General features: G+C 40.7%; 1 protein-coding gene across 26 annotated transcripts; it reads right to left on the reverse strand.

Moving 5' to 3' along the window:
* Positions 1-20,937: 20,937 nt before the first annotated feature.
* Positions 20,938-115,891, reverse strand: adgrl2a (adhesion G protein-coupled receptor L2a). Of its 26 annotated transcripts, none has more exons than XM_071487984.1 (24): positions 114,599-115,882; positions 93,713-93,897; positions 75,713-75,926; positions 63,924-64,033; positions 62,241-62,300; positions 56,466-57,266; positions 45,124-45,420; positions 44,267-44,370; positions 43,372-43,557; positions 42,664-42,702; positions 40,664-40,847; positions 39,806-39,928; positions 39,186-39,391; positions 38,362-38,535; positions 37,858-38,067; positions 36,847-37,067; positions 36,141-36,207; positions 32,017-32,108; positions 29,344-29,512; positions 28,992-29,120; positions 28,098-28,194; positions 26,298-26,426; positions 25,511-25,528; positions 20,938-23,551 (listed from the first exon to the last, which is right to left on the reverse strand). In XM_071487984.1, the coding sequence occupies exons 2-24, from the start codon at positions 93,786-93,788 to the stop codon at positions 22,704-22,706; spliced, it is 4,554 nt and encodes a 1,517-aa protein (XP_071344085.1). In that variant the 5' UTR covers positions 93,789-93,897; positions 114,599-115,882; the 3' UTR covers positions 20,938-22,703. The 26 variants fall into 26 exon arrangements, with proteins under 26 accessions (XP_071344085.1, XP_071344068.1, XP_071344059.1 ...); XM_071487970.1 differs by lacking the exon at positions 62,241-62,300 and adding an exon at positions 24,187-24,225 and having other exon boundaries at positions 23,412-23,551; positions 114,599-115,890; XM_071487969.1 differs by lacking the exon at positions 62,241-62,300 and adding an exon at positions 24,173-24,225 and having other exon boundaries at positions 23,415-23,551; positions 114,599-115,890.
* Positions 115,892-117,561: the final 1,670 nt, after the last annotated feature.

Consider the following 117,561-nt stretch of genomic DNA (forward strand, 5'->3'; position numbering starts at 1 on the left):
TGGGCCATAAGTGTGACATGTCATCATTAACTGCACCCCACAGCATTACACATTTAGCTTTTAGAGAAGTTTTTTTTTTTTTTTAAACTTCCTGTTTTCAGGCACATACATCTCACCATATGTTGGAGGGGAGGCATTCTCTAGGATCGCCCGAGGGCTTTCAGAGAAATGCAGCTCCAGCCAGAACTCTCCTTTGCAGTCAGGAAAAAGAGGTCAGATCTGTTAATGACTGGCCCACTTCACTGGACGAGGTGTGGAACTATCCCTACTGCACAGCCCCCCCCCCCACTCCCCTGTCTTTCAATATGCTGTCCATCTGGCTGAACTACTCAAAGACTTTCCACAAAGAATGTGGCTTACACTTCTGTAAGACACAGAGTGGATCATTGTTCAGGCCTCTGCTTCACAAACCTCAGATGGAAATAATTTCTCTTCTATACATGATATAGGCAGCGAAAGACATTGCTGTGTTAATGTAAATCACACTATGACACCATGACTTTGAACCTCAAGGTACTTTTTGTTTTAAATGTGTGCATGAACAATAATGCTTACTTTAATTTCATCCACTGCATTAACAATTCATTGTAGAATGTCTACACTCGAGTATTTCCATTTCATGCTCTTAATACTTTTTACTCCACTACATTTATTTATATATTTACATTTATTCATATATTTATATATATTTATTTGAGTTTCTATTTACCTTGATTTTAAATACAAAATATGATTCACTTTTACAGATTAAGTACTTCACATTATACTGTATAAAGTGATTCAAGTTATCTCCACTGTGAGCAACTACAAAATTAAAATGCTGTTTATACATTAATGCATATACAGTAGTAATAAAATATATAAAATAATATCATGCATAAGGTTTTGCATTTTATTGTACATAAGTAAATTTTTGAATAAGGGACACTTAAATCTAACAAGTGCATTTGACAGTGTAGTATTTGTACTTTTGCTTAGAGGAAAGTATTTGAATACTTCTACCACCACTGCAAGAACTTCACTGGACAAATTACAAGAAATTGAACAGAAAATCAAAAACCTAAGACAATAAAAGTCTCTTAAATCTGTGATCCATGTAAAGTGGAGACTCCAGGCACACTGATGCTGCACAAACAGTCCTCCCTTTGACGAGGAAAACACAGCTTTGAGTCTGATATGAATTATAATCCCTACCATACTCCGTCCCTATTGTCAAGACAGATACACCAATATTCACACACATGGATGGATCCAACATTGAACAAATGAGACACAAAAACATGATGATTATATTGTGTGTGTGTCCGTCCCCCCCCCCCCCCCCGGTCACACTGAATTACATCTTTCATGCCTCCACTTCAGCTCCCAAATGTCTCCGTTCCAAGTTTCTGGCCGTCAAAGTTGTAGCTCCATTGCTCTTCTCATGTATGATGGACAATGTTTACCATGGCCATGATAAACTATTTCCTCATAAACGATTTTGTCACGGCCTTCTGCTGGCTGTCATGTGGGATTCCGCCTGCAGACTAAAACAACCATAATTCACTGGGTGTATTTACCTCCTCAGAGGACAGAAGCTTGACAGATGATAAATGGCCACTGCTGACAATCATCAACACATACTGCTCTGTGTTTGCCTTGAGTATAAGTGGCGCCAGGACATGGAAATAAGACTTTGACGTATCACACATGTGGAGAAAGACATGGAGAGAGGAGAAGAAAGAGAGAGCAAGAAAAGAGAACGAGTCACGCCTCTATTAGGGACTGGTTGAAATCTCTGATATCTATATGGAGCATGTTTGTTTCTCTGTTTCTACGCATGTTGACTGTGTAATATTTTCCTACTGTGAATGGATTGATGCTGTACATGCAAACCCAGCAGGGGAGACGCACAGCTGTAAATTGAAGATGTTTTTTTTTCTCCCCGTTGCTTCTGTGCCATATAGTCTCACAGCATATGAGTGCGCAGCTCAGAAGATAACAGTTAGGGTGATGAATGCCTGTCTCCTTACAGCATATTTTTTTCTGTAAAATGACGTTTTCATATGGCTTAATGGCATGTGGAAAAGTCACGTGCTGCACAGCCTGTGCAAGCTTTTATGTTTCTTTCTCTATGTGTGTGCGCTTGTTGACAGTGTACATACAGCAGCTCTGTGTGAGTGTGACAAGGTGGGCTGATAGTTAGAAAGAATCTCCTGTAGCTGAAAGCTTGTGTCCATCAACACCCATGAAAGATTCAGTACATGCAAAGGAATCCATACTATACACTGACTCTGAGTAGAGTTTCAGTATGGAGTGTGCTCACACTCGAAAAGTGACAAATCATACTCAAAGCAGACAGTATGCATAGTACATTTTTTGAGAGTACTGTCATTTCAATCCATCCCATAGTTATTGATATATTTCTGTCTGGCACAAAGTGGTGGACCAACCAGCCAATAAACTGGCACTGCCATCCCGAGATAAAGGTAAAAAAATATAAATTTTATATCAGAGTGCTTTCTAACTACAAGCTTGTAACTGTAACTTCAGACACTTGAATTAAAAGAAGCATGTCTCAGCGATATTTAACTTGTGACACGACAATTTTAAACACAGGTCTACTTTTTACCTTCAAACGGCTTATTTTAAAACACAGTAAAATAAGCTACCAGTAAACACAACTGCGCAACATGTTTTGATTGTACCTCCATCCCTCCACCACATGAAACAAGGATAATTCCTAATCATCACGCCTTTCATCCAGGTAAAGTAGACCCCTGAACACATTATTAATTAGCATGAGGTCTTTGATCTTCTTCTAACAAGGAAGTGTGCAGTCTTGAGAGTCTTGAATAAAGAGCAGAAAAACAACACTTTTTTTATGGATTGAGCTCTTTGCTGCTTTTCCCAAATTTAGCCATCTCATCGCAGCTGCTGCTGCTGCTGCTTCCCTCAGTGTTGCACGTAAAGTTGCATGTGTACTGTGAACAGAACTATTCTTGGTAGCCTTGTCCAAAGCTGTTTTGCTGCCTCTCGGATAGACTGGTGTGGCCTTGGATGACATTTAGCCTTTCGCTTCAGAAGAAAAAGGACAATTATAGTTCTCATCTATAACACTAAAGCTAGTGGAATGCCTTTACAGTCTGTCCTCTGTCTTCCTCTATGTGTCACACATTATCTATTTGTCAGAGAATTAGGAGATTAGTCATGTCAGACCTTCCTTTGTGGGCTATCTGTGAATTAGGCTCTGTGAAGGACATTTTTTGCCAGCCAGCAGTGAAAGGATCCTTCGTGTTTTTCATATATTTCCCTAACACATACTTTGCCTCCTAGTTGGGCACAGGGGGAGACTACAGCTGTTCTCTACCCTCAACCGTGCCAAAAATCATTACGATGGATCTGAAACTGAACACTTGGTTGCATTAAGCTTACACAAGGAAATGTATTCCTTGTTTATTTAAGTCTAACAAATACAGAGCCATTAACATGGAATGATTTCAACTTCCAAACTAAAGGAGGGAACACAATTCACCCACAAAATTGAACTTTTCCACCACATGAAACTCTATCCCTTTAGACAGTTTCAATAGGGTCAAAGTCAACAGCATGACATGTGGAGGCACTTCTACAGAAAGTTAGTGATGCATCTTATATCCAAATAGTTTGACAAGGGCTCTGAGGATTTAGATCACTGTCTAGATACAGTGTATTTGATTTGTTCAATTTCACCACTGTGAAAATCCAAAGACCAGGCTGTTTTCAGAATGTCAATGTTGTGTGTCATAGTGCATAATGCTCATATATCCTGCTTCGGGACTCTAAGGTCTCTTCAGAATCCTGTGCACACGGTGAAACGGATGATTCCCAGAGATATCCTGGGGATATTGGATTTCCCCGGCAGATGAAACTATTTGTGACCAATATGTCAATTTTTTTCCAGTGTGTTTGCAAGGGGCAAGGAAGGAAGGTTCTGACATCTCTTGGCCTAAGCAGATGCATGTTCTGCTGACCAGCAAAAGCTTCACATCTAGATATGAGAGATTGCTCTGTGGCAGTTTATTAACATCCTGTCCAGGTGACAGGGGCAGCTTAAGCCCTGGCTCACATTTGGCGCAAATGTAGGCATGGCACTGCTGCCTTCCATCAGATTTGCACCTAAAATCCACGACAGTATTTTAGATAATATGCTAATTGTGATTATTATGAATGAGATATAATATAAAAAGACTTACTAATGAACTAAAATGCACTCTACTATCTCAGGTCACTGTTATATTTGCCAAAATTCAATTCAGTTGGGCAAGATATGAACGATTTCATTAAGGTATTAGAATAATAATTTAAAAAATACAGACAAAAATAGCCGCCTCCAGATAAATCACCCAAACGATAACGTTTCCAGATCGATCAGTGCTGGCAGCAGTGCAGCACTCAGTGCGCGTATCTACTTTTCACAAGGCATTTCTGTTCAGACTGATGTATATAGGAGCAGGCAGGCAGATGCAGTCATTCTTGGCTCCTCTGTGGCACTCTCTGTTCCCCTGTCTGACTTGAGAAAAAACAGGACTTATTGGTTCTGCAAATGAAATCAGTTGCTTCTGACACGAGCCTGCCTCCCAGAATTTGTTTTTCATGCCAAGTTTCATTAAATTCACTTGAAAATAAAGGGATACTTGCAGATTTCCCTGTTTAGTCTCATCACTTAAAATGCTTAAATACTGAAAGGTGACACCTGCTGCTGCAGCCGTGACATGTTTGTGCCGAACCATTGTCGTGGTCCAGCACTCTGTCAATGTTAATTTTACACAACTCTCTCATTTACTCTAAATCTAGACAGATCATCATCACTTAAAATGAGTTCCTGAGCATGCCACTATTTAGCATAGTAACATAAACATGTTTTATTCAAATGAAGAGCGATAAGAGCACGGGAGGAAGCCATATTCCCCTTAGTGCCAGCAGGCAGGCATGTAGACAGATCTAGTCTTGCTGACTAAATTGCGCTTTTTTCCTGGAAATTGGCAAGCTCTGGCTCACTAGAGGCACACTATGGTGTTGTCAATAACAATGACTGCCTGTAGCTTATTTATTTTCTTATCAGCTTTAATGAGTCTGTGTTGACAGTGACATCTGTGCTTAGCAATATCCAAATGCTACCAGTTAAAATCCATGTCCATATTTGTGTTGTCTTGTGTCATATGGCTGCAGTGTATAATTGGACATTTGTGTTTAAAGACTCATTTGACCATCTAATTTTGGGTATAATCACATATGTCCTTACAGAGCTTGACTGTATATGAGTTCTATAGCCTCAAAATATACAATGTTATGCAATTCTTTTGGTTTCTATCTTTTTTTTCTACTATCCTCAATCCAATAAATCCCAATAGAAAAGCATCTAATATCTATATCAAAACATTTATATCATGAATCTTGAAGTGGGAATTAAAGCAGGACTATGTAACTTGAGTCCTGCTGAGCAGCGGCAACAGTGGCCTCTGCAGCCACACGTTCCTCGAAGCTAACAGCTCATGGTACAGAAGACAAAGCCGCTCAATCGCACACCGGCAGTCACACTGTCCAACTCATGCCAAGCCAGCATTTGGCTCATCTGGTTGACCGAAAACACCTGAACCCACAGCAGTTGTGTGCTACGATGTAGATGCTAGGAGCTAGTGTCTTCACCTCTGAGATGATGTCTCTACTAAGAATACCGAGCTTCCTCTTATAGCTAGCTGAAGACCCATAGGTGCTGGCATGTTACATAGGACAATCCCCTCATAGGAGATCGTGCCCACTTAACCTAAGTTACATAGTGCAAGAACAGGCGTTTGGGGAAGCAGGGTGGGAATGAAGGAGGTGTCATTACAAGTCAGTGTCCCATCAAAATCATTTTGAAGCTGTTATTCACTGTTATTTTAAAGGTAAAATTGTTGCATACAGTTACTACATAAAACTGGTTAGAGTTATTTTTGTACAGTTATTTCCTGTAAAACACTGAATGACAAAAGATTATTCACTTCAGATTTTATATTTGACGAATGAGTGAAAGTTGAATAAAAAGACTCTGGCCTTTTGCCCTCTCCCCTCTCACTGAGCAGATAGCTGCTGGTTTTGGACAGCTGCATGACTGACTGCATCTCCACTGAGGAGCACATTTTTCCACTTTTCTACCCGGCTCAACTGCCGGGTATGCCAAGAGGCGTTTGCCTGTCTGGAGAAGTGACGCTGGACTTGTGGGCAAGTGTGTGTGTGTGTGTGTGTATGTGTGCGCGCACGCACATGTCTGCGTACGGGTTTGTGTAGTGTCTGTGTATCATCCATGTCTACCTCTCTCACTTGCTGAAACATATCCGTCCAAATTTGACAGCACGGGGGCAGACAGCCATGTTGCTGAATTCTGATCATTTAAATGCTCACAGGCCTGTTTGAATAACAGAGGTGTTAAAAAAAAAAAAAAAAAAAGACACGTGGTGAAAAAGATAGAGAGCAGCCCTTCACATGCCTCCACATCACATAAGGGACTGCCTGCCACTTTCCTGTGAAAAATAATGCTCACTTGTCAATCTTCCAAGAGCCAGTCAGATAGCAGCCAGTCCCACGGAGACCTATTGAGGTATATGCTTTGTTTCATCTGGGGCACGCCTCAGAGGAGATCAGGACTGTTGTATCTACGAATTGCCTCCAAAATTTAGGGTTGGAAAAAAGAACACATTTGTTACAACCCTTGAGCTGATATGCTTGCTTCAGTATAGAAAACAAAATGTTCTCTTATTTGCCTTAGCAATAAGGAGACTTAAAGAGACACAATCAATGTGATATTAATAAAAATAAAGCTGGGAGCTATGCAAATTCTTTTCTAACGATGGCAGTTCCACACCTGAAATTTGATCTAAAAGAGCTAAAGAGCAAAAGACGAATAGGATTCACACCCTGTAGATACTGCTGTACTTTGTACAAAACACTGTTTGAACTTCTATTCACTAGCACAATTGTCCCTGAACCTTTTTAAAAAATTAGATTTATCACTGCCCTAATTACTTAAGTTTCTGTCTGATGATAAATCGACCAGCACGCGGTTATGTACACACAGGTACTGCATTCCTCCAGAAAAAGCAATTCTCTGTAGTCCTTAGCACAAACTATAAAGGTGTCAAGTGATTTATCTATGCGGCAACGCAAATAAAGAAAAACAAACCCAGCAGCTTGAGGACAGGCTCTGCATATCTGTCCACACAAACATTTCCATGTCATTTTGAAATACTCCTCCAATTACAGTCTCATGATACATGGCACCGATGCCAGCAAAGAAGCTCACGTGTATAACTGTGGGAAACATAACTTTGCCACAAGAAAGAATGGTTTTTTCTAAATAAAGCTAACAACTAATGACAATGGTCTAACAGGTCCAGAGCAGCCGACCGTGTCTTTTGCCTACAGCAATCACAGTGAAAGAGATTCTGTCCTGAACATCCCACGGGTCGTCTTAAATGAGGAGGTTTATACCATGGTCTATCTCATACAGGGAGGGAGAGATTGAATGTTTTGCAAATTATTCACAGAGATTATAAATCACAGCGGTGTCAGTGTTTTCAGTGATGAGAGACGATGCTTCCTCATTCCTTAATACAAATGACATGGAAAACAACAGCTGCAGCAATAAAACCCCTTGCCATAAAAAAAAAAGGATAAATAAGTGTACAAAAAGGAAAAGCCGGGTCTCATCATTAAACATGTCTGCCTGTACCTCAATGTCATCTGAAAGACTTGATGCCTGTTTTATTGTTGTCATAGTTGCTTGTTTCAGTCTTGAATTGTCAATTGTCCAATTCATTTATCTCAATCATGCCTTCTTTATGTATCTTTATGGATATGAACTGTTATTGTTCTCCTGTCATTTAAAGCTTCTTTACCTTGCCTTGTGGTGATGTACAACCTAAAGTGACTGAAGAGATTTCAGCATTTTGATATTGGTCAGTCAACAAAATGCACCGTGGTATGTGACAGCTTCATATTTCTCAAACATCCTGGTGTCATAAAGTGACACACTGTAATAATGATGCCATTTTAATATACAGCATATTCCCAAATACACTCAGAAAGACACATTGACACATCAGTTTACCACAGCCTGCTGGCAGATGAAAGACTTATTCAAAAAAGTGAATGCAGGGTTTAGACAGAAATGTGTGCTTCTCTGTCGGGGCTGTCACTTTTTTTTCTTTCAAATAAGTTCAAACGAGAACACCTAATCTGTTCAAATTAAATTGCAGTCTAATACTCTTTTATATTGGATATTGTGCACAAGTCTATTAATCTGAGGTGCCTCCACAGCCTCACTTGAATGTCAAACTAACAACAAGCAGGTGACTTTAAATTTGTTGCTGTGCTAATGTGAAAGGGTTTGGTGCACTGTTCAGTACAGACTGCTATGCACTGTGTAGCCAATGTTAGCATTAACAGCTGTTTACTGACCAGTCTAGAAGAAACTTAGCGAGCTGGGCATCAAACTTCATTCCTTTACTCACCAAGAGCCGTCTCCAGCAGTGGAAAGCAACAACAGTTTAACTGTTGTTCTGCTTCTGTTTCGAACACTTCTTTCCTTTGCTGTTGAATGTGGTTTCTTGCCCTCTGGGCAGCACTACTTCTTCATCCTCTCATGTTGGACTGAGGGCAGACCGGATGCTACAGTGACTCACTATCACTTCTTGAGGTATAAAGTGGTATTACGAGGAGTGACAGGCCAGGACTAGCTGGTTAGCATGCTAACTTCAGTAGACACAATGAGAAACTGTACCTCTGCAGCACAATATATAGACGTCTTTGATATAAGGCCAAGACCAGGCAAGTGGCAGATGTATGCATCTTAACAACTCAGCTACTAGACACCCTAACTTGGTGACCCCATTTCTGTGTCATTTAGCCATAGATTTTGGGTTCAAACTACAACATGTTGCCTTCCTATCAGTGTCCACTCTCCAAAGGCAGAAATATACTTACGACTTAGAACAACAGCAGTGAAACAGCTGTTGTGAAAGCAGGTTGGGATTTTTCAATGAATTAGTCATGAAGAGAAGGGGTCAGATACCATGAGGTAAACCACAAGCATCTCTCCATTCACACATTTTCTCTACCTGTTTATGTGTGCTCAGGGTTTCTCCAAGGCACGTCCATCACAATTCACACTGAGCCAGGATAATATCTTAGACCAGCTGCCAGTTCATCACAGTCAATACCTGAGACATCCAAAGTCACATTTACAGGCAATTTACTAATTTCACTAAGTTTCTGGAGTTTGACAGGACACAGAGGAATCTCACTTTGAAAATGTGGAAATGTGCAAACTTACACTCACAGAAGCCATTCAGACCCTACAATTTGAGGCCACATTCGGTTACCCAACCACTCATAATTTTAGATCTTAGGCCAAACCAAAGTGCTGCTTTATTATTTCAGTAAACATTTCAGTAAGTACACTGTAACTTGAATCCTTGAGTTTCAACAATAACATAAAACCTCCAAGAACTTAAGTTACTAAAGGTTTTTTTTTTCTTCAGTGACAGCAGAAATAAAAAAGACTACGAAATGACTGATGAGGGGTGATATTCTCAGTCACTCAGTCACTCCCTCCCAAGGCGAGTGTCACCCTGTTTCTCCCCATTTACTGCACTTTGTCATTATGCAACGCAGCAGCTGAGGTGGTTAACTACACTAAGTCCGGGTGAGAACGTGTGGTGACTCAGGATAATGAAGGTGAAACACAATGACACTCCATTTCCACATTAGTCTCCCCCTTTCCCCTCTTCACTTTTCTCTGTGGGCTCTCGGTGACCTGATCCTCCTCGCTCGTCTGTGCTCTGTGACGGTTCCAAACACAGCCTCACATACACACACTCCTGTTTTTATTAATATACTTATAAGGACTTGCTACATTCTTTCTTTACCATTTTGCAGATGTTTCTGTCATACTTTCTCTTTGAAAACAGCACACTATTTGTGATTGGTTAGGCCCATCGCAAATGTTTTCATGTATGATATCTTTAACCATCAGCACTTAAGTTAATGCTAATTTAAGTCTTACAGGGATAGTTTTAATTTGGATTCATCTGTCTGCTTACCCAGAATAATATTCTTATCTGGTTGTTTACTTTATGTTTACATTGTGAAGGTGTGCTCAATGGTGTCATTAGCCTGGATGTCAGACTAATTATCAGCTCCACTCAGAGTAATAATACCAACCTTAAATGGCTGCTCTAAACAGTATAAATGGCATTTTATTACATCAATAACTCTTGCTGTTGTTCAGGCCTTTTTTTTCTTTTCGATTTTGCTTCTGTACCTTGTGAGGTGAGTTTACACAATGTTTCTGAAAAAAAGCTCGCTCGAAGCTACAGTATCAAGGTAGCTACATAGCCAAAGGTGTTTGATAAGAAAGACAGTGATTCAAAGATATCATGGAAGATCTGGAGGTTTTGGACACAGAGATCTAGGGTGAATGACCCAGAGTAGATTTCTGGGGCTGATGAGATAGCCATGTCTAAGGGGTAGTGTCGAGGTTGTCAACTGATGCTGACAGCATACATTTTTTTGGTCACTCTTTGTATCTGGGGTTTGAAACAGAGTAGCACCGTAGTAAGCTTTAAATTTTAAAGAACTAAAAGAAAGTGCAAAGCTGCTCTAGAAAGGTTCCAGCATGCAAACAGACATCTTAGGAAGGAGGAGAGAAGTGTCCATTCATAACTCTGATGCTGTCTTTTTAGCTTTGAGTCTACAATTTAAAGTTTCACCTCACTTCACTTTCTTCAAGGCAAAAAGCCACAAACCATCTGAATGACCTATATAGTGAAGGACAGGTGAATCCCATCAATGAGTAATCAACAGGAACACATAATTAGAACCCATAGAAAGGTCACTCAGCACTAAGACAAGCCTCCAGCCTCCTGGTTCTAGGAACCAGTAAACATGAGTAGATAAAACATTGACATGATTTTCTATTTGAAAACCAGTAAAATTCCTCAGAACCTCCACTTTCCACTCAATCAGAAGCTCTGAACTCAAGTTTTGATGTTAAAAAAATGTAAAGTCGAAATATTTTGCACACTATGCACAAAATGTTCTTGCTCTGTTGGTCTAAACCCCATTGATCCTCACAAACAAAACACACAAAAAAAGCCAAATTTGCCAGCCAGTATTTTTGCCTGGACCACAATAGTGGGGCCAGCCCTATAAGCTGGAATATCCCTGACTGACTTAATATGAAATTAATATAAAATCAGAATTTGATCACAGCCAGTCCAACTACATACTAGGTTTTGACCTAGGCTGGAAACGGGCGTATTAGTCAGACTCTGCATCAGTTTTCTCCAGTTGGGACGTCATATATTTGTATGATTGGCCAGAACATTTTTCCAAAAGTGGCAAAGTGAAACGCAAAATGACACAAAGAGTGTGCGTGAGAGTGGGTGTGTCTGTGTTTACTCCAGGGATAGCCAGATTCACAAATGTGGTAACTTGTCCCTTTTGTCTGAAGTAAATGTTCATCATACATTTACATTACATCATAGGACAATTACAGACAAGAAAGAAAGGAAGACATGCAGAAAAAGGTTACATGGCAATTACACTGAAACACTGAATTAGGCCTGTAATGTGTAATTTCTCTTTTAATCCGCTCTGCAGTTTAATTTTTCCAGGAATGATTTGTAGGAACGCTCTGTCACCTGTTTGCACTGTTACAAGATTAATTTCCTAATCCCTACTAATACTTTCACTTGCAAACATTTTAAGACAGACAAGTGGCTAGCACACCACATGGTTGTTCTAATATTAATTGACTGCTGTCAACTTTTTCTAAATGATGTAATGGATTCTCCAGATTGACTCTGAGCAGACTCATGAAATTAAGCATGGAGTATATGACCCCAATTAGTCGCTATCGACATTACTTCGAGTGCTGCAGTCCCATGAGGCGGATTTAAAACGATCATTGTCAGTCTATATGAGACATCAAAGAACTTTGAGAATGACACTGTCTCAGTCCGTCAACTTTATCTTGAGAGATTTGGCTTACTTGTCAGAAAAAGTCATTTTTGTATGCAGGGGAATATGGTGTTACTATGAAAGGATAAGTCAGCAGTTTGTTGGGGGTTTTTTTTGGCTTAATAACACTGAGTTGCTGCTGAGGGTGTTGATTAGATGCAAAGGTGAAAATCTAAGATGCTGGAAAAACTTACAAACCAATATATATTCATGAAGTTAATTACAGGATGTGCTAAAATGATACCTTTTCATTATCATGCTCATTGTCAAATAGCAACTAGTACTGAAAGGTGTCAGATTACAAATCAGTGCCAATTATATAGATGAGTCATTGCTTTTTCGTAGGTTGGCAGGTTTGTGATGTTGTGTTTTACAAGTACAGTAAATAGTTCTGAGCCTGATGTGTTTTTTTGTTTTTGTTTTACTGTTTGTTACTTTCACTATGACTCCACTTACACTGGGTGTTAAAAGATAAAATGAGTTGTGATGACAGCTGCTGGGTAGAGGTGAAATAGACTGTCAACTGTTGAGCATATTTCAAAAAAGATTGGACTGAATAGTAAAAGTAGGTAGAATGTCCAATAATATCAGGCATGAAATCATGTATACAATATTAGCATATTTCATCAGCCATGCAGTGCTAATCATAGTTTGCAGGGCACAGTGATACTGCTTAAATGTTCTGGGAAAAAAAATTGATTCGGATTTGAAATATCATTGAAATGTAATTTAGCACCAAACTCAAGAGATTTATTTGTAAAAAATCAAAGTTAATGGCACACCAATTTGGATATATTTGTTGATTAAGTTAAAATTCAGTGAATCAAATACTAACATGTCGTTCTCTAGCTTAATCTTTTTTCTTTTTTTTTCTTTTTTTTTTTTTTTTTTTAGCAGTCTCTGATTTCTTGCAGATGCTAAATGAAGCCATTAATCAAGTCATGTTTTCATGGAAGGTGCAAAAATTTAAAGTAAATAAAACACACTGATTACTCACTGATTTACTATTGTGTTTCACAATTGGTGTTGTTATATCACTTTCAACCAATAAGTGGCTTGTAAACCAGCTCATGCCCAAAATCACGAACAAGAGCAGCGTTTCAATGCTTTATAATCAGCTGGCTTATTATTCAGAGTAGTCTATCCACTGTTGATTAATGCCTCTGAGCAAATATGTACAGAGGGTCTGGTTAATCTGTAGAGCTGTTTCAATCAAGTGGACCTTTGTTTTGTCCAGCAACCTAGTTTGTCCTCCAGCCTTGCTCTTTCACATGGCCATTATGTACTGATCACAGCAGAGGGAGAAATTCTGCAGAGCAGAAAGTCTGTTAAACTTCACTGTGTCTGCCTCTGCCCACACTTCTCTGCAAAATCACCTTTTACCTCCTCCCTCACTCGTGTGTCTCTGCATCTTTTTCTTTCTCTGGGAGCATTCAGACTCTGGCTGTAAGCGCTCTGAGCATTTTATCATGCAATGGCGACAGTGGGCACCCCTGTCAGCTGCCCTGACCTGTGCCACTATCGACCAAGTGACCCAGTGTACTGTTAAGGAGAAACAACATTTCCAGCAACCACAGCAAGGTCCCTGAGCACCAAGGGAGAAACCGGCAATGTGACTGACACTGGGTGACAAACACTTTGAACTCAGACAACAGGAAATTAATGCAGGGAGTGCTGCTCACGGCACAACACATTGCATGTGGCACTCTCAAATTGACACGTCTATCCAGATGACACATGTTGATACCTTGGCTGTAGCTGCGGTTCCACTTATTATTCTCTGCATCTGGTTGTCTTCCAATGCTACTGGCACACTGGCCACATAAAGACAGACCCTGCAGATACAGGAGCTGCCCCCTGAATACAAATGAAAGTGGCTCACTGTGTCCATCCCAGAACAAATCTCAACATGGCATCAGCAACGCCACAAACTTAATGCACAAGAATGATTGGAAGTTGTTCTGTGAAATGAACCCATTTAAAGCACAGTTTGGTCTTTCATACCAAGCCACTGTTCAGTGTGGGCAGTGACAGCATCTGGATTTTGGCCTCAGCTGCCTCTGGAATTAAGGCGCATAACCTTGTGTGGCCAGCCAATAAGGCCACCCTATGATCCTTCCAAATATCCACAGATGATCTCATTTCACTGATCTGCCAGCCACAGCTGTAAGCTATAACATCGAAGTGAGTCGTAATGTGGTTCCTACTTGATATCACCTTCAAGCTGAAAAGTCCCCGATGTACTGAAGACAATAACAGCCATTCAACATCTGTTGGGATCCCCCTGGCTCTGCTTTAATGCATTTGAACACTTCATGTGCAGGGAGGAAATATTGTAGGTCCACACAAGACAAACAGCACAATGAGCATTTACTATAATAAAAACACTGCACTGTAGGCTTATACATTAAATTGAAAAGTCAAGCTACAGTCGTTAAAATGCTATCCCAGTTCGGACATCCACAGTGGCGGCCAGACATGCGCTGTACATAAAGGGTGAAACTAATCAATCAGGCGGCAGTGCGACCGTAATCCATTAAACTCAATGTTATTGAAATACATTCAAATTAAAAGTCTATTTCCAGGGCTTCTGCTAGAACATATAATAGGCACCATTCATTGCTCTCAGTGTCAATACTACGATTATCGCAAATAAGCTCAGAGCAATTTACCCTTCTGTATTAACAGAGAAATGGTTTGCAAGGCGGAAGCATGCCTGACATTAAACTATCTGATCATTTAAATCTATTTTGATTGTTGGAGATATGAAACCCCAGCTCAGATATCATTAATTGCACGTCCTCCCTTTTTCAGTCAACATAATGCTTTCCTCCCTTCCTATCTGCAACGTGATCCATTGAATCTGAGATGTAATTTACATGACTGGCAAGACATCTTATTGTCATTTGTAAGACATCAGACATAAAAAGTTTAAAGAGGAAGCTTTAAAGGTCATGCCAGTAATTTCATCAGCGAAGAAATTTACTGTGGATAGATATCAGGATAGGAATGAAATAATGGGGCTGCGCTTGTCATACTCTGCTGTAGCACCATCCAACGACTTCTAAAAGGGTATGTACGATACAGACACTGTGCTGATAATCATACTTTGGAAGACCCATGGATTCATTTCAGGTTTGGTTCAAAGTGCAGGATACAATTTATTTGTAGTCATATCCGATTAACATTCAAACCTTATATAAAGCTGTGTTTTTATTTTTCCATCGTGGTTACCTTCAATCTAATGTGCATTTACTGATATAGTAGTCAGCCAATAAAGCAGTGATGCGTGCTGGTACTCCTGGCCGTGGGTGAAATAAACTGTTGCTTTGAATGAGGAAAGTGCAATTGATTCCTTGAAATGCATTCTCATTTTAATAAAATGAAATCAGATTAGATCTCACAACACTTCACTCAGGCTATATTGAAACTGACCTGCCGGTTCAGTAGGCATTAAATTATACAGCTTACTGTATATTCTTCCTTCTTTTCCTCTTTCTCAGATGGGTTTATGTTTCATTGTTTTGGGTCTGGACTAGATGATTATTCATTAATACAACAAGTGACCTGAACTCAAATCATTTCATAAAGCAAGAAGAGGTGTTTGTAATTTCTTGTGGAATCGGTACTAATTTGTAATGAGAATAAGAATATGTGCCTGTGTTTTAAATGAGAAGAGGAGTGGAGCAAGCTGTGCATTTCAGTGCCTTAACTAGTTATTCGACTAAGACAAACTACTATACAAATAGGACAATGACAACACAAAGGCATTGGAAGTAATATGACAGAGATCACAGATAAGAAATGTTCTTCAAGATGTATGCTAGCTCACAGTTGCGTGGACCCTGTGGGACCACTTGGCCAGGATTAGCATGACAAGGTTCCTCTGCAAAAGCCCTTCTGAATCTTAATGAGATACTACAGTCCGACTGAGACATTCATAATATATTTTATATCTTGTTTTCATAGTCTCCTTGCACCTTTGCCACCAGCAAGGAAACTCAGAGTCAATATTCAGTTGCGATGCACACCTATACTCAAGGTTACAACTGTTTTCCCTCTACTTATCAATTATAAACACAGTACTGGGGCTGCTTTATGGATCCCATTTATTTTCCACTGAGAGTGACTGTGGTTCCCAGGCAAGGTGTTTTGATGAAAAGTGGCCAAAGTACAATCAATAGACATTCATGCCTTATCATTTAAATAGAAAATGTGGTGCATATCATTTATACATGTATATATGTATGTATGTATATATATATATATATACATATATATATATGTGTGTGTGTGTGTGTGTGTGTAGCATTAAAAATCAGAGTTTACAAACTGACATATTCATTTAAAAGTTTTCATCACTCTTACATTATACTAGCATGCAGTTATTTTTATGTTCTTCATAGAAATAAAACAGGCCAACTTTAAAAAAAAATCTTCTCTTTAACATGGCTAAATCATAATCTACTGCAGAGATCAGGGAGGATCTGAAGAGTTTCCTTGATGCATTAAAATCAGAAAGTGACCTTCAAATTGGGACTTTTTCCTTAATTTCCAAGAACAAACTGAAGCTGGTTTTGTGGTGAACAGCTGTCGGAGGTCAGTACCTGCTGTTACTTACTCTTTTGAAGGCTTACAGTGTTCTGAGAGATCAGGAAGGTTTAGTATTTTGTTCACAGTTACTGATAAGACAAATGGCTGCTGATGGATGCACGCTTATTAGCGAAGCTATGTTACAGGACAGGCCATCTTACATCTCACCCATCCCACAGCTGGCACGGTAACATGAGGAAAGGTTAAAAAAAAAAAAAAAAAAAAAAAAAAGTTGTGCAAAGATTCTGGATGTGTTGTGACAGATTTTGTTCAGATGTTGATAGTTGCTGGCCCTCTCCACTTTGAGAGTTAATCTGTTTTTTCTCATCTTTGAACCTGCTTATTACAATAACAACAGTGCTTTGCGAGTACAAATGGAAGTTGTTACCCTTAAGAAGCAAAGTAGGGGGTGAGCGGCCATTAAGTTGTTTCATGTTCCTTCTCTTCTCACTGAATGATGAATGTAGATGTAGATGCGTGAGTACAGCCGTATAACGGATTAGCTTGCGTGAGTCTCAGCATACAGTAGGAGAAGTGTGAGTGGGAGTTATCTATATTGGTCTGCAGAAGCTTGTGCACGGCAGGAGAGCCCGTACTTATTGCTTGAGGCTTCCCTCCGGCGAGTGCCAATGAGTTTATCAGAGGAATGTTAGATTTACTGATGAGATGGAGTCTCTCTGCAGCAAAGGAACTGAACACGAGAAGAAAAGAAAGCAGTGTCCCTGTTTACTTAGAAACAATGTGCATCTCATAAACTCTCATAAGCATGTGTTATACTTTCTGTAATGTAGGCCTACTGCATGTACTATATTAATATTATAACCAGCAATATTTTTAATTATTATAATCGTAAATATTCCTATGCATCAGTGAATAATATTAGACAGAAAGGTAACTTTGACTTATCATTTGATTATTTGTGCAGGTCTGTAAATGATCTAAATATAATTTCTTTCATTCCTGTTGGACACAGCAGTCACACATTATCACATTATTGTGTAGCTCAACTGCCCACAAGATGAAAATGTGTCCATTGTACAGGATGATTGAAATTGTTTATTTTCCTGTTTGGAGGAAACCAACACCTGAATTAACAGTAGAGAAATCAATGACTTTTGTTTTATGTGCTACAGCAGCTCGTGGTTTTAATATTTAGAGAGCCTACAGCTGAAATCTCATTGAGTACTGAGATGAAACGGTCTGTGCTTAGGGCAAGACACCACAACTCTTTGAAAAATATAAAAGTCTGGGGATGAATGGATGACATCCCCATGTGATGTGTGCAGTTTTACAAGGGTATAGTTTATTTTTCTCAGTCTTGAAACGGAAAGGTTGGAGCAACAAAGTCATAATTACTTTTAAATGCACAAACAAATAACGTATCAATGTACATATTTCCTTCTGCACTGTTTAAATGCTTTAAATGCATTAAAGAAATTACATACATTGCCACACTATACCTCACTGCTGCTCATAGTTTAAACACCCTTAAGAGTTCAGACAGGAACTTAAACATGTAGATGTTTTTCTTTTTTAAATTCACCTTGACCTCTCAAGTAAAAGGTTTTAATTGTACTGAAAATCCTCCAAAGGTAGGCATCTATAGAAACCAACAGAGATTAGTTTAGACTTATTTGGTCTATTTATACTGTCACTTAAAAAGTCTAAATGCTTAACATGTAAAGATCTATTCATTTAACTCAATAACTATTTCAAGAGCCAACTATCCTCATATTTTTGTTAGGATATTTCTTATTCTGATTACAAGGGCTTTTGCAGGTCTCACCTTCAAACCCAGTCATAGGAATTAGCTGTTCCCCCTTGAGGTAAATGGAACTCTGTATACTGGCAGGGAATAGTTTATTTCATCTTTTTTTCTGAGCCAGTCGCTCTCATCCTTTTTTCATTTGAAATCCTGCATCTGGTAATTTCATAATTATGGGAGGGGATTATAACGAAGGCAGCTGGAGCTGCAGGTTAATTGGATTTTTCACCTCGACGGGACCGGATCTAAGTCGCCCATGGGCCACAAATCTGCATATTTGAAGTTGGGGACAGGACAAAAGAGGCTGGGGGAAGAAAAGAGTGAGCAGTTAAAGGGTCCCCTTTGACTTCAAGAGTTTGGGAAGTTACTTTTGCACTGCCAGTTACTGTTTGCGGCTTGAGAGGTTTTCCTTTGCTTGTACACAAAACACTTTCATCCACGTTGATGGCATCTATAATTGGCACTGTGTTTTCCGTTCACAGGACTTACTGCCACAGAAGTTATTGCAGCCGCTATTGATAACCTCAGAGAAATCCCCGAGGGTTTGAAACAGAACTTCTTAAACTGAACTTTCAACAAACACATGAATGTAGACTTGGAAGAACACGCCACATATTTGAACAAAATACTGAATGATTTGGGTTTGAGCCTTACAAAATTTGTATAAACACTAATTTTTTTGTTTATAAATGTGGGAATGTTGACTTAAAAAGTTGTAGAAGTGATGATGATATTTAATTTAAATATTTATTAAAATAAGCATGCAATTATTATTTAATTTTAGGTTGATGACGCTTGTCACAGTTGATCCTAAACAGATGATTCGTTAATTAAATATTTTTCCAGTCTCTGTGGGACCAAAATGCCAAATGCTTTTAAGAAAACCCTCACTGTTTCCTGTCTCCCTGAGAGGACACAGAATCATTGGAAGACATTGAGTGCATGTTGGGATTTGGAAAACAGACGTAAAATATTTCATCAACAGGAAAATCTCTTTCATTGCATTCTATTGCATCATATCCTACGGAAATTCCTTGGACTGTGAAACTTACTTCTGACTTGACAATCACAAATTTCCATGTTTGGTCACACATTAGTCTCATGCCTCTGTTTCGTCAAAAACACATCTGTCTTTAGCAGTTTCACCCTGATTCTGCTGACAGTATTCTCTACCTCTGTTTCCAGGGACTGACTTGCTCCTCTGTGGGGGCGTCCGAGCTCTCAGCCCCTCAGCTCCTGGCCTACTTCTGAATCAGTGTTTGACAAAGGGCGAGTGTCTCCCTGAGCAAAAGATGGAGAATTAGAGAAGCTCTTGCATGGTGAGAGGGCCACACGCAAAGCTAGAGGGTGTCGAGTCCACATTCCCTTTTACAGACAAACAGCCAATCCAAGATCACATTTCCCTGCCCTTAATAATGAAAATAAACCTGCTTACCTGCCAAGTTTATCTGAGTCTAAGGTCACTGTGTTAGGATAAACAAACAGCAGTTGGAGAGAGGGGTGAGGAAAAGGTTGGCAATTATTTGTTTGTCTGCTGAGGAGAGTGATTACTGACTTTTGCCATAGAAATGTAAGAAATGCGGTCAAGAATGATGCATTGAAGAGATGTATTTTTCATTTCAGATAAACAGAAGAAGCTGCTAAGAGGTGGCTCCAAGAGTGATTTTAGTGTTTACTGCACTGGAAATGTTCAAGTTTAACACAGCAATTTTGTGCACAAAAAGGTTCGTGTTTCTCCTGTGTGTGGGTTATTTGATAACATGGATTGTCTATTTTTAATTACCTTTGTTAAAGTTTACAGTACGGACTGTTATAATATATGCCATTTTCTAAAAAGGATTCTTTGCGCATTGTGTAATCAAACTTTTCGGCCACATTTACAATGCAGGATGAAGATACAATTTTCACAATACAATTTTTTTCCCTCCTCATTATCATGTACGTCATTATGTCTGCCATTTCCATAGTTAACAATCACCTCAACACTTGATTCCTAACTGACATTCAAGGGGTCTGTACAAGCGATCACAAAAAAAAGAAACGTAATTCTTCTATGACAATTTGTAGCTTCAGATAATTGCACAAAATGTCACATAATTGTTGAAAGTCAAAACAACAGGCAGCCCACACAGCATTCTGTGTACTGGCTCTGACATAAAGTGCATTTTTGCACTGAGTCATTTCCTTCAATGCCAAATGGTAAACAGTGCAATTTCCAGCTACCCTGCTGAGAGCTGTCACTCTGCCTCAACTGGATTTTATATTAAAAAGCTTCATAAATTAGCGTCACCTGAGGCATAAACCGCACAGGAACTGGCTGTGGGCTTCAGCAGCCGCAGACATTAATTAGAGCAAATATGTGTCATACTCGGACATATTATATGTAATATATTTCTAGAACCGCAACCAAGTGTAACATTGACCTCTTGTTAGGCCCATGGACACGTTTCCACTCCCACACAGCATTAAAGCCAACATCTTACAAGATTTCTGTCGTGCCAGGCTTCTTAATGGTGCCAGGACTAGTGCTCATTCAATAATATACTAAGTGGACAATGCTGTGAACCAGTGTCATTTTGAACCTTTATTAGTGTTACAACCACACAGAGGAACATTTACAATGCAGATTTCCTACCTGAGTTTCTCATCTTTGAATCACATGGAAAGATTTGGCTTCTCTAACACATATGGTGAAATGAGCTCTCTCTACTCTGCAGCGACTGAAGAAAAGCAGAACAAAAAGCAAACAAATCCCCTGGAAAACAAATCCACCATTTACCTTTCAAGGTGCTCGGGACTTTCTTATAACCTGAGTCAAAAGTGTGTTTTGTCAATAGCAAAATAATTAAACCTGTTTTCTCAAATAGTACCAAAAACAGAAAACATTAAAAAGCAACTGGCATTTGACAAAAAATCTCACATTTATTTTATTTGTTAAACAAGTGTTGAACTTTACATCAGTCTTAAGTGATGAGCCCCTTGGTAACATGTTTACATAAAAAACATGAGCTACAGTACAGCATGTATACCAGTGCTGGAAAATATTCACACATTTCCCACTTATCTTTTGGAAAGATTTTAATAAATAAAATGTCCAAACCCACGCGGAAGAACTACATTTATGATAGAAACTTTATTGTTAAAAGTTGGTTTCAATCCAGTTGCGCTTGCCCATCACTTAAAAAGATCTACTTCATTCAGATTTACACAAAAAAACTGTGCAATGCATACATCACTTTAACTGGGCTTTTTGCATTCCCATTCTACTAAAGTAATGCTGAATGAACATATTGCAATGGGCGGCATCGATGGAACTCATTAAGCAAAAAACACTGTTCACAAGTGGAAAAAGTGATAATGCATCTTTGTAATTTGTTGAATCCTCCTTTCTTTTCATAAGCTGTTACGTTCAAACATACTACCATGGATGAAGTGTTGGAACCATAAACACACTGTATAACATATGTGCAACTTCTACACAATAGTCTCTCAAACGTAAAATTTTGCAATTAAAAGGTTTCTTCATATTTACGGTTTCCCATGAATTTTTATTTTACACTAGCAATACAACAAAATATATATTTTAGCCATTTTTCTTGACAACAGTTCAATGTACAGTTGAGAAAATATAAGGCCAGGGGCTTGATTGCTAGTGGTTATACAATCCAAACTTCATGGTGATGGAGAACGACTCTGGGCGACCAGAACCTTATATTCCTTCTCTGACAGTCTGATCAGGAACATTTTACAAACATTGTCCATGTCCTGGGCCAGGGCTGTTGTTTTGTTTACAAGAACAGAAATCAAAAAAACAAAAAACAAAAAAACAAACAAACAAACAAAAAAAACAGGCTTCAACGAGGATGTTTGGGAGTGTATGTACAACCTTTAGACCGGGAAATTGCTGATCTGATGTAGCCGGTAATTATTCTTTCTTTTTTTTGTCTTTTTTTTTTTTTTCGTACCTTAAATTTTTCTCAATTATCCAACAGCAGCAGCACATTTAAATACATAGTTGGCTTGTCTCTTAAAATTGAAATTTGACTCTGCATTTTATGTACAGTCTCATTATAACTTTGCACTGCCATCACTGTGCACCAAGTCTGTTGGTCTGCAGGGAAGATAGGAGGAGTGGTATGTTTGGAGTAAAGGAGATGGCAATGCAGATGGGGTAGCGGAGCTTTGTAAATGGCTAGTGTGTATGACGGGGCTTCCAGAATCGCTTCAAACATAAAACAAACTTCTCATCCCTTCCCTCGTGTGTCCTCCAAGAGGTAAGGGCTGCAAAAGGGCAGGAAGAGGTTTGGGGAGGATTTAAATACATTTAAAGGCTTGTCACTAACTGCATCTGTCCTTCCCGTACATCACCCTCAGGGATGCTGCCCTCTTTATTGATAGGTATAATGTAACCATCACTGCTCCCTCGGCCTATCTGGTAATAGGCTTGAAGCTGCTGGCTACCCCCTAAGTTAGGCATGCTCTTGTAGTAAACGTCCTCATTCTCACTCCTCTTTGAAGGGGACAGGTCCTCCACCACATCGGGGCTGCTCTCTGGGTATGGTGAGTCCCTAAGATTAGGCATACTAGTGTACAAGGAGTCTCTGTTTGGGGACTGCAGACTATCGTCAGGGTTGGTGGGTGTCAGCTGGCTGACAAAGGTATCAACTCCCCCATCGGTCCTCACCTTCTTCTGGGGAGCGTACAGAAGGGAGTGAGTCCGCTGGGGGATGAGCGGTGCCTCCAGCTCCTGCTGATGGTGCAGCTCGAGGCCCACAGTGTCACCCATATGCACCAAAGACGAGGCATCAGCCACGATAGCGTCGTCTTCACTGCTGCTGCCGCCTATCACCGTCACCTTGGGCGGAGCCCGCTCCACGTGGTGGTGATGGTGGTATTGCGGGGGCTGCTGGTGGTGGGGTGGATGATGTAAACTGGGGTGCTGCTGCTGTTGCTGTTGGTGGCTTTTGTTACAGGCACGCAGGTTGTTGTGAACTAGCTCGGAGATGATCATTTTCTCGAAGGCAGCATCGTCCAGACTGAGGCCGCAGTCTACTACCTGCACACTGTCGCCAAAGTCCCCATTGCAGAGCGAGTAGCTATTATTAAAGTTACCATTTAGCGGTAGAGTATCCATTGCACTCGTATCCCTCACCGCATTGTTCAGTGAGTGCCCTGGAAAGAGAGGAACATGTGAGGGGATTTTACATTAGTTAACACCGATAACCATGAAAGAAACAAAAAGTTTAATGCTGTTTAGGATGCAGTTTCACATAGAAAACTCAAGTCAAATAAAGCCATGCCATAAGTCCATTAGTTAGGCACAATCCTTAACATACAATATACAGGCATGCATTATTTGCAATGAGAAACCATTTTACTTTCTAACATACATTTTTACTTTCCCTTTTAAAATTTGCTTTAAGAAAAGCAAAGCACATTATGCTTTTTAGTTTGCCACAAATGTGACAAAGCCATGAAAAAGATCCCAAACAACATTAAGAAAAAAAAAAAAACTGAAACAGTAATCACCATCACAACACACCGGGCAAAAGTAGATGTCCACAAGTATGAAGCCACAAACGGGCAAGCTACAACACTTACAGGTTTTCTAGCAACTAATAGGTTGAATGTGCCGAGGGGAAAGAAAAGGACAGAGATGAGGAAAAGATTACATAGACAGAAAAGGGAAAGTAGTCATGTATCAACATGGGACAGCCATCTTTGTTCTCACTACAAGGGGAGCCCACAAGCAGCACTCCACCATCACCACACACAGCAGGTGAAAAGACTCACTTTAGACAACTCACATCATGTCTGTCTGCTCAGGCTATCTGGTCTAAGAGCAGCTGATGTACAAAAGAAAGTAAAATGATTTATTGTAACATGGAGAAGAATCACTCAAAAGAATAACAAAACATAAAGTAAAGGTCTTAACTGCAACTTAGCGAGAGCAAGGGTTCAGCAAATGAAATAAACAAGCATTAAACTGCTTTTACTTTTATGAATTTAATGTCAACGGCTACTTTTCTGTGGATATATATTTTTCTTTTTTTTTTTTCCATCTTTTTGTTTGCGCTGGTACACGTTCTGTCCGTTAGTTGGCAGCTTGTGTACCCAAAGCTGGCAAAGGTCAGAGCTTGCCCGCAGCCCAGCACTTGGCATCCGTCACAGTGACAGTTCCCAGCGAGACCCCGGTCACTAGCAGAACAGCTCAAGAATAACACAGCCGCTGCAGAGGTCGGACACGGTCATGTTAGGAATTTCTCAAAGCATGGAGGTCATCGAAAACAGAGGCAAAAGGATAAATATTAGCTATGCTGTGATTGAGAGAGGAGATAAAGGAAAAATGTGCTCTGCCATAGCTGACATGCCTCCGTGTAGAACAACAGATGTAGAAATGAAGAAGAAGACTAATGGGATATTTTATGGGAACATTTGTCGTTGTCCAAAAAAAAAAGGAGAGAATTGTGATTGTATAATAGGGACGTTAAAAGTGCAGATTTTGCAGAGCTTATTGGAAAACAGTACAAAGTTATTAAATAAAGAGAGTAAAGGAAAATTTAACAGCTGCTGCCATGACATCCATGTGTTTACGCCTGCTAGGAGGCAATTTAGTGTCCAGACAGGTGTTGTGTGGAAAGGTGTGAGGGGGATCCAACTGGACACTGAGACTGCCGAATGCCACAGACAATTTGGAAGAAAAGCAAAGAAAATAAGAAGTTAAAAAAAGAAAAAAAAGAAAAGAAAGAAGGAATAACGAAACCTTTCCGATAAATGCTCCTTTCTTCCAGAAAAAAAGCAACAAAGTTTTGGTCCATTAAAATCACAAATTAAGCAAAGAAGAGAGAGAGAGAGAGAGCGAGAGAGAGAGAAGCAGAGTAATGGGCATTTGGGATAAAAGCTGTCAGATCTCAAGGATGACTTCCAATCACTAAAGAAATCTTTGACTTCTTTTCAGATTAGAGAAGAATTTGGGGTAAATAATTTTGTGAACCACTTGCTCACTGAGTGTGTGTTAATGGCCTAAAGTAAACCAGTGATTGTGCCGGGGGGGGGTTTTTTGGTTGTTTTTAATAAGCATGCTGAAAAAAATTTACATTTGATAGGCAAAGTTAAGTTTTACTCCCATACTTGTCTCTCTGTAGGTCACTAGAGGGAAGCACAGGGGAGAAGCACAAAACATGACAAAAGATGCCATTTCAGTTTCAAGAGAGAACAGCACACATCATCACAGCACAGTCTTTACAGTGTGATATATGCTTAAATGCCATGTCCAATGGTTATCAGCTATTAATAAAAATACCTATACATGGACAGCTTAATGCAAAAGTTGCATTCAGGAGATTTATTTAAGCAACATAGGTTTAACTTTTACTTTTAAGAGGAAAACTCCCTCTGAAAGTAACAAATCACAGGATACATTCGGGATCATAAATCTTAATAATCATGCAGTTTATACTACGGCTTCAGGTCTACACCACTGTTTACATTATCTCAGGGCAGAATGTGCAGTATCTCTTTCCCATCTTAATCATTATGTCCTGGTCAGAGTTTGGAGAGGAGAAATATGAGAAGGCAGAGGCTGGATCGAGATGAACCACAAAAAAATCTGTGTCCTACATGAAAATGTGTGTGTGTTTTCACACGCACACACACACACATAATGTTTATTGTCTATGCGTGGCGCTGGCACACACACACACAGACACACAATAAGTATTGTATCAAGTATTTGGGAGACAATGATTCAGAGGGAAAGGCGATATTGCAGAACATCCTGCTTTTCATTTGGCCTGCCATATGCTCAACTGAGGAGACAAAGAGAGAGAAAAAGAAAGGAGGCAGGGAGAGAGAGAGAGAGAGAGAGAGAGAGAGAGGGAAAGCATGAATGCATGGTGAAAGTATTAAGTAAGCACACCTGGCGAGTTAAACACTGGAGCCGTGGGGGTGTTACATACGACTGTCTCAGCCAGTAAGGTGTTATAAGGGTTGTTAGTGCCTTGTGGTCGAAGAAGAGGATTTGTTAGTAGATAATTCCCGGTCATTCCTGGAGTGGCAAGACAGAAGAGGAGCAGATCAGTTTGGTGTAGTCAGCCGACAGAGACTTAAAGTTTCATGAAGAAAAGAAGTGAAGGACATTTTTTTTCTGTCTTTTGGTGTATGTGGTGTCATCCAGGGTGTCTGGCAACATGTGAAACTAGGGGGTTTATTTTAAAGCTGATGATACAGAATAAAGTTTGAGATACGACAAACCAGCTACTTCTGCAAACGCCAAAAATGTTTGCAGGCCTTTCTTATATTTAATGACTTTAGCTGGTGTTTTTCAGCTTTCAAGTTCATTTGTTATGTGTGTTGCAGGTCATTTATAAAGAAATTTTCAAGCCACTGCGCTCATTATTGCATCCTGTCATCTGTGCTTTTCATAAGTCATATTTACTTATTATTTTCAGCAAATATCATTTCTCAAAAATAGCACCCTGCACTCCTGTGATTGTGCTAGGGTTTTTTTGCTGATTGATCTAGGTCCAATTATAAAATCTTCCCTATGACAAAGAGCAAAATGCTTCCAAGTTTTGATATCAAAATCTTTATTTAGACTCATATTTGGCCATTTTCTTCCAAAACCTTATCTTTCTTTTTCTCGTTTTTTCCCCCCGGTTTGTGGTGTGTTTTAAGGATTTCCACTGCCATTTATCACCTGTGTTAAATGCCATCTGTCATATTGGGAAGTCTCCAGGGATGATTTTAATGACAGGGAAGTGCTTCCAGGAGATAGAGCCCTCCTTTAGTGCACGGACTCTCACGGGTAACTAGGCTATTACACCCCGGAGTGATCAATATCCAACCTTTACATTAACATCTCCAGGAAATGGCACTGTAGGAAACAAAAGTCGTACTTCTATGTTGTTACTGATGTAAAAGTCAAAATGTGCCTCAAAGCCGGAGGTGTTTTTTTTTTTTTTTTTTACCTTGTGGAAAGGGACGGCAAAAAAGAGAGAGAAGGCAAAGAGCGGCAGCGACAGGAGTCAGACGGGAGGAGCAGAGGGAGTCAAGTTAAACTACCTCGGTGTAAACCCTCTTTTCCCTTGCATGCTTGAAAAGCCATTTCAGAGGCAGCAGAAAGCCTAACAACACACCAAGCACTCTAGGTCAGCCAGAGTTGAACATCATCTTCTCATCATCATATTTGTGTTCAAGCTAAATAATAAATGACAGTTTTTTTTCCCCTCCCTCCCTCATAAACTCCCTGTAAAGTAACAGAGGTCGCCTTATATGCCAGGCAACAAATGGCCTCTCTCTGCGTGTTAAGATTTCCCTGAAATAAGACTTTATTTCCTCCTGTTTTTATTTTTGTCTATGTTTCCCCTGAGCCTGGGTATGAACTCTGGACAGCCAGCACTTAAACAAAAAAACGTTCTTCAAGCCTTGCCCCACTTTGAGACTGACGTTACTGGCCAGAATGACAGCGCACAGGGTATTTGAGGATGGATTTTTGTAATCCTTCACTGACAGGAACAGGGAGACTAAACTAAAGGCCTACATCTTTTTTTTAACTGCACTGCTCTGTCTTTTCAAGCTGAAGGCATTTATTATGATTACCAGAGAAGGATCCTGCACGGTGGTGCGAGATCATTGGAACTTGAAGGAGATATTTTTAGCTGAATGATGAAATGTGTGCATAGGTGTGCATGTAGAGAGAAATGAGGTGTGAACTGACCTTGGTTAAGGGTGGAGGTGCTGTTGATGTCACCTGAGATAAAGGAGGACTCAGATTGCTTTCTTACGGTGTCATTCCACATTCTCCTGATACGACTCTGTCAGGTCAACAAGGGACAGTCATTAGGACTTTAAACAGGCCCGCTCACCTTTCGGATCAACTTTCATTTATTTTGTGTGTACATACCACTGACTATATCTCTACTCACAGGCCTAATAATATGCAGTGAGGCAAGGACAGCACTTACGCCAACTTCCTGTCCATGTGTCTTTCAAAACTTACATAACTTAAGTCAGCTTTTGAGAGACTTGCACTCCAGTCCTGAGTATCTTCAATAAGGCTGGATGTTTTCATGTGGTGGGGATGTTTCTCTATGAGCACATCTAGAGGTATTGTCTAATAAGGCCTATTAACCTTTAATAACCAAGGGACAAAGAAAATATGTTTCCTTGCAATTTTCGGCTTTCCCCGCAGGAAAATGTGCTTGCAGTGCTCTTTAAACAGTGCGGTGCTATTTCCCATGCACATGACGTTAGTGAGAGAAAAGATAAAAAAGCAAGTGCTAAAGGGCCAGAACAGAAGAAAGGTACTCATGCAGTACAGCAGACGCTGCTTGTAAAATGTGGCATAATATTTGTGTCTCTTAATCTATCTCTGCAGATAAACGCACAATGTGCATGTTTTGTTTTTTGTTTTTTTCTTGTGCGATGCCTACATGCCCATGATGGAAGTGCATTCTCATGAGCAATTGTTTGAACCATAACTATATAAATGAGCTGTATGATGAGTGTGTGTGTGTGTGTGTGTGTGTGTGTGCAGGGAAACATGGTGCTATTCCTCTCATTGTGTATTGACACGCGGTGAGTCTTTGGCTGTACGAAGCTGCTGCTCTACCTGTGTACCAGAGGAGTAGCGAGCGCTGGTCCGTGTGGTGGAGGTCTTTGCAGAACCATGGGAGCTCTCAGTTGGCAGCCCTCCGCAGCAGTACGTGTGGCGGAAGCACTTGCTGTACTCTTTGCGGACCTGCGTGGGCAAATACCCGAGTGTTTACATACAATGTTGACTTTACATATGACTTAGCCAAGATCTTGACGCAAGCTGTGTTTGTTCTTTATATCAGCATAAAGTGCTCTGTGAATTCTGCATGCCGATGTGAAGGTTCAGCCTGCACCGCTCAAATTCAGAAGCCTTTAACCTTGAAAGAAAAATCACTGTCTTTGAGCCCTGTGGATAACGACAAACTTACTTTCTTCTGAAGAAGGCAATGGAAGATGAAGATAAACATTCCTTGGAAGGTGTTGAATATGGTGAAGAGGTACGCCATGACAATTGAGGCCTCATTGATGAAGAAGAGACCAAAGGACCATGTCAGACCCAGCAGAAACAGCAGGGCAAAGGCACCCATGACCCAGGATCTAAAGGATGGCAAAAAAAAAAAAACCCAGCATGAGAAGCATTCAGTGACAGAATAATGACTGGGGTTTAATCATTAAATCCATGAAAAACCAGCAAAAACCCCTTCCCATTGTCCCCACCCCTCCATTCACACACACACTCTCCGCCCAAACTCGAATGCAGTTCCTGCCTTCAAACAGACAAGAAGGAAGCACAACCTTGGTCTGGTTTTCTGTAAATAACTTTATATGTGTTAGAACATCGTAATCAGAGAGCACAACTTGTTTCAAAATAAATTACAAATCATTTAATACTATCATATACCAAATATGATCTAGCGAGTGTGTTATCAGAACTGGAGAACCAGGCGTATGTGGAAAGAGTTGAAGGGAAAAGGAGATTCCCTGCATCGTGTGTGAAGGTCCTGTGGAGCCCTCACACACCAGCAGTGGTCACAGTTCAAAGGCTCGAACACACAACAACAACAACAAAAAAAAAAAGACAACAGCAACAGTACTGGACTTCAAGATGATGGATGTGGTGAAAGTTACAACAGTCACATGGACAGTGGATGAGTGGCTTTGAAGCTGCAGTTTGAGAGAGGAAGAACCGGCCACAGAAAGAAAAAGACAGGAAGAAATAAAAGGAAAAGAAAGAATAAACGAGGAGAGAGAGAATAAACTACAAGCTGAAGAGGAGACTTCTGGGCAACGTGTGCTTACTTGATAAACTGTTTATTATCTTCATAGCTAGAGAGCATGATAAGCAGGAAGAGAGAAACACAATTAGATCAGAGTGCATAACAGCGTGGGTTAGTTTGAGTGAGATAGCTTCAACTTTGATCCAAGGGAGATCACGGAGGCAATGGAATTAAGGGTCTAACAAGAACTGAAAGTTGGATGTTTTTGCTGTTATTGATTCAATTATAAGATTCTGTAGAAAGCATTTACTAAGAGCACATAGTCCGTGGTGAAATTTGCATGTATGCTACTGTATGCGTGGGTGGTGTGTGAGCAAAATTATCTGAGGTGTATAGCAAAAGCTTACCCAGGCAAATCTGTATTATAGTAGCCGTCACAAACGCGATAATTACTGGTGTGGATGGCAGAACGGAGAGAGAGGGAGAATGATAGGAGAAGAGAAAGGAGAGGGTGTGCGTTAACTTTGCCTTCACATGCAACATGCAATGACACGGGTGCTAAACTGAGTCTCAGACCAAACTTTGGCACAAAAAATACAGAGAAAAAGACCACAGGGAAACAGCTATTAATACACAATGTATTTCTGCAGTATAAACAAGCCTAAAAGAAATCATTTCCAACAACCAAGTACAAATGCACACCAATGCGAGTGCCACCATGTTCAGTAAATGTGTTCTGTTGTGGTTTCCTTGATAAAGGAGTCATCTGTCTCAAATAAACCAACAAGTCTAAATAAGCCCCTTTCTGACTGTTCCTCCTGATTGCAGTTTTACCACAGCGCTGTAATGTTGCACACATTCATTAAGGAAAAATGAAAAATAACAAATGTTGGATAAAAATAGCACCACCAGTGCTCCTGCACCAAGTCGTGGAAGAAGAAATATAATGGCTCAAACTGAGATGGGGCTGTTCTTCTGTGAGCTTCACAACCATGCAACCTCAAATGGAAGAGGTCCTGAATTTCAGCCTGCAGTAAACACCAATACACCAATGAATATTGTTTTCACATAAGTGCAAAAAAAAACAAAACAAAAAAAACCCCCAAAACAAAACAATTAGTGCCTTGGAAAACTTTTCGTCCCCAGGCAAAACACTTCATAAATATTGAGGCGACTCTCAGAAAACTAAACTAGAGGGGGGATGGTGAAGTGGGGTGGTGGCGGTTGTGTTGGGAATTTTCTTTTCTGGGACTAGAAGCTGGGATCTATAAAAAAAAAAAAAAAAAAAAAAAAAAGGTTTTGACATATTCCAGCAGCAAACACACATGGTAGCTGTTCCACTGTACCCCACCCTACCAGAGCCAACAGTGCATAGTTAGGTTGCAGCCTTAGAGTGATGTGTGTCATGCCAGTGCAGTTCTGTGGCTAGTGGCTTGGAGCAAAACAACAAAGGACAAAAAAACGACTGTGACGAGTCTGTGTAGTCATCATGACAGCTAAGTCATGCCAAAAGTCTGAAGCAAAATCTGTATTACATTTGAAATGTCTAGAGTCAAAATAATGAAACCCTCTGTTAAATGTTCCATTTGTTCTGGATCATATTTAAAAACTGACCGCCCCACCCCCTTCCACCCCTCCCAAAAAAAAAAAGAAAAGAAATATATTCTTATATGTTAATGATTCACACACTAGTTCTGTACTGAAACTTGGCTTGGAGGTGGGGGGCATTATGCATTTTCTCAAGAAAAATTATTTTTAAAAAAAATCATTACCTCAACAGTAAAGGTGCCTTAGTCTTCCTGGGGGTAGTGGCAGAATAGCACCAGTGTTATATTGCTGATAAGCAAGAGAAGATGGGGGTTCAGTGTGTGACGCTTTACTTACTTTATATTCTCCAGTCGGCTAGAGTCTGGTTTCAGGGTGGTAGAGTGCTTCACCATTTTGTACATTGTGATGACCAGGAAGATGAGATTGAGCTGTCAAAACAGAGTAATGGCAGCGTTAATCCATGAAGATGTACGAGTCAAGATATAGCAGACAGAGAGGGGAGAAAAAAACTGTTAATTTGTCTATAAAATATATTAAAAGAGGAGAGCCTTCAAATCTCCGCATGTCCACAGACTAATCCAATAAACATCTATCGTTCCAGCCAGGCTCAGACGGACCGACTGGCGCCAAATTTAGTGTCATTCTATATCAATAAGAGCATGGAAATGCATTAAAATCCATCACAGTTAAAAAAAAAAAAAAAAAAAAAAGAAAAGAAACAGCCACACAGCAGCAGTCTGGCAAAGGCAGAAGGGAATGAAAGTAGCAGGAGAAATAAGAGACCCTCTTGTTGTACAAAACAACTGCATATCATTTTATGCACATAGTGAAATATTATAAGGTATAGCCAGCTACAGAAGACTGGAGGGAACATGGTATATTTTGTTCAATTCTTGTGTGTGGACAGATGAAGAGAGAGAGAGAGAGAGAGAGAGAGAGAGAGAGAGAGAGAGAGAGAGAGAGAGAGAGAGAGAGAGAGAGAGAGAGAGAGAGAGAGAGAGAGAGAGAGAGAGAGAGAGAGAGAGAGAGAGAGAGAGAGAGAGAGGGCGCTTGCTTGCTTGTTTTAATGTATTAAATCTTAAGGGAGCCAGTGGCACATATCAGGTTGAGACAAGGATACTATGTGCTGTGTTTCTGGCTGCATTTATTCGGTACCTTAAAAATCAATACCATGATTTAGAGACACAAAGGCTGGATGGGCCAGCAAGGAGCCGCTCCAAATAATTTACTTCAAAAACATTTATTCTGGGGTAAACTAGTCCCTGACACAGCATGTACATGCACTCACAGCAGACGAAGCAGACTGTGTTTGCACCGCAAGCCAGGCATGTATAAATAATGTCAGGGAATATCTGAGAAAGGAAAATTGAAATGTGTGTCTCCAATAGTGCATATCAAAGAATCAGACAAATATGAAAATACAGCAGACAAATATGTGAGCTACAGTATCTGAGGTGTGTGAGTAACAACAAGAATGCATACAAAGAAACACATTTGCAATAACAAAAGCTTTTTTCCAGGTGAGCCTTACAAACGCTGCATTTCAGTGTTATCACACTGGCGAAAAGAAAAATGTCGACGCACTACCAGTATGAAGGCATGAAATAAATGAATGACCTTTGTGAGCTGGACTCAGGCCATGGCCATTCACTCTTGAACAGAAATTATCCGTGTTCTGGTGCACACCGCTATCAAAAGACTGCCTGTGATCAATACATCACCCCTCCACATGCAATCAACTCATGGAGCCACTCACAATAACCCGGGCAGTAAAAGAGAGGGACGACTAGAAAAAAGAAAAACACAAAAAAAAGAAAAAACCCTGAATCGTGAACCTTCTTTTATATCACAGACAGCACTGAAACTATGCTTTGTTTCGCAGCTATCAGCCATTATTTCTATCAGCCGCCTGCGTGAGTCAGACAGTGGGGGAGGGGGGAGGGACAGGAGGGCGAGGACTTTTGAAAAACCCTTTCACACAGCCTGGAGTGGTGACATGGATCCAATGAGACAGAGGAGAGGGACACAGTACTTTAAAGTAACCTAGCAGCACGGCACATGTTCCTACCCCCACCGACATGCTTTCGCAGCCTTTCCCGGGGGATCCCCATTGCTAGAGCAGAGCTGCCTTGCCTCTATCCTTCACTCTGTCTCTCTGTCTCTGAATCATCACTGCAAGCCATGCAGAAGCACCTCGCCACACTGGGACCGCGGAGAAAGCTTTTTCTGAAGTGGACTGTGTGTGTACACACTGAACTCCGAATGAACTGCTGGGGATAAAATATTAAAGGTGCAGATGGAGCTGTCCTGATGATAAGAACTGCTCGCGACATGTCATGATCCAAGAGGCCTTGTGTCGAAGCTATCTCAAGCATACTAATGGCTCCCCCCACCACTCATTACTTCCATGTTTGCCTTTCATGGAGCTAATACCCCCTGTGCCCTGAGACAGGGCAACCTCTGCCTGAGAACAAGGATCTAAATGCCTTCCACCAGCTTTTGTTTTCAGTCAGTATTTAGAACCTGTTTAAGCCAATAGTAAAAAGGGAAAAAAAGAAAAAAGCATGACCACCTTAGGTCAAAACCAGTGTTACTTGGCGCAAACATGGCTGAGGTGCCAGGAATCCAGACATGAGCCGAAGCAGCTTCATTTTCTCTCCTTTTTTTCCTGCTTGTGTGCCTTTTCTCCTTCTCTCCTTCTCTCCCTCTCCCTCATTGACAAGGACAAAGCCAATTTGTAGAGAAACCAGGGTCACGGATGGTGTAGACAAACCTTGCTCCTGCATGCTCCCCTGAGATTCTCCTTTCCACAGTACTTTGTCTTTTTGAGTCAATTGTTGCACAAAATCAGAGGAGCGGTGTGCGAAGTCCTGAGCCAGTGCTGCAAAACCTCAGTCCTGTCACACATTAGCTCTGCTACAATACATTAGCTCCTCACAGGGTCATGATTCTATCTCTGCGGTCATCACCACCGGGATCCTGATCATCATTTCCACTGCAGATGCATTTTTCATGCAAATCATTATGGAAGCAACACACAATTGGAAAACAATGAGGGTCCAATTTAGGGAGAGGAGACATATTCCTGTGTGTCTGACAAAGCATTTGCTGAGACAGGGAGATATGTGTGTTTGCTTTAATACAGTGTTAGCTTTTCCTTAATTATATGCTTACACTTTCAAAGCAGTTGTGAAGAGAGAAAAAAACAAACAAAAAAAACAAAAACAAAAATAATAAGTGAAAACAAAAGGGAAACCTTTTACTCCAACATTTCAGTTCAACATAGAAATACACCATGTCTTCTGTGCACTTCCTCCTCCATTTTTAAATGCTACATCGAGTAGCAATGTCCCCCTTTATAAAAACTGTGACGTGCAGTCCAGTGAGCAAATTCGTCTTTTATTTATTTTGTTACCGCACAGACAAAGAGCTGTGTTATAGCTTTACTTTGAAAGCTCCTAGCAGGCTGCCAGTGGTGTGCAGAGACTCGCTGGAATTTGACATGGGTGCCCCTTTCTCTCCAGTATATTTTCAGTGTCAGTTTGATGTTCAGCAGAGGTCACTGCATCTGTAGATACAGTACCGACCATTATGCTGGATAATGAACACAGCACTGAACAAATACCACCCGTCCTCCCAGCGCAGCAGCAAGACAAGTTTGCTCTTCCCTCTTCCCTTGGTCTGCATGAGGGCAAAGCAATACATGGTGTGGTGAGCTGAGTGGATGTGTCTGAGGAATACCACCTGCTAGTTCCCTTTTTTTTTTTTTGCACAGGGAGGTAAGACTCCCTAAGGTCTCATTCTTCTGAGCCTCTCTGATGGAGCAGGAGATAATAATGTCATGACCAGTAAATAATTGCATGCCTCACTAGGACATATGTCAATATGATATGCTATATGTCCTTCACCACTGATGGTCCTTGGCCAAACAGAAAGGTGCCTTTGCTTTTCTTCTTCTCCCTGACACAGTCACCTGCTATTTAGTACAAGCAGACAAAAACATGAGAAGGAAGACGCAGGGGAGTAGAAAAAAGAGCTGTAAAATCCAGTAGTGCCGTCTCACTGTATGTGCTGTAAAATTCAGCTTTCAGCCCATTTTCATCTTTTTTTTTTTTTTTTTTTTTTCTTTATCACAAATGGCATAAACTTGAAGGCTGTCTGGCAACGCCTGCAATGTGAGACTTCATGGGAGTTGTGTAAATGTATAAAAAAGTAGAGTATCAAAACCCTGATCCTTGTCAGCTGGTGAGAGGCAGAGAGAATTGAAGGACGCCTCTAAATCTGTCTTTGCTGCAAAATTAACCTGTCATCACTGTGGAGACTCCAAGCAAAAATTCAACCTTCACTTCAACCATCTCACTTCCTTTATCTCCGGCATCTCTTTCACCCTCTCAGTCCCTTCCTCGCTCTGTCAGTCTCAGTATTCAAAGAAAAAAAAATAAAAAAATGAAACAGCTTACCATGATGATAAAGGTGACAGGTCCTATAAAACTCCATATGAAATGATTGTCCACACTTAGCCAGCACCTATGACAAAGACACACACACTTTAGATTGGGGCAGCACACTAGAAAAACAATATCAGTGTTGTCTTCATGCTCGTGTGGCTAAAATGAATGGAAGTAGATTCATATTTGGTAACCTTGGCTAATGACATTGAGTGAATAATTTCTACTTAATATTTAACCTAGAGTGCTTTCAAATGCTCCTTTCACAAGCTAAAGATTAATACAAAACAAAGAGAAGACCCCAAGTAGCCCCTCTTGATAGCTGGGTCTTAGCTGAGATATGGCCATTAATCTGCGTAAAAGGCTTTTTCTGCACACTGCTCTTCTCTTTAAGGGAGCATTTACAAACAAGAGGTCACTGGAGGGTCTTTGAGCAGAAAGGCATTAATGTAGCTGCGGCCCCCCTGAAACCACAGTGTTGAGTCTGTCAGCCACTTTCAAATGACATAAAAAATTGAACAGCTGCCCATCCCTGGCAAAAGGAGCTCAAATGTTTTGGTGTCGTCTCCGGGGATACACACAAGGTGCTGGCAGAAATGATGAGTAGATTACTTTCCAAAAGCTGCCACATACAGACACAGCAGGTAAGCTCACACAGAGTAGCATCCAGCAGGTCTGCTCTGCATTTCCAAGGATTTGTTCAGAAAGCTGCACTTACGCTTTCTCGGTCCCGTAGCTCCCGTAGTCAATAGCTGCAGAGACGCCGACAACGATGGCAGGGAAGAGGTAACCAGACACATAGTAGTACTTCTTCCGTGAATATTCGCTCTCAAAGACCTCCACAAGCATGAGGTACAGCTGTACCCCCTCAAGACACATCCAGGAGAAGGAAGCCAGGAAGAAGAAATGAAGGATCCCCGCGATGATGGCGCATCCAATCTGAGTGAAAACAAAAACCAGTTGAGACAATCAAGTAATACTAATTCAAGGTAAAAACAGCAATAAACAATATGATCACAGTTTCCGTAATAAATAAATAAATACAACTGTGATTAACTTGTGGTACAAAAATTTATGATGATTTAAATATGACAAGCAGTGTCCCCATTGTATTTCTTTATTGAAAATTGTATATCATACATCGTGTCTTTTATTAAAACCTCCTGAAAAGACGCTGCTGCCTCACCCATTCAGCGCAACACATATCAGTGGAGCTGATGAAAAACGGTAATGAATATTCATTCACCACATGGGCTCTGTCTACGCACAGCTTTAGCTTTCCATCAGCACAGCAGAAATTTAAATGCCATTTGTATTTTAAGGGTTCGAGTTAGCAGGTTTAATCATACAGCGCAGCATTGGAAGCTTTGATCCCCAGCTGTACACAGAAATATCTTTTTGTGCTCCAAGAAACTGAAGCGAAAATGTAGGTGAGAAAAAAAAAATTTGATATGGTTGCAGGCTCAGCCATAGCAACTGAGGCTTTAAGTGAAAGAGGAAAAAAGACCTGTCAAGTGGAAGACATGGCCCCTTAGTAATCTATATTAATGGTGCTGTCCCACTCATGTCGTGTCAGGGACAAGCAGGGAAGGTTAGAAACAAACAATGCTTAAAGTCTCATCAATTTCACTCTGAAAGGGTCTTTTGTTTTGTTTTGGGGGTGAGAGGAGACAAAGTGAGAGGGAATGAATCAAAACCAAATCAATAGGGTGCAATCGTTCCGGCTTACCCGGGGTTCCGTCATATCGATACCAATTAGGAATATTAACTCGGCAATGAAGAGATTAATGCACAAGTTCTTGTGGATGGTGTTGCGATCACTCTGCAGGCCCCGGAAGAAGCAGAAGGTGAAGATGCTGATGCTGAGGCAGACGAGGGACACCACGATCCCGACGCGGGTGATGACAGTGAGAAGCAGCTCATGGACTCTGCCATTAACCTGGGAGAGGTAAAGGGTAGAAAGCCAAATTATAAAATATGATTGTGAAGAGGTAAAAAGAAATGTGTTTTCATGCCAGGTCTGTGGGGAAGGATAAAAACATTTTTATTTATCTTCATTTTCATGCCACATCTAACTACCCAGCTAACCCGTTAGCCAATGTCATGTGTGTCTGAACCTCGCAGTGATTATTGTGAGCGTGATCATCTCATGATGTAGAACTAAGTTTTAAATACGACAAGTGAGTTTGAAAGAAAACATACAGATAACTCTACAAAAATGGACGTGACATACTGAGATTTCACGGTGTGCCATGAGGATGGCAAAGTTGGTGAGATGACTGCAGGAGCAGGTGGTGTGTGTTTTATTGGAATCCAGGAGTTTGCAGCCTTGGGTGGACCAGTAGCCCATCATACTCCTCTCAGAGTAATTCCAGAAGGAGCAATTGGAGTTGAAGTAGTGCTCCATCTGCAGATAACAAGAGATATGGTTAAGTGTCCAAATAATTGACTGCCTGAAATTGAAGTACATGTAGAACACAGAGGCCATTTACCCCCTACTCATACAAAGTATTTTTCTACACTGATATGGATGAGGATTTTTCACTTCACAGCTCTTATGAAGCAATTCATATGTTGTATCTCATTTGGCACATGCTTGCCAAATCAACCGAAGCATGGTTGGGTATGAGGCCTTAATAACAGAGAAGCGTAATTGTTTGACGGCATGTCTTTGGAATTGCACAATTTTCTCTGATAAAGAATGGAGTCACGCATGGCCCTCTGGGAACTCTAGTGACAACTTTAAAAGACAAAAGATAATTGGTGCTCCAGTAATTTCATCCTAGATTGTACAGCTAATCTAGGAGTTAATTCCCCCCACTATAAAAGAAAATGGGTATCATTTATATCCCAATGTTGATTAAAGAATTAGTTTTCATTAAGAATTCACTTAGGTTCTAAAGACTCCTTTAATTTGATGCTCAATGACTTAAATAAACTGCCGACTGACCTAGCCAGACATTTACAATTCAAATTGCAGATCTCTGTCTACTCTGGATGTTCCCTCCTGGAGTTTTTTAATTTGACCTCTCCATTCATTCCAGTGGGGAGACTCACATCAATGTGCTCCAGGGTAAAAATCACCGGGTCATTAATGAACACACGGCTGGACTCTTTGTTGAGTGAGGCAGCGATGATGTCAGAGTTGACGGCCACCGACACGTTGCGGCCGTAAGCCTCGTTGGCCATCTGGATGGTGGCGTTGTCTGTACTGAGAAACTGGCCCAGGTTTTTGTAGAGGACAAAAACCAGCTTGGCAACTCCTGTTGAGTGACAGGCATCGAGAGGATGAGAAAAATCAAGCTTCCACAACAATTTGGAAAATGCATGAAGAGAAAAGAGCGGTGACAAAATATGCACAAAAAGAGGGCTAAAATACTTAAACACTCAAGGTTATTTCAGTGTAAATACTCAACAAAAAAAAATAACTGGAGGAATGAGCTTTTAAATGTGGCCCCATGTTTTGGGTGAAATCAGAGGGCTTGGGGTTTTTGAGATAAACTAATTCCTTTCGTTCTCCTACGCGAATACAGTCAAACTTTTCACTTTTACAAAGAAACAATAATAGTAGCAAAAGTCAAACACTGAATAAGCACTTCATCATCATCTCAGAATAAGCAGAGTTACCTTGACCAAGTTTTTCTTTCTTTTCTTTTGGTACATTTAAGAGAGCTTACCATTCCGACTGTTGAGCTTGACGGTGTTGGCTGAGAGCTGGATTGAGATACCACCCTTGCTGGATTGTGGGAATTTAAAATCCTGAACCTGGCCATCCGTGCTGAGCACATACACATCCAGGACTGCCAGGTGCAGGGAGGCAGCGGGGGGGGGGGGGGGGGGGTGGGGGAGGTGGGGGGTGAAGGGGAAAGAGAATGAGATATCGCTCATTACACGACTCAGATTCAAGGGCATAAAACACAAAATAGTGGAGTATATTGATGCCAAAAATTCACATGTCTACACACACTGAAATGTTGCAGAGACCAAAGAACACATCGACAACTCAAACAACGAGCTACACAATAAAAACGTCAATCGCAAAGTGATCATTTCATTCCAGTGAGACACTTCACTAATAAAACAGTGCTGAGAAAACAACAACTAAGAACAAGTCTTCCTTATATGGTCTAACAGCTGAAGAAAAGCAGGGAAGGAAGAGGAGGTTGTGGATAAACAATGTACTTTTTTCTGACTCCACAGCAGGCTAATGTTCACATTAATGTATAGAGTTACAAGGTCTAGACGCATACATTTATAAACTAAGCGTGCGCAATCAGAGAATCCAGTCTATTTAATTGTCTGATATTCATCACTTTGTCAGTAAGCGACTCGTTAAACCTAATATGCGTTTTTTTTTTCTGTTCCCCCGAGGTTTAAACGCTTATTATGAAAACAAAGTCCTTTTTTTATGTGGCAGCCTTGTTTTCCTATCACAAGAGTGACTCTCTCGATGAATTAAATGTAATCAAATTAACTGAGCTCTCATCAATTGAGAACTCTTGTCTTTTGCTCACCACAAACTCGGCTTTACTTACTTATATTGTCTGCAGGAACTTTGACAAAGGCAGGTTCCATGAGGTTGTCGGCGAGGACAAAGGCCCCTTCCTCCAAAGTATCCAGTAACATGGTGGCTGCGTGCGTTTGCTCTGTGCTATTCATGTCTTGCCAGGACTTCAAGGCCTCTGGTCGCAGAAGGTTATCCACGGTGTCCACAATGGCCTGTGTCCGAAGGAAAACAGAAAAAAAAGATACATACAAAAACAAAGACACTTGAGTAACTCAGAAAAAAGAAGAATATATTTGCAAGCATGAGCAGAGACATGCAGACACTGAAGTGAAATGAATGAAGCATAACATCTGTCGGGATTAAAATGAACATAATGGGAAGAAAATAAAGAGGCTAAAAGGACAGTTTTTATTTTTAATTGTACATATGAAAAGAATAATTAAAGGCAGATATTTTCTGGATAAGAAAGAAACTGTATTGGTCATAAAGGAGAAACTGTAGACACTTGGGTCACAGTGTATTGAGCCTATAAGATCGGTCTGCCAACAGGATAAAGAGACAGTCTGATGAACCAAAGTACCAAAATCCATCTAAACTTTCTAAATGCAAAGTTCAGCAGTCCTGCAATCAACTTGTAGTCAAGTGCAAATACTTCACTGCACAATAAGTCCTTAAACCTCCCTGCAAAAAGCACTAAAAACGTAGAAGAAAATGTATGAATTGAACTGTATGTGCAACATTTTTCTGGCATCGCACTTTCAGCCACGACGCTGGCTTTTCTTCAGGAAATAATCAAATCAATGTATCTAATCAGGTAATCAATGCCGGTGACGGCTGGCGGAAAGGGTGAGTGGGGGGAGGGGGGGGCAGCTAATGTGATGTTGTGTCGTGTATGGCAGATGTCAGATACTGCTGACTCAACGATCTGTGTCCCAGATCCTCTCATGCTGTCATTAGTCAAATTAATGCTGTCATTTACATCGACAAAACCTCTCTAACGCAGTCACTACCTCTGACTTGAAATCTACATGTTGTGACATTAAGAACCAAAATGATGATGCGACATTTTTTTTAGGGAGGTCGTGTGACTACACACGTGTCATTTTTTTTTTCCCCCTTCCCCTCTTTTCTTTTTATGAGCGCACGGCCGCTGACTGGCTAATTAGCTCGATCCATTTTAACACCCTCCCGAAGGAGAGATCTGGATTGAGGGGGGTGACTTTGGTGGCAGGTGGAGGACACCGATCTCCCTAATGGTCGAGAGATATATATGGCCAAAATACTGTGAACCTAACCTGATGGCATTCTGTGAAACGGGAAAAAAAAAAAAAAAATTGACCTGACTAACCCTATTAACCAGAGAGAGCTAAAGATTTGCCCCTTTAATATATGAAACAAATGACTACTGTGACCTAAAACCTGTGTACCTGTGAAACAAGGTACACCCACAGTTTTTACATTACATGGGATGAAAGGTCGGGTGATGGTCCTTGAAATAAAAAAAGGTTTGACTAAATCAATGAATTGTGTTAGATGTAATATTCAGGAGTGGAAGGGAGCTCTCATAAAAGAAAAAAAAAAAAACAACAACAAAGCAGCAAATCCTTCAGTAAATGAATAATGAGAGGAATGTAAGAACAGGATGTATCAGTTGTGATGTTATGCATCCAGACGTGCAATCTTGAATAAACACTTACAAAAGGGAAAAACAGAATGAAAAACAAAATACACCATTGCTGTCAACCCATAGAGAAAAAATAAACATAAAAAAGAGACACATATAGACATCCATGACAAGAAGCCACCTCAGTAATTGGAGATGAACATTTTGACTTAGAAAGCACTTTGGGTACGATTGGTCTGTGTGTAAGGTAATTATTCAAAAAAGCAGGAAGCATAGGGGGGAGGGAGTACATGACAGTGCAGGGGGTAACATGCTGCTGAACTTGCGCTTGGGCATATACAGTAGCACAGGAACAGAGGAGTGGACGGCAGCAAGAAGAGTGGGCAGAAGCATTGCTCCAGTACCTTCATGTATGCCCTGCATGTCCTTTCTCGTTTTTGAAGCTTTTTTAATAGAAAAAGAAAAAGAACAGATAAAAAATAGAGACATAATTTGCACAAGTTCATGAGCTTGAGTAAAGGATTGACAGAAAGAGGTCCTGACTGAGTGCTGGTGCACAAACAAGCTATTCAATGATGGGTCCAGCCAGTCATTTAGTGCACCTCCTTGTGCGCTGCTGCTGACCTGATTAGCTCAAAGTTGAAGAATAAAAGTGCTTTGGATCACATTCATGACTATTTTCTTCTAAAACCCTCCTAACACATCACAGAAGGACTACACTTGGCAGTGCCAAATTATGGCCATTACAACAAATGTACAAATACCACCATGAAAACAGACGTCTGCTCCTTGTCACAATCTAAAATCATGTCACTTTATTTTGTTTGTTTGTTTTTGTGCTGTTTGTCTGACTTTGAAAAGAAAGGGACAGACTCTATGTGACAAACAACAACAAATACAAACTGTGTTGCCGCATTATTTTGAGAGGCAGAATAAAATTCTGCATTTGACATTTAAACGTATTAACTTGTCAGTTAAGCTCCTAAGCCATGTAAACTTTGACTGTAGGGTGATTCAGCCTGAGAGAATTGGTGAGAACTTGGAACTTGGTGTTTGACTTCTTGTTCACGTTTTTTTTTTTTTTTTTCTCTTCCTCTGGCAGATGTGGTTACCTTGTTGAAGCTCCGCCCTGCAGAATCCTTCTCGCTGGGTCTGAGCTCCTGCAGCTGAGCATCCAGGATGTCCACCAGCTGCTCCATCAGGCGCACCGAGGAGCTGACGTCCCCGGCAAAGATGGGGCCTTTGGTGTGCTTGGCTAACTCGTTGGCCAAGTTAGCTGCATTTTCACCGCTGCGGATCTGCAGGGGGGAGGGAGAGTGAGTAATGTTCACAAGAATGCAAGAAGACAGACTTGGATGGTTCTTTACAGCGCTGCTTCTGACATCAAATCACACTTGAATGAGTCCTTGAAATGCCAGTTATGAAAAAGTGTTTTCTTCATGCAGGAAAAGTTGCCATGGTAGCAGTTTTTTTTTTTTTTACACTGTGTGGTAAGTTTAAAAAAAAAACAGGCAGTGAGCTGCTTGCTGCATCTGCTATTAGGTCTATACCACACATTATACACAGGGTGGAGAAAATATTAATACTTCATGTAAAAGGTCTTGATTGATTTCTACATTTACATTAAACGTGCCACGACTACATACAGTATATAGGCTACCTTATGTAGGCCTGTGCTTTATGCTATATCTCTTTTTTGATGCAGCTTGTGTGTCATGCTTTTCCTTAACATATCATTTTGCAGTTCTTTCCACCGATGCACCTGCTGTTTTACTACTAGATACTAGCCTTTGCAGTTTTTTTTACAAACTTCTTTTATAGCTGACAAATACTGCTTTCAAGCTAATCTGACCCAGATTTACTGCCGTCTTTGTAACAGTGATTAAGTTACCGCAGTGTTGAAGTCCTTTACAAGGACGTGTTTCCATAATTTCGTCTACCCCCTCTATGTTTTTAAGTTACACATTCAGCTTAGAAGGAAAACAGCGAGGCAGAGCTCATACAAACCTTCTGGGCTACTTGGTTCACCCAGTGGGAGGTACAGTTGCTGAGATCAGGGCCCTTCGGGTGCCAGGCCCCAGTGGAAAGGACACATAAATAAGAGGCTGTGCCTGACAGGGAAAACAAGAACAGAGTAGTCAAGTTTAATCAAGTCAAATCAAATTTATTTTCCCATGAAGTCCTTCACGGGGCAACAAAGGACAAGGATGGAGATAAAGAAAAAAGAAGAAATTGCACCCAGACAACATATTTACAAACAAGCAGATTTAAAATGTTATACAAGTAGCCACGGAGTCTGCTTGTGTATGCACAGAAATATCAGCCCTGGCAGATATTTTGTTTTTCACTATGTCAGTCTGGTAAGACTGTTTGAATGCTGTCAGAGGACAAATTAAAATTGTTGGATACAGTTAACTCCAAATATGTAGAATCACCGGTTTTGTTTCTGCAGAATAATTTTTTCTGCAAATCTTTCCAGCAACTTGCCGTGCCTGTTTTTCCTACAAAGTGCTAAAATTTTTTTCCCTGATCCTAATTAGCCCTTATTTCACACACAATCAAGTGAGGGATGCACATCTCCAAGAGGACCAGCTGAGCCTGCTCCCCTGCAACACAGTTGTTACAGATTTGCTTAATCATGTTTCGACCTGGAATGACACAGTTAAAATCTAACACCATTACAAACTGCCTTCACTGATTCCCAGCACACCCACTCAAACCGGCGCTTGTTACAGATAAAAAGATCATTGTATGCAAGAATATCAGACACATCTAACAAACTGAGGGATCTTCTCTTGGGATGCTTGAGGTCATATTGAAAACAGCGAGCACACTGCCCCGAGGTGAGAGGGAGTCCTGTTTACCTCGTGTTCCCTTGGGGCAAGGTCGCTCCACGAGCATTCCCCTCTGGGTCTGAGGCCACATGATGTCTCTTTTCTCGGTGGCCTCGCAGAAGCGCTCAGGCAAAGGGAAGGACTCCAGGGGTGGAGGGGAAGTAGTCTGTGGAATCACAGGAGGCAGCTTGGGTGCTCCCCTGCTGCCCTCCTTGAGCCCTGTTGTGGTGGTAGTGTTGGCCACACCCCGGTGCACTGTGGTTGTTGTGGTGGTGGTTGTAGTTCTCTGAGGCTGAGGGGACATGGTGACTTCTGACAGTGGTGGGGCTGTGAAGAGCGAGAGAGAGAGAGAGAGAGGGAAGAGCAGCATTAAATTTGGGTGGAGTAGGATTATGTGATGGTGAGCAGCCCAATGGGGAAAACATTATCGCCTCTATGATAGATGGAGTTTGATTCTCACTGGGACACATAATTATCAGTATTTATGAAAACATGATGTAGTGGTGGGGATAAAAATAAAAAACCTAATGGTAGTTTGACCTGCGGTGGCAGCGTAAGGTCAGTTCATTATTGTGGCACCCCTTGGGTACATAAAGTGGATTATATCAAGTATTTTGGTAAGAATACTTTGGCAGGTATTCAAACCATGACCTCCTGGTGGCCAGATGCCCTAAAGTACCACAAAACCTTAGTGGTGTGCCCTGTAAGTAACATTCGTAATTTTTTTTCTCAACATGTTCAACACTGTAATGCTTATACATCCAAGTATCCTGTTGTGTAAATTGCTGCTAAGTGCTTTGTGCAACAAGCGTATTTGCCTTCCCGTTGACTATGGCTTATCCAAGGCACTCAGTCTGCAGCGAACAAGACAATAATTACAGTAACATCCTCCTGCCTGGCAATCATTCTTGCCTGAGAGATTTCGTGGCATGGCTGATTAAATTTCACTAAAGCAACACAGAACCTGTACGTGTAGCCATGGTGCCTGAACCTTCATTTTACAGTTGTTTCTCCCTACAACTCATACTCTGATAAAGTAGGTGTGCAGTAACTCATGCAATGCCCCAGGCAAAAACAATATGTTTCAGTCCCGAGAAAGGAGAAAATAGTGCCCTCCTTACATTTAACATGAGCCACTAAGGAAAAACTATGAGGACATTTTTCATGTGATACACCAGAGAGGTATGAGTAGCACTGTAATTACATATCATAAAAGTCGAACATAAGGGAGTTTCATAGATGAAATGCTGATAAACACAAACTATTTGATATAAATCTACCACAACTCCAAGTGCGGGAAAAAAAAAAAAAAAAAAATTATTGGTTGAATATAAAAAGGAAAAGCTTTATCAATCAAAGGAGTTCTGATTGGAATGCAACGAACATACTGAATCTAATCACATTTGAGTACTTTGATTTCCTCCATTAGTCGGCCTGTAGAGCATGCAGAGAATGTGAAGAGGTGCTGTTACACTGCTCGAGCCGAGCAGTCGTCCCTAGTAAAACCGCTGGTGCAAACATCGAAGAGCCACAGAGTCAAAGAGAGGAGGGAGTCAGAGGCAAGACAAGGGGAATACAGAGAGAGGCGGGGTGTAGGGGGGGTAGGGGGTGGGGTGGGCTGGGGTGGCTACATACAAAGAAAACGATGACAGGAAAATTTAGAAACAATGGGGCCAAGTTGGAGAAGGAGCGGACAGTTTCTGTCTTCCGGTGGATTGGAGGAGAGGCAGCCAGGTCCCAGGCACCAACACCTCCATATCTATTGCCTCCATTGGATAATGGGTTTGTCTAATAGCCCCCCACCCCACAGCCCCCAACACACACGTGCACACACATGCAACTTGCACATGCACACGCGCGCACACGCACGCACGCACGCACACACACACACACACACCACTGCTACTATCACCATAGGCCCCACGGTGTGGATGAAAGGTTTCAGCACAGTTGAGCTGAAGGGAAATCATCTTTGAGGCTGGCTGCTACCTGTGGCGAATTAGGCTCTATTGACCAGAGGAGATGACTCTGTGTGCTCCCTCCTGGTGGGGGCTATAGAACTGCACACACACACACACAAACACAAACACAAACACACACACACACACACACACACACACACACACACACACACACACACACACACACACACAGGCAGGTGACATGAAGGTGTACACAGCTGACTGGCTGTTTTGACACTGAGCTGAAGGCAGATTTGGCTGGCTGGCTTCACCTCAGCCTCCTCTCCTTCTCGTCCCTCCTCCCCTACCTGTATCCTTTTACTCAACATGGTGAAATTCTCGGCTGCACAGCCCGTCACAGTGGTTGAGAGACAACCTGTGCTTAGTATCCTTTCAGCACTAGCATTTAGCCGGCTGGGAGAAATGCCTGTCTCTATTCTGCACCAATACCCTTTTATTGCCATAACCCTTGTTTTTTTTCATGACTTGCTGAGAAGACTCACAGAGGTGAAAGCAATAGCCCCTTAAAAAGGAAAACAACAAAAAAACACTACAGCATATAATGTTGCAGCATTCCTTAAAGGAAATGAGTGTGTGTCGACATACTGTAGCGTGTAAATTATTATCATTGTTTCTTTTTAAACATCTGGGTCAGGCTTGTTTGGCAAACTTCCAGAGGATCCCCAAGAAACCGTGGGGCCCTTTATGGGTTTCTCATTTCCAAAGTATGAAAGATGATAACGATAAGATCCCAGTCTCTATGGGTGGGGAGTTTAGAATCCAGACAGAAATAAAATGAAAATGAATCGCTGTTCGGCAGCATGATTTAAGATAAAGGGCTCGCAGCTACAACCAATAAATCAAAGAGGCATCTGCTGTAATCCAAGCACATTCCTTTAGCATGTCAACTAACAACTGTATCTTGTCTACGCCCCTCAGTCAAGAGGACTGTTTGTCATGGCTCGCTGGGATGTCGCGCTCCACGCTCTAGTTACAACATGACCAATTAAATCTCTTTGAAGTATTTTGAATGTCTTTTCTTTTTTTGTTGTTGCTACCTGCTATCAACAGTGAAACTGTGGAGGTAATTAATGTTAGACTTGTTTAATATGAGCCTAGAACTAATGGGTTCGGCTCTTCTAAAGCTTTGGAGGGGGATTGCCCCATAGCAAACTGGATGGCTTCATCTTTGAGATGAAGGGGTGTGAGGTGGATTTGCTGACCCAATGTCTGTGACAGAAAAGCTGTGCTGGCATCGCTAAAAGTTGCCCTTCTCAGTGTGCACCATCACTGAATACAGCTGTACATTAAACAGCTTCATTAACAAGAAACATTATGAAAATGACATAAGTAGAAGGGCTAAAATAATCCTGTTGGGAGGTTTCATTTCATGTTTGTGATGCAAACTAATCCTCTTTCCTGTGTGAAAAAGAGGCTAATGTGAATGTAGGCTATGCTTCCCAGAGAGCTTCGCACAGAGACAATGCAACCTCTCTGACCACTGCTGTTCCTGTGTATATGGCGTGTCAGCCCGTAATCCTGCCAGCAACACAATAATCTTATTACCTTTATGACATAGCTCGGTTTAATTTAATCCAGTGAAAGCTGGGAGGAATTAACCCACAGGTATTAAAATGGACACTCCTCGCAGGCAGCGACTTCTTCACATAGATGTGTAAGTGGATAAGTTCATACAGCAAGTACAGACTGTGAGGGATGGGTACTGATCTGCTGCTGCAGCCTTTTTTCCATACCTTTTGTTATTCATAACACGGACCACATATTTCAGTTTCCCACAGTGGAGACACTCTGAATACTTTCCCTGTGCAATATTCCTTTGATTATGACAAAAGAAGCAAATCCCACATTTGGGCTATATAGCGAAACCAGGACAGGCTCCTTGATTATTATGTCTCTGCTGCACTCTGCCCAAGGGGAACCTTCAATTAGCTGTCATAGAGTGTGAGCGCATGGAGTGATATTCTCCAAAGTACCGCCAATAGTCAGGACAGACATATTCATAACGTGTTTGTGTGATTCGACGCCCACACATTGTTGCACTTGAATGTATCTCAGTGGTTCTGTTATTACCACTGGGGTTATAGGTCTAAGATTGATGACAGACAATGAGACAGGAATCCAGGAGAGGAGCACGGCTTTTCGAGTGTTATCAGAGCATATGCATAAACGTAAGCACACACAAACACACACACACACACACACACACACACACACACACGCCCAGATGAGACTTTACCGGGACTCAGTAGTCATGCCGTGGTGACAAATGAGAACCGACAGCGTGTGTGTCTTTTGTATTATCCTTAATGGCTTCACTTTCAGTAGGCACTGCATGGTTGTTCATCAGGTTAATGTTTCATACACATTATCAGGTGCTGTTTATCTTGCATGGGAGGGAAAAAATGGTAAGGGAACACACATTTAGCATTTGTTTCAGCTAATTTGCCACATGAAAAGTTAAAGGAATTATTGGATCTCACTCGTCGCCACCTCTATCCCCTCCTCTGTCATGGAATAATCTCACCGTGATGTGAAACGAGGCTGATTAGGAGATTTATCTCTTTTTGTCGGAGACTTATTTGGTGCTAAGGTTAAAAAAAAAAAAAAATCTTTTGTTCCCTGAAATCTGGCTCCTGGGTGGTAATCACTTCCTAATGCAGAAGGAATAGAAAAAGTTAACAAGTCAATGGAACTTCAAATAATCCAAATAAATCTGTTTCTGCAGTTAGAATGGGGCCATGCTCAGTCTTTGTGAGGGGACCAAGAAAATCTGGTGGATAGAAAATAAATGAATAACCAATCTGCTTTCAAGTCATTCAGCACAGATCATAGGTTAATTGAAATAAGGTGTTGAACTGTGAAAAAACAATATGTAAATTATTCCCTCTGCTAATACCGCAGCTGAAATATCTCAGTTTCAAACCCACACTTCACTCAGTCCTCTCTGATACAGACTTGCTTTTAAGTTCATATGGAGCTGTTCTTGAGTATGAAAGAGTGTGATGATTTATAATACGTTTGTGATGCATTTTGATATCTACCAATAATAACAATAATACACAAAGGAAATTGTATTACACGTCTTTGACTCTGCGCTGCATTTGTAGCTGTGGAGGGGAACATGGCGTATGATTGCTTGTGTATCAGCAGTAAATATGAAGAAAGCTGAGAGAAAATTCATATAATTTCCCATGAGTCATGTCCTTGTGAGGGTGGGTACAGTATACGTCCATGTCTTAGGGAACAAAAGCTAATAGCTGGATTATGTTATTTACTGCCGTCTCCAATATTTCTCTTTCCCACAATATAAACACATTGATTCATATGTGCACAGGCAAGCGAGCAGAGTGCACTCCCACACATACACACGCAAGCAAAGACACGCTTATAAACACATGTACACATTCATATACACCCTCACACACAAAATGACACCGAAGTATAGAGAACAGACATAGCAGCTGCCAGACTAAAGCCTGCTTTTTTTTCTCCTCCTTGCAGCTCTCTCGGTACTGTACGTGCCTCACATTTCAAGCATTAACTCTAAGTGTGCCGAGCGGACTGATATTTAATGCCGTGCACACAGGAGGGGTGTCTATTTCAGGGGTGTTCATACACACTTGCACACAGACACACATCCATGAGGTTGCACATATAGCTGTGTAACACGAAAAGTCATGCAAACCCGCATATGCATAGATTAGAGAAACACACATAGGCACAATAATCAGGCCTGTGTGAAACAAATCTCCTCAAAGGCGGGTGTCAGGGAGTGATGGGGGACCATTGTGATGTCTGGGTAATAATTCTTTTAATATGCCTTGTTTCACAGTCAGACTGTAATCAAACAAGAGTCTGGATCCCCTTGGCTATGGGGCTCAGTGAAACCATAATCACAAGCCCCCTTCTCTCTTTTGTGTCAAACAACTCTTTGTGACATTCTAAATCATAACCCCGGGTTTGCTGTTGCCCACATGCTTGTACGCTGTCAGCAGATCATTTGGCCACGCTGTGCACAGTAGCTCAACATCAGCGGGTAAGACGTTCCAGGAGAAGTGGTAACTAGCAGCTTGGGACTATAAGAAAACATTATCTTGAGGTGTATTTCTCGATGACGGGGTGAGACGGTCTTCCTGGACTGGCAACCACTGGTCTTACAATGTTCAGCGCTGGAGCTGCAGCAGAGATCATGATCGGATTTCAGAGGAGACAGGTGACCCCCCTGACCTCATGTGCTGAATAGCCTTTACTGCCACCAGACAAAGGTTGGTTAGGTATTATCCCACGATGTAATATCAGAGATACTGTGAACAAGACTGTAAATGCCCATCGTGGGATTTCCCCCCTTTTTATCGCACCAGTTAAATTCACCCCTATATTGTAACCAAGAATGAGACCAGTGGGTCATGGTGTCGACAGAATAATGTCACACTATGTCATAAAATGGTGGTTAAAAAAGCTACATGGGAGGAATAAAGAACAGAGGCTGGCATATAGGGAGATAGTGGAGTCCAGCAGTAAAGAGAGAGGCCTTTTGCTGAAGATACACTCCCCAGTAGTGCCATAGCATCTCAGAAATTTCTACTAGCTTACACAGAATACAGCTTAAAATGTTACTAGTAAGCTTTAAGTGCTATAAAAAGATAAGGAACTTGTTGAATTAGCCTGTCCCTGCTGTGCTAGCAACACACAGGCCTGCCACAAGTTAAATGTGTGCTCATTTTAAAGCATTTTTCTACCCGTTCTGAGCTGTTGGCTGCAGACTGCCGTGTACAGTGAGATGTTTGATTTGGTCTGGTCCTGGCTGACCAGGCTCATGTAGTCAGTCATCATCAGTGTGATGCTAAGAAAAACCAACGGGAGTTTAGATCAACGGGAAAGAACGTGAGAAAGAACCATAAAGAAGTTGCTTATAACAACAACTCTAATTGCGGTAGATTATGTCAGAGGCAACTTCATTTTTCAAGAAGTCTGGCTCCTTGCAAAGTATGTCCAGCTACGACTAGGACAAAATGATAAATTTTAATCAGCGTTGTAATAATATCCCTTAAATATGAACTTGGTGAACCTACAAAGCTGTTCGAGCAGTGAATAAATATTCTTGTGCTGTGTGTGATTGCTGATCATCATGTGCAGGATGGCAATCGTTGTTGTGTGTGCACAATTTCCCAGAGGCACAGCGAAGGATTTACTTAAATCCTGTCACTTAGTGTGCACTGCTGTCATTGGGCACGGTTTGAACAGTCTGACCTGAGCTTTAGCCGGACCTCAGGAGAGAAGCCAAACCGAAGCGTTCACGTGTGGACATGCATGCACAGAAATGCAAATATCCAGATGTGAGCCACAGCTCAGGGATGATCATAGAAGAGCAGGAGTACGTGAGGGTCAGCATGACTTAAATTTCGTCGTCAGACATTGTACATGAGGCTCCAAGGGCACTAACTGCACATGTGCTCTCCCAAGCAGACAAGAGAGAAGTATAATAACAACTATATGTCTCTGGTGTCCGCAGCTGTCCGCGTGTGCGTCCGCAAGTGAGTATAATTGAGGCCTAAGAAAAACAATGACAGTCTACAGGCAGAGGAAAATTGGAAAAAAAAAAACAAAAAAAAAACACAGATATTGACCGAAGAAAGACAGAAACAGCAAGACTGACTGCAATAGAGAGATAATGAAAGAGAGAGACAATAAGATGGAAGCACACAACGAGAAAAAGAATATGACAGGAGGACAGAAAAACAAAAACAAAAAGGGTGATTTTCCACATCAATACCCTCTCCTTTCACACCAACTGTGTCCACTTGGGCAGCTGACAGGGAGTTGGGGGGAGGGGGGGTAGTTGCTGTCGAGGCAAACAAACAAATTGGCCGTTTTTAATACATCCTGAACCCTGCTCCTGTGCCACTGCCTAGCGTGTAGGAGACAGAAGCCTCTGCCATTTTACCTGACCACCTGAGATGGCTGTAAAACCTTTGTGTTGACGTTGAAAGTGTCTGTGTCTCTGTTTTCTCTCTAAATGCTGCCATGCACAAGTTGACCTCTATGTAGGCACTGCAGAAGACAGGGATGAATCATGGTGATGCTTATTTGAGAGTTGTATATTCATCAGCCTATAAGAGGTAGGCTCTCTGGGGTGACTCACAAGCATCTGTAACAGCTGAGCATTTTTGCATTGTAAAGCACTTTCATAACACACAACTATAGGGCATTGTTTTGACCACATGCAGAGTTTTGTAAGCTAATTGGCAAGTCGCGTCAGTGAGCCGTACCTTATAATTTCAAACAAATTGGGTCATTCGCTTCCTCACGATCCCCACTTGCAAATGTATAATTTGAGAGCGCAGCAAAGATTGAAACTGTATGCAAATGTATTGACATTTGAACAATTAAAGAGGAGGTCTTGATTTGAGTAGGTGTAAAGTGCAGCCCGGGGGCTTTTATATGGAAGTGATTCAGAATCTAATTTTGCGACAAGGGATAAATAAAAGGTTTCCGAGGCTCACCTGTGTCCCATAGAGGAAGCGAATAAAGTCTGTTTGTGCCTACTTCTGGTAAAAAATAGCTTTTGATATGCTTACTCAGTGGTTTGAGGCCACATTTTAGAACTTGGCATGAATAAACGGGCCATAGAAATGGGTGCATAATGAGTTTTCTCTGGGAATACCTCATTTAAATCAATTTAATCATCTCACCTACAATATGCAACAAAGGAATATGTCTTTCTATTAGCTGCTATATGCATGAAGGAAAACCGGCATGGAGCCACGGTTAAATGAGTGGATTATTGTGCTGTTGGTTAAAGCCAAAAGAGGGACTTACTGACCCATTTAATGTCCACTTCCAGTGGAGCTGCTTGTTGGATGTGACCCCATCTACTCCCCCATAATCCTACAAGAGATGATCTTGCCTCGACACAAGCAACGTTATTGGACTTGACAAGAACCCAACTGTCTGCCACACAGGGTCTCAACATCACTTCGATGTGATTGCATTCCATGACGGAGCAAAGCATGTGACGGGCTTGTTTGTGCACTTGAAAAATTGCAAAAATTGTAAAAAAAAACAAAAGAAAAAACAGAAGAAGGAAATGCAGTGCACAGTGGAATATGCATCAGTGTCACTCCCCACAATTACATTGTTGGCTCATCCGCTGTGCACGCTTGGAAATTGTCTTGAAGAAAAATCTGTGGTTAAATTAAAAACCTGCAGATCTTTTTTCTTTTGAAGAAAAAAGTCAAACAATTAACACAGCTGGAGCATCTACATTAATAATTAGCCATGCTCTGTTGTATTAACAATGCTTTCTACATGTTAATCTGCTAAGCTTTCACATGATGTGCTTGCAATAATTTGAGCAAAGCTAAAATGTTCTTCTCTTTTTTAGTTTCCTTTCTTGTCTTTTTTTTTTTTCGCAGAGCGCTGCTTCTAACACGTACCTTCAACTTTTAACACCACAAAAGCATTCTGATAGCTCGTTTCAGTGTCTACTGAAGCAGACACTGAAGAAATCACAGAGAGGGCGTCCAGTGACAGCCAGAAAAAAGTGCCATCATTTATGTGCCAACATCAGCCGTGTGGGAGGACAAGTTTATTGACATCCTGATGATCATCCTGGACCAATCTCCCTTGCACTCATCGACTGCAACTCAACATACATTAGTCAGCAGCAGGGCCAGGCTCATGTCTCATTTGTCAAGAAGGGAGAACAGAGTCCTTGTTGACATTAAAATAAAGATGTGTGAATACTGGAGCAAGTACAGTATGTCAGGTAGAGTATGTTTCTAAACATATCGTACAGGATGGGAAGTGGCTTCCTTTGGATGGTTGGGAGGTCTGACTGTGTATGTTTCTCAGCATGGCACACAAAAAAAAACTGGAAGGTAGTCTTATTTCAGGGCGGATCCTTTTAAAGCCTTTGATTTCGCTATCGGTAATCAGTGTTCATTCACCAAACGAACAAATCAATTGAGTGTGCAGCCTGTCTATATAGAGCTTATTCCAAGAATCAATAACAGCCAAGCTGAAAATAAAGTCTGTTGTAGAGGCTGTTGTTTGACTGCTTAATAATCAGTTAACTGCTCATAAACACATAATGGCATGTAAAGACATGCTCAAATTTATTATTACTGGATAGCAGGAAAGGTGGTATTAGGACCACTTACAGGCACTGGTTAAAATCAGCTCATTTGAAAATCTCTGTGCGCGGGTGAGAAACTATTTTTTGACTGAAATCAGGAAACATTTTATCTGTGGCATATTCCTGAGCTGTTCCAAATTTACCTATTACATGCAAATATTTAATTTTAAAAATCTTCTAACTTCAAACATGCTATTCGGAGACGGGGAAGTAAAAAAAGAAAACAATTTTTATCTTGCTCCTCATGACTGTTGCAGTATTTTACTCTCTGCATATTAATTCTGTTTTCAAACCTGGACTTTGTCGCAGTGAAGCTGGCCGTGGTTTGGCCAGATTGATGCTGTTCCGCTGGCTGAACCCAATTTAGCCGTCCTAGCCCATGTCCTATCAATGCTAAAGTGGACGAGCAAACACATTAATAAATATTGAGCTCTTGGATAATCTGTGGAAAAGTTGCATGACCTCCATGGCTCATCACTGACTGCGTTGAACGTTACGTGGACTTAGAACTCTGGGTGTGGAGGGGATTAGGATAATTACTGTTATTATAGTCTCAGTGTAAGGACTATCGCAAGCCTAGGCTAGCATCCCCTCAGCTCTTGACAGCTAAATTAAAAACATACACTGCTTGTATGACCCTGGATGATAGATCCCTCTCCCTTGTGTCTACCGTCTCTTTCTGTCTTAGACAGAACCTTGAATCCTTATACTCCGTCTACAGAGTGTGAAATATTTTTTTTTATGGCCGATGGAGATTTGGAGTTCGAGCATCACTGGGGGAATGATCTAACCTTGCCCCAGGCAAGACTTTGCACCTGTCCAGGCATGTATGTTTCCAGAGGTGAGAGTATATTTCTCTCTCCCTGTCTTACTCTCTCTGAAAAAAAAAAAAATGCTATCAGGAGTCCCCCGAGCCTTAGCACCAGGGACTGACTGAACACCCGGAAACCTCCCTAAATCCCTGAGATGCTGATCCCTCATGATATAGTAGCTGGCTTCGAGGTGTTGTTTACCACAGAGCCCCACTCACTTCACCCCCCAGAATGCTTTCCTACACTCCACAAGCTTCCGTAACATATCTAGCACATATTAGATTCTAAATTAAAAATCAGTCGGCTGTGACACTTGATACATAGATGGGGAATACCAAAGGAATATCAAAGTGCACTTGACAGCAACTGAAATCAAAATTTCAGCAATGCAATTTAACATTATTGTCTGCAGGAGAAACGATTGGGGGGCTGGGCTCTTACCATGTGCTGGATCGGGTGGGCCAAACTCCAGATTGTACCTTAGGATGTAAAAATTATTCCACACATAGAGCTGGTTATCTCGCGGATTGTAATCCACAGCTGCAATGTACTGGTACTGGTTGGGAAAGTGGATATCAACGTATTCCCCACGGTTCTGTTTGGTATTGTAAATGTAATCGATCAGGCTCTTGCTGACCTCGCTTTCATTGTCTTCATAGGTGGAGCGGACCACATACAGTACTCCACAAACCATGAAGGCATTGGAGGCTGAGCGCTTATCATAGGCAGTGTCCCAGGTAGCCTCAAAACGCAGTGTGTAGGGGTTCAACTGGCTGATTACCATCATGCCGTTGTTCTGCTCTGTGGCGTAGATCACCCACAGCCCGTTCTCATCTACTGCCAGGTCAATGTCTGTTTTACCACCCCACTTGTAGGGCGACGTGTCGTGGTAGTTGGCGTTATTGATGATCGCCTCGCCGCTTTTGATTCGAGTCCGCAGGTCAAACTTCACAATGTTGCGCGTACGTTCCTTGTTGAAAAACACGGCCCCGTCATAGACCACGAATCCAGTCCCATCCACCCGGTGGGGCAACTTGTAGGTGATGGTTTGCCGGGCGTTTTGGAAGTCATCCAGGGAGGAATACTCAATGAGAGTGTCTGTCCTGTAAGGAGTCCATGGCATGAAGTAGATTTTGTCGCCGGCTTGCAGTGGGTCTTTGCACCAGGCACCAGCTTGTTGCTCCGCTTCAAATAGAAAGGAAGGATCACCGACAGCTTTCAGAGTCCCAGGACAAAGAAAAACTAGTAATGGGAGAAGAGTAGAATAAAAAAATGGGCACAGGTTAACATGTGAAAAATAAGACCATGCAATACTACGTGTAATATCAACAAAATCTCTAATGTCTTCATTTTGTTTTACAGGTTGTCCACGAGGAGTGGGGACAAACACACATTAAAGAGTGGCCAAAACACAACTAACAGCTATAGCCAATAATCACAAGCAGCATAAGGATTTTGGTTTTGTGCATAGAAAGAAAAAAAGAAATAGGAAAGTTATTAAGCATAATGTTTAAATATATAAAGTAGTCTGAAACAAAAAGAAGCTTGGCCTCAGACATTTACTGTTGGGAATAGAACACAAATGAGGGGAAATAGAACAGAAACAAAACTGAACAAAACAATTAGTCCTGTAAACAACAACTAACGTCACACGGCAACTGACGGGAGAGGTTATGAGAGAGCAGGAGTCGGTAGAGTCTGCAAAATGTTTGTGTGTACTTTGATGTGTCTTGGTTACACCACCTTTTCTACAGTATACACCTGAGAGGCTTGTCATTACGAAGTGGTGCAAATGTCACAACCATTAGAATTTAAAAAACTTTCATTAAGAGTCTCTTGAGGTGTGTTGGTTGTTGCTCTGAGGCATAGGAGGCATAAGAATCAAGAGAGAAAAGAGCAGCAAGTGATCAGGTGAGAATAATGGGGAGAAGATTGAGAGAGGGGGGACTTGGAGAGCAAAGGGATAGTAGAAAGCAAAAGCTTGAAAAAAGGGCCAAGAAACACTGTTACCATGGCATGCTATGGAAAAGGGTTTGGAAGCCAGGCAATATGAGATTCTGCTGAGTAGAAAAAGCACCCAGGGAGAATGAGGAGAGGAAGCCCCTATGGACTGCAGCCAATACACCCCCATTTACATCTTTTGGCTGCTTGTGAGCTGTCTTTCTTTATGGCCAGCCTTACTTCTCTTCTTGCCGTTAACGTTACAGCTGGGGGATTCTACAGATAACGTCTGCGATGGGTTTGTAGGGGCCACCATGGGAAAATAGGTAGTTTACAACCAGATGCCACAAAACAAGGAGCTAGGGTTTGGATCGTGTCTGTTATTTACCTTTTTGCTCCACTTCTATTTTAAGCGTTGGAAGAGAGAATGAAAGGGGTGCAAGGGGAAAAAAAGAGATTAATATGAATTAACTGTCATTCGCTACGATTACATATGCAGAAACATGTTATGAGACATGGACAAAGACAGGTACACCTATTCAGAGAAAGAACGTAAGTTTAGAGAAAGTTGACACACAGCTGCCAACGTCCTGTCTTTAAAAAAACAGGGTCAGATTAGAACATTGAGAATGGTCTGATCACATTTGTGATCATGACCAAATTTCATAATTGGTTTATAACACAGTGGTGGATGGATTTTTTATTTGACAGACTGCCAACTGCCTGTGACTATGTAATATCATCGATGGCATAGCTTCAGTCAGGTTCAATGTCTGAGATTCACAAGTAAAAGATATTTACTTGTTTACGTTGTTTGATACATAAGGGAAGCAATTCTGGGACTGACATTAGAAATAGACAAGTCAAGAGAATTATATCCTTTTAGTTATAAATATTGTAAATAGGATTATACATAAATAAACACATTTTCTGAGACTCAAGGCCATTATGTTTCCATCCTGTGAATATTACAGCAGTAAAGTGTGATTTACTGCATCATTTCAATGATGTATGTTAAATATAATTTCACTTTAGATAACCCTGGTTTGTTTGAAACCCCAAGCCAAGATGCTCAAACTTTAAATCTACCCACCACCATGAACCAGGCCAGAATCTGGGAATGAAACCGCAGATATTTTTTCTTTTTTTCCCTTAAGTTAAATCTAGAGAAATGGTAGATAAATCGTTGCCGCATTTGCATCTTTGAAAATAAATAAATAAGTAAATATGTAAAATAAAAAACATAATTCCAGAATGGACCAATGTCACACCTGACTACCAACAACAAGTCTCTGCATTACACTAATCTTACTCAGCCATATGCAGAGAGAAAAAAAACAACCTAACTGTGGCCTTATCAAAGAAACAGGTAATCTGTGTAAATCACTGGAGCAAAATACATTAATATAGACTATGTGCACTTACTGTTGAAACATGTATTTAATATTAAGCAACACTGTGTTTAATTTGTGGAGTTATTTTGCACTTTCCAGTACAAATCTGCTATAAATTAGCCAACATGGGCACATTTAAACAAGGCCTCTGCAGGCAACTACACTGAGAATCATTACCCAGTCCATTAATCTGAGATGTCAGCGCTGGCTTTATATTAAACATAGCACAAGACTTAAAAAGTTTAAAAAAAAAAAAAAAAAAAAAGGACACCATGTGCATTAGCATTGCATGAGATGAACCTGCTTATTTTTAACTGCAACAACAAAACTGAACATTTATGACTGAACATTTTTAAGTCTACATAGATGAAAAATATTCTTCAGAAAAGACACATTCCTCAGGTTGCTCTAAAGCCTAGGTCAGACTATTGACTGTTGGAGACAGTTCAGCTTAACAACTGGTCCTTTGCTGTTCATTTACTACATTGTCGACAAAATGTGAAGGAACAAAGATGGACATCACAGAAAGATAAAGGCAGCCATTCAATAACACTTCTTACTATGTGTACACAAAAGCTCGAAAAATATAACTGCAAAAATGTTCACTCGCTTTTTATTACATGGTACTGAAGCTATTTCACAGAGAATGCAGTTTATTGATTTTAATTGCTATGAAATGTCTTTGCCATAAAAAGTAATTTCTTCTAATGTGGAGTGATTTGGGCACATTGCTATTTGTGACATCACTTCATCTTTCAACAATATAGTAACTGCCTGAACCAGTGGAGATGTTAATCTCACAAGAACAGACTGCATACAGCAGTTCTTTTGCCCTTGATCTAAGATCCTATTGGTTTTTTGCCGTATCCTTCTCACGTTTCAATCTCTGATGGCTTCACAATATACAGGCTCTTACTTTGAAATACTAAATGTATATATTTCAGACCGCTTTGCACCATGGGATAATTTGAGCAATCATAAATTAGGTTCTCCTTGAATCCTGCAACCCTCAAGCTCAAATTAGTGCCGGTTCATATCACAATTTGAATCTGTTGTAATTGTTAAGTCTGACCTAGGCTTCAGTGGCAAGAAGAGATTCAGAAGGATCCATAAATAAACACACGCCATTCTGCAGAAGAAATTCAAATGTCTTGCAGCTAACTACGAGATCAAACGTGGATAGGAAGCAAACAAATTAACAGCAGTAGAGTTCTCAGAGGAGGCCTCAGGCACATGAAACAGAGGAGCCGAGAGGCGGACAGAGAGAGATGGCGTGAAGGAAATCTGGAAAGGAAAGGGGAACACCTGATGGCGTTAGTGGAAATGTAAAAATTGAAATAGCAAACAGTGTGATCAGAAATCAGTCAGAGGATGAAGAGAGTGAGTCAGATAGCCGAGGAGGTTTCCTGCAGATTGCACAGGGAAGAGAGTCAGTCACTTTTAATATAGCAACATTGAAACAAACAAACATGAGACACATCCCCACCCACACTAACCCCAAAGACCCTAAACCTTTCCCACTGAACAGACTTTCTAGGGATTTCCTGCTTTCTATGAACTATTACTAATCAAATTATGAAGACTTTTAATTATCATTGTTAATAATCAGGTGTTCTTGATATGGATGGATGTCACCTGTCAACTGCAGACTCAGTTAGCGGCTCCAGTGTTAAATCAAAGCATCATGTAAACTACACTGAATAAAAATAAAGGATACAAGTGAATACAAAAACAAAAAACACCAAAGGGGACTCAAAACTCATGCTGTTACAGCTTAACTTCAGTTTTCATAATCTGGCCACCACTGTCACATGGAGATTTACTTGCGTGAGCATGTGATGAAAAATGAAAAAATAAGCATTGAGGACTGTGTATGCCCACTGGCACAATTCTACAGTTTTAGGCAGATAGAATAAGGATGGCAACTTTTTTTTTAACTTTTTTTCCCACCATTTCAAAATAGCTTGAACAGAACAGGCTTAATGAAGAAATGTCTTGGCTTTTATGTTGCCCAATTCAGGCTATTAGTGGAACCAATTCAGCGGATGACTCAGTGCCAGGTGAAGGAAAAATTTACTTCCTTGGCTGGGACATGAAGATAATGTTGCTAATGAGGGCAGTTCATGACAAGGACCAAATTATGAAGCCAAAATGATGGGAATGGAGGAAATGTAGGCAACTTGTTGCAAAGGCCACTTGCACAGAAGTGAAAAATCCAAAATTGCTTGTGTGATTATGCAAAGGCATAGACAATAGAATGAATAAATTAAATACCACATTACATTCAGTCAGTCAGCCCAAAAACAACTGTGTATCATATTGTGTTATTAAACTGCTTGCTGTATTTAATGGGACAGACTTTGAGGGGCAGTGGTTACTAGTCAAAATGAGGACACTGTCTGTGGTCCCATCGTTGATCAGCTTAATGGAGATTTAATACGTTTTCTTGCAAAACAACTTCTCAAGTCTTGTATCCCAGCAAATCCAGGGGATCTTAAGCTCCTGATTCACTGCAATGTTTTTAATCACAAATCGTGGTATTTGGCATATGATCTATTCCGTTAGAAAACTAGAAAACTGTAGGTCTTTGCTATCCCATCAGAAAACTGTAGTAAGGGTTTGCTCTGGTGTGGAAAAGCTCAGTAAATCTTCCCCTATGATTGCCTTTTTTCTGTGTTAGTCTGACTTTATAAAATGATCCGGGGTACATGGATTCTTATTTTGGGGAAGAGGAGACAAAGGATTGGTAGGAGGAAAGCAACAAAACACGGAACTTGCCAATAAATCACAATCTATCACAGTTTACAACAGGACTTGAGTGGGGAAGGCTGGACTGGGCTTGTGTGGACTGGATCAGACTGGGAGAACACTAAGCACTTACCAGGGCAGTTGCGATAGGATACATTCTGTGTTCTTGGTCCTATTCTGGTTGGGCATGGACCTTGAGAAGCAAAAAGATGGGGCTACAGACATGCATGTTTGAAACTGCTTAGAGTGAAGTGAGGACCTGTTTGGAATTGTTTTTTTCTTTTTGTTAGACAGACTTCACCCAAACTGGGAGTCCTTGGGCAGAAGTTTATTTTTCACCACACTCTCCTTGGTGCAAGAGGGAGGCAAAAGACAATCATAACAGTGGGTGGACATGAGTGCACCTTGAGGCTAATCCTACTATTAAGGTTTGAGGTAACACAGCAAGACATAGGATCAATACTTCACTTAACTATGAGGCAAGTAAGAATAAAAACAACAAAAAAAGCAAAAGAAAAACACAAGCAGATAGGCGTTTGTGGTAGAGGCTACAGGATTTAGATTTGCTCAGTAAGGTGGCTCAAATACTCATTATTGCTTATTCCATTTTTAATTACAGGTCCTCAAAGCCTTGGATAGGTTAACCTTTAAGTTGTAATGAGTTTCACCATCTAATGATGTTCACTAATGCATTCGGATTTAGCACTGAGGGGAAGAACTTGGACGGGTACCCTGGTAATGAGCTATGTAGAAGTGATGTGTTAAATATAGAAAAGTACTGTAGAATAAAAGTGCATTATTCATATTTGAGCTTAATTTCCTGTTTCATTGCATTCAAAACTGAAACAAATCTTAAGGCGTCATCATTGTGCAAAAAACTCATGTGAGCTACAAGAGCTGCCAAGTACTATCTTCCCATCATTCCCACTCTAATTATTTCAATTCCACCTGATTAGTGATTCTGGCAATTCATCTAAATCTTTGCCATTAATCAGTTTGTAAAGGTTACATGGGGGAATTTCCTTCACAAACTGCAAATGAACATGGCAGCTTAAAGGACAAAGGGGAATTTTAATGCAAAGGGCAATCTAAAGATTGTTTGGGAGCTCAATGGCAATGAATATTTTAGCATCCATGAAGGAGAGAAAATGTTAACACTATCTCTTTCGATGAAATATTACCTTGTTGACTTACGAGTGGAGCCATTCTGTTCTGTTACATAATGAAACATCTGTTAACATATTTCAACACCTGTTGTATGGATGTGTATTAAGCCATCAAGGTGAGCTGTGTTTTCGCCTGATAGACTTCTCCGTACAAGACTTGAGTAATGAAACACCCGCTTGCCATCACGGAGAGTCAGCACAACTTCCCCTACCCTCCCTATGTTCTGCTACCACATAACCAGGCTCGTTGATCCGCTGGAAACACGGTGTGCACATCAATAATAAAGGCAGTACAGAAAAGGACCAAAGGGTTTTACAGGTCATATTTCATGAAAAGTTCATGGTGTGACACAGATGGAAGAAGAGACAGAGGAAAATGGTGCTGGAAGGTGTTGCAGACGAAGAGAGCAGACTGTCTGAACAAGGCAGAGGGAAGAAACGGGACAGGATATGATATGTCACGAAGAGAGAGAGAGAGAGAGAGAGAGAGAGAGAGAGAGAGAGAGAGAGAGAGAGAGAGAGAGAGAGAGAGAGAGAGAGAGAGAGAGAGAGAGAGAGCGCAGAGAAGAAGAGAGAAACTGAGGATGTGAGGGTGAGGGGAAAGGGTAGGAGGGAAAGTTTTCAATTCATGACAGAAGGGTCATACTTACTGTAGGGCACACACTCATACTGGACCTCCAGGTATTTGTAGGTTCCTGGGCAGGGGTCAGGGAAGACGTCTGAACCAGTGATCACAATGCACTGGGTCCGATTGTTGCATCTGTCAGGGGTAAAACAGAAACCAATTTAACATCAATAACTCTTGTGCCTAAATACATCATTACTAGTATTTTCATGCAAAGTTCATCACAGAGGGCATTAAATGCAAAAACACTGTGCACATATGAAGTACAGACCCCTCGAAAATGCAAAAGCAAATGTTTTAAAGTCGTGTTCAGGCTGTGAAATATTCATATTCACCAAGTTAACAGCAAAAATAATGGTGAACCGCTGTAACCATGTAGCAACGCTATTCAGTCTGCTATTAATCAAGTCAGCACCAACCCTATTGCTTTGAACTCAGCTCTCGTCTACTGGGTCTTCTCAGCTATGTGTATAGTGTAAAAGAGGTCCTTTGTGCACTGTACTATTCTGAATGTCTTTTTCAAGAGCTCAGATAATCTGTCTGAATGTGTATAGGCCAATGGAAGACTCCAAAAGGCCCCCTGCCATAATACAATAATACCTGTCTAGTCAATAACTGGCCAACAGTGCACTGCATACCATGGTTTCTGAATGAATCTTTCACCTACAGACAGTTTTGTGCTTTAACTGCTCTTCAACTTTGTCCCTGCCAGATCTGATCAAATCAACGCCACTCCAGCCCCCGCATATCTGTATGCATGTGTGTGTGTGTGGCATGTATGGTGCTATAAAACTCTATGATAAAACTCTATGATAAAATTTGGAATGAAATTAAACGAAATATGGAATTAAATAAAATGCACACGTGCGGGACAAATCAATGCAAAAAATACCAACAGAATCAGATAAAGCTTTATTCACACTGGACGACAACTGCACGGGGGACCTCATGTGATTTTACCCCCCGACCCCATCGGTGTCTGGTAGGGTGCATTTGCACGGGATAAACAAAGTCTGTGTGTTTCACTCAAATGTCCCGACTTATTGATCTGAGCTTGCTCCTTCTCTGAATGGGTCTACATGCTGAGTAGCTAGATGAGCCTCTTGCATTTGCACCCAAAATGCCATCAAAGGTCTCATTAATGATTACCACTGCAGCCTCCATAATTTTAGACCCAGAAGGGCAGAAAATACCAAAATGCTCATCAAAGCTACGCATGAAATTATATTTTTTTTTAAGAAAAAAAAATCCAATGTTTTTGCTATTATACAGTATATATGCATTTGTTTTGTCGTTTCACCAGCCCCTCGCAGCAGTGTCAAAAGTTAATTCTGGTCCCTGCCTTTAACATCTGGAGAGCAGACATTCTAATTGAGCCTGTGGTGTGCTCTGAGGCCCAGGGAATTGCAGGTGACCACCCTTTTGCTGTACTGAAATCATGATAATGACATCAATACCCCGAGCAAGCCATATTTGCTACCAAGGGGACTTAAAATTCTATTGGCAATGTGAGGAGCCAGATCAATAACTCTGTTCTGCTGATTTAGCAGGGACCAGAGATGATATTTGTTTCTTCTTATCACAGACCTGTGCGCCCATTTACAGCAGATCATTGGAAAATGTATTACTGGTTGCATTGTGTTGTGCTTTGGGTTTTGCCTTTGCTTTGGGCTGCTGAGGTAATCACTGCTTTGTGTCCAAATGTTATTAATATAATATTAGGTAGTGCAATGGAGCAGTAGGCAGTTTGTTACTCTTGAGGTGTACAGCACTGAACTGACAGAAAGGGCTGGAAATTGGTGCTCTTTAGGTTTCAAACTGGGAGCAACCACAATTTAGCTGCACACCATGGAAGCATGCAGTGTACTGTGGTTTACACGACAAAAATGTTTCCAGCAACTTAATCAAAAGGCTGCTGCGTTCAAATGAATCTGAATCACAATAACAACAGGAAACGGAATTAGCTATTACATTAACATTTACGTTCAGTACAGTAAGAGACCTTGGAGTAAGCACCAAATGCAAAATCTGTCCAATAAGACAAAGTGCAAGGAGTTCACGTAAAGTAGTGCACAGTAAGTGTGAGTTAGGCATGTTAAGGTGTTAGAGGTGTTAGGAGAGGAGGTACTCTCAGAACAGATGAGTCTTCAAGAGATTCTTGAAGAGAGAGAGAGAGAGAGAGAGGAACGCCCCTGCCCTGATGGCATTTAGTAGCTCATTTCACCATTGGAGGAACCACAAACAAGAACAGTCTGGACTGAGATTGCCTTGTGCGCAGGGATGACAATGCCAGACGATGTTCCTTGGAGGGACACAATGGCCGAGCATAAGCCTGTATGATGTGGCCTTTTAGGTTGATAGAAAACCAGACGCGCCACCACATTCTGGACCATCTGTAAGGGTTTCTCTGTGCATGAAACCATTACAGATGGTCCAGAATGTGGCTACAATACTTCTATTACTACTTCCTCTGTCTCCTATTCTGTTTCTTCCTATCAGCTTGCATGCATTAAAATTATCACACGTTTTTTTTTCAAATACATTTGAAAGAGAGCACTGTTTGTTTTTGCTTTTAGTAATGTGTGTTCTATCACATAGCCATTAGTGTTATTATGTATTTGAATGTATTTTTAAAAAAGGTCAATCATGTGTGAAAAAAGATAATTTCTTTTCAAAAACTTTTAAAAATACATTTACATACATTTTTTACTTTTGTCTTTTTTTATTTATTTTTTTTATTTCACCAACAGTGTATTATATCACATAGCCATAATAACACATCTGTGTTTAGGGAAGATCTCAAGGGGCATTTCACTTTAATAATGACCTTCATGTGTGATAACAGATGAGAATATCAGCATATTGTATTTGTTTTTATGGAAATGAATTACTGTTTTGGAATTAAAACATGCACCTCATGCTGGGCTCATAATGCGCTGCCTTTTTTTGTGGGTAATATTTCATGACTCTGCAGTACTTTCCATATATTATATGGTCACTTTGATGATTCTGTTCCGTTTGCTCATGCATAAGCATATGATGCAGGAGCAATATAAATTACAGTGCTTTATCTAACAGATTCCAATGAGACCGGGAAATGAATGCCTGGTTTATATTAGGCATATGAAACAGAATAATATCAAAAATAAAATTCATGACACTAATGAGACATAGACCTGCCATCGTTTCTCAGGCAAATCTATTAAACAACAGGACATAAGCACTGGGGAAAAAATACCTCATATTTCTTTTGAAACAATGTTGACATAAGTGTTGATAGTTCTTTCTGATATATTGCCCTAATTTTATAGCTGTGGAGCAGGGGTGCCCTGATCTATGGGATTGAGCGACTCTGATTCCGTCTCATCTGTGAAACCTCGGGCATCTCTTGAGACCAATTGAAAAGGCCCTAATGACTTCTTCTATGCATAGACCCAGCCCTCGGATTGAGAGAGAGCATGTAATTGAAATTCTTCCCATAAAAAGTTCAGCATTTTGGGCCTGCCAGGGCACAGGTCTCAAAGTGCACACTAATTAAATACATGTAAAATATGATATCTCTGACTATCTTTTGATAGTCTGAGGCTATATAGTAATTAATCATGTACATAATGAATATTAAGTCAAAGGAAGCTTTTCTCCACTTTTCTCCAGAGTGAAACATTATATTTCTATAAATACCTAGAACGCTCAACAGGATTTTACTAGAGCAAAAGTGGAAAGATTACTAATTCATTTTATCTTGTAATGCAAGAGAAAGAATAATGAGCCAGTTGGAACAGAAGCTCAGTATAAAGATTTAAGCCGAAATTGGTGGAAGTTACTTTAGTTGTGATGGGGACATTATGTTATTGTTTGCTGTTGTTTCTGATTTAGAACACGTCAAGGAAAATGTACAATGCCATCTGTGTGAAAGAAGACATATTCTTATTCATATTTCAATTAAATTAGAAAAAGAACTGCTTCAACTACACTTAACACATTGTGACACATTTTCTTAGTGCGACATCCAGTTTTCCCTCAACCCTGAATATGAGGAGATAAATAGCACAAGAGGTAAAAAAAAAAATCCACAGTTAGATACAGCTATGATATCTCTGAATGATATTTTTACCCATCTACAGTATACAAAAATATTAAGATAAAATAGAAAAAATGTCAAGAATGTAAAGAACAGTTCCAACATATTTTTTCTTGAACTAAAACTAAAATACGGGTAAGACTATCAAATCAAAGACTCTGCCTTGATTGCCTCCATTTCCCCCACCAGTCTGTTAATCACACAGAAGTATTCCAAATGTAATACCATCACATCTCTGACCTTTTTAGGAGAGGCAGACATTAGTACAATTAGAGTGTCATAGAAAATGCTGCTTGGATTTGATGTAAATCTCCTTTAAAAAGCACTCAGCTTCCCTCTGTCAGCAGTTGACACTCTCTGGTGACAGAGAGGAGGGGTGTGATGCGATGCCAACAAGGTGTAACTGATAGCATTCCTGATACCATGTATCCACATGCAATTTAACCTTTTCCACTGCCATCATAAAGCATGTCAGAGGAATAATTGGACATAAGGATAATGTGCTAAATGAATAATAAATTGCCATGAGCAAGAAAAATGCTACAAAATGTATTTTCCACTAACAAATGTAGTAGGTGTAAATGGTCTAAGGACCACAAGAACCATAAACCACTGTAATTCATATCTGCTTTTCACTAATCCATTTCTCAGAAAAGATAAAATGTCATTTTAGTCTGTGATATTGTGTATTCCGTTTAGGTGTGTAGCAGGACTGTAATCTGTATAAATGAAAGCAGTTTATTAATATGTACCTCCCTACCTCTAACCTTGGTAACAATTCTTTAAAAATCACATGTTAATGTGTTGAGTTTAAAAAAAGAAACTATATAAACAACTACTGGATTGTTAAAACTCCTAAAATTTGATATTGGTTTTGGTTTCAATAATCAAGTTATCAATCAGACAAATCACAATGCTTGGTCTTCCGAGCTGAGGACTGCTTTCGCAAACAGCCCGTACCCTCTAGTTCACATGTAAATGACTGAATTAATTTCATAAATCAATATTCAATGGAAAAAAAACATAATTACAAATAGATTTGTCTTTACTTGCTTTTAAATTGAACCAGTGCGGAAAGTCATGGAGGTCTGTCATGACCAGTTAAAGTTGCGGATGCGACATGTGCTGCTCATGTGACTTGACCAGTTAAGCTAAGGATAAGAGGCTCCTTGATTGCTAAATGCTAGATTGCTTTACCTCAACTGCCTAATTTTCTATCCCCCAACACAAAGAGTTCAGGCAGCCTAAGCAGCCACTTGGAATTCATAGTATGAAAAAGAGCAGCAGCAGAAAAAACAATCGCTGTGTAACTGGAGGAGAAAGGCGACATGAGTGAGGGGAGCACATTACAGAAAAAGGCACAATCTACTTCCTGGTGCTCCCAGTTTGAATTTCAATCAAATTAGCATCTCTTAAACTCAAAGTGACCCGTCTAGCTCCATTTCATCTGAAATGCTGATGAGGTTCATGGCACAATTATCAAGGCAGACATCTCTCTCAAGAGGCAAGCCTGTTGATAGCAGACAGGCCATTGAAAAATTAAATCATTTCCAGGGCCACAGAATGGCAGTAAGAGAAACAATCTGTTGCAGACAGGACACAAAACACACACACATGCCAGATTAATGTTAGATCTATAATCACCCCCAATATCAGTATATTAAGACCTTTTTCTAAGGGGGTGGCCCAATAATGTTTCAGGAAATAGGTCGTTAGAAATTAACCATTTGCATCCTGCTTTCAACTTGAGGTCTGACCCAATATCCGGGTAGGACATCCCAGAAATTTGTAATTACTGTCATATGCTTGTGTTTATGCTATTTTTACTGGAGCTGCCAATGGTGCTCGACGGGGGGATTCCAGGCTCTTACAGGGTCGGGAGGAATGCTGTCTGACTCACATCCGTCCATCAACTATTGATTTTTAAACCAGCAAGGGTACATCGCCATGCCACTAAAGTCAATGGAAATACTACTGTGACATTCTGCAGGTTGAAATGTGACCTTTATAGGACAGCAGAATGCAGCACAAAGCCGAAGCTACTCAGGAATGACTTAAAAACAACAATGATAATGTCCTGGAGTGGCAGAGTCGCAGTCCAGACCTCAGTCCAACTGAGAGTATGGAGAGGGTGAATAGTTAAGCGAACACCTATTTTACATTTACTCAGAATTCCTTTGTACCATGACAGGTGAATATTTACAAGTTTTAGAGAACATCATTGAAGAAAATTGGTGGAAAAATTGCATCTTATTGATAAGAGAAATATTGTCATACAGGGGTAGGCCATATTTGTGAAAAAGATTTTGCCATGGTACATGTAATCTTATATTTAATGAAAACTCAAACATGTTAAATAGTTTGTAAGTGAAGTAAACAGACAAGAATGTCTGTTTGGCTAATCCAGTCAATTAAATATCTGCAAAACCAAGGTAGTTTTATTGGTGCAAAAAAAAAAAACATATGCAAATCCAGTATCACCATAAACCAGTACTGGTTATTGATTTGCAATATTGCCCACAACAGCTGAATACATCCAGAGATGTTTAAGGGATAGCTTCCACAGCAGATACGATATGGCCTACTTATATTGGTAAACTTATCAAAATCAACTTCCACATATTTTAAAATGCAAAAAAGTTTTTATTTACATTATTTTATTCCATAAGTGTTATCCGTTGGCATTAGCAGTTGTTTGCTTTATGAGGACCACAGACAACTGTTCATACACTTTTTAATTTATCGATATAGTCTTGAGTAGAGAGCAGTTTCATGGCTCATGAACTCGTGTGAAACGCCCAAGCTGAATCTGGATCTCTATGAAATCTTAATCTGCTGTGCTTTAAATAAACACTAAGACTGTGTGTACAGAGAAGAAGAACAAGGCAGTGTGCTGTCAGGCGGCAACAATGGAGCTCCTTGGAGAGCCCTGCAAGCAGTCCTGTCACTGATATAAATAGTGTAAGCGGCATCATTTAGTCTCCAGAACTGCTTCTCTTTTATTGACAAGAACTTGGAAAATACATTAGATTACATGCTAATATCACCGGGTCATTTTAACATTACAATTCAGCTGTTTTGCGCACCCCCCCCCCCCCCCCCCCAGTTAACTTTAGAATATTTGTAAAAAAAAAAAAAAAAAAAAAAAAATCTGTCACATTTAATTTGTTGAGATATAAAATTGAAAATTTTTAAATACCCAATGGTGACTGGTAATGGCCATTTTCTTGATAATTAATTAATGATTAATAATGGAAATCAACTCAGTCTACCTCAGAGCTGTCTATAACCCTGCTGATGAATTTCACATCCTCTGTTAGAGAGCTATCTACATTGATCATTCTTGTCAATGATACGCTCCTTAGAAAACCCGTGACCCACAAGCATGGCAGGACCCCTCCATGTTATGTTACAGCAATCAATGACTTTGTCATTGAATACTTACAATGAAGCTCATTAGTCAAAGAAAATTCAATAGCTGTAAGCCACTTATTCATATTGTATATCTTCATATGTTGTTTTTGTGAAAATTATTAGTCAGGATGTGTCACTGTCATCTTTACTACTCCTCAAGCTACTGTGATAAGGACTGGTGGTCACATTTAAATCAATAACAACGAGGCACTGGGTGGTTAGTGCATGTACAACTAAATGTATTGCAAAATAATATGAATATATTATAAATACATTTAAATTTCAATGTTTATCTGGTGGACAATATCTGTGTGGGAAGAAAGAGTTGTGGTTGCAATCATTATCATTATCATCAATGCAGATGAGGAAATGTAATTATTAAAAACTAAAATCCTGAAAAGAAGAACATGAAAAATCACCCAGCTGAATATTATCATCAATGAATTAATTATTTCAAACTGTACTGCCATGCAGTTCCACATCTGCTGGGGAGGTGTCCACGTGAAAAATTCCTGTACAGATTATCACCCACTTGAGTCGACTAATTGCTTGCAGCTGAATGTTCTAATTGAGCCACAACAGTCCTAAGGCTATTTTCATAAAATCATTGTGCTCATGAATATAATATGCCAGCCAGATATAAAAACAACTTGGAGTGCCAACAGGATCTATCAAACTCGGTGAAGCCTCAATCCAATTCTCCACACTTCAGGACCACATCAATTTCGGATGTTTAAAAGTGAACACAGTCTTCCACACAAGTGCTAATGTGATTTTTCCCACACACTTAAATTAGTAGGCCGGGGTAATTATAGCAACAAAATATTTTTGGCACATCAATGCTTTATTGATGGAGACTGTACAGTAGGAAATACTAGTTTTTCCATACACAGTGTGTGCAGAGTCCTGCCCCACATATGGAAACTTTCAGCTGGGTTAGCCTCAGCAGGAGCCACAGCGCAGACCAGAGTTTTGACTTGTGGAGAAGTGATGGACTCAGATCTTGCAGCGATGAAACAAACACTGCAATCCAAATAGGCAAAAAAAATTCACCACATTTCTCAGATGAGGATAATTATTTTTGGCAGCAGAGCTATTGTTTCATTACATTTGCTTCCTATTTTAGTCTATTCTTGTAAATAAATGGACAAGAGAAGAAAAAAAAATCACTAATTAGTCCCATATGCAATCTTGGGCGTTTGGCAAGCTGTCCTTGAATCTATTTTCATGACAGTGGAACGTTTTAAGTTTCTTCTCTGATTATGCGAACACTGTTTTTATGATATTGACTATACAGGATTAGCATTCATTTAGGATGAGCATTGAACTGTGCAACTTCAAATCACTGGTTGATTTTCACATAAAAAATAACCTCAGTCTATTCTCACATATGGTCATATATCTCAAAAGAACTTGCACACATAAAAAAAGGATATTATCTATGTACTTGTACTTTATGTAAATATGTGCCCATCACTTTTTTTGCATCAGATGATTTTCTTCTCGTGGTATCTGATTTAAATTCTTGTGAGATTCTTTTTGTGTGATTTTTTTTTAACCCACGCACCAGAGAGAGACCTCTTGTATCGCAGGACCTTTTCTCAGAGCACATGGATTTCTCTCTTTGCTCTGAGCACAATAGCTCAGTGGTGACATTGAAATGCTAAAAACACATTTAAAATAACATCTGAACTACATCCTCTGACACAGTTAGGATATGCACATGAGGAATGAACGCGAGTCATCAACAGAGGCCGGTGGAGAGCGTTTGGACGGGACTGTTTGGGATTTGTTGTTGAGTGGCTCCTGCTGGGTCGGTATTTGTGCTTCAGTGGACTGTTTTTGTACAAGCAAGGCTGAGGGCAGCGTAATACACAGGGTCACAAGCAGGGAGCAGGCAGGCTGCAGCCTTTCAAGACAGACAATGTGAGTCAGCTATCTGGCTTCATCAAATAGGGCTTGACAATAAACCCCCTGAATACAAGGGCTCTACTGCTTTATTTCATTATTTTTTATTTCCCAAGGCGACTTTCCAGAGTTGCTGACGGTCTCATACCGTCCAATATCTCTCTCTGTGGCACTCATATGTCATTCCATCCTGCACACTTTGGCTCAGATGGCATACCTATGTGACAACTGGTCTGTATTAGGTCTCATGTATACGGTGTTGCCAGTGGAACCCTGCCGAGGTGCGTGTGTGGGAACAAGAACATGTACCTCCGTGGGTTTGTTTTCCCCACTAAATCATCCGTCTTTGCACATGAGTGATAGCTACAGAGACAGTGGCTTTAAAAATGTGGGGCATCTCTGTGGTCAGTGATCAATCAGTAGGAGTTTAGGAGATGATGCAGCATCTCTAAATCGGCCCTGCTATGTGCCTGTCCTTAATCTCACCAACAGGATTTAGCAAAGGCCAAACACAGAGGAGCAGTACGCTGATGTTAAGGAAATGGTTGGCGAGGTATTCAGATCATTTAACTGAATAATGACTGAAATCAGCATTACCGCACTATAAATTTTACTGTTTTTACTATTTTAAGTGTTGGCAACGAAACTGACTTAAAGTATCACAAGTACAAGTGCTAATTGTGCAGAATCATCATGTTATTGTTAAATTATTGTATTATTTATTGTACAATATATTCAGTGCTTAAACATATAAACAGTATATGTAAACATTGTAGAAGGAGCTAATTTGAACAATTTTTACATGCTGTTGGTCAGCTTAATCTATGATAGTGCATCACATTTAATAAACTGATCATATGTTTTGTTTGTAAAATGTTAATATGGCAGCAACTAACAATATTTGAACAAACTAAACAATATTAGTCTTTGAATAGTAGTAGTAAAAGCAAATACGTTTCAAACTTGAAATACACCATTGAAGTATACGTTTTTTTCCACTCAACAGAAATGCTTCACATGTAGCACATTTTGCTCTTGATTATTAGACTTAGGTAATTAATGATACTCCATCTGGAATTCAATTGTTTGATTTTTATTAAAAAACATACGCCCACACACACACACACACACAGACACACATACTTGTACTTCTATCTTTGTGAGGACACTCATTGACATAATGCATTCACTAGCCCTTTACCCTAACCTTAACCTAAACCTAATTCTAACATTTTTAAATGTTCTGAATAGAAAAAACTTTACCTGAAACATTTTCCTTAGTGTCTAATTTACTGATCTATAGAAGCTACATTAGATTACTAACAATCCATTAATCACCATTATATGGACTGGAGTCAGAATTAGAGGGTAAGTGTGTGAGCCTGGCAAACAACTGTCAGATTTTAGTGACCAAAGCTGAGAGAATAGTGCCTGAATATAATCATTTATGACCAGATTCATACCATATTAATGTATTAAAACAAAAATAATTAAACCTCTCTTACAGAACACACATGTAAATTTTTCTTTTCTTTCTCTGTTGTTTTATTACACACACACACACAGACACACACAGACACACACACACACATTAAATGGATTTCGCTAAGAGCAAGGGGCTCAGCCTCACTAATAAGGCCAAACAAAGCTAATAGTAATAGACTGATGTTAGCACACTTAATCTAGATTGCACATTTGCAAGGTAATGTATTTAACAGAGTAAATTACAATAGACAGAAGAATTACCTCCTTGAAGCCAGATTAGATCTGCAGTAATGTCAAATGAGGAGATTCTGAAAACAGCTCTTTGTGAGAATTTGGTTGACATGTTCATATTCTGAAATGTGAGTTTGGCATCCATCGTGAGTTTATTAGTGCGCTCTCTGACTCTGAATTTTTTTTTTTTTGGTTTGTTTTGTATTTTTAAATCTCCTCTTTTCTGTGTATCAGCCCTGTTTCACCTCCCAAGTTATGATGGAGTTTCTAATTCTCTTTCGTTCAGGTTCAGCTGTCTCAGTATTGGTGCTAACATTAATGTCTTGTGGGTTATTGATGCTGACAGGCTACTGTTGCCTTTTTCTTTTTTCGCTCCACACTTACATTCAGTTTTGCTATTTTCGATAGGGTAAATCAATCTTACGACAGCCCTGTTATTCTCCTTGGAGGAAGAGTTTACTCCAAAGGCAAAGGATGCAGAAGATTATTTTAAACATGGGAAAATGGACGGCAACAGGGGCATCAGATAAAATGAAATGGTTGACTGTGGTCCAGATCTCATTGCTCAGGTCAACCATGCACCCGCTACTGTTGAGCTGTCAATGACTTTCTAAGGGTCGTGTTACTCTGGCAGATACCTCATTTTGGAATGTTTTTTTATTTTTGGTACTACACAGAGATGTCTGCAGTTTTACCTTTGTGACATGATCTTGTAGGCATCTGGAAGATAGCAATTGATGTTCTCCATCTGGAAAGGGTCGGCATCGCAGATCTTGTCGTCTGTTCGGCCATAGTTGGCACTTTCGATCATTATGACATCACTTCCTGGACAACGCAGATCGATGGGGTAACCCTCACAAGACAGCTCTCTCCGTACTAAGCCGAATGGCAGGGCAGCTCGACTAAACCCTGAGGGAGAGGAGAGAGAGAGAGAAAGTGATCTATCAGTGCAAATCGAAGAGAGATGTATAGTTCGGCTGACACAGGGGAAGATGGTATGAAAGGCAGAGGACACAGGATATCACAGTTGGAAGTGCTGAATACACACAAAAGCAGCATTTTTGAGCCTGTTCATTCTTTTATATTTTTTAATGAAGTTGCTATAACTGTTTAGCAAAATGAATCACACCGATAATGTGGGCAGTGAATCTGAGCCTGAGATACATCAGTATATTGAGTTTAGATCTCAACTGCACCAGTGAGTCAATGGTGTTAGTATGTCATCGCCATGTCTGAACTGGTCCCGACAAAAATCTATAATTGTCATTAAAGTCTCGTTTGTCGGGTAAAATGTCTGTGGCATTGTAACCCCTTATGACCGTCTATGCGCAGGCGACACACTGATAGAACACTAATAACCAAGTGTGACAGCTGATGTGATGGAAAATATTTTACTCCCCCAAGAATTGATTTGGTCATGCTTTTCATTTTTAAACAATAAGCCCCCACTGTTTTTTTTTGTTTTGTTTTGTTTTGGTTTTTTTTTTTTGGCAAACTGCTGTCCCGTGTTTCATTTCAATATGGGAACACACTGTCATCGCTGAGTCTATCACACAAGAGACTTGTGGTTTATTTGCAATGCTCATTTTTCTATCCAAAAAGAAAAAAAATTACAACAAGCATCTGTACAACATGAGCGCAATTTAATCCACTTTGCAGTGCTGACAATCGAACCGAGGCTATTGGGAGGCTGAAAAAAAAAAGAAAAGTTTGTGTGTATGCGCGCGTGTGTGTTTGTGTGTGTGTGTTTGTGTGTGTCTGTCTGTCACAGACAGTGAGGGGTAGGAAAAATAGCAAAGGAATCAATATTGTGGCTTTGTGCTGTGCAGACGTGAACCACTCCAAAAGCTGTACACAAAATACCATTGATGTACATACATGAACTATACCAACCCAGATGTGTAATATTTTTGGTCAGAGTAGCTTTTTACAACTATGGTATATGTCAAGTATTAGATGAGAGTGGCAAAAGCTTAAAAAAGATTCCCAGCTGCCCATCTGTGGACTTTGACTCACAGCACTGAATAATAACTACAGTTTCCCTGCAGCCATTGCTGACCTAGTCACCTCATCCAGCCATTAAATAACAGTGTTGTTATTGTTATTATGTTGTTAGTGTTTCCAAACCTCTATTTTCCTAATGAGGTTTAGTTTACAGTTACAGGAGAGAAAAAAAATGTCATTACAACTTCTCATGCAACTTCTCATTTGTTTGGCAACCGGACAAGTTGGACTGATCAACGTCTGCAGTTGGTGCACTTTTCTCTTTTCATGAGTCATCCTGTGAGACAGTTTACTTAAAGGCACTCACTTCAGCTCTGTTAATGTAGCCTGGTATGGCTGAGTTCATTTTACCCTATTGAATGTTTCGTTGGTTAATTACCAATATAATTATCTTTGTCTGATTGAATGCTATGCTACAATAACAGGGGATTAGCATATTGTATTGTCCCCCACAACAGGAAATGCTACTGTGGTATTTTACAAAGGGAGATGAATGCCAGTTTGTATTGCCTGATCTTCTGTCTGTGCACCAATCAGGTGAAACTCCTACTTCTGAAAGGTGCTCGGTGAAGAGCTCAGGGTAAACAAAGGATATAACTGTATGGAGGAGGGTACCTGCCCTGGACTATCTACTCTCTATAAGACTTTATTTGTTTAGGACCATACAATCATAAGGGAAAGATCTTTTTTCCTCTACTTGCTCTTTTTGACAGCAAACTTTCTCAGGTGACCAATAGTCATGAAAAAGTAAAGGCTTTCAAATATGATAGGTTTCAGCCGTATTTCATTTTTGCAGCTCTTTTGTCTCTGGAGTCGAAAAGAAACGCTTAAGGTGATAAACAATTTATCAGAGATGTTGGCTTGAGAGAAAAAGCCCAAGTGGAAAAAATGAAAACACGGCATGTTAGGAACAGGACTTGACAGCCAATCTCGAGTTCATGTCAATGCACTACAGCATAGCTCCATCAAAAGTCAGCAATGCCACGTGTAATAACAGTAAGAACCTATGTAAAACATCAGTCAATGCCACATTATAATTTCTATACTCGAGCCGTGACTTGAAAATGGCAGCTGTACAATGGAGACACGTCTGCTCTCACCAGTTGTCTCATCAAAAGGAAAACGCCTTTGAGATTGGCTACATATGGCTGCAAATGAGATATTTAAAATATCTTTAAAATATATAAGTTGAAGAACTGAGGCTATGGAACCCACACAACCACGTAAGGAGAAGAAAACGGCATATTATGTCACACCAGTCAAGAGCTGTTCTATGTCATACAGTATGTCATCTAATAATCTAATATATACTGTATATATGTATGTATGTGTGTGTGTGTGTGTGTCTCCGTATATGAATATTATCAGCACTTAATGCATTTCTTTGTTTTAAATTGCTGAGAATGGACTGAACCCTAGTTTGTCTTACTATAGAGGTCACATAGATTTCACATGGATCAGCTGGTCAGCAGTTCCATATGGCTGGGTGGGATACATTAGCTTGCACTGGCCTACTTTGTGGCTGGAAGTGATCTGATTCTTTGGCCATGTGCAAGACTTCTGAGTTTGATCTCCAAATCCGCAGCCAAACCCACTGATGCTGTGTCCCAGGAACACTGTTAAAACACTTAAATCGCCCTGTAGAGACTTTACAATCTCAGCTTCTGGTTTTATGATTTAGAACTGATGCAGTCTCTCTGCTTAAGTAGGAAAACAGAGGCTGGAGCGATGAGGAGATAAATGTGTGCTCAAGAATACCGTACGACTCCTACTGAAACACACTAGCAACTTTTCAACCATGCTGATGACAGGCCCTGCAATAATGGTACATTTTCGTGTTCAAATGTCTGGAAATCAAACAAAATTGCTGCCCTCTAAGCGCATTTTATTCGCCGGCTGGGTTTGTGTATCATGAACCAAAAGCATGGTTGTAAACAACCTCCAAAAGCCTCTCTATATTGATTGGGCCTGAGGCTGAACTACTTTCTCACCCTGGTGTGGGATGGTATTTTTGGTATATGGGGAGATGAGTGACATGGACAAATCAATATGGGGACACCCAGTAGTCCAGCAATCAAAAAATTCAATGCAATATGTGAGATTTGTGGTCTTTATTTTAATATCTAAAATTCAGTAAAAGCTATATTGAGTGAATGTAATTGTGGTCGAGTGTAGAATTAACTTCCACAGAAAATGTCTTCTCTTAAAACAACAAATTTCACACTATGATGAGTGTGGTCCTGCAAAAGCAATTTTCAACTGCAATGTCAATATACAGAAATAACCACTGGTTAAAACATAATAAACAATATACACAGCTACACTGACTTCTCAAAATCTTTTAAGTTCTTTTATATTGTATAATGGAGGCTTTACTTCAAATAAATCCTCTTTCTCTGTTTCCATACTAATAATATGAAGACACCAAAACACCATCGATCATGCTCTGGCTCGACAATGCACTGCAATTACAAGACAATAATACAATCACAGTGAAAGTGAATCTAACATAAACAAAATCCAATGCTTACTGTCTCACTTAACTAAATAAATTCATTATTCAAATGAGCCAGAAAGGTAATCATTATTTTGCTCATGGTGTCATTAGCATAATTATTCAGGGTATGCATGATATGAAAATTATTTACTCTCCATATGGTAATAGTAAACCATGTTAAGAATATCAATATGTACTGGATGTTTAAATATTGACTCCCTTTACTTTGAGCCTTTTTTCTCTTCTGAAATCACATCTTGAATGAACTCAACTGTTTATTGGAGCAGCTGAAAGCACCTGTTGCTATATTGTGTTTCGAGGGCCTTTGTACTTCTGAGCTTTCTATGATCAAGAAGAGGCTGCTGAGCTAACAAAATGGCGCCACACATAACGCGCACCATTGGTGCGCATAGGTGCAAAAGCAGAGCCACATGACTGCAGCTGAGAGGGATTTTAAGTTGTGTTTGTTTCTAGGTTGTCACACAGACACTGTTTCATGCTCAAATGGGAAATTCAGCGGTGTCCTCTTCGCAGGTCGCATACGCTCCAGACACCTCCTCAAAGTATGAGATGTTACTGTACTTGCTTTGATGTACTTTCACGGTGTGATAGTGCATCCACACCTCTACAAGACTTGGTAAGAGAGATTCTTATCAATCTAACACCTAAAGGGAGGAATTTTACATTCTCTGCACTAATTAAATGGCAGGACAGCAAAAGATCAAGGTATAGTTGATTAGAATTACCAGCTCGGAGCTGCCTGCCTCTGCCAACCAGTAAAGTTGCAGTTATATATTCTTGTATGTGTTCACATGCTTGGCCAAGAAAGCTGATTCTGATAAAACATTAAATTGTAGCCATGACAGGAGACAAAGCTTCAAATATGGATGTTACCTCAAAGAAGCTACAAATTCTAAACCCTGGATGCTTCACATAGATCCTTTAGCCAGCACCAAAGAGGAACTGTACAATCGCCACAGTTTCAAAGTTGGCACCAAAGATGAATGTCACCAATTTAGTAACTCACCCAATGTTTAATATGATCACAATCTCCGCCGCTATTCCTGAGCTATAGTGTTAAATAATGGCCAGAAAAGTGTTTTTACAGAACGTTATGACGTCGCAGTAATGTTGACCTTTGACCTTTTGGATATAAAATGTCATTACTTCATCATTTTATCATATTAGACATTTGTTTTAAATGTTGTCATAATTAGCATATGAATCCTTGTGGTATGGCCAAAAACATGTTTTGAGAGATCACAGGGACATTGATCTTTGACCTTTGACCGCCAAATTCTAAACAGTTCCTCCTTGATTCCAAGTGAAAGTTTGTGCCAAATTTGCAGAAATTCCCTCAAGGCGTTCCTGAGATATCACATTCATGAGAATAGTTCAGAGAGACAGACAACCGCAAAACATAATGCCTCCGGCCTCAGCTGTCATCGCCAAAATATTATGTGGAAAGCTCAATCCTGTGACCATGGCAACATGGTGCAGCAGAGACATTACTGGCCAGATCCTTATCGTGGCCTTGTTGACACTCTATCTAATCAGCCATTCTGGTCACCCACCCACCCCCACCATCACAACTAGAAAAGCATTTCAATTCCTCTTCATCAGCTATGTGGCAAGCGTTGAACTGAGCAGTGATCAGTGCCATTGTACAAAAGCAAAGCATTCCACTGGGGCTCTCCTCTTTCTTTCCACAGACCGAAATCAGATTGTAAGCCTTGAGATTACTGTATATTTTACAACCAACAAGTGCAAATTAAAATTTGGGTAGTTTTGTGTTTTGCCTACCAAATAAAACATATGATCACTCAACCTTTTAACATGGGCTTATTGTACATGCTGTTATCACATGCTAGTAATTGATTTTGATTGGTGCACAGGACCTCTATTTCCATGGGTTATAACACTTTATTACACCAATGAGGAAGCTCTATTTAAAGCTTCCCAGGCTGGCATTTACCATGTGTAACCTTTGTGATAACATCAGGCTCATACAAAATCTGCAGCTGAAGAACCATTAGAAACTCACCTACGTAAAGGGGATTAATTACGTGCCGTCTCTCTCCGGTGTTGTAATGTTTTAATTCTGTTTTTTCTTTTTTTCCACAGATGAGCCAAATCAATTGGAAAGTGACCATCTGGTAGGATATGATTGTCACTGAAGCAGAGGTAATAAACAAGATGTCTTCCTATTTCACAGAAACAAGGAGTCATTAGGATCTTCAGCCTTGTAGGGACAGTCTACCACGTAGTCCCAGAAAGCTGTTACCATGATCGATCCAAGGGACGTATACTGAATGAAGGACATAAAGAACATGTAGAGTCGAGACAGCCAAAATAAAGCTTCTGAAACAGCCATATGTTTAAATGCTGGCAACAAACCTGAGCCTCTTGCAATGAAGTAAAATAATTTCACTATTGCCTAGAGCTGATTATGCAGCATAACTAACAGAGGAACTATTCTGCTTTTCATCAGAGCTATCTTGCATCTAGTAACTGGTTTTCATATTAAAATGACCCTTGAGTTACACATGCTTCTAGAGTTAGTCCAAGGGAAAAGCAGAGGCTGATCAAAAGGCCTATTCAGCCACTCACTCTGCCATCATTGTGGCCAGAGCACAAAAGAGGTCTCCAGATTATTTTGATGTGAAACCAGATAATTTTTCTGTCGAGAGCCAATGAGAAGTGTAACGGAGACGCTCCTGATGCTTGTCATCTACCGTTAGCGCAGTCCTTTGATTTTCCTCCCTGTTCTGATGGGAGCTAAACAGCTGCTTGTAAATGAGCTAGCATCTCTCCTCGACGCTGCCATTATTCTGTACTCCTGAGCCGACAAGGTCGCTTGCTGGGGGGGATTTGGGGTGAAAGAAAAGTGTGGCCTATAGCATTAGCTCGGAGACACAGGAAACACAGCTTGAGTCCTCCAGGTTCTGCCACCCCACCCCTTCCCCCCTCCTCCCTATGGTACAAGCAAAGGAAGTCTGTGAAGGAAAAGAAACCTTTAAGTCAAGACTCTTCCCACAGTGCTGATTCTATAATCCAGAGATATCCTTTACAACAGCATGTATTCTTAAGAAGTCAGGTCCACACAGGGGAGAAGAAAGAAAATATTGCATATATCCTGCAAACAGCAGGGCGTGAGGTAGACTGCTGACTCTGTGTGGCCATTGTAAAAAAGAATTACACCACTGGTTTGACAGATTTTAATGTTCCTCTGAATTTCTTAACATTAACTTTAACTCAAGACTGTGTTTCTATTTTTTTCCGCTTTGTCTGTTGAAAGCTGATGTCATTTTTGGGCATGGCTAACAGCAAACGACAGTCACTTATGCAGAGTTTTTTTTCTGCTCTGTAATACAGCCCATAACATCTGTAGGTTATTAAACTCTATGACAACTGATGTTGCAACTATGACTTATGTGGCACAGAGTACACAGACATAACATCTTAGCTCATATTTATATCACAGATCATCAGTGACTAATTCTGTGGGAGAAAAAAGCCTAGATTTTTTTCAGTTCTTATTTCATCCATCAATCAGCATGATACACAGTGCCATAGAGGAAAAAAGGGATTTGCACGTATCTATAGCGGTCTTGCTTTAAAATATTATAAAAGTAAAACATATCTGAAGCCATCAAAAAAAATAAAGAAAAACAAAAAAGAAGTAAATCCCATATCACTTTATGCAGAGTCAAAATATGTGGAATACTGGTTAATGTTAAGTCTTTGAAATGCACTTGCACTGAGAGAGAGGGAGACAGGACCAGAGAAAGATATTGGGAGAGGAAGAAGAAGAAGAAGAGGCAAAGAGCAGCAGGGGAACGAGCATTCCAACCTCATTTGTATTCTCCACCATCCAATTCACTCCAGTTCATTTACATCTCTGCTACTTCCATAGCAACAGCAGGGGGGCTATCAGGAGCATCTTTGATATAGGTACATGACTCTGAAAAAGATCTTGTCATTTCTCTCTGAATAGATGCCATGAAAAAAAAAGACTGCAATTTTTTTTTCCCCTTTTCCTTTTGGTGTTAAAGTGGCTTCTTTAAACTGAAATTCACCCTGTCAGAGTCTTTTTTCTTTTTTTTTTACAATTATTCTTTTCCTCATCTCTAACCATCACTTGTAGACACATAAGCCTGCACAAGAAATGCTATCATTCCACAGAAAAGAAATATGATCCTGCAGCTTAGCACTTGATGATTTTACTGTGCTCAGACAAAACATGGACACTTGGAGAGACTGGTTTCCCTTGTAAGGTTTATGCTTTTTTTTCTAATCCAGAAGAATTTAAACGGATACGAGGCATCAAGTGTTGACGGCAGGCAAAATGAAAATGCAGTGCGCTGGCAGGAAAACAGAGCCTCATCAGATTCCATGTACTCTTGTATGTAAATCAACCTTTAGGCCTAATTAAGCTCTATGGGGCTCATCAAGGTCATAAATCCCCTTTTTTCATAATGCATTATTGACTTCACATCATCTGCACATGTCGGCTGACTGCACTCGCACAAGCACACAATGTCATCTCACTGTCTACTATCGGATAGCCCTGGGGCCAGGCGGTGTGTGTGTGTGTGTGTGAGTGTGAGAGAGAGAGAAAGAGGGAGAGAGTGAGAGAGAGGGAGAGGGAGAGAGAAGGGGGGAGTACTTTTTAGGTCACACAAAAAAGCAAGGACATCTTCTGGTAATGAAATGACTGCGATGACCATCAAAGAGTAAATTTTGTCTCATGGTCCTTAACAGATGGTCACTGGTAGATTTAAGCTTTATAACACATTTAAGATTGTCAAAGATAGATAGAGGTTTTTTGACCATTTTATCGTGATAATGTTGAGGTAAATTCAGTGCACTTTTAAAAATCCAGGAAGTAAATTACCCTCAAACCTTCACTAAATTCAGAAACGAATGGTAAGTACTGGATGAACTGCACTTTAACTTTACATTTTAAATTGTGGAAATTTAAAGTGAACTGACTCCATTTAAAACATGGTTTGTTTGATTGGGAGTGGACTGATCCCATGAGTCATTCTCAAAGAGAATTGATATAGGGCAGTCCCTGCTAAGAGTTGTGGTGCCTTTAAGGCAGCAATCTCTTTGGACCTTGTTACTCAGCCTTATCAGTGACAATATTTCAGACGATATAAAATGATTCAGACTTTAAATGTGATAAGGTTGTGGGTCATATTTATTTGTGATTCGCTACGTGTTTGTCAGCTCTGCCTCTGGTCTATATCATTTCCACAGTTTCCATTACAAATGGTGAAAAAAAAAAACATGGACTCTGATACACTGAGTAGCCCAGACTTGCTTCTCTGCTCCAATGAAGCGTTTGATGCGCCGCGATTCAATAAGGAAGCATTTCCCAATGGGTCACCAGTGGCAGCACACACAAATGAGAAGGGTCCATCTGCTTGGTTTGCATTCCCAAAGTGCACTTCTTCAAGCAGACCACACCACTGGTTCCTCTTCCCGAGACTCGCCTCTCATGTGCATGCATTTGTGCCACATTATTCAGCTAGTGCTTCAACTGACCCCCACCTGGCATTTAAATTCCCTGACCAACCGGGTAGTCATGCCCTGATGACATGACTGCTGCTCCAACTGAATTCTTTATGCAGCTCTTATTCAGACTAGAGTGCAGACTTGCTGCCCTCTAGGTTAGGTGGATTGTTATGTGACACAATGCTATTTTTCTCAGATACAGTGGCCTCCTAGGCTTTTGTCTCCCCACCTGGAATCACTCAAGGTTATACAAACACTCTGCACACCTACAGAAAACATATCTGACAAATGTAGCACATGAGAAACAATGGTATTAATTAATTTATGTATTTTGATGAAGGATTTCTTTCTTTTTCAAATCAAGGAACTTGTATCATTAGATTTCCTGTGTTTCAAGGATTCCATCTCTCAACACTTGAAGAGAAAGCTGGCCAAGCTTAAATTGAATTTTACTCTTGTTTCAATTTATCAAGGATTTATTGGCTTCTATTCATTATAATCCAGAGGCTGGATATTATCTTGATGACCTTCCATCTCATATGTATTTTTTCCCTCCAGTGACTGATTGTTATAACCCCCCCACCCCCCACCCCCCACCACCACCACCATTTTTATTAGAAACTTTCAGATTTGGATTAACCTCATTTGAATCAAGTCCACAGACAAAGCCTGAGTCCTAACATTCTCACTCCTCCATCTGCTTCCAGCCCTCACTCCGTCACAGCAGGGGCACTTTGAAGTTCTCATTTAAGGATTTATCAGATGTCTCTCATGCTTATCTGCCTTAATTATTGCTTGTTGACTATTTAAAAATAATTTGGGGATGTGTGTGGGGGGGGGTATGTGTTATGGAAATTAGGGTACAAGAGCAACTATTAAGCACAAGGCAATGGTCCAGCTGAGCTGAGTCAGTATTATGAAAGACACACACTTACACTAAGAGGGGTTGATTCAAAATGACTCGCTTCATTTGATATTGATTTGTAACGTTTCCACAGGGGCAATGATGACTCTTTTCTTCAGCCCATCATTCACTTGAGAGTGGGGCTTAAGAGCAGATGCCCAAACCCTTGACATGCAGACGCACTCAGGGTCATAATGACTCACAAGGTCAAAAGTTGAGTCACATAGGGTCAAGTTGTAGTGACCTACCAGATCACAAATGGCCTGATCTGACTTTATTATGTTACATCCTGACTTCTTCACTCCATGCAATGACCTACAAAAATGGGGCAATGAGCTAAAACACATTTGTTATTGATTGACACATATTTTAGCAACCTGTTTTTGGTCAAGCAGGTTTTAGACAAGCTTCACTATAAAAAAAAAACAACTTTGAACAAAGGGAGGAAATACTGAATGTACCAGCAAAACTCTGCAAGTTAACAAGCTCCATAAATGGGCACTCAGAGTTCCTTCAAAAGGCTCTGGTTCTAAATCCTTTATATTTATGGGCGTAGTTTCACCACCCCTCGTTTACAGGAGCCTCTTCAGGATTTATAGCTGCTCTAAATCAGGACTGAAAGCAAGAGGACAAAGAGGATTCCGCTAAGGGCAGGCAGGAATATCTTGCATCTGACTCTTGAGCGTGAACTGTGAAGTCTGTGAAATCATAAGCCTTTGGATATATTATGTTCTCTTAACAGAATCTGTCATTACATGTTCTGCAATCAGTTTTCATTGCATGGCATCCAAACCACAACCGCACTTTCCTGTGCTTCAATGAACATACCTTTCAACATCGTCCTCACAATGAAAATGTGATTACATACCCCTTGAACACCTGGAGATTGTTGTTGTTTATATTAGTTATTTCAGCTGACATGGAATGGAAAACTCACAGGCACGAGTCAATGGTATCATAAATGGCAGTTCTCATAAGACCACTTCAGTGTATTCATTTCTAAGTTGCTCTTGTTGCTCAAATCAGAAGGTGCAGGGACTAAATTGCTCACGTGGATAAATACATATAATTCACCGTATGAAGCAAAACTGAGCAGCATGCACAGTAACAGTTCATTCATAACAGTCGACATCAGTCTCTAACTCCCAAAAAAGGCTGGGGTCTAGATAGACACAAGTTGAATATTGCAATGCTGCACTGCATCTGACCTGCACGCTGCAGTCTAATCACCTTAAAATTCCACAGTATTACAGTAGCAAACAGGAAACCAAGCTACATTTGCCCTTTGACTGGCCCGAGCTGGTTCATTTGTCTGGTGCAAGGTGTACATGCTGGTTCCTGTTTGAAATACCATCTACACTGGATAATCAAAAACATTCTCCTCATCCGCCCTTCCAGACAGCACTTCATCAGCAGTCCTTGCGTGAGGTCTGGCTGCAGTCCTTGATGTCCACAACACAGGCTCTAGCAACATAAAAATATTAAAGCGCTAAAGAGCCTGGGCTATTTCTGTTATCACACGGGTAGCTTTAGGTATTTTCTAAATACATACACATGCCCCTTTCGCTATATATATATATATATACCAGAACCTTTAAAATCAAATCCTGCAGACAACCAGAGTTAAAGCCGCTTTTCATTCTACCACCACAACTAACAAATATAAAACAGAGAAACAAAGAAAAACACAACTCTTAAAATGGAGGCATATCTCTGACAAATTGAAGCCTGCTTATACAAAGATGCCCACATACTGCTAGTCACATCTGCCACAACCAGATCAGAGACAACCAACAAAAGCACAAAACAATAAATGCTCCATGAATAATAGGTCTTTGGTTATAGGCTACTGAACTGGAGACTGATAAGTCGTATTTGTTTTCCCATATTTGGGATTCAGAGAGGAGACTCTATGGGTTATCAGAACATGTTTTGTAGATTGTTTGGGATATACTTGTTAGAGACCCACACGATACGACCAGACCAAGAACAAAGTGAGACAAAGCATGACGGTAAAATGCGAGTCAGATAGGGACATGTGGGTAGATGACTAATCTAGGGTGCCTGAGATCCCACCCAGCAAGAGCTCGTGGGACCCGTGTGAATGCCCATTATCCTCAAAGATCAGCACCGAGAATGATGGGAGAAGGTAGGTTTCACACTAAGTCTGAGGCTCTGTCACGCTGAACCACTCTCCTAGACAAGTCTGAAACCCAATTAGGGGCCATGTTAGAGGTTGAGCCACATGTCAAGAAACACAGTCCTGCTGTTTTGTGCGAGCAGTCCACAAGACTCATGACTTAATTCGACAAACAGCTACATCTTGGCAAAAGAAAAACTTTGCTTGGGCTTATACAGGGAAAAAAAACACACTACTCAGAAAACCTTAAAATAAGTGAGATGTTAAGGGATAAACAGCCTCATAAAATACAATTTAGAGTGTCCCTGCCATGACTGACACATGGAGAAGAGCAACGAGAGTTGAAACGAGCCAAAACCCACAGACACCAACACAGGCCACTGGAATGGCATTAAAAACCTTTGGCAAGGGCAGTCAGGTAATAATTATGATTTTCATACATTTTTGGGTTTAGTGGAACATCTTTTAACTGCCTCAGTAGCCAGGTGAACGAAGGGTCTGCGTTTGGGTGGGAGGGATAAGGGTGGCAAGATGTCAGTGCTCCGCCATGCTCCTGCATGACAAACACCAACCTGGAGCCGGCTGTGACAAAGCCCTAATCCAGAAAATCCCTCCTTCCTTTGCTGAAAAGCCTAATGAGGATCTGAAGTGCTCAGCAGGGAGGAGACCCAGGGGCTGTGGTTACACCTTGCCACTGCTTGCTCTCCCAGTCATTGTCTCCTTATCTCCTTATTGGCCAAGCCTGGCTGGCGATGAAAGAGACATGACAGCATGGTGGGCCTTCGTACACAGGCCCCACGCCTGCCTGGCTCCATGGGAAGCCAGATTCCGCAGTCTGCTGCAAACAACCACGGTGACATCAGGCAGGAGGTAAAAAGAAAAAACCAACAGAAGTTGTTTACTAAAGACACATGAGACAAAGGAAAAAATTCACCCCTTTAGCCTTAACTAGTTTGGTGCTGTTTCCAGTATGAGCTAAATGGGAAGCTGTAAAACTTAATAGGCAAATAAGCATTTCATAACATAATTACCTAAGAAATTATAATTATTTAAAGAAAAAAAAACAAATTAGCTATGGGCCAGCTTTTTCAAAGCACGTTAAATACCAAATTAAGTGGTCAGGGAATGGGAGTGTGGCGACACAGTGGGGCACTATTCTTTTTCCATGGACACAAATCTGGCACAAATTAGAACTTCAAAAGAATAGGCCTACTGCCCATGGTTCCACAAATGCTTACTTGACAGACAGCATTTTAAGTTTTCTTTTTTAAGATAAAATGCACAAGCAAAGCAAGTGAGAAAGAGGCCCCTGGTGGAGAGAATGAAAAGCAGATTATCAGTAAACACAGACACATTGTCTTTGCCTCTGAAGAACAGGCTCATGATATCTGGATTTGCTTTACCTGATTGAATTTACCTGTTAGACACTAACCTGCTCTCCATGGCAACTATCAGCCTGCCCAAATTTAGCTAGGTATGGCATGAGGTCAGGTCAGAAGGAAAAGCCCTCTGGATGATTGGCCATCTTTATAAAGTTATACAAATATGCTTTCGTGGTTACAAGAAGGCCAACCAGAGCAAATAAGTGGTGGCACAGCACTGGGAGTTGCTCGATCCTATTCTTGCAAGTTCTGGCTCACATTAAGCTCTGGGCTTTTACTTGCAGTAATTACATTTCAGAACACCTTGATTGTCTATTTCATTCCATTCATTTTGTGATGAAGGCTTTAAGTCTCCTCTTTTTTCTTTTCACATGGTTCACACAAAAAGAGGACTTTTAAAGGTGCCCTTCCCTGTTGCCCTTGAGAAATCTCAAGTGCTTCAAACATTTAAAGCTTTGAGGAGAAACAATAGTGTGGTTTCAGGGTGTTTGGGGAGAACAGAAATTCTCTATGTCAGGCTTGTTCACACAAGTTCTGCCACTGAAACACAGCTTTTATATCATGGCTAACTCTTTATATACCCTTCACCTCACAAAAATAACCAGTGTAGCCCCCAGTATTCAGTAATGAAATAACATCATGCAATCTGGAGAGAACAACTGTGGTTGAATCATTGTTACATAAAATCTCCTTGACCTACTTCACACTGCTTTGCTTTTAATACACTTTTATAGATTATGGTCTTTTACGTATTGTTAAAACACCAAAAGCACATGATTAAAAAGGAAAAAAAAGGTTCCTGAAGAAAGAACCCACTAAATCCATACAGGGATTTAACTTATCAGCTGGTCATATATTTATTTGGTCATTGATTTCAAAACAGTAAAGTTGGTCACAATAAAGGGAGATGCATCAACATCTGACAAACAGCAGACAAATGTAACACAGACATGCTCTCCTGATATATTCTTTGTACTCTGTCTGCCTTCCCAACCTCTTGACACAGAATCCTTGCTCGACTCCCTAATTCTGCCTCGCCATAATTCTAACAATCTTCGGGAAAGCCTTTGAAGAGAGCACGTAGCTGAGCTAGGTGTGAATTGTTATTCTGTCGCTGATACAGACAAATCCTTTCAACCCCAGCAGACTTGACTAAATTATTTTGGAAGACATGTGAGCCAATTTAATCATGTTTTGCAAGGGAAAATCATCACTGTTTTTACATTTTGCGAAAAAAAAAACAAAAAAAACCAAAACTTATTACTTTATAAATTACACCTTCACCTCATCCTTGCTGGGTTGCTATGGTGACATCCGCAGAGGACACCAGTTTGACAAAAGGAAATAAACCTGCTGCTTCAAAGAAGATCACTCCAAATGCCAGAGGGCAAACTTGCGTTGATGTAAAACAATATCAAAGCAGATCAAAGTAAAGGCTACTGATTAAAGTGATAGGCAGAGATGTCTGCCACTTCATGACCCTTCTTAGCAACATTTATTGTCTCCTTTAAAGTGGCCATCTGAATTAAATATGACTCAATAAATTAATGAGGTATTTGGAGCATTGACCACAACCCAGCTCATTGCTTTGAAACATAATGAACCATTTACAAAGCTGGTTTAATTAATGAAAATTAAGCATCACTATTTTTGACTGACATCTTTAATAAAAACACTGTGGCAAGGGTTTGAAATTTCAAAAATAAATAACTTCTGGTGCTTTCATTTAATACATCATCAGAAATTACATAGGCCTGAAGAGGTGCTCCAGTAATCCAGAAATTTGAGGAAGTATACTTATGAGACAGATTTTTGAAAGAATGATTGATTGATTGATCAAAGCAACAGAGACTGAGATATGTTGATTTTTATCCCCTTGTATAGATCAAGCTCCAAAAGCAGTGAATTCTACCCCTCCCCAAATGCAACTCAATAAAGTCTTTCATTAGACCCTCCTTTCACATCCACTCTATGCCCTCAGTTTATAATCCAGGTTTTCCAATACAAGTAGTCTCTATCCCAAGACCAGATAACCCCTGATGAGATCATCAAGGTTATTTTTACAGACTTTGGAAACCTCTGTACAAGAGTAGCACTTGTAACAAGTAAACTAAATTTGATGTGTAAAATTCATGAAGTGGCTCTCAAACGAAATTGAGGCCAAATTGTAGAATTTTCACATAATGACCCTTTGTGTCCATATTAATACTAATATAGATTCTAGCATCCATGTAATAATATGGCCCTCCTGAGCGTTTATACATACTGTATGAGCACTGGCTTAAATCATCCAAGATATTTAAACAATCACAGCGTATAAAACTATAACATTATAATTATTGTAGTTGTAGAGGTTGTTCCATGACCTGAAACAATACGCCACTAAAAGGGGACAGCCATTCACAAGTGATATCTTCGTAGTGCTAGAGTCTCATTTTATGTTCTGTGCTGACCGTGATAAAACACAGGAGAAGCTAATTCCACATCATTGGCTTGAAAAGCTCTAGCCCTCAGGGATCCTTTGATATATATAAAATTATTACGCCATATATACACAGCATAATTAAAATAATAAGGCAAATCAGTTTCAGAAACTAATGTCACTGACTGGGCTGTTGGGGTTGTGGATGCATACAGGCAATTTCTCAAGGTTAAGATGTGGAGAAAATAAGGAAAATGGGAGATGAAAGTGACAGCAAGTCGGCTGAGCTAATACAGATCACAGAGATGTACAGTTGTGGACATAAGTCGTACCAATGGAGTCAGATGTGTACGACGAGTATTATTGTATAGAAGGAGGTCAGAGAGGAACACAATCCCCTAGAGCTACAGTATCAGTCTTGGCTGTGTGTATAACTCTTCCTTCAACCACACAAAACGAGGGAAAAAACAAACTTTAAACTATTTACAGCATTCCACTAACCCATTTAATTCAATTATAAAAATGCATTAAAAAGATATTAGGGGTAGACGCAGTTTAATGAAGCATGTTTACTTGGGGATATTGTTTGTAATGAAGTGTTTCTGGGCTGATCTCTGCGGCTGAGATGGGAAATGTGTGGTGGTGGTGGGGGTGCAACAAGAAAAAAAGGTGAATGACAAATGTGATCAATAAATGGGCTTACTCCTTTGTTGTGTTGACTCATTTGGAGTGGGCATGTCTACAGTTTCTACTGCAGTCACTGCTTACTCTCTGTTTGCCTGGAGAGGGTTTGGACTGCCATTTGTGCCCTCATATTAGCAATGAGTCTCATGTACCAAGTTCCACCCTATCACATCACATCCCCTTTGGTGGATGCACCTTGACCAGCAATTAGGAATTAGTAGTGTAGCACACACAACTCAAATTTCACACTTCTTATATGAAGGATCAAATCCAAACCAGATGATTCAGGAGAGACACATATGATCATATTGTGCCAGTGCGACTTGCTACAGTGTGAATTAAAGCATCTTGAGAAATCATTACCTTCCAAACATGAATCAATAATCCTACATTATTGAGTTTTTAAAAATCAATAAAGCAGGTATAGTGAACAGTTGGCCAGAGCTTCAACAGTTGGCAGCACCGAACCAAATCTGTAACGCCTCTTCTGATATATTGCACTGAAAAGACGCCAACTTTGGGTTATTCTAAATCCAATCATCAAACAGCCAAAGTAATGCACCACTTTTCTTTTGATTAAACACTAATGTGTACAGGATACAGTTTATGAGATATGGTTTGGATGCATAAATCTTGCAATTACGACACTGCTGAGACTGATTCAGTGAAAGCTAAATACACTATGATTAAAACACATTCAAGCTTTATACTTTGAGGTGTGAAATCTGTCTGTGCTTGCCATGAGACAGAGCATTTCAGCGAGGAATTTACAAATGGATCCAGTTCTGATGCCACCGGGAACAACTGACGCTTTCAAGCAGAAAATCTCAGACAAATCACAATTTACCAACTAATGAAACCACTCAAGATTATCCCCCATCTGCCTGTGCCCACTGTCCTCAGAGCTGCATTACTTACACAAGCACTGCCTGCACTCAGAGGAGTAGCTCTGGGTTGACAATTTTACTGCTCATTCTATATTCCTACATAAGACAACAGCAAAATAATACAATTTCTGGCACTGGCTGCCACTGTGCCTGAAACAATACCCATTCAAAAGATGCCATAATAATACTGTCATGAGAACAAAACATAACGTTTTTTTTATAAACAAGGACGACTGTTTCGTGTGTACTTACCCTCTGTGGAGTGCACTTGGGCTAGCGTGATGAGAAACCAGCAGAAGGTGTGTAGTTTCCACAGGGAGCATGCCATGGCACCTGGTGTTGATGGTTTGTGGTGGGTTTGTGTCGCGACTTTAAGGTTCTGATTAAAGAAGTCCAAGCCAACTGGTCTCAGAGATGCTCATCATTGATCCTCTCACCTGTGGAGTAGACCCAGAGAGACGCTCAATTCAGGGGTGAAATTTATTCCATGTGTGAGCTCTGTCCCTGTGTGATTTCACAGAGGAATTCACCCTGTCACGCTATTTTATCACAAGGCACTTGATGCTGCGTATACATTCCACTGCAGAAATGTGACAAACCTTAAGCTGTGAAATGCTACAAACCCACGCAAGCCACTAAAATAAGCCCAGAAGGTCAATAATCCTGAGAAGGGAAATCCCTTAATGGCAGCTGAATGCTAACCATTTCAGTGGCAGGGAGGGGGGAGCAGGGAGGGACCAGCGCTGTCATGAATCAGATAAGGCCTGCCCTGTCCATCTCCTCGTGACCCATAACAAGTGATGCTAACCTTATCGGTGCCGTGTCAAATGATTTTCTGCACCTACTGCAAGGAATACATTTATATCTTTTTGAACATTTTTACATCTTTACATAACATTTTGCCTGTCCCATAGAATTAGGTGACATATCGGTAAGAATTTTAAAGGGATGGTGATTGATAGCAGTAACTTCACCATTTGCTTCTCAGACTTCTCATTTAAAGTTCTCATTTATAGTTAAAATAAAAAATCATTAAAAAAAAAAAAAAACCTTCCCGGCAGACTGGAATTTCAAATAAATTAAATTACTTGACAGTAACATTAAATGCTAATATTATCCATGGTAATAGTGTAGCGAACATTAGCCAAAAAGCTTTCCATCCCGCTCCAGTTTGCATTAGCTTGGTTGTTGTCTGACTAATCAATGGAAAAACTGTATGTCATAATATTGATGAATACATATTTCGTCTTGTTTGGTCAGATACTCAAAAGTTATTTTATTATTTATTTCTATGTGGCCAATTAGACACCCAGCACACTGTATTTTACACCGTGTGAAAAGGATCATGTGCAGGTAGCTGTATCACATTTACTTGAATACATTTTAAATTAGCTGCATTATGTTATTTAAGTAGAGTTTCCTGTTACCGACATTTCACTTCAACTTAAAGAGAAGTTCAGAAGTAACTGACTCCATCTGACTGATGCTTTGTGGCTCTTTCCACCCCTGGCCAAACAAACAAAGAAACAAACAAATAAACACTACCGAGCAAATGGTCACCTCTCTGCTGTGACTGACCACAAACCACCTTATCTCTCCAGCCTCTCCCTCTCTCTTACATCTCTCCCCTCCCCCTTACCTCATCCATACCTGTCCCTCTGGTACTAGTCTGTTTGCATGTTTGTTTTTGCTCTCTTTCGCTACAAAAGCAAATGGCCTCCTCCCTGTCATGGATACAGTGTTGGAGCTGTGTAGGGTGAAACCTAATGCCTACCTGCGCGCCCAGGCATGCGTTTCACAGTACTCACGGCTCCCTTTTGTCTGCGTGTTTACACTGCTGGGCTAAGCTCAGTCCTCTCACTCCCATGAACCATTAGCACATTCACCATGGGATATGGCATCACTCCGGCAACAAGGCACACAGGACCCCATTAGAAACTGTTTTTTTTTCTCCTTATATGGCACATTCAAAAACAACATTCCTTTTTATTCTGTATCTGCCACCTGAAATTGTTCGTCAAGATTCAGGGGACTGAAGGTTATCCATCATACTAGCGCCTAACAAGAGAACTCAATTAAAAAGACAGTGAGGAATTCTGTCATGTAAAGTCAGAGCTGCAAGAGGCAGCTTCGACTGGCTCCCCCACTGGAGAATATACACATACTGAGGAGTCTTTGATCTGTTTTGTCTGAGTTCTCAGACAGTGTAATAATTCATCACTGAGAGAACATGCAGAGTGCACACATTAGCCGACAAAGTTATAATTAAGCCTGCCATAATCAGCTCATCTAGTATGACATTACACCTCACCTGAGACCTCTAATTTTAGAGCCATTTAAAAGAGGTTAACAGGAGCAGAGTGCTGCAGCCACAGTGTATTTAGTTTCAATGGAATAATATGCAGCCATGAGACTCAACAAATGAAAGTTTATCATAGAGACCAAACACTGGATTCTAACAAAACCCTAACCCTTGTTTTTTTTAGCTGATCAGTGCATGTGACACCAATTAAAATTATCAGGCAAGTGGCTACGTATTATCAGCCTACACTCAAGGTCTATACAGCATAATGAGGCCTTAAGCCGATTGTCTCCACAATAAGGCTGTACAGTGAGGATATAGGCTTAGGGATCCTCATCCATACACAACGTCTTAGCTCTGCCACTGTGTCCACTTAGTAAGGCAGACAATACTTAGATCACACAAATATTTCCATGTGTTCAGATCTGACTGACGATAATCCCATCCAGTCATTATATTGTCCTGCACAAAGTCATTTACTGTGAAAACTCAGATTAAAATAACAGTTTGACTCGAGTGTTTACACGGTTCATAGGAACCAAAGTTCCCTAATAACGATTTGCAAGTTTACTTGGGTGTTGATAGCTAAATTAATGTCAAGTAGGATGTGTGACTGGCCAAAGAGAAAAGAGAAATATATTATGAATAATGCAGTGATTTCCTTGGTGTTAATTGTTTTTAAACATCTAATTTGACAGAGCAGATTCACACGGGGTCGAGATGTTAGTTGGAGCATTAAATTCGTTTCACTGTCACTCAAAAAAATGAGTTTTATTTTCCCACAGCCTTGTCACTCTTTTTTCAAATATAGTCCCACTTTCCATCTGGTTGCCTCCGTGACCTCTGCGGCACATGCACAGAATCAAAACACAGACACTACGGGATGTACGTGCCAACTGCAATCTCAAAGACTGATGCCATGCCTACTCGGTTTATGACACTGATGCAAGTAAGATAACCTGGTTAAGGTCTTCACATGATAGTTTGAAATAACTGGTGTGTTGCCTTACACTGGTTAAAAGTACCGCAACATTATATTAAACTATTGTAATTCTCAATGTGGACAATCAATATGATTGTTCTTGCTTCCCTGTCATCATTGCTTAGTGTAAAATGGAAGCAGCATGCTCAACAGACTTCCCGTGTCAGAATGTGAAGACAAAGACAAGATGCCTTTAAACAGTTTTCCCTTCAAGGCAGTTGAGGCCCCCCGCCATGAAAAGGATGCAGAATGCTGATCCCTAGTACATGGGTAAGGGTGTTCTGTAAATCGATGATAACAGTCCTATACTTTAATATATTTTGTATCATGCTGTGAGTGTTTAACATGCTGAGACACCAAAGGCGCAGACTGAAGGGAGACTGCCTGAATACCATTCCTCTCATTAAATGTGCTCAGGTCTCCCCTCACAGCTGGGGGTCCCCACGCCCCGCAATGGAAACCGCCGGCGATCATACCTCGACTGTTTTCTTAAATAGCCCTCGACTTGGGTGTGCTCCCAGGACAGGCTTTAGCATCTGCAACAATGTGTTGTTATGCAGTGGGTTTGGAGTTTTACACAGGGGACAGACGAGATGATGAAGACCATCATCATCAACATGGTTGCTTCTAATGCACGAGACACACAATCAAGGCGGTGTTCTGTGATTGTTAAGCACAGATTGCTAAAATGTCAACAGGCATCACACTGTTTTGGCTAAATATGAAGTCATCGCAGGCAGATGTTTAAGTACTCTGAGAAATGGAGAAGCCACAGGGGCATAGGCTCAGAGGCTTTAAACATATGTGTGCTTGATTTATTTGCAATACAACAGAATGTTTTATAACTGACAACCCAGTGACAAAATTGTGAAACGCAGGAGCTCAGTTGGTCTTTTTAGGGGAAAAAATAAAAGGCTTAGTAACTGGGAGGAAAGGCGTTATTAAAAGGGAGGGGAGGAGGGTTGATTGAAAAGGACAGTTTGAAATTTGAATGCAGCGGGGGTCTGAAAACAAGAGGCAGATGTGAAAGAATGCCGGGCTCCTCAGACAAAGCTTCTGGTTGTCCCTCTCTAGCTGTTAGAGGGCCACAGGAGAATAGAGGAAGAGTTGGGCCATTCTATTAAACGAGGTCTAAGAGAATGAGGGGTGGGGGTGGGGGGCAGAATAAAGAACCTGAGTGGGGGAAGGGGGGCTCCAGTTACAATGAAAGACTGACAGCTTGCAAGTCTTGCTTGACCCTTGAATTAGCCCCTGAGCTTTCAACAAACCTCAAGAAAGACTTGGGATGTTAATTGTCACGGAACATCACAGGGATGCAAAGGAAGGAAAATATGGGGCCGGAGATTCACTGAAATGTAAATCACAACCAACAGACCACCACATGTTGAATGGGGGGAACACATTTGGTTTCTGTTGAGTTTTCTCAACAGCATCCTCATACATGAATTCATACATACTATATGACTCCTCTTATCTTTGCTTCTTTTGCCCACTTTAAGGCAAAAAAACTGAAGTACCTGGGGACACAGAGCTCAGTTATAGAACACTCAGCCTCAGCTGTGGAGGAAATATATTCCCAAAAGAGATGGTGTTCCGGCTTTGACACTGCTGAAGATGTACAATTTGCAAGCGTAAATCAGAAAATTCGCACTCCAGAGGGGAGAGATTGGGCTGGTGATCGGATGAGTCTGGAGCCCCACTGAGTCAGAAATGGGGCAGGGGGGACTCAGAGGCTGACCCCTCTGCTGGGGGAATGATTGAGAGCAGCACAGGGCCAGAGAAGCTGAATGACACCCAACCAAACACTGTTTGACTGCTTGTGCCCCAAACACAGGCCCTGACCCTGACAGGAGCTCAGCCAGTGAAATACCAGGACATGCTGCTCAACAGGACAGCATGGCTTCTTTAGGGGGGGGGTAGAGGGCAGGGTGATATAGGAGGTAGGGAGGGAGAATGGGGAACTAGATGGTTGAGGGAGAAGGGGAAAACAAAGCAAAGCATGGAGGGGTCCTGGCGTGGGTGCTTTACTGTTTAGCTGTTACATAACACTTTACGAGAAAGTCATTAGAATAAAACATCATTTCATCTATTACGACCAGAGATGTCTGATTGGGATGGCCATTTTTTCACATCCCTTGTAGTTACACTGTATTCCAGACGCACAGACACTCATCATTTCAGGTATTATCTAATCCATCTCATCAATTGAGAGCGCATAAAAACAATTGTTTTTGAATCTGCGGATCATAATGTTTACATGAAATGAATCGTTACTTAGCTCTTACGCAAGCCACACTTCCACAGAAAGTGCAGCGGCATGCAAAACCCTGAGCGTGTGACATTAACGTGGTGCATGTCATGCTCATTCCTCTTAGTGTTTGCGCCATTCATCATTTTTATGAGCCACTCAATTAATCGATTAGAGTACTCCCCACTGGTCAGGACATATGGCTACTAAATAAAGCAATCATGCACCATGGAACACTCCACCTCATCAATACATTTATGAAGACAAAAATGGAAGCATTGTCAAATACGAATTTATGAGAAAAATCTATTCCAGGTGTAGATTTACATGTTTATACATGTGAATATTCCTCAATTCAAAAATGTCAATATGTATATGTGTTTTTTTATGGGTCTCACATGTTATTTTTTAACTGTATCCCTAGGCGCTGAGTGTTACTTTGCCCTCTGCCTGATTATATATTAAATCCATAGCTTTATAATCACTTTAGCAATGCAACAGAAATCCCATTAGTGCTGATAGATACCTACACCTGTCTGTCCACATGGATTATAACCAGATGATTTGCCATGGTAACAAAGTTTTAATACAGGTTCCATACATTTTGAGTTGTAATTTTGATGTTTTACTGGGAAGTGAAGTGGATTATCTCGAATGAAATTTCAAAATGTCATTTCCACTTGCTGATAGCACAAAACTATTCCTTTCAGGTCTGTTGAGATAAGAATGATTCAGCCAGGGCCGTTAAACGGTGTCTTTGCCAAATGTTCCTCCGCTTACGAATTAATAGGCTGACATTAATACAGCAAGATAAATAGGAAGGTCAGGAATGGGAGCCCTGCCATTATATGGGTATCTCATGGTGATAGAACCTGCCAATCAAGTCCAATAAGTCCTTGACACGGCAGGATTCACCTTGGAATACACAGAGTGCATGCAATATATAGTGTATACTCCCCTGTCCAGAAACCTGGTCCAATTAGTACATGTAAATAAATACGTCCAGGGTTTTTGCTCAGAGAACACATTAGGGCAACATAAAAGAAACATTTGTTGTGTGATCCAGTTTTCCATGGTTAAATTAGTCAAAACAAATTAGGGATTATACATACTGAGCTCGGCAGTTGGCCCAGACACTCTCCCAAACTCATCTTCTCAATTTCAGCATGAGTACATCATTGTTGCGTTCATGCAAAAATAATACAATGCAATGTGGCAAAGCAAAGTAAAGCAGTGGGGACACAATACACAACTCCTGGGTGTCAGGTGAAAAGTGTCTAAGTCATTTGTGTCGGCCTGCTTAAACTCTGAACAATGGTGAACAAATAAATAACCAGTGGAGATCAGAGATTTGCTCAGTGGGGTCACATTCACTGAAAAAGCTGTTACTGAGTTCTGCAGCTTGTGTAACTTATTTATTTTATGTGTTGCCACTCATCAAAAACATCGTGTTTGTTTGCAGAAAAGGGACCAAGCTCTTTTGGATGCACAGGGCCTGCTTTTAGTCTATGATAACAATGTGCTGTATTTACGCAGCTATGCACCAGTAAGCAGCTACTGTGACCCCCCCCCCGTTTTAAAAACGAGCAGCTGAACAGTTAAAAACCCCATTCTATACCTTCTATTAAGAACCTCACCATCAATAATGCACTGTGATCGTGAGGCGTTATTAAACAGGATGATTAATTTTTAAGATAGTGGGCAGCAACAGAAAACATGAAGAAGGTAACGGAGACGATGACTCGTGTGAGCCATTTAAAATGGAAGCGGAGCGGGAATATATATATGAAATAAAAAAAAATATTTATATTTTCTCTTTCCACATCTTAGCAATTTGAGAAACAAAACAGAAACTGTGCAATTATGTAACTCTACCTTGAATGAAAGATGTGTCTTGAAGTAAATCCTTCAATTACTCTGAATGTACAATCCTGATATTAAGTCATATCCTGTTTTGCCCAATCCACATCTCAATTGTCTAAAAGCCCCAAAATTCTTGTTTGCTTTGCTTGTTGAGCTACATCTTCTCCTTTGCGACTGGTATATTTACCAGTGGTTTAATAATAGCTTTTACCTGGATTAACCTCATCATTGCACTCGAGCATCTGCAATATATTTTTCTCTCTGCTCACGTTCGTTCAAGAAAGACACTCTTCTTCAAATTGCTTAAAAATCTTAAAAATGCACAAGCTTGGAAAGCAGTGATTGCATTTCTAGAGTGGTGGATTTTCTGATTTTTGAAGGGTGCTAATTCTTTCAGATGAGAGGCATCGAGCAGGATGTGGCTGACCTTGGCTCGGTGTCTAATTGAGGCTTTTAACCTTTCTTGTGGCTCAGAGGAAGGACAAGCACAAGCAAAACAAGGAATGGCACATCATTTCACTAAAATATAAAACAACAAAAGGACCTTATCCTTACAACAGAAGCAACACTATACAAATGATTTCAGCTGCAGAGGGGATCTACTGTAGCATATTTCTATCCCAGTGCTGCCGTATCTATTTTCAATCTAAAGGATGGCAGGAATGCCTTTTGTCAGACAGGGGAAGCGGCGTGTGTCAACCTAAAACAAGGTATAGCACTGTGTCTCTCGTCAGGAAGCTCAGACAAAAGAAGTGGGTGCAGTCTTTCCTGGATGCAATCACTTCAGCCCTCACGTCAGCCCTAAATCTTCACTCAGTACTGGCCTGACAGGTAATGGTGCTTGTTAAACCTGATGAAGGTATATTGGCCCTTTTTTTTTTTTTTTTCAAAGACACATGTCAAGACAGTGTCTAAAAGGCATTTAGCTGCTGCTCAGAGATGAACGCTTTACACGTTCGGCTCGGCTGCACAATAACATGGAACATAAAGAAAAAAAGAGGGAAATGGTACAGTAAAAAAAAGAAAAACAAGCACGTGTCTAATACCATATTTATACACAGCAACATGACAAAAATAGTAAATTAAGTTGCTTTGAATTTTCAGGCTGCATCATTAGACTTGTGCAGTTTCAGTGTCACTAATCCTTGCCCTCTCCCCACCTTCAGCTGTGAAAGAGAGGGGACAGTTTTGGGGCCGAGCCTTCTCCACAGTGCTCATTAGCATAACAGCAGCACTGTGTGGGGGATTGTGATGCAAACAAGCACGGATTGGCTCATTCCAGCCCCCTATTTTAATAACTAAGGTGCTATAGGATCTCACCCCTGCCTGCTCACTGTACAATGACACAGCCTCTCACTTTGGGGCTGAGAGAGAGAGAGAGAGAGAGAGTAGATATTTAGACATGAGACAAGTTTCAGCCTCAGTTTGGATGAGAGAGATGTCAGCAAGCAAACACTTGGCTTACGCTCAGTAGTTCGCATACGACTGGTAAAAGATGGCAAAACAGGGACAATTATAAAATATAATGTTCAGCATATTTTGTTGAAAAGCATTACAGTATGTCAAATGGGCAAAGATATCTCTTTTCAAGACTATTCCCCTGCTTCCAGCTGACCATGATTCAGGCTTGACATGATTAAAAAAAAATATGTAAATGAATCTGTGGCTTATGTTATCGTCCCCTGCCACCCACAGTAGGACAGCAGATACAGCAATCGCCGCTTCTGCACCTTGTGTATGTTTAATATGTGTTTGCTCTTTTGTGATAACAAAAGGAGGGAGGGGGACAAATAGGGCTTTCTTTTCTTTTCTTTTTTTTTTTTTTTTTTTCCTCCCTCTGAATAACTGGACCAAAGTCAGGGAATCTAAAGACACAAGGAGAGCGAGCAGGCAGATACAGGAGACTGTCAAGCAGACTGCGATAAAACATTTACTAGGAAATTATCTCCCTGTCATAAGGCTCTCCTGTTTTGAATACCAAAGGGATTCAAATTTCCAAACAAACTCTGAAAGGTTGACCGATTTCGTGCTCGGCCAAACGATGGCGCATGGCGGTACAGGTCACACCTCTGGACTGCGGCGCTGCAGGGAGGATGAGGCAGAGATTTTAATCTCTACATCTCTGGATGGGTAATCCACTGAAGGAAATGGGAAATGGTAAATGGACTGCATTTATATACCACTCAAAGTGCTTTACACTACAGGTCACTCATTCACAGACACCTCCAGTTGGGGCAATTCGGGGCTCAGTATCTTGCCCGAGGACACTTCGGCATGCGGACTAGAGGAGCCGGGAATCGAACCACCAACCTCCAGATTAGTGAACAACCAGTTCTACCAGCCACCCCCGAGTGTAAGTGCCACAGCTCCAAGTTATACAAAATGATGACTAAGACTCACTATGAATATGAAGTGTGATAACAAAGTCCCATGGCGGGAGAGAAGGTAATACTTTGACAAGGACTCTTGCTGGGGAGGAAAATTCTCCTCTGAACAACAACAAGCGTCTCTGTGAGGTGTTTTTTTTTAACACACTGCACCATTTAGAGCGACATAATGCACTCAGCTGTGTAGATAAAAGATAATGTTCTATTTGACAAAAATTGCTGGTAGATTATATCATAGAAGGGAGTTTTCCTTTCACCTGAACCATTTCTGTTGACATAATCAACAGCGACGGTCTCTGTGTATAATTAGTTTATTACAACATAAAGGAGACACATGAGAATGACACGCACATACTAATGTGCAAAGAGTTCTGCATTTTACATAATTAATAGGGTCTTGTTCATTTCAGTACAAACCTGTATAACTCATCACTTTGTCTTTTCGACCTCACACAGAAAGTTAGAGTTAATATTTGTAACGGTTAGCTATCGCCGTCCTCTGTAGTAGAGTGAAAACACATTACCTAATTAAGTGTGATACGGATTCATGCTTAATCATAAACACATTTTGATGCTTTCTTGTTAACCAGGCTTGGTGTGACCTAACAATTCACAAATTCCACATTTCTCAGTATGGAGAGCATCTTTTGTGCGTCATGATGCTCTAAATAGAGCTTTAAAAGGAAAGTCTTGATTCACCTCCTATATTTAATGGTGTGACTTAGCAAAAAATAAAATGCAGGTTAAAACCAGTTACGCACTACAACTTTAAAGGAGAAATTTTTAACTAGCTAATAAATATTTAGGCCTGTCCTGTGAATATTTTCCATCTCTGTGGTCCTTTTATGTTTCATACACCAAAATATCCACAGCGTCAATTAGGACTATTGTTTGGGGCTATTTCTGCATGCTCCACTTGTATTAATCATGTTATGAAAGCTTCGTTACACTTTTCTGTCTTGGCGCAAAATGTTTAACTCCTGTTTAAATACAGGCAAGTTTAAATACCAAGTATGCATCTGAGAGCATCTTGTTGCAGTGACTTCAGAATATTTTTGTTCTGTCCCCCAAGTAAAGTCTGCACAGCCCCCCCCCCCCCCCCCCCCCCCTTTACTACACTTCTTCAAGTATGCACAGGAAGCCACGAGCCTTTTTAGGTGAGAGAGTAAAAGATTTATTTGTCTTTTTTGGCCCTTGCAGTAAAGTGAGTAGGTGTTGCAGTGTCTGCAACATTCACCGTCTCTCGCTCACTGTTACTCTCAGCTTTATTGTCCCGTAGCTACATTTCAGCACTGCCGTTTACAGAGCAAAAGTTCCTGGGGTTCATCATAGGCGGAACTTTTAAAGCCATGCTAAATATCTAAACAAAATATACTACCCCACCTCCATACTCAGAGAGATGTTATCGGGCAAAGCACGGCAAACTTTTCCGTCCTTTAGGCAGGTCTCGGCCTCTTCGAGCTGCAGCTCCTCGCCTACCCCTGGGCCTGCTGGACCTATTTCTGATGGTAATGGCTGCAGGAGCCGCATCCTGTCAGCTCACTCCAGACTCACTAGTAATCAGCTCAGGCTGATGAATGACAGAAATGCCACTGGCTCCACTTTTTGCAACGACAAAAATGCGCCCATTTCTGCCCCCCCCTCCCCTCCCCTCCAACGGACCGTCCTCTTTACACTGCCTTTCCCCCCCATTTCCATCAACTACTACAGAATAGCACTCATCACACTGGTTCAGCTGCTGGTGTAGAAGCTAAAAATGAAACATGCGTTGCCTGGCACAGAGTCACTACTTGAGGATTTGTGCAGCTTGCTCAGAGCTCTCTGTCTGGCCATTATTTAACCTTGCTTTGATTTTATCACTGGGTGATTCATAAGGACAAAAACATGTGATCGCTCACATGCTCCTGGTCTCATTTCTTTTATGAGAATTAACACATGTACACTACAGATTAAAATTAAAAATTTTACATTAGCTTGCCGATGTTGGCTTTTTAGCCACAAAAGGAGGATTCCTCAAAAAGCCATTTCAGGCTTTAGTGACTGTTTTTATATAGTGTCAGTCAGCGACATAAAACAGTCTGTAAAACCGCAAACGTGACGTTTTTTGAAATGAAAAACAATTTACAATTATACTTTGGCATTCCACATAAATCCAAGAATATCATTGTTTGTGCCGCTGATGGGTCACGGTTTAATGTGGCTGATTACACAACTACAATTATTTTTTTTTAAAAATTGTTCCATGAACGGGGACGAAATAAAATGCCTTTTTTGTTTTTGCTTTCAAAAGAAAACCAAATTTAGTGATTAAAATGTTTCAGATAAACTGAAGGATTAAAATGCTCCTTTATGGACTGAAAAACATGTTGTGCATCTTAAACCAAATAAACCATTTAAAAACCCATTAGCTGAAGAATGCTCATCATAAAGCTGGAAACCCGATTGTTTTCCCTTTAAGAAAAGTTAATGTTTTAGAGGACAGCGACCCAGTAATAATAGGGGTGACCAGAAATAATAACCATCTTGATTTTATCCTTAAACAAATGCTTTCGTCATCTTGTAGAAGTTTGCATATGTTATCCATATACGCACTTTCCTGATTTGAGGGAATCTATGATGTAGTCTACTCAACATGACGGTCAGTTCCTGTCAATTCCATTCCTTTTTGTTTCTCCACATCTCTCCTCCAGTGATAAGATACCAGGTGCGAGGTAGAAGCTGCAGTTGTCACACGCGTCTAAATTACTAAAACCAGTGCTAGGAACTGACTAGCTGAATTGGACAAAACAGGTCAGTCTAGTGGTTATAGCAGTCAGGGTATGTGTGATTTATAGCAGAATTCACACCAGCAGAGCCGCCTCACACCTCATTTAGAAGGAGGCATGATGAATGATTAGAGCAGCCTGTATATGTCTTTTTCCTCTGCAAACTATCGAAAAGATCAAATCACACAGAGACGCACACTGAGGTGTCAATATTAAGCATTCCAATTTTCACTAGAAATACATGAATAATCTACACACACACACACATTCAGGAGCTCAACTTATCTGCAGTATTTAAGATGTTCATTACCTAACCCCCAGCCCCCCGGCAGTGGAGGAGGAGTTGGATCCAACAGGCAGCAGTGAATGCCAGGCCTGGCACAGCTGTACAAGCAAAGCTGTAAAGAGAAGTCACCGGCCACTGTCGCTCAATCTTCCCCTGCGTTAATCCCACACTATCTGCATTCACGTCAGACCCACTCCTCATGTCCCTGCATTGCTTTTCACACTCCTACATTCAATTTGGCAGGAAAGCAGGAAAGTGGACATGTTGCATCACTTCTCCTGGCTGAAAATCCTCTCGGCATTGTTCCCCTCCAATAATCTTTTTCTGAGACAGCGTGATGGCTCTGTTATGATGTACAATTGATCCAATAGTCATTTCAGCAATATATTTCTCGCTTCTTGTTTTCTCTTTCAGGTATTCAGTCAACCAAATAAAGTGTGCGCACAAATGGAGGTTTGGTTATGTTACTCCAATACTAGATGCTTGCTTTGTGACGTTTAACAGCAGCATAGCAAATATGAGCATATGAGATTTAAAAGCCTTTAATGCTCCTGAATCTCTTCTTAGCTGATCAGATCATCTTCTGAATGGCCTCAATACACAAGCAGGGCGGTGCGTGTGAGTGTGCGCGAACAAGAGTCAGCATCATTTATCTGTATTCATCATTCACAATATTACAGAGAGACAACGTGCTGTCATTTCATACCCTGCACTGTTACTGTAGCTGGACAAACGCGCTGAAGAATGACCGCTCAAGTGGTGGTCAGGTTTTACTAAGCCAGCACTCTTAAACCCCCCCCCCATGTTTTACAGATGGGAATTTTACACCAAAGCTCCAACGGAGCCAAATCCTGGCCCTCAGGGCAGAAATTTTATTTTAACATCTCTTTTTGGGATTGACATTTTGTCCTCTGTTTTCAAATGTTTTCCCAAGAAGCATCTCTCCGGTTGACCCAAGCAGAGACCATTGCCTCTGGCTTGTCACGGAGAAAAGAGTGATGCGGCTCTACGGGCAACAGAGAGGGAGGCTCTGTACTGAGACAGCAGCAGGTGCAGCTGTGACAGTTGCCGTGTTGTTGCTAGCCCCACACTGTAGTCAAGATGAGGTTCACAGATGTAGCCACTCAGTGCAGTGGTTTATTGGCTGCCTGAAACAATGCATCTCTGTCAAGAACAACTCCTCCATGAAACAAGGCGTAGAAAAACCTCATTCTGACACATAAGGTCAATTCTGCTCCACAGCAACACAATCAAAGCTCCCTCTGCTCTGCCAACAAACAAAACAAATTCCAACCTGAAGCAATCATGCCGAAATATGAAGGTCTGAGACATATTTTCATGGCAAGTGATTTGTCTGTCTAAAGCATAATAATAATAATAATAATAGTACATTTAAAAAAAAATAACAATAATAATAATAATAATAATAATAATAATAATAATAATGTATATTACGCATACAGGTTAATATGTTTATTTGTAATTCTGTTATAATTCTAATGCAATATAATGATATAATTAGCACAAATTTTGGCACTAAGTATTCAAGCATTTTCATTGTGTCAAAACACATTTCTGATTAATTATTACCAAGCCTCTCTCTAGCGCGCATGCTTCTTGAGTCAACCAAGTACCACCCAAGGCTGCACTTTACCCCCAGGTGGATCATGCAAGGCATGCATTCCAATCAAGCGACACTTTCAACATATCGCGCCTACAGAAAATTAATGGCACCCATTATGCCGTGACTTTTTTTTTTTTTTTCCCTTTTCTTTTTCTTTTTCAGAGAGAAAGCAAACCTGATTCCTTTCTTCAATTCAGACTCCCCGAAGTAGTCCGCAAAGTCCAGTCCAAGGTAGAGTTTTGTTGTATCTCAGAGTAGCGGAGATCTGAGATAATATGACTGTTGTTTTCCTGTAAAGCACCCAGTCTCTGCTTGTTCAATTACTGGAAGGAGCTTCAACGAGGGCGGTTAAATCATTTGCAGAGACATTATCTACGCAGAGAGAGAAAGACAGAGAAGGAGAGAAGGAGGGAGGTGGGGGGAATGGAGAGAGAGAGAGAGAGAGAGAGACAGGGAGAGAGAGAGAGAAAGAGAGGGAGAGCAGACATAGGGGCCAAACTTCAGTCTGCAGAGGAAACAGAAACATTTTTTGTGGACCACACATGGTGGGTTCTGCGAGGATAAAAGCAGCAGGATTCATGATTCACTCCAGAAAATTAATAGACTAATACACTTCTCTCTGTTTCAATGCCAGAAACCACAGAAGAAGATACAATTGTTTTCATTACAGGTGATGTTAGATATCAGTGTAGATTCTCAAAATGCACCCGGAATTTATGAGTGAGCCACCACAAACTTCATTCTACCTCACATATGTCGCCTCCAAACAAAACCAACTCACAAGTGCTCATCTGTCAGCGTGAGCAATCATTAAGAGATAATTTGATTGTTTTTTCAACCTCAGCTGTGTTTGATGTCTCTGGCATGCTAGCAATTGAACAGACAATTATTTTGTTGATTAGCTTAGTTTTCAGCAACTTACCGTGCCTGTGATATTCCTCTGAAACTCCCAGACCAGACGCTCAACTCCATCTGACTTGGCAGCTACATTACGAGAACAAAGCTTCCACACTCCCCCAACTAAATACTGTACAATAAAATATCATTTATCAATCCCTCAGACTTCAAAATCAGCCAAACCAGATCACCAAATGAGCGCATAGGATGAAATATCCGGTGATGTATATTCTTTACATTATATATAATACATACCTACATATGATTTCAACTGTGAAGTCACCAGCACACTTGTACACAGTGCATTTACTTGCATATCTCATATTTTTTCACTACTATTTGATCTATTTGATCATTAAAAATCAATGCAAACTGCGCTCCAACATAAACGCTTTAATCTGCCGTTGTTTTCTGAAGAACTCTTGGTACATCAGTATGAACACAAGATGAAGATCTAGTGAACCACATTTCTTTTTACTGAATCATAACATGTTCTTACTTCCACTTTCCCCCGCTTTAAAACGCTCTGCTGGTGTTTTTTAAATACCTTTACTGGGTTGTTGCTACTTCCAGCTGTTGCTATCTCAGACTGTTTTAAAGTTCGTAGCATAGTTCATTTAATTGCTAAATAGTATGTAACTCAACACAATAGGTATGCAAATGACTTTCACAGACAGCAGCCAGAGCTACATCTGTAGTACAGCACCAAAAAACGAAATAAATGTAATAATTAAAAAAAAATGTTTAAAAAATAAAATAAAATAAAAAAACATCTGCCATTTGAACAAAGTAAAATAATATTCTAATGTTGAACACTGCTTACCAGTTTTGCACTACGCTTGGATAATGTCAGTCTGAATATATTAAAAACACCCACAGCCCAACATGAAATTATTTTTGAAAAAATAAGAAGAAGAAGAAGAAGAAGAAGAAGAAGAAGAAGAAGAAGAAGAAGAAGAAGAAGAAAAAAGGAACGGGGAGTAAAACTTTTCTCACTTGCAATGAGTCACAATCGTCAAGGACAACAGCCTATATGGCAGAAATATATTGCCCTGGCATGTTTACCCACACCATTCCTAAATAACAGCCCTGTCTTGTTGGAAAAGGGGCTTTTAAGTGTGGATGTGCTTCGCTCTCCTATAATCCAGCCGAGACATTACTTCTTCCCTTGGCAGACGTCCGCAGATCCCCCCTCTCTCCCAGCCAGGCCTTGCTCTCGGCTGCTATGGCAGAGCCGCAATAACTGCTGTTTGCTTAGAGCCTTGCCTCCCAGGTTCTCCTCTGTCACACAGAAATTGAATATTTTCCCAAATAGTGTTGCAGCTGTGCACAGATAAGGACAAGTCCTGTTCACATAGCACAAAGAATGAGACAGGGTTTTTGTGTGTGTGTGTGTGTGTGTGTGTGTGTGTGTGTGTGTGTGTTTCTGCCTGTCTGTCTGTCTGTCTACGTGTGTGTGTGTGTGTGTGTGTGTGTGTCTACATTGTTAGTCTTTAAATTAAAAAAAGAATAAATGTAACAAATTAAATGAGAGCAAGTAAAATAACTATCGTGTTTAAAATGTAATTATGAAAACAATTACGCCCTTTTCAATCATTACAAACATGTTTGTAATTTTCTAATTATCTTTAAATTATCCAATAGAAAGTACTGCTCATTCAGCTGCTTTAATTTCTATCTGTAAAACAATAATCTGTAAATTCCTCTAAAGTTTTTTTGTTTTTTTTTCTTCCTCCCAGCGCTTTATTAACAGACATTTCCTGCACTCGTCTTAGGAGTGACCTAAACACACACCGCTAATAGCACACAGCTTATCTTATCCGAAACCCAGGTAGTGTTTTCAACATGATGTAAAATACGGAGGCACGATCAGAAACCAGGCCAATGTGTTACACACATCGTTCTATGACCAGAAGACGGGACTTTTCATGACCCACTTTTGTACTTTGCACTTCCTTTTCTTCTGAATACCTTTCAGAGAATCGCAAAATGACTGAAGCAATGAACAAGAGATGCCAGATAAGCTCATGGAGGCTGCCACTTAACCAGAGCTCAGAGAGCTATACGAGAGCCATCGGCTAATATCCATGTTGCTCCTTGTCATCAGAGTTTGAATTGACCCTTACTTTCCACCGCCTATGTCCTTGCTGTGTAATGTTCTGCTAGGAAATTATTTAGGCAAGCAGAAAGTTTCACCTGCCATTTCGGGGGTACCGAATCCCCTGCTGCACCAGAGGCCTTTGGCAAGTGGAAACAAATGTTTCACAAAATGGCAGGGAGGGGAACACACTGGCGCACAGCGTTTTACTGATTGCCAATCGTAAAATAAAATCAGTCATGAAAGGGGAGGTATTCTGGCCCACCAAAGGCCTGCACATTGCATCAAATTTGCCATAGCTTTCTTTTACAGCCTTGTTTATTCGCTTTAATGGCGAGCAGTTATCCGCACAGTATGGCTCCATGTAGGTGGTTAGTAGAAGAAAAGATTGCATCTGAAAACACAAACCCACAATTTATGTGCCAAACAAGCAACGGGATGTAAATCTAAATGCTTTAACTCCCTGCAATCCTCTACTTCTGACACATTCACAACCTCTTTCATTTGCCTGATTTTGCTATAGAGGAGCTAACATCCTCATTTGTAAGAAATGCTACTTGAAATAGTCCCTCGTCCCTTGCACTTTGTTAGCTATCAAAGGCTGTGATGGGAGTGAATACAAAAAATAAAAGAAGAAGAAGAGCTTGAATTTGATGTTGACTGTGGACAAAAGCCCAACATCCCCATAGTGTAACGCTGACACAAACAATCCCATCAGCCACAATGCAACCCTTAAATTAGTCATATGGACGCGCCAATCGCTGCTCACACAAAGACAACAGACGGATATCCACGCTTGTGAAACACTGCCACAAAAACAAAGTGAGCAAATGTTGCCACTGGTCAGTGTGTGTGAGCTCAAATTGAATTAAATCCATAACAAATTACCTTAATAAAGCCAGAGTGGAAGTTCCCGGCCTGTTGTTATAATTTTTAAAACTGGAGAGGCTATGAAAGCTGTGTTATGATCTGTTTAATGCACCAGTCAAATATCCGTAGACAGTACAAAACCTCAGCTGCTGCTCTGGGGGCGAAAAAAAACAACCCATCCCAGCACAAAATGAAGCAACAGTCCGTAATGTCACAAATTTTGATGCCTTCACACCCACTCACTCATTCACACTCACTGGCGTAAGAGTCTCGTGTGCTGCAAGAGGGCTGAGAATCGAGCGATATGTCGCACTTTGTCTCCCCCAAAACCCACATAGAAGTGTGCCGGGCCGTATTGATCCACGAGCTGAGAGGAACGCACAAGCAAAGAGAGGCAATCTGGTGCTCTAGCAGATCAAGAGCAGCTGCAGTTCTTTGAAACCGGACGCACTTCCACTGAAACAAGGCTATAGAGCGAAAAAGGTACTCTCTTGGGCTGGGCTCAACGGTAAAATGCTCATAATGGCATACTCGGGCTGAAGATATCAAGCAACAAGACATTTGAGAAGACAGTTTCCTTCTTAAATCCGCACTCACGAGTAGTTTGTATTACCTCCGTTGAGTGTACATACACCTGTTTTTCAGACGATGACAAATGGAATAACTATTTTGCTGCTGTTTCAATGAAGAAAAAAAACGTCATCTTTACAATAATCCATGTTTAAGATTTTTTAATTGTGTTATTTTCTACTCAGAACCCCCTCCCCCCAAACCCACAGCATTACACTATTTACTCTTTGTGAGTCACTGTACAATTACCTTGTTGTGTGAAAGCTGCCATTCTCCCACACCACCACATAAACAAATTCGAGAGAGATTATGTTATACAGAAGATGTCACACAGACCTACTTACAAGAATGGGAGGAAGATACACAAGTCTTTGAGTTTCACCAGCTCACACACATATTCTCAAGCCTTTTCAGGCTCCGCCAAAACCTGTGGCAGAAAATACGACTCCTTCCATTGTGCAAGGGCTCTGACCACTTTGATATGCTAATATGTTCCTTCCAAACAGCTGGAATTTGCACTTGCATTAATTCAAACTTTTTTTTTTTCTCGCCACGCACAAACATGTGAAAATGAAGTTCCCCAATACAGAAGCTTGAAGGAGCAGTGTAGCCCTGAAGCCTGATAAAAGCATGCTTTAGCTCATTTCATACACATTCCTGAAAACTCAAGACTTATTCACAACTGAGTTGCCTTTGTATTTAACTGAGTGTCACTGTGGTGAGGGCGATAAAGCCACTTCATCATCTCAAGGATAAAGTCTCAGAAAAGGTTGTGCAGCATTTACCTTTTCAACTGGGATTTCTGTATTTGATCATTTCAATACATATTTAATTCTAACAACTCAACAAATGTCCCACTGTACAGTATCTACGTTCCATGACAGGGCAGCTATGATGAATGCGTCCTACAGACACATGAAGAGACCAAACATAGAAATGAGACACATTCATGGACCCTAATCCAGGCAGGAATTCGTAGCTCTGTCTCTCTTAAGATCAGACGCACCACCAAAAGAAAAAAAAAAAAAACAACAACAACAAAAAAAAAAAAAAAAAAAGCTGAGGACACGTGAACACTGGAGCTAAATTTATCCCTAAAGCACTGGTCGATCAGTGAGGACTGCTGCTGTGCATCACCGGCTGGCCGCTGGCTCGTTTCTCGGGCCAGGGGAGGCTCACACCGCACCGCATGTGCGCCTCTGCTCCCCTACTCTTTAACACATGGTTGACAAGACGCGGTCGGAATCGGCAGGCCTAAATAATAAATGTGCAGTAAAAGGATCTAATTTTACTGCCACTCTGCGCCGACTGCGTTTGAGTTAAGTCCAAGCTGCCAAATCCGCCTCCACTTTACGTATGTTTTCGTTTTAATTTCTCCCTTTGATTCATCTCCATGACATTTCCTACGATTGTAGCCCATTGCATCATGGGCTATCTCTCGCCAAAACTAATTATTACATGGGTAGGCGAGGCTTCACTGTTTTTTTTTTTTTTTCTTCTTTTCTTTCTTTGGACAAATAGCCTAGCCCCAATTATAATGGATTAGTCTGTGAATGCTCTCAAGAATTACACCGACATCGCTTCTCAGGTCACAGCTTCCAGCATAAATCCCTATTCAACCCAACAATACCATCAGTGGATTTAAAAACCTCGGTGACCAGCACCGCCACCAAACTCCACCTCAACTTTAGAGGCACAAATTCCACTTAAATGAGGCTTTTACATGTTCTGGTTCACGCAAATGCGCTGCTCCCCCTCTTTAAGAAAAAAAATAAATACTTTCCATTCAACCAAACTCTGCAGCCGAACAAATCAATCCACATCTGGTTATGTTTTCATTTGCCATTTTTTTTTTTTTTTTTTTTTTTTAAATAGACCCTCGGACTATTAAAATGGCTACAAAAGAGGTGTTTTGTTTTAAAGACTTACTCATTACTCAAACCAAATTAAGACCCCCCTGTAAAATCTAACCCCTTTTACATACTTTTTTTTTTTTTTAACTAAAAGTAGCTAAAATTAAGTGTAAGACTTGACTAGTGTTTTCTTTTGTTTTTGTTTTTTTTAATACCCTAAGCCCCGAAAGCAAATGCAGAGCTCTGAAGTGAGCAAGCAAAGGAGGAAAAGTTACTGCACTCCACATCAACTAGTCAAATACAGGCTTGGGGTGTGATTTAAAAAGTGGTGGTGGTGCAGGAGAAGAAGAAGAAGAAGAAGAAGAAGAGGAAGAGGAAGAAAACTTCTCTTACCTTTCTTGAAAAGCAGTGAAGCCAAACAAGGCTTAAATGTTGTCAGTGCGGAGGGGGACGTGAACAGTGAAAATGTCAGTCTGATGAGAACTCCTCTGCAGCGAAGAGAGTGAGTCTGCGGGTCTGAGGCATGCTCCCCTTATCTGGGACGGAGGCTGGCTACCAGGCGGCGGGTCCCTCTCTCAGCCCGTACATTCCCCTGCACCGGGCGCACGCTTCCATGGCAGGCAAGGCGCTGCTGCGCGCTCAGTCCAAACTCAGCAGCAGCTCAAACGCACCTCTGAGCGGCTCAGCTATTCTCGGCTCTCCCTCTGTGCGCCTTCACCCCACGAAGCGGCACAGCAACAACAAACAAGGGGAGGAGAAGAGAAGCGGAGCTCGGGAATCACAGAAAGAGAAAAAAAAAAAAAAAAAAAAAAAATTCAATGAATTGAAAAAAAAAAAAAAAAAAAGATAAGAGTGACTGAGAGGGACAGAGAAGAGTGAGGGCTTTTTCAGTGTCTGCTGACGGGGGAGAAGAGCACCGCTCCCCGCTACTTTAGCCGCCGACGCTGCTCTCTCCTGGCTTCTTGTGAATGAGGCTGTGAAGACTGGGCAAGTTTCAGCGGCTCGCCTCTGGAAAAGATCCCGCTCACAGTGTTGAGACACTTGGTGGAAGCGGCGCGGAGCGGGCTTCCAGTAAACAGCGCCAGTGCAGTGGAGAGCAGGCTGCCGTCTGCAGGAGCCGTCTGAGCGGAGGGCTCCACCAAAACCTGACATGGATTCTACATCCGCGATGACTCGGAGTCTAGACCCGCGTACGAGACTAATCACATTAACTTACTATCATGCCCGGCAGGACTCAGCTCAGCTTTTTTTTTTTTTTTTTTAAGATTCAGAGAAGATTCAACTACATCATAATAACACGGAGGAGGTTATCAATTCACCCCCTCATTTTGCCTCCTTTTCTGTTTAGAGATGCAACACTGGCTTCCTTTTGGGCATGAGAGGCCCTAGACAGCCCAGCCTATTCAACCAATGACAGAGGACTCATTTTACTGTAATACTACCAAGCATCAAAAGGAACATGGAAGTACAGGCAGACCCCCCCCTCCTCCCCCCTCACTCACTCACTCACTCACTCACTCCAACTGGCCCCACAGGATAACAGGCTGGCCCGAGCAGCAGTGGTCAAGCTTCTGCTGCTGGTCCTGCTGGTGTGTGGAGCCAAGCAGTTTTTCAAACCAAGAATCTCTCCACAGTTCTGAGTGGGTTTTTTTTTTTCCTCTCCTGACTTTTCTTTTAGATGATTCATGACACCATACAGCAGTCAAGGGAATTTTGTCAGGCCGCTGCGGTTTTGACCCTTACACTCCGTTACACTAAGCTGCTATGTTGGTGATCTACAATTTGTATTCACTGTAAAATGCGGGTGATTACAAGATTTCTAAAAGGACGCCGCTTTTGAAATGAAGCTGAGCTATGACCTCATAAAAAGTTGAATATATTTGTCCACCCGAGGAAAATCAAATTTTTATTTTGTTTCCTTAGAGTCTCTATCTTTATAAGGAGGCCTATAAATAAACAAAACACAGGGAGGTCACAAATGTTTTATGTTGAATTCTGCATTTGCTGAAGACTTGGAACATGTTATGATCTGGTTGAGGAATTCTGTCCAGAAACATTATCAGACAGGACGTGGGTCCACACCTGGCTTCAATAAAAACTGTCTTTCACCCACTATTGGGAAATGTGAAGTTGAGTCATGCTTGCCAGGTGAAGGTGAACGCAGGAGAGAGGCAGACTTATGTTTTCATAAGCATAATTTTACATAATAATACAGCCATTTTTTTTTTTGCAAGGGACAAAAAAAGAGAAAACAGATGTATCAAAAGGTCAACCAGTGGCAGGTATCCATATCTAGAGAAATGTTTATTTATAAGCCAAGACCAAAAACACATGTGGTGTCTCGATGGCTTCAGCGATGAACAGCTTAAACTGCCATTTTGCATGAATTCATTAAAATCTGCTTCCTCGGATTGTCAACAGAGGGCATTAGATTTGTATTGCTTTTCTTCTGGATGAACATAATTCCCTCAACCGTCAAATTCAAGACCAGATTTAAAAAAAAAAAAAAAAAAAGTGGTTAGGACAGAGATATCAGAGAGAGTTACCAACTTTCTTTTTTTTTTTTTGCTAATTGAAGATCACCTTGTGCTTGTGACCCCCGCTCGTGCTGTCATTGCTTTGACGAGTCACAGCGGTTGCACATAAATTGTTTATATGCAAGTGTTTATGATGAACTCTGATATAGTCATATCTTGCAAAGGCGGCACAATATTGCACATAATCACTCACCAAATGGTGCATGATAAATGGTGGCCCTTCAGCGGAGCCCGAACACATTCAGAGGGTGAAGAACAAAGGCAGAAATCATCACTGCATTTCAAAATATCATATATATATATATATATATATATATATATATATATATATATATATATATATATCTATATATATAGATATATATATATACAACAAAGCTGAAAATGTAAATGTATGTTGGAAGGATAGTAAAGATGTAACTGCTGTGTTTTTCTGTCTTCATATCAGTTGAAAATGGCGGCAGATGCTTCAGACAGACCTCAGTCATCCATGGAGAGAGCAAACGTCTCCCCATTTCCCATGTGGCTCCCAGCCTGCCTCTGAACCTTCAATTGTTCACCTAACAATGCTTATTGGTCCCTTCCCAAAATATTTGCACATGATTGACATCTCAGGCACACATGACCAATTGCAGGACTGCTGCTGACCCCGACAAATCAGTGTCCTCTCGCTGATGACGGACAACGACGTGGTCAGGGTGAATGCTTCAGAGCACATTCAACAAAGCCGCGCCAGACCTCCATCGCACAGTCGTCGCTCCTGAGGTGTTTTTGACCTTCCTTATTTTCTCATTTCATTCAGCTTTACTGGGCTTGACC

The sequence above is a fragment of the Trachinotus anak genome, unplaced genomic scaffold (genome assembly GCF_046630095.1).
Source record: "Trachinotus anak isolate AG129_WGS33_773 ecotype Australia unplaced genomic scaffold, CSIRO_AGI_Tana_v1 ptg000010l, whole genome shotgun sequence".
Classification (NCBI taxonomy): domain Eukaryota; kingdom Metazoa; phylum Chordata; class Actinopteri; order Carangiformes; family Carangidae; genus Trachinotus; species Trachinotus anak.

Coding starts and splice junctions, on each gene's coding strand:
- adgrl2a (XM_071487984.1), bottom strand. CDS start 93,788: ATGGCATGCTCCCTGTGGAAACTACACACCTTCTGCTGGTTTCTCATC. Junction 64,034..75,712: donor TACAAGATCATGTCACAAAG/GTAAAACTGCAG, acceptor TACCCCTGACAG/ATGCAACAATCGGACCCAGT. Junction 29,121..29,343: donor ATTGCCTTCTTCAGAAGAAA/GTAAGTTTGTCG, acceptor TTGCCCACGCAG/GTCCGCAAAGAGTACAGCAA.